General features: G+C 45.1%; 2 protein-coding genes, 1 long non-coding RNA gene and 1 other non-coding gene across 4 annotated transcripts in view; 1 reads left to right on the forward strand and 3 right to left on the reverse strand.

Moving 5' to 3' along the window:
* Nucleotides 1–17: 17 nt before the first annotated feature.
* Nucleotides 18–45,028, reverse strand: LOC136155288 (ankyrin repeat domain-containing protein 26-like; the record flags this gene model as incomplete). Its single annotated transcript, XM_065917114.1, has 20 exons — nucleotides 44,894–45,028; nucleotides 43,587–43,700; nucleotides 36,702–36,727; nucleotides 36,197–36,379; nucleotides 33,537–33,651; nucleotides 33,201–33,374; nucleotides 28,763–28,869; nucleotides 27,142–27,279; nucleotides 25,819–25,886; nucleotides 23,283–23,316; nucleotides 22,105–22,174; nucleotides 16,566–16,620; nucleotides 16,277–16,473; nucleotides 7,105–7,234; nucleotides 6,742–6,803; nucleotides 5,192–5,279; nucleotides 3,260–3,358; nucleotides 2,618–2,646; nucleotides 2,451–2,523; nucleotides 18–69 (listed from the first exon to the last, which is right to left on the reverse strand). Coding segments are annotated over exons 2-20 (1,760 nt in total), but the record flags the coding sequence as incomplete, so codon positions are not given.
* Nucleotides 45,029–56,212: 11,184 nt separating this feature from the next.
* Nucleotides 56,213–72,883, reverse strand: LOC136155285 (uncharacterized). The gene is made up of 8 exons (XR_010660756.1): nucleotides 72,708–72,883; nucleotides 71,703–71,917; nucleotides 70,245–70,457; nucleotides 63,933–64,029; nucleotides 59,339–59,511; nucleotides 58,780–58,846; nucleotides 57,339–57,484; nucleotides 56,213–57,217 (listed from the first exon to the last, which is right to left on the reverse strand). It is a non-coding gene; the product is annotated as an uncharacterized lncRNA (long non-coding RNA).
* Nucleotides 72,884–76,585: 3,702 nt separating this feature from the next.
* LOC136155289 (U6 spliceosomal RNA) lies at nucleotides 76,586–76,692 on the forward strand. Its single transcript, XR_010660760.1, has one exon. It is a non-coding gene; the product is annotated as a U6 spliceosomal RNA (small nuclear RNA).
* Nucleotides 76,693–124,305: 47,613 nt separating this feature from the next.
* The window catches only part of LOC136155284 (POTE ankyrin domain family member A-like), a 52,097-nt gene continuing 32,223 nt past the window's right edge, over nucleotides 124,306–144,179 (reverse strand). The window contains exons 10-14 of the mRNA XM_065917112.1: nucleotides 141,565–141,625; nucleotides 141,276–141,475; nucleotides 130,385–130,520; nucleotides 125,254–125,364; nucleotides 124,306–124,443 (exon numbers count right to left, since the gene is read on the reverse strand). Of these exons, the coding sequence (XP_065773184.1) occupies nucleotides 124,433–124,443; nucleotides 125,254–125,364; nucleotides 130,385–130,520; nucleotides 141,276–141,475; nucleotides 141,565–141,625 (519 nt within the window). The 3' untranslated portion in view covers nucleotides 124,306–124,432. The remainder of the gene's footprint in view (nucleotides 124,444–125,253; nucleotides 125,365–130,384; nucleotides 130,521–141,275; nucleotides 141,476–141,564; nucleotides 141,626–144,179) is intronic.

Raw genomic sequence — 144,179 nt, forward strand, 5'->3', positions numbered from 1 at the left:
CATCAGCTTTCAAATGCCCAGCTCTTTGACAAGTCTCACTACTGAGGCTCCAACTAGTCGAATCCCAGTCTGAAAAATGTGAAAACAAAGTCTCCACTTATCAGGATCTGAGGAAGAAACAACTCTGACTACCTCGTACAAAGTCTTTCTTCAGAGAATCAGTTCCACATCCTTCTTCCCCTCAAATTCACTACCCTTCAGAGGTGACTCTATCTTTCATGCCACTGTCAATCATGAAGAGATGTTAACTAGGATGTCTCATTTCTTCTACTTTTCAATTTTCTAGTATTACTTTGACTCACTCAATCTTTATTACATACTCTCTATTTCATAAGAACTTTATTATTATTTTCCTTCAACATACAAATATTTTATTAACAAAATTTATCTCTAATTTATTTTACATTTAATTTTGCATGATGATATTGTGTGTTCTAGAGACCATGGTTTTAAAAACACTTTCAATGAATGGTACTACTTTAATTAATGGTAGAAGCCTAGACAACATATTAAAAAGCAAAGACATCACTTTGCTGACAAAGGCCCGTAGAGTCAAAGGTCTGGTTTTTCAGGAGTCACGTGTGAGAGTTGGACCATAAAGAAGTCTGAGTGCTGAAGAATTGACGCTTTCAAACTGTGGTGCTGGGGAGACTCTTGGGAGAACCCCGGACAGCACAGAGATCAAACCAGTCAATCCTAAGGGAGATCAACCCTGAATATTCACTGGAAGGACTGATGCTGAAGCTGAAGCTTCAATACTTTGCGCATCTGATGTGAACAGCTGGCTCACTGGAAAAGCACCTGATCCTGGGAAAGACTGAGGGCAGGATGAGAACAGAAGGGCAAGCAGAGAAGGGGGCGGCAGAGGATGAGATGTTTTGGACAGCATCGCTGATTCAGTGGACATGAACCTGGCTGAACTCCGGGAGATGGTGAGGAACAGAGAGGCCTGGCTGCAGTCCATGGGGTCACAAAGAATCAGGCACGACTTAGCGACTGAAAACCACCACCATCAACAAGTACTTTAATTTCAACGAGACGGTCTTTCCTCGATGTACATATATCTTCAGAACTCATTTTGAAAGCCTTGGAGAAACATCATACCCTGGAGAAGGAAATGGCAACCCACTCCAGTACGCTTGCCTCTTGCCTGGAAAATCTCTTGGACAGAGGATCCTGGCGGGCTACACTCCATGAGGTCGCAGTGGTTGAACACAACTTAGCGACTAAACAAAAACATCATAAACTTATATAAGAAATGATAGCCTTGTGTGTGACTAATTGTTTCCATGTGAAAATAGGTAAGTCTAGGACCACACTGGATCCAAAGAGCACAGAGGGCCATGAGACAGGAATGAATACACCACAAAATACTAAAACTGCTAGATCTGAATTTCTTAACAGAAGTCAAAGAAACAAGCAAGAAATGTAAAAGTGAAACTAAACCCTGTGTCAACACAAGGGCCCCTTTATCATTTTATATACAGCCACTTCAATGGTTTAAAACAGTGATTCTCAAGTGTCCCCTCAAAATCGCTGAAGTCCAGAGACCCATCGGGTCAGGGGGTACAAGAGGTCAGAACTCTTTTCACAACAACACTAAACGTTACCTCCATTCTCATGCTGTTCTGTGGGCAGTGGCATTCTTCAGAGACACGATATGTGATATCATAACACTAAGGACTAATGGAATTAGCAACTATGATGGTGTGTGCTTGTATTTTAAGTTTTTCTGTTTTATTTTCCAATACAGTGAACAACAATAAACAAAGTTCCTTGGAATTCTCAATAATTTTGAGAAGTATAAAAGGATCCTAAAGCCAAAAACTTTCAGAATCCCTGTTTTGAAAGATTATGTCTATCGAATCTAAGGTATGATTACTTCTCCTACTCCTAATAATCAAAGACACCACAAACACACACACACACAGTCTGCTAATCAAAACATCTGACTGGCCTACATTCATCTGTGTAAGAACACTAAAATGAAATAATTATAAGCTGAAATACAACTGACATATTAGCAAGCGAAGCTTTAGGGAAAGGTCAGAGTTCAAAAATAAGCATTTTTGGACACTGGAAAAATCTTAGGGTCTAATAATAATTAATCTCTGAGAATTCCTGAGAGTATAGAGATTCCAAACTGAGAATTTAATGGATAACGAAACATATACACAAACATCTTGAGTTCAAGCTTACATTTTAAACATTTCTTGTTCATATGCTTGTGAATATCTTTTCTTTTAAAACATGGGTACCAAAAATAACATTTTCCTTATGTATGTCCAATTCTTCAATTAAATTTGCAAAAAGAAGTTAGGAGTACGAAGAGCTAGCATTTCAAATATTTCAGTGTCCCTCTTTCCTGAAGGGACTTCCCTGATGGCTCAATGGTACAGCATCTGCCTGCAATGCAGGAGCCAGAGTTAAGTGCGTACCGCAAAATTTACCTGAAATAGATGTTTGTGGATCCTTCGTTTCTACTGTTTTATTAGGAACAGAATCTTTCACTCCGACTGTGGGCTGAATGGGTTTGGAAACAAGTTGATTAACAAATAATGTGCATATGATACAATCCACAGTTCATAAATCAAGATAAAAGCATAAACATTTTTACCTTCACATTAGGATATTTCTCAGGAGACTCTAAAAGGCAAAAAGGACATAGAGTTAATCACATGTAAATATGAAAGCCAGCCGTACACTCATGCAGAGTTAGTACCGAGCAGAATCCTCGTGCTCAGCCTTGACACTGAATACATTCGGTTTCAGTGTCTCGCTTTTAGGGAGATGTTAGGACACTGGCAAGACAGACTTATGAATCCATTATAGACAGTGAAGAGAAACAGGAATACAGGTTTACCAAAACATGCAGTAAGATTTCAAAAGTAACATCATGTTTTCAATGACTTTATAGAAAATATTAAAGAGCACACAGACCAACGTGAACATGCTGACTGATGAGGAGAAAATTAATCTTAATCAGAGGAGCAAATCATGACCCCAAGAAGATAAATGTGAAAGCTGATGGTAAAATGCAACAGTGTATCTTGAATCCAAGACAAGAGTAACAGTTACACCTTTATACAAGTATTTAACATGCTCTTCAATCTGTCCAGTCATGTAAGAAGTGCACAGTTGGGATGACAGTTCAGCCGAAAATATAATTCATTTCTCATCAGAGAAAGCAATGACCTGACTAGCTCGAATATACACTTGTAGAAAAACGTTTCATAAAAGTATTCATTTTTTTCCACACCCACGTGGGCTACTGCTATGCCTGCATGTCTGGGCTCCTCTAGTTCAGCCATCTTAAAGTTTCTCGATCCACTCACGCAAGAAGGCATGTAAGACACACCTACGAAATAATGCCCCAAAGATTTTCAACATTGAAATACAATGATCAAAAAGGAAATAATAAATTTAATTGCCACACAATTATTAGATGTTCAAAATCTTGCATGTTTTAAAATCAGTGTAGTATTTCTTGAAAATACCAATTCTAGCATTTAGGGAATGAACCCTATCAATCTGTTTTGTTTCAAAACTTAGTTTGGTTGGGTACATCATGCTAATGCTTAAAAGGATTTCTATGAAACAACTGTCAAAAAATCAGTTATCTTCTAAAAAACAAGTCAATCCCTCCATATTCAAATCAATCTAATTTGAATAACAAATACCAGTACAACATACATCTTTGATGTCTATAGCTACTTGGAGTGGCTGGGGTTGACCCTACTTCTAACACCCCCTCCCACCTCCAGGATTCTCTGGAGCAATAATGATCTTATCTCTTTTCAGGGTAAATACACTGAAGTCATCTAGAAGGTGTTCTCTCAAGTGCACCATCAACTCCAAACTCACCTCCCTAAGGCCTTCCTTTCCTCCCTTTGTCCTTTCACTAGAGTCTTTCCTCTATGAAGGATAATCTCTGGATCCGTGGCCTTAACTTTCCCCCTTTACATTCTTTCTATGGATCATCCCACCACTTCTTTTGCCTTCTTTGCTTAGCAATGGTATCTTGCACCTATAATTACTACTTCAACTCTTTGCTTTCCGCTGGCTATAGACATGCTCAGAAAGAAAAACAAAATAATGCTCTCCCCTGATCCTGTTATGTCCTGCAATAGCCAGTGCTCTTCTTCCATATTTCTCTAAAAGCAAGGCTAGACCCTTGCTACTCGGAGAGCTTGTTAGAAATGCAGGATCTCAGACCTCGTGCTCAGCATGTCCACTTCACACAGGGTCCCCAGGCGCCTAATTAAAATTTGAGAAACTGGTCTACACAGTCTGCTTCTACATGACTTCAACTTAACCTATTCTCCTGAAATCTTAGCCTCAACTTCCTCACTCTAACACTTCCCCCAAAAAGAAACTGCATTACAAGCTGGAAACTTTACAGTGGACTCTCTATCAGGCTGTAGGTTCCTTGATCTCTCTATCATGTCCCCCGCTCTCTCCTTTCCAGTTCTCTTATTTTGGCCTATGTGACACCATCCTATAAAGCAGCGACATTTTGTAGGACGTCAATTTCCAGACATTTACAGCTGAGCACCTATGCCCATGTTCCTCCACAAAGGATAACGCACAGCCCCAAATGACTTCGTAACAATGAGGAAAACAGAAAGCGGGGGAAACTTTGCTGCTCTTCTCTGACAAGTTTAGGTGCTGGAAGCTCACTTCACAGTCACCGCCCACGTCAAACACTCCCTTTTCCTAAAGGCCTATCTTACTTACGGCCCCTCCCCCATAGGCCCTTGCTTCCTTTTCCTTCATTTCCTCCCTGTGCCCTCTGCCTCTGTCATCCTCCATTCCCTCTTTCCTCTTATTTCTCAACCTTCCTTTGGCTGTTGAGTATCTTGAAACAGAACCAATAATTTTTTCTTTTGTCCATGTGCCATGTGGAGTCTTAGTTCCCTCACCAGGGATCGAGCCTCCACCCCTGCCCTGGACAGTCTTAATATTTGGACCTCCAAGAAGTCCAGGAACTAATAATTTAGCTCCTTAAACTGGATTCTCAATTTCAACTGTGCCTGACACCTGATAAGATACACAATTTCCCTCCTCATCTTTTTCCTCCCTATGCATCTGACAGGTGGGGTGGTTTTTTTTTTTTTTTTTGCCTGTTAGAATATTCCCATTTTAAATCAATGTTCTGTCAAATAACCTTTCTATAAAATACAGCTCTTACCTTCTGCTTGTCCATTTAATGTATTTTTTCCTCTTTCATCTCCAGATAAATGATCCAGAAACTTCTGTGGAACACTCTCAGAGATACTCTGTTAAAATGAATATTGAGTTCCATGAAGGTTTCCTAATGTCTTCTTAAGAAAATACCCTACTTTTAAAAACTGCCTACATTTAACCCAGTTAAGACAGGTTTTGCCAAGATCTCACAGCTGCCAACTGACAGAACCTGGATGCTGACTTCATACACTGCTGGATCACCAGGCAGTGGCTGCCAGCAATGAAGACATCAGGCCCTTCCTATCTCCTTCCATAGCTGCCACCTTCAAACAGGGCATCGTTACTTTATGTTACCTCAGGTATGGCTGCCATAAAGGGGCTCTGCCCTGCTACTTAAGTTGAGTCACTCAGTCATGTCTGACTCTGCGACCCCATGGACTGTAGCCCGCCTAGCTTCTCCATCCATGGGATTTTCTTGGCAAGAGTACTGGAGTGGATTGCCATTTCCTTCTCCAGGGGATCTTCCCGACCCAGGGATCGAACCTTGCTCTAATACGTTGTAGGCAGACGCTTTACGGTCGGAGCCACCAGGGAAGTCCCCCTGCTACTTAAACAATCCAAAATGGTTTGTACTTATTAAAACACTGCTAAAGCAAACTGCTGCTATTACAATTCCACATATTTATTACTATTCCCCAAGCTTTTGCTTCTGTTGAAATGTTTCTTTCAGATTAATCTGACAATCCAAACACAGTAACACTTTCAAGTTTCAAGCACTATCTTTCAAGGTCCAAGTGATAAAAAACCACAATTCAACCTGTTTCTCTCTGACCCTCTCTAGCAGGTTTACAGATGCGTATGTACCAAATAAACATACATTTGGCTGGGAGATTGGGACTGACACATACACGCTACACACTATTGTGTATAAAACAGGTAACTGATGAGGACCTGCTGTCTAGCACAGGGAATGCCACTCAATATTCTGCAATGGCCCATATGGGAAAGAATCTAAAAAAGAGGTGATAAACACATACACACACACACACACACACACACATACACACACACAAAACAAAGAAACATGGCCATGGACTGACCACACACACACACACACACACAAAACAAAGAAACATGTGGCCATGGACTGACCTCACACACACACACACACACACACACACACAAAACAAAGAAATATGTGGCCATGCACACGCACGCACACGCACACACACACACACACACACAACAAAGAAACATGTGGCCATGGACTGACCTGAAACAATCTTTCAATATTCACATAAATGTAACTTCAGAACTCAAACAGATTCCTTACCATCTCTAAGCCTTGGTTTCTGTACTACACGGACTCCATTAGGTGAACCTTGCAAATGAACAAAAGTGTACTATGTGGTAATATTTAGCACGGAGTGTAGGTTAAAAGAAACAACAAAGTTTTGATGGGGAAATGCAAAGGTGAGAAAGTCACAGCATCTCCTGCTTTCATGTTCTTATTACTCAGGGCTTACATTTCAAAATAGTAACAGAAGACAGTACCTCAGAATCCCAAGGCGATTCTGTGTCTTCCTCTTCTCCCAGTCCTACAGCTGACATCATGTCTGTAATATGCAGTCACAGATACATTAATGAGAACATTCACTACTATGAATTTTAAAGACATATGTAAGTCTATCTCTATCCACAAATATTTCAATAAAATAAACTAGCGGAAAAGAATTTCAGAGGGTTGAAGCATTTTCAGGAATATAAAGTTGGTAGTAGGTGGGACACTTCTGAAGAAAGAGAGCAAAAGAAATGTACTTAAAACAAAATGGATATCGTATTTGGATCCATACCCTTTACATGTTTTTATATTTGCTTTTAAGTATAGAAAAAATTCACAGACATTCACTAACTTACCATGTTTATTATTTTTGTGTGCTCTATCAACAGAAGTCAAATGGTCATGACTTGCTTGTTCTTGGGGAGCCCTTTCAATAAAAGAAGTATCACTTTCTTTTTCAACAAGTTCTGGCTTCTTGGCTCCTTCCTATAAAAACAAGACAAAATGAAACCAAAACCCAACTTCAGAAAACATACTCATTCATTTGGTCATTCAGTCCATCAGTAAGACGACAAGCAATCACTGTGTCTAGGACATCCTTTAGGATGTCCCGGGAGGAGTTAGAACTGTAAAGAAAAGTTACTCTGCTCTGTGTCTGGGTGAGGCAGAGACACATGAAAGCAAACAAGAGCAGAAGAGGATCCGTCGGCAGCTCTGCAGCTGAGGGGCAGAGAGTGCAGCACGGGCTCCAAGGGGCGAGGAGGCGGGAGGACCCGCGAAGCGCACGGAACGCTGGGACAGGGGCTGTGTCTCAGAGACAGAGCGTGCGGAGCCGGGATGGGAGGGGGGTTCCAGGAAGGGCGGCCCGAACCCACAGATGCGGTGTGCACCAACGTCAACAAGTCATGTGGAAAACAGATCACAGTTACTGGGAACTGTATCGAGAGACAAAACTGGAGCACCAGGTTCACACAGGAAGAAGCAAGTGTCATCTTCTTCCTTCAAGTGATGGGGATCTACTAAACAAGTAAAGGCATTACATCAACACAAAAATATTTTATTTTATTAGGTGCCATGCTTTTATTCAAATGAAAGGGAAAAGACTGCCCTGCACTAGGAAGTAGCAAGTTCAATTTGGTTCAGTCCCTCAGTCATGTCCGACTCTTTGTGACCCCATGGACGGCAGTACGCCAGGCCTCCCTGCTCATTGCCAACTCCCAAAGTTTACTCAAACTCATGTCCATTGTGTTGGTGATGCCATCCGACCATCTCATCCTCTGTCGTCCCCTTCTCCTCCTGCTTTCAATCATTCCCAGCATCAGGGTCTTTTCCAATGAGTCAGTTCTTCGCATCAGGTGGTCAAAATTTCAGCTTCAGCATCAGTCCTTCCAATGAATATTCAGGACTGATTTGCTTTAGGATGGACTGGTTGGATCTCCTTGAAGTCCAAGGGACTTGCAAGAGTCTTCTCCGACAACACAGTTCAAAAGCATCAATTCTTTGGCACTCAGCTGTCTTTATAGTCCAACTTTCACATCCATACTTGACTACTGGGAAAATCATAGCTTTGACTAGATGGACTTTTGTTGGCAAAGTAATGTCTCTGCTTTTTAATATGCTGCCTAGATTGGTCATAACTTTTCTTCCAAAGAGCAACTGTCTTTTAATTTCATGGCTGCAGTCACCATCTGCAGTGATTTTGGAGCCCAAGAAAATACAGTCTGTCACTGTTTCCACTGTTTCCCCATCTATTTCCCATGAAGTGATGGCACCGGATGCCATTATCTTAGGTTTTGGAATGTTGAGTCTTAAGCCAACCTTTTCACTCTCCTCTTTCACTTTCATCAAGAGGCTCTTTAGTTCTTCAATTTCTGCCATAAGCGTGGTGTCCTTTGCATATCTGACGTTATTGATATTTCTCCCAGTCATCTTGATTCCAGCTTGTGCTTCATCCAGACCAGCGTTCCTCATGATGTACTCTGCACATAAGTGAAATAAGCAGGGTGACAATATATAGCCTTGATGTACTCCTTTCCCTATTTGGATATTTGGCCTTGGAGTAGAGAATGAAGCAGGGCAAAGGCTAATAGAGTTCTGCCAAGAGATCACACTGGTCATAGCAAACACCCGCTTCCAACAACACAAGAGAAGACTCTACACATGGACATCACCAGATGGTCAATTCCGAAATCAGGTTGACTATACTCTTTGCAGCCAAAGATGGAGAAGTTCTATACAGTCAGCAAAAACAAGACCGGGAGCTGAGTGTGGCACAGCCCATGAACTCCTTATGGATAAATTCAGACGCAGACTGAAGGAAGCAGCAAACATGACAGTATGTACAGGAGGGCAGTAAAGAGGAAAACAGAAACCAAAAGCCTGTAAGCAAATCTCCACGTGGGCAGTAAGCACACCAGACACTGTGCATCACCCAAAGTGTCCATGCAACTGCAATTAAAAAGCTAATTTGGCTTTGAAAAGAGCCAAACAGAAATGGTAACAGTCATTCTAAAACAAACTGCACAGCCAGGAGGAATGAAAAGATTAGCAAGTATATTTTAGAAAGGTTACTCTGGCAGCAACATAAAAAAGAACATCAGGGTAGCCAAACTAGAAAAGAATATTTCAAGATTATAGGTGAGACAGTGAGTTATGGTGATAAGATATGAAAACTGATAAGCAGGCAGAAAATACTGAACTTCCTGAGTGACTGGAGCTGGTAATTTCAAGGACGTTTGGACTCCAGGATCTTTCCTACTGTGGCTGAAATTCAGTGATGCTGTCTACTAGGATGGGGAGGACAGATGAAGGGACAGCTTATAAACAGTCAGGGATGAGGGAAGCGTCAGGGATAATGCCTTCAGTTTGGGGTATAATAAATTATTTTGAGGCATGCAAGGGACTCAGAAGAAAGGATTTGGGTAAAAACATTTGAATTAGAAATAGATAAACTTATTCAGGAAAAACATATACTTTAATTATTTGTAAAAGATACTAACTTGGTATAATTAATACAAACCTAGGCAGAATTCTGAACTTTTGAAAATAAAACAATACCAGGGGAAGAAAACTATGAGATTAAAATGGTCAATTATATATTTCAACATGTTTCAAGGATATAAAAATATACTTTTTAAAAAATATGCAAATACTTGTTTCTGACATATTACCATAATAGGCATTTTTAAGTTTAATGAAAAGGTTTAATTGTAAAACACCCATTCAAGATGCTACAAGAAGACTCTGTTTTAAAATTGATCTTAAAAGACAAGTTTTAATTTGTAGAAGAGAAATGTTTATGTGAGGATGGAATTATGAGGCATTTTAAAGTACTACTGTGACGTAAGAAAGAAACAGAAAACCCTACTTGAAAAGATCTCATTCAAAATTGATGGAGAAATCAAAAGGTTTACAGATGAAACAAAAGTTAAGAGGATTTAGCACCACCAAACCAGCCTTACGACAAATACTAAAGGGACTTACAGCCAGTAAACACAAGAGAAAGGAAAGATCTACAAAAACAAACCAGAAACAATTAAGAAAATGTCAACAGGAACATATATATCAATTAGTACTTTAAATGTAAATGGATTCAATGCACCAACCAAAAGATACAGAATAACTGAATGAATACAAAAACAAGAGCCATATATATACTGCCCACAAGAGACCCGCTTCAGACCTAGAGACAAATACAGACTGAAAGTAAATGAATGGAAAAAGATATTCCATTTGAATGGTAACCAAAAGAAAGCCAGTGTGGCAATCCTTATTTCACACAAAACAGACTTTAAAATGAAGAATATCATAAGAGACGAAGAAGGACACTACATAATGATCAAAGGGTCAATCCAAGAAGAAGACATAACAATTGGAAATATTTATGCCCCCAACATAGAAAAACCACAATACACAAGGCAAGCAGTAACATGCATAAGAGGGGAATTCAAAAGCAACACAGTCATAGTGGGGGACTTTTAACACCCCACTTACACCAATGGACAGATCATCAAGACAGAGAATCAAGTAAGGTGAAAAGACAGCCCTCAGATTGGGAGAAAATAATAGCAAATGAAGCAACAGACAGAGGATTAACCTCAAAAATATACAAGCAACTCCTGAAGCTCAATTCCAGAAAAATAAATGACCCAATCAAAAAATGGGACAAAGAACTAAACAGACATTTCGCCAAAGAAGACATACAGATGGCTAACACACACATGAAAAGATGCTCAACATCACTCATTATCAGAGAAATGCAAATCAAAACCATAATGAGGTACCATTACACGCCAGTCAGGATGGCTGCTATCCAAAAGTCTACAAGCAATAAATGCTGGAGAGGGTGTGGAGAAAAGGGAACCCTCTTACACTGTTGGTGGCAATGCAAACTAGTACGGACACTATGGAGAACAGTGTGGAGATTTCTTAAAAAACTGGAAATAGAACTGCCATATGACCCAGCAATCCCACTTCTGGGCATTCACACTGAGGAAACTAGATCTGAGACACATGCACCCCAATGTTCATTGCAGCACTGTTTATAATAGCCAGGACATGGAAGCAACCTAGATGCCCATCAGCAGATGAATGGATAAGGAAGCTCTGGTACATATACACCATGGAATATTACTCAGCCGTTAAAAAGAATTCATTTGAATCAGTTCTAATGAGATGGATGAAACTGGAGCCCATTATACAGAGTGAAGTAAGCCAGAAAGATAAAGATCATTACAGCATACTAACATATATATGGAATTTAGAAAGATGGTAATGATAACCCTATACGCAAAACAGAAAAAGAGACACAGATGTATAGAACAGACTTTTGGACTCTGTGGGAGAAGACGAGGGTGGGATGTTTCGAGAGAATAGCATGTATATTGTCTATAAGGAAACAAATTACCAGCCCAGGTGGGATGCATGAGACAAGTGCTCGGGCCTGGTGCACTGGGAAGACCCAGAGGAATCTGGTGGAGAGGGAGGTGGGAGGGGGGATCGGGATGGGGAACACATGTAACTCCATGGCTGATTCATGTCAATGTGTGACAGAACCCACTGCAATGTTGTGGAGTATTTAGCCTCCAACTAATAAAAATAAATGAAAAAAAAAAAAAAAAAAGACAGAGAACCAATAAGGAAACACAGAACTTCAATGAAACATTAGACCCAATGGACCTGGTTGATATCTTCAGGACTATCCATCCAAATGCAGAAGAATACACTTTGTTCTCAACTGCACATGGAACATTCTCCAGGAGAGATCACATCTTGGGCCACAGACCAAACCTCAGTAAATTTTAAAACATTGAAAATATGTATCACGTATCTTCTCTGACCACAACACTATCAGACTAGATATCAACTACAGGAGAAAAATGGCAAAAAACACAAATTCATGGAGATTAAACAATTCATTACTGAATAATGAAAAGGTTATTGAAGACATAAGCAGGGAAATCAAAAGTTTCCTAGAAATAGATGACAACAAAAACACGATCACCCAAAACCTATGGGATTCAGTAAAAGCACTTCCAAGAGAGAAGTTGATAGCAGCACAATCCTACCTCAAGGACAAGAAAAGTACTGAACAGGCAACACTCTACATTTACAGCAGCTAGAAAAAGAACCAAACCCCCTAAAGTCAGCAGAAGGAAAGAAATCATACAGATCAGAGCAGAAATAAATGAAAAAGCAAATGAAGGCAACAATAGCAAAGATTAATCAGACTAAATACTGGTTCTTTGAGAAGATAAGCAAAATGGACATACCACTAGCCAGACTCATCAAGAACAGAAGGGAGAAAAACCAAATTGACAAGACTAGAAATGAAAAAGGAGAGGTTACAACAGACAACACAGAAATGAAAAGGATCATAAGAGAACGTTATGAGCAACAATACGCTCATAAAAGGGACAACTGAGAGGAAATGGACAGATTCTTAGAAAAGTTCAACCTCCTAAAACTGAATCAGGGAAGAAATAAAAATGACAAACAAGCCAATTACAAACACTGAAATAGAAAGTGTTATCCAAAATCTCCCAAAAACAAAAGCTCAGGGCCAGATGGCTTTGCAGGGGAATTTTGTCAAACATTTAGAGAAGAGGTAATGCCTACTTTTCTGAAACTCTTCCAAAAAACTGCAGAGGAAGGAACATTTCCAAACTCATTCTATGAGGCCACAATCACGTTGATACCAAAACCAGGCAGAGACAACACAAAAAAGAGACTTACAGGCCAATATCACTGACAAACACAGATGCAAAAACCCTCAACAAAATATTAGCAAACACAATTCAACAACACATTCAATAGCTCATACACCATGATCAATTCGGGTTTATGCCAGGGATGCAAGGATTCTTCAATATGCACAAACCAATTTCAATGTGATGCACCATCTTAACAAACTAAAAAATAAGAACCATGTGATCATCTCAATAGAGGCAGAAAAAGCCTTTGACACAGTTCAGCACCTGTTTATGACAAAAACGCTTCAAAATATGGACACAGGAGGAACCTATGTCAACATAGTAAAGGCCATGTAGGATAAACCCACAGTAAACATTATTCTTGATGAGGAAAAATGAAAAGCATTCCCTCTAAGATCAGGAACAAGACAACATTGTCCGTTCTCACTACGATTATTCAGCATGGGTTTGGAAGTCCTAGCTATGGCAATCAGAAGAGAAAGAAAGAAAAGGAATCCAGATCTGAAAAGAAGTAAAACTCTCACTTTTGCAAATGACATGATACTACACATAGAAAACCCAAGAGAAACTATTTTCTAGTAAACAAAAATTACTGGAGCTAAACAGTGAATTTAGCAAAGTTGTATGATACAAGGTCAATACACAGAACTCACTTGAATTCCTATACACTAACAATGAAAAATCAGAAAGTGAAATTAAGGAGCCAATCCCATTCACCACTACAACAAAAAGAATAAAATATCTAGCAATAAACGTACCTAAGGAGACAAAAGACCTGTATACGGAAAATTCTAAGACGCTGAGGAAAGAAAAGAAAGACGACATAAACAGGTGGAGAGATATTCCATATTCCTGGGTAGGAAGAATGAATAGTGTGAAAATGACTATACTACCAAATGCAATCTACAGATTCAGTGTGATCACTGTCAAATGACCAATGGCATTTTTCACAGAACTAGAACAATATATGCAATGGACTATTACTCAGCCATAAAGAGGAACACATCTGAGTCAGCTCTAACAAGGCTGACAAACCTAGAGCCTATTCTCCAGAGTGAAGCAAGTCAGAAAGAGAAATATAAATATCATATACTATTCGCACATATATGGAATCTACAAAGATTCTGAATCTACAAATGTACTGATCAATTTATTTGCAGGGTAGCAATGGAGAAACAGACATAGAGAACAGACTTAGAGACATGGAGGAGGGGAGGAGGGAGAGGGTGAGATGGATGGAAAGAGTAACATGGAAATATAAAATTTCATGTGTAAAATAGAGAGCCAGTGGGAATTTGCTGTAGGACTCAGGCAGCTCAGAAAGGGACTCTGAGACAATGCAGAAGGGTGGGATGGGGAGGGAGGTGGGACGGGGTTTGGGAGGGAGGGGACACGGGTGTACCCATGGCTGATTCTTGCTGATGTTTGACAGAAATCAACAAAATTTTGGAAAGAGATTATCCTTCAATTAAAGAATAAATACATTTTCTAAAAACCCCATTTGAAAATTTCCTCATCTTCTTCTTTTCTAACGGCTCTAATTTTCTATCTATGCCTTCTGCAATGGCAGATAAACATTGAAGGAACAATCTAGATATTAAAAAAGTAGTAAAACTATGATTATCCAAGTTGGAGATTTCAAAGTTTTCAAATACATCTATGATTATCAAGCAGGACTCAATATTCACATCAGGAAAGAACAAATGAGCTGAAAAAATTAAGTAACCACAATGACTGAGTTTTAGATATGGAAGAATTCGCATTTTTGTTTAACATGTGTAACAAAGAACTGACATGCTAATTTAACACCTATAAATACTGAAGCTAATAGTTCCTTAAAAATAAATTTCTTAAAAATAAAACTTAACTTAAAAAAAACTTCTAAGAAAAAAGTCTTAAAATTTTACTCTTTAATAAAATTCTTAAAATGGAATATACATATTACTATAGATATTTTATTTATTTATTTATTTATTTTTTACTATAGATATTTTAAAAAGTAAAAAAATTATCTTTCTGAGACAATTTTACAAACTGTTGGTAATTCTTCTTTCCTTATGATTTTATAACAAGTAGTCTACATAAGAAAAAAATCATGAATTGTGATTTCATTCATTTAATATGTGCAATTGCCCATTACTTGCAGATATTAGGAAAAGACAAATCAGAATCTCTCTGGAGGCGGGGGGGGGGGGGGGGGGGGTGGGCGGGAAATTTCTACATTTTTTTTCTTTAAGACTGTTGCAACTTAAAATTTTCTTATGTCATGAAGAGAGTTTAAGAATCTCATTTATATAATTATAAATTATAAGTTTAGTAAAAGAGAAGATAAAATGCTTACTTATTTCCTCTTTATTTTCAAAAAGATCCAAAACCTCCACCAAGACTATACCAAACAGCAAGATAAATTAGTTAAGTACATTAAGTATGTATCAAACAGTAAGTTAGTAACCACAAGAAACGGAAGGGCCACAAACTCTTCATTCATATTACAGCTGCTAAGGCCTAAAACAGAGCTCAGCTAGAACTGCCTACAAATGAAAGTTTTGCTAGATTAAATAGAAGACACTGCTTCATTCATTTCAAAGTGAGAATTTTTTTAAAAAGAGTAATCACTTCAACTTGAAATGAACTTCCAGAGGGAACTATATTCAATATAGATATATACATATACAAGTGTAACCAAGTCACATTGCTATACACCTGAAACTAACACAGTATTGTAAATGACTACACTTCAATTAAAGAAAAAAAAACAAAAACCACCACCAACCTCGAAAACAACAACCAAAAAACCTAAGGATCAAATTTTCTTTCAGTTCTTCATAAAACTCGGCTATATGTCATTCAGAAGAGTCTAACTATTGAGTTTTCACGACCTCACTCTCTCCTAAGTTGAATTTCAAATAATTCATCTCATATTTATAATATAGAGTACCTCATCTGACTTACCCTCACTATGTCTGCTGTGTTTGTAAAATAATCTGTTTTATCTTGACCTTCATTCCATCTCATATTCATCTTATCCTTCTTAAATGAATTCTTCCCCTTCATCGCCCTCCCCATCTTCATATTCATCTAGCTCCTTTTCCTAATTGCTTTGTAATTCTTTTCTTTCTAAATGGCATACTTAGTATGCCAACATTTATAAATCTGAATCATGCAGATATATTGCTCTTATTATCACATCATTTTGTATCATGACATTGAAGCCTTCCATTTCCACGGTGGAATCCTTTTTGTCATCATAAGGATCAAGGGAATGGTGTGTGGAAAAGTACAGGGGAAAACAAGAGTTAAAAACAACACAACTTACCTGTGCAAGACCAAGGTCTGCTAGAGTCTTGAGTGGTTTTGGAAGAGGATCAGGCCTTGGAAAGGCAGGATGAGGGAAGCCCTGGACTCCAGGTGATGGTTTGGGAAAGGTTTCAAGCACATGTTCAATTTCACTATCAGAATTGTTGTTCTCAAAGAAGGTGGTACTCTCCCATCTCACAATGCTACTTTCTGCTTCTAATACAGTAAAAACAGGGGATAGTACATGAGAACCTGTGTAATTTCAAATCAGTGAATAACACCAGGAGGACAGTCTTCAAATAACTTACTGTTGGATTGCTGAAAAGCCTTCAGTAGCTTTGCTAAGTTTGGTTTCGGGACATGCTGGAGAAGAAAATAAGAGCTTGAAGCATAACAAGTATCAACTGAATACAAGAATTATAATCCCCCACCCCCATTACTATATGACCTAACACAAAGAGCACAGGCTCTGGAGTCATTCAGGTGTGGACTCAGATCCCAGTTGGGCCCCTGACTAACCTGCAGGCACACTGAAACCACAATCACAGAAAACTCGCCCATCTGATCCCAGGACCACTGTCTAACTCAATGAAACTGAGCCATGCCGTGTGGGGCCACCCAGGACGGATGGGTCACGGTGGAGACGTCTGACAGTATGCGGTCCACTGGAGAAGGGAATGGCAAGCCACTTCAGTATTCTGGCCTTGAGAACCCCATGAACAGTATGAAAAGGCAAAATGATAGGATACTGAAAGACGAACTCCCCAGGTCGATAGGTGCCCAATATGCTACTGGAGATCAGTGGAGAAATAACTCCAGAAAGAATGAAGGGATGGAGCCAAAGCAAAACAAGACCCAGTCGTGGATGTGACTGGTGATAGAAGCAAGGTCCGCTGCTGTAAAGAGCAATATTGCATGGGAACCTGGAATGATAGATCCATGAATCAAGGCAAATTGGAAGTGGTCAAAAGGAGACGGCAAGAGTGAATGTTGCCATTCTAGGAATCAGCAAACTAAAATGGACTGGAATGGATGAATTTAACTCAGATGACCATTATATCTACTACTGTGGGCAGGAATCCCTTAGAAGAAATGGAGTAGCCATCATGGTCAACAAAACAGTCCCAAATGCAGGACTTGGATGCAATCTCAAAAATGACAGAATGATCTCTGTTTGTTTCCAAGGCAAACCATTTAATATCATGGTAATCCAAGCCTATGCCCTAACCAGTAACGCTGAAGAAGCTGAAGTTGAATGGTTCTATGAAGACCTACAAGACCTTTGAGAACTAACTCCCAAAAAAGACATCCTTTTCATTATAGGGGATTGGAATCCAAAAGTATGAAGTCAAGAAACACCTGGAGTAACAGGCAAATTTGGCCTTGAGGTACGGAATGAAGCAGGGCAAAGGCTAATAGAGTTTTGCCAAGAGAACACACTGGTTATAGCAAACACCCTCTTCCAACAACACAAGAGAAGACTCTACACATGGACATCACCAGATGGTCAACACCGAAATCAGACTGATTATATTCTTTGCAGCCGAAGATGGAGAATCTACACAGTCAGCAAAAACAAGACCAGCAGCTAACTGTGGCTCAGATCATGAACTCCTTATGGCCAAAATCAGACTTAAATTGGAGAAAGTAGGGAAAACCACTAGATCACTCAGGTATCACCTAAATCAAATCCCTTATGACTATACAGTGGAAGTGAGAAATAGATTTAAGGGACTAGATCTGATAGACAGAGTGCCTGATGAACTATGGACAGGAGACTACTTGTATAGGAGACAGGGATCAAGACCATCCTCACGGAAAAGAAATGCAAAAAGCCAAAATGGTAGTCTGAGGAGACTTTACAAACAGCTATGGAATGAAGACAAGCGAAAAGCAAAGGAGAAAAGGAAAGATATTCCCATTTGAATGCAGCATTCCAAAGAATAGCCAAGAAGATAAGAAAGCCTTCCTCAGTGATGAATTCGAAGAAATAGAGGAAAACAACAGAATGGGAAAGACTAGAGATCTCTTCAACAAAATTAGAGATACCAAGGGAACATTTCATGCAAAGATGGGTTCGATAAAGGACAGGAATGGTATGGACCTAACAGAAGCAGAAGATATTAAGAAGAGGTGGCAAGAATACACAGGAGGACTGTACAAAAAAGATCTTCACGACCCAGATAATCACAATGGTGCGATCTCTCACCTACAGCCAGACATCCTGGAATGTGAAGTCAAGTGGGCCTTAGAAAGCATCACTACGAACAAAGTTAGTGGAGGTGATGGAATTCCAGTTGAGCTATATCAAACCCTGAAAGATGATGCTGTGAAAGGGCTGCACTCAATATGCCAGCATTTTTGGAAAACTCAGCAGAGGCCACAGGACTGGAAAAGGTCCGTTTTCATTCCAATCCCAAAGAATGATCAAACAACCACACAATTGCACTCATCTCACATGCTAGTAAAGTAATGCCCAAAATTCTCCAAGCCAGGCTTCAGCAATACATGAACGGTGAACTTCCAGATGTTCAAGCTGGTTTTAGAAAAGGCAGAGGAACCAGAGATCAAATTGTCAACATCCACTGGATCATAGAAAAAGCAAGAGAGTTCCAGAAAAGCATCTATTTCTGCTTTATTGACTATGCCAAAGCCTTTGACTGTGTGGATCACAATAAACTGTGGAAAACTCTGAAAGAGATGGGAATACCAGACCACCTGACCTGCCTCTTGAGAAACCTATACACAGGTCAGGAAGCAACAGTTAGAACTAGACATGGAACAACAGACTGGTTCCAAGTAGGAAAAGGAGTACATCAAGGCTGTATATTGTCACCCTGCTTATTTAACTTAAATGCAGAGTATATCATGAGAAACGCTGGGCTGGAAGAAGCACAAGCTGGAATCAAGAGTGCTGGAAGAAACATCAATAACCTCAGATATGCAGATGACACCACCCTTCTGACAGAAAGTGAAGAGGAACTAAAAAGCCTCTTGATGAAAGTGAAAGAGGAGAGTGCAAAAATTGGCTTAAAGCTCAACATTCAGGAAACTAAGATCATGGCATCTGGTCCCATCACTTCATGGGAAATAGATGGGGAAACAGTGGAAACAGGGTCAGACTTTATTTTTGGGGGCTCCAAAATCACTTGAGATGGTGATTGCAGCCATGAAATGAAAAGACGCTTACTCCTTGGAAGGAAAGTTATGACCAACCTAGAAAGCATATATAAAAGCAGAGACATTACTTTGCCAACAAAGGTCCATCTAAGTCACAGCTATGGTTTTTCCAGTGGCCATGTATGGATGTGAGAGTTGGACTGTGAAGAAAGCTGAGCACCGAAAAATTGATGCTTTTGAACTGTGGTGTTGGAGAAGACTCTTGAGAGTCCCTTGGACTGCAAGGAGATCCAACCAGTCCATCCTAAAGGAGATCAGTCCTGGGTTTTCATTGGAAGGACTGATGCTGAAGCTGAAACTCCAATACTTTGGCCACCTCATGAGAAGACTTGACTCACTGGAAAAGGCCCTGATGCTGGGAGGCATTGGGGGCAGGAGGAGAAGGGGACGACAGGAGACGAGATGGCTGGATGGCATCACTGACTCGATGGACGTGAGTTTGAGTAAACTCCGGGGGTTGGTGATGGACAGGTAGGCCTGGCGTGCTGCGATTCACGGGGTCACAAAGAGTCAGATACGACTGAGCGACTGAACTGAACCTTCTCATGGGGTAAGCATTATGACAGATGACATCAGAAACCCCAGATGCTCCTCTCCTTACCCCAATTGACTGCTATACAAATACTATGACACCCACTAGATTATTTTCTCGACCAAAATGTTCTAGAAAAAAAAATTTGTGCCTGGTTGTTTAGAGCACTACTGAAAAACTAAGACATTTAAATTAATCGCTATATTCTGAAATTCACTTGCATGATTTCTACATGCATGAATCATCACTTGGGAAGGGAAATACATAAGTTTAGATTTTAGTAGAACCTTATTTGGATAGGTTACAAGTGCAAACAGTATAAGCTACTTCTATTCTGTTTGTTAAACAGCAAAAGACAAATGATTGTTTCAATTTGGCTCCTTCAAAGAAAAAGGGAGAAAAACCAAGAGTAAACCTGTAGGGAAATGATCATGAATGAAAGCCACAAACACACTAAACAGAAAGCCATAATCAAACATGTTCACAAGAGACAGAGATGGACTGAAAGAACAGACACTGAAGGAAAGTATTCTGCGAGGAAATATTAGGTTAACAGTAAAAAAGAGAGAAAAAGGTGGGGGAGGAAAAGGAAGCAGACAGAGAGAGACATTCCTAGTCAAGCACAAACTTAAGGGAAAAAAAAATAAGCATAATAAGCTTTGTGGAAAAACACGAACATTTAAAATTTATATACTGTAGATCAATAATATATCAGTATTCTTAAGGATATACTATGAACAAAGCCTCTGTTTTATATGCTTTTATTAATATATAAATTACGCATCTATATTGTTCTGCAAATTTTATGAAAATGTCAACATATGTTGTCTATAAAACATATATTTAAGACAGAGGGTTTTGTTCATAATATATCCCTAAAATAGTGATCTGTATTACTGTAAAACTTTTTGTTTATAAATACTACCGTATAAGAGTTGAATTTTGCCACTATAAAAAGTGTCATTCGATTAGCCACACACGGTCATCCATCACTACCTGAATGTTGTAAAATATTACTTGAGAGAGAGAAAAATTGATCAAGAAATATTCCTAACTATTCACTGGGAAAAAGAACTGGTAATCAAAATTCTGAGGAGAATGTATGGCTTGAAAAGAAACATTTAATGGAACACAAGATGGGGCAAAAAAGGTCAAAAATTTTCACCTAAACTTCTCATCTCACAACGAGTGGACACTGAAAAAAACACTGTAACCTTTCACTTTTCACGTATTTCTTATTTATTTCCTTGTTATGCAGGACCCCCTTCCTCAACATAACACAACTGAACTATATTACCTGTAACATTATATAGGATACCGTTTGTCTCTTTATTTATTCACATTCAAAAACTATTAACACGGTTCTTACACTCGAGACCTATGCTACATGCTCCAGGAGATGCACAACTGTTTTCTGAACTCCACTAGCTTATATCAGTATACAGGGCTATAAGAAGAATACTTAAATCACAATAATACAAAATGTCTGAAATCCGAAGTTTTAGAATGTGACACAGGACTTGGGGTAGGTCTTTTTAAAACTATAATAGAAAAAAAAAATATCCCAAGCTGCAAATTTGGTCTTACGGTTATTCACAGTCTCTGCTTCTATGAAGGGAAAGTCGCTCAGTCGTGTCCGACTCCCTGCAACCCCATGGGCTCTGCGGTCCATGGGATTCTCCAGGCCAGAACACTGGAGTGGGCAGCTGTTCTCCAGGGGACCTTCCCAACCCAGGGGTCGAAGCCAGGTCTCCACCACTGCAGGCAGATTCTTGACTGTCTGAGTATTGCACTGTGAGTATTGCAAAAGTCATGTCCTTATGGTTTAAAGTTCACAGTAAGACTCTTTATCCTTGACCAAAATTCATAGTTCCTTCATTGTGGGAAAGCTTTTCCAATACAATTTTCCTGTCACTCTGTATTTTCCAGCCCATTGTTTTCTTCACCCCACCTTCATTATTCACCAAAGTTAAAAAAAATCAACCAGTCATATTTCTATCAAATAGTTTGCTCTGAAGAACGTTCCATTATAAACATAAAACAGTGAGAGGGACACCATTGCTGAATTTAAGAGTAAATACTACATGAAGCTAAATTCAGAGTATGGAAACTAATTTCACAAGAGGGCACTTTACCTTGGTTTCAAAATCTAAGACTTCATCATCAGACGGAGGCCATGAGTCAGCACAAGGTTTGTTGGAAAACCTTTAGAGCATAAACATACAACAAAAACGAGTGAGTTCATTTCTTTAAATGAAGAAAAAAAAACCAAGTGAAAGTTTGGCTGTCTATGCAGCAAACGAAGTTTCTTGACATAATTAAAATTTGGCCTCTGTTTTCAAACATTTTTTTTAAGATATTTTGATGTGGACCATTTTTAAAGTCTTTACTGAACTTGTTGCCATGCTGCTTCTGCCTTGTTCTGGCTCTCTGACCCCGAGGCCTGCGGGACCTCAGCTCCTCTGACTGGAGACTGAACCCACAGCACCGGCACTGGGAGGAGAAGTCTTATTCACCATCTTACCCACTGCTCCCCAGAGAAGGCTCCAAGAAGATGCTGGTTACCTGTTTCTGCTCCCATCTCTCCCAACCTATGACACACCTAGGGAAGACTCATCCTTAGTTTCCACTAACAAAGACTGACAGCCAATATATTGGCAGAGCCTGAAAATAATATGTTTTCACCAAGTCCTAATAGCTGAAAATCTAACTGATGGACTGACATAACTTTTGTTTGCCCAAAGTGGAATAAACCTGATGACTCAAAGCAGAAGGATATGCTGTTCCTTCTCCATTGTCTGTCCCTGGTTCAGAGACTAATCTGTGTCCATCAGAAATGGCAGTCTTGGTCCTGCAGCAGGGGAATAACTGATGGAGAAGGCCCCATTCCTCCCTTTACTGCAAAGGGGATACAGGAGTCCCCCGCAATGTCTAAAACTGAAAATGGACACAAGTCAGAGAACAATTTTACATGTTTCACTTATATGCTAGACGGGTACTTCTCAATTTCTGCTGAGGGACACGAGAGTGGATGCTGGAGCCAGGCAGGCCAGCTGTCAAATCACAGGTCAACTCATTTTAACCATGGAATCATGGGTCAATTCATCAACCTCCCCGAACCACAGGTGCCTAATTAGGTAAAAGCAGGACACAGTTATTTACAACGCTGCTCTGATGACTCGATGAAGTCACAGATGTTACGCCCATAATGCAGTCTCTAGCCCGGAGTGGAATGCTCAACAAACAGTAGCTTCTCCTCTCTGTGTGTTCTCCTAGTAACACGTACAATTTTTAAAAATCCGTCAAATCCTACCTGCTTAAAGAGTCTTCTTCAGAACTCGTATCTACTATTAAAGAAAAAAGGAAGACACATTTTAAATCAACAAAAGAAAAACACAGACTATTCAAACCTCAAGACTGATGTTTTGTTTAAAAGTATTCCTTTGGGACCACACCTGGAGACCACACTAGAGGGAATAGTGATTGTACTATACTCATGGGCCATTAATGCCTAAGAACCACTCCTCTCCTTTATGATCATCAAAGGCAGAACAGAAAAAAAGAAAGAACTGCTGATACAAGGACCATAATCCTAACCAAACTCTAGGAGACTGACAGAAAATGATACTACACCATTAATAGAATCAGTACTATAAACTGACAATAGCACACTTGAACAGCACAGTACTTCTGGACGTCCATTCCCTGGAGCAGTGAACAGAGCCTACAGGTGTCTTGCTGGGACATAACACAAATTCTCTGGCTCTTCAGTTCAGGATGAAAATGCCCTATCACAAGGAAGCGTGGTCTACAGGCGCTGAACTTCAGAGCGTGGTAAAACATAGGAAACAAAGTCTTCCTGGCCCTCTTTCCAAATGCAAGAGAAGTATGAAAGATGTAGTGATTCCAGGTTTAGCAAGGATAATCTCTTGAACGGGGGGTGGGGGAGGGTAAATGGGTCAATTGGGTGGTGAGGATGGGGACTGGACTTGCAGTGGTGAGCATGCTGCAGGGTTCACGGAGGCTGAGCATTTTAATGCTTTAAATATATATGTGTACGTAGGAATACATGTGAAAAGTATGATCTCTTGAGACTGTCACCTTCCATTGTTCAAGAGTATCTGGACCACCTAGAGCAGGATGGTCCAAACAGTGCTGTGTTCTACTGAGGGCTATCATTACATCAATCCTCCCCATTATATGGCAAAGGTTGAGAGAAATCATGCTTTTTCAGCTTGGAAGGCATTCGTCATCAGACCCTAAGCTGATGAATAAGGGGAGGGAGGGAAGGAGAGAGGAAGCTATGGACTCTGGTGCTGTTGGACAACGTTTCCCGTGCGTCATCATGATCTGATGCTGGAGGGATGACTCACGTGCAGTGACTCCACGGGGAGAGGAGCACTGCAAGCTTGAGCCTGGAGGGCAGGAGCAGTGACTTTCAAATGTTTGCACCCTGTGACATCAGAACAATGCTTAGGACATAAAAGACACTTGAAAGTTATCTTTTTGGTGAACAAATGAACAAATAAATAAGAATGTTTTCTTTGAAAACTCTGTTCAAAAACTATAGAAATTAACCAGGGGCAACTCTATTCTATTCTGAGCATACTGAAAACCAAGACCCTGTGTCATCTCTGTATCGCCGCTAACGGGTAAAACCAACCTACAGAAGTTCTTTGGTGGATGTTGTTGCTGTGCAGTCACTGAGCCGTGTCCGCCTCTCTGTGACCCGATGGACTGTAGCTCACCAGGCTCTTCTGTCCATGGGACTCCCCAGGCAAGAATACTGGAGTGGGTTGCCATTTCCTTCTCCAGGAGCTCCTCCCGATCCAGGGCTGGAAGCCGTATCTCTGGCACTGGCAGGCGGATTCCTTACTGCTGAGCCCCTGGGAAGCCCCCTTTGATTAGACAGCGGTGAGCTAGGTTTAAAGGAGTTCTCAGAGAGCTTGGACAATGTGCTAGATGCCACATCGGGGGACACGGTGGTGTTTTTGCCCATGTGAAGTGCGTTGCTTCTTTTATTAGAATCTGCAGAGTCCCAAGTTGATCTATTTGAAAATCTATTATGATCATCTTTTAAATAATGGCAACAGAACATGGTGTTCTTACAAAACTATACTATCATGACAATTATCCAACACACAGAAGAAAACATCTGGTTCTAATGAAGTCAACCTATCTCGCTCTTTTTGGATCTGTGAGGAATAAAATTGGTAATAGAGACCTTGCTGACACAATAGGCAAAATAACCGGTGCTTCTCAACGAGGCATCGCTTTTCTGATCCGTACTATTGGAAGGTATCTTCCGAAAGTAATCTCTTCCTGGTATGCTGCACATTGGTTCAGCACTGCAGTTCTTCTTGTTTATCACTTCTTATCCTACCAGGAACGGACTGTTGAGGCTCCCAGTTTAAACGATGGTAACTTTTTTAATGAGACCGATCACTACACAGTAAGTAATAACTACTCATTCACTAAATGCAAACTATTTGTAAAAATTAAAGCTCCACTTTTATAAGAAGTCAATTTGCTACAATAGGATTACAGATGAAATATATATCATACTAACTTAAACATTTTTTGTAATGTACATAAAAATCTAATACAGGATTTTAGGGGCTGTAATTAAATACATGGAATGCTTTTCAGACAATACTGTCTCTGATGTTAAATTACCTACAATTAACTTCTTTAATAATTCTGAAGACTAGACTATTAAGAAATTCATTTAAAAACACATGCAATCTACACTAATTTTATCATAGTTCTTTCATTATTGAAATTTCCTCACTCCTACTTTATCTATGGTAGAATCACCAAGAGTAATTCATTATTATCAGATGACATACCTGGGTTGCTCTTTTCGGGAAGAGTTTTAGGCCTCTTTTCTTTATATTCAGAGATCAGTTGGCAAATGCTATGTGTTAAAAATGTGATAAACAATATTTTAACACTAATATGAAAAAAAACTACCAAATATGTTAAATTCTTAGATTATTTCAGACAATGTCAGCGATAATATTAAAACTACAATTGTCCCATACATTTCAAGTTTCTAAGTTCTACCAAGTTTTATTTAGCATGTATTTAAAGGGGAAAGAAAAGGAAGATGACATAGTCATGAACTGAGGGCAACAGAGCTCAGTAGATTAACCAGATTTAGCTTGGCATACGAAAACTCTTTCCAACTCGCAAATCCTAGCTCTGTAACCGACTGCTCTTTGATCTGAGAGAATTGCTTCCCTTGAGTTCAAAGTCATCCTCTACACAACTGGGATCTTACTGCCTTATTTCACAAGGGGATTAAGAGGAGTTAATGAGATAATATATCCCCAGAATGCTTGCAGAAACAGTCAAAGAATGGAATAATTTGCTCTTGAACGTTATTGTTGGAACTACTTTGGAATTCCAAATAAAACCAATGTGTGTTTTCTTATATGTTTAGCATTCAAGGGTTTCAGGAAACTGTTATTAATTATGGTGATTAGTGTTCTCTGTGGTTTGTAATTTAGGGAATCTCAGCTCTTATATAATTTGTACCTAAATTTACTTATAAAATATGAACTCACTACAGGAGGTAACATAATTATCCCCCATTACTGTAGCTAATCACACCAAGCACAGAAAACTAATCACAATCAAGACCTGGCCTGGACCACTACTCTCCCTTCTCTACCTGCTCAAACTCTCAACCAGCAGATCTTTCTGACAATGATGCTTCATCTCCATGTTCATCTCTGATTCACGTGGAAGACATAACCCTACTCTTACAGTGGATACTGGCAAGTCCTAGGCAGGGCTTACCTCTCTGAATTCCTCTCCGAACTAACTTACTTGAGATTTAAGGAGGTCTGGTGAATGGGTTCCTTGTGAGACAGACTCAGAAAACATTTACAGTTGAGGCAGATAAATCCTTTGGAAGATTTTCATTATTGCAGGAAACAGATCCCATGAGGGGCCAACCCTCCATGTAACCATGGAATCTCAGGCAAGCTGACACCCACTACTCTGGGAAGGATGACAGGGAACCTATGACCTAAGGAAAGGTGCCCCCACAGGATAGAGGCTGCCTGCACCGAACAGAAAACTCTCACTGGTCATGTAACAAATGACAGTTAAAATTCTTTTTGGGGCAGTTTAGTGATCACGGGCGTTTTAATGTGAACACTTACGTATTAAAACCACTAAGAGCAGCATATTCTTCTGCAGTCCTTCCAAAGACATCTTGAGAAAAGACGTCAGCACCTCGCTGAAGGAGAAGACTGACGACACTCACAGACTCATAACTGACAGCAAGGATGAGGGCGGTTCTAAAAGAACAGAGAGACGGCGTCACCCTCAGGAAGCTGAGGGAACTTACAGAAACAGCTCGTTTGGTGTGCTTCACCAAGGTGACATCTTGCCGTTTACACGCTCAAGTGTGCATCCTTGTAAACGACCTCCAAGGCTAAACCGAAGCGACGGAAAAGCAGCCTCCTGCCCCGCTGGGATGGCACGAAGCAGCACTTACTATTTCAAAAGTCCCTGATGGGGACTTCCCTGGTGGACCAGGGGCTGTGACTCCAGGCTCCCAAGGCAGGGGGCCCAGGTCCCATCCCCGGACAGGGACCTTCATCCCACATGCTGCAACTGACAGTTCCCACGACTAAGACCCCAGGCAGTCAAATAAATAAATGCTTTTCAAAAATAATATCAAAGTCCTTGATGGACAAGAAACTGTGCTGAGGTCACTTATCTGAGGCAGGTGAGTATTTAAGGAACGAATCCCCCATTTCCTCCTTAGTCTGATATATTATGCTTCAAAGTCAGCTACAGGGTGGGTTAAGCAAAGGCTACTTGCTGGCTTAAAACAAAAATATTAACAATAATGGAAATAAAAATAGTCACCGTGGCACTTAATGATGTGGACAAGCATGTGCTCTTCACTAAATGAAATACTATGTATACGCACAGCCACCTTTGAAGGATGCATTACTATTTGCCGTTTTGTACAAGGAAACTTATTTGCTGATGATAAGTAATGTGCCCAAGGTCATAACCCTAATAGGGAGGAAAGCTAGGAGCTGAACCCAGTCTGAATCTAAAGACCATCATTTTCGTCTGTATCATCCACCTCTGACTTATCTTTGTTGAAGCAACTGTTTATCCAATTAAACCTATCATTCTTCCTTCTACCTTCACTTAAAATGAAAACATCAAAATGTACTAGAAATAAAAAGGGATAAAAACTGATGAGCCCACAGTATCTGGTGACAGTGATTACTAATCACTTTTTGTTGTTGTTTAGTCACTGAACTGTGAAGGACTCTTCTGCAATCTAATAACATCAGTATTTTTCAAAGAAAGTAATTGAAAGCAAAGAGTCACCCAAAAGACAAAATCAAGTCCTTTATGTTTAGTGTGCATCTTTTAAGGAAAAATATACACAAAGTAGAGGTTAAACAATCATTATAAAAGAATTAAGAAATTCGATACTGTCATAAGGTAAACTAAAAAGCAGAATCCATATTGTATAAAGCTAATGAAACCAGTATGAAATCCCTCAGCATCTACAAGATCAACCAGAAAAAAGAACAGGTTGCATATGACATCACTCAATATTATAAAGGAATACGAATCCTGCTATATATCCCTGCTATATAGTTTTTCACGACTCCCAGTCAGAATAATTGGTTTTCTACCTAACTGATAAAGTGTTGATCACAAATGAAACCTTTTTAATTTAATCTTTATCTTGATGTTAGCACCCAAGAACAGCACTAAGGTTTTTAAAAAGAAAAAGAACAACTGTACCTTTTCATCTTATCAACCGCGTGTACATTTGCTTCTTTCTTTACTAAAAATTCCACCATTTGCTGTTTCCTTTCATTTATGGCCAATAATAGTGGTGTGAGGTCATCCTGTAAAACAGGAAAAACCATTTCGAATGTACCCAGTTAACCTATTTCTAAACTGAACTGAAAATCATGCAATAGATTCTCTGAACTTAAACATATAATTCAGAAAGCAAATAAACGGGAGTCCCTCCTCCTCAGCCCCGGCGCGACTTCTATCTCTTCAACATGCTCCTCCTCCTGGCCTTCCCTGGGCGTCCAGGGGCTAAGATTTGAGCTCCCAAGCAGGGGGTCCAGGTTCCATCCCTGGTCGGGCAACTAGAGTCCACATGCCGCAACTCAAGATCCCACGTGTGACAACTAGACCCAGTGCAGCCAAATACGTCTTTTGAAAAGCTAAAGAATAAAATGCTCCTCTTCTTCCTCTTCCAAAGATGAACCACAGAGTCATTCTCTAAAACTCACTTTCAACATTTACTGGTTCCAAGGATCTTTGCTTCTATCATAGTATTTATCAGGAATATTGCAGTATTTACTTGCTCTATTACTAGTCTCAACACTCCTCCAGAGAGAATCAATTAGCTACTTGATTTAGTAGCTGCATATTTTAGGAACAACGCTGAGGCAGGAATACATCATATTATCTGTGGCATGCATAACCTATGCAAGGATGACCAAGAGTAACCTCATGAGGTTCACAGACATTCCAATGGGAATGTTATCCTCTACATGAACATGCAAAGAGAAAGGTTGTTTTCTTTTCTTCCAAAAAAACCAACTGTGGGCACCATGTTTCTCGGCTTTCTCAGCAAAGTCTCCTGATATTTAATCTTACTCATTCTCCTTTGCTTGTTCCTTCCCCCGCCCTTAAGTTAAACTGACAGGTCAGCATTAGCTAGATGCTGTTTCAAGCAGAACAACAACGCTCATCTTCAAAGACCTTTCTTGACGGCTCTCATGTGATGACCTCCAGGAGGAAGCTTCCTTAATCCCTGAGTTCTGGTCTCTGTCTTGCTTTACGGCTCTTAGTGAAGGATTACAAGATAAGTTACCAATAATTATGCACTCAGCATTTTCTCGGGGAGTTGCTCTTCCGTGAACTCTCCCCACGCTCTCTCTCATAATCCTGTGTGTCTGGGAGACTCATTCAGTGTGAAACCGCCACAACCAACTTAAAAATTCTAATTTGAAAAATTCAATCCCATCCTTAAGAGATTCTTTTAAAATATGGAATCAATTATAGATTAATTAGACTGTCTTTAAAACTTTGAAATAGTTATCAAAATAAACTATAAATCAAGAAATGGAAACTCAAATGCTTCTGGAGAGGGAAACCTGGTGATCTAAGTGAAAAAGCCAGGTGAGGCTGGCAAACCTGCAAACACACGCCCCATACAGAAGGGGAGGCCTCCACATGCAGATCAAACAGGAGAATGGGCTCAAGGGGGACCAGATTTGGGTCTCTGAGAAGCCTGAAACGCAGACATCTGCATGAGTTTGCTAAATTTTAAATGTTGACTCAGTTTGTGGAATTAGGTAAGCTAAACATAACCAAGGACCACATTTGGTCTGTAGACCATTTGTGCTTTTACGTTTTGCTGTTTCCAAACAGGTGGGCATAAAGCAAATATTTGTATGTGAAAGCTTTCCTTTCTTGAGTATCATGTGTTTCACAAGAAAAGTGGGTCTCAACATGTAATAAAAATTGCTATTGACTCATAATTTTATTAAAATAAATTTAAAAAACAAGACAAAATTCCCACTTGAAGACTGTTTCCACTGCTTGTTAAAACTACAATCTCTTTCTAGAATTCTCCCAGATTATTAACCAAATGGATAATGAGTTCCTAAGACTGCTGAAACTAAATGATTAAAACAATCCCCATCTGTACTAATTTCATGGGTTTTGATGTTTAAAGCTGTCCTCTCGCTTATGCCAGGACGCAGCAAATCTAACAGACACACTGCAAGAGTCTGTCCTGCTGACACCAAGAGAAGGCTCATGAATTACCGTTACCGCAGTCAGGAAAACCCTGTTGCTAACAAACATCTGTTGACCTAATGACCTGGTTGGTAACAGAAGCTGTAAAATTCTTAAAAGGTCAGATGAAGTGACTTGGCCATGAGCAAATCTCTAAAGACTCTTGGAGTGTCACTGAATAATTAGTGGTTGGAAGAAAAAGGAGTTATATCACTCAAGCCAATAGATATTGCCAAAAATGTTCCTTTTAACTTCTCAATCACAGAGGCAGAGGAAAAAGTCAGGCTAATATTGCTGCAAAGGAGGGAGCTGACGGAAGTAGCTAGCATTGATCAAACTCCAACTCTTCTATAGATTACTTATTGTTGAGATAGGTGCACTAGAAATTATACTTAATCACTCCATAGTTCTTCACCAAGGATCCTATCAGAATCTCAAGGAAATATTTCTAAATACACAAGTCCAGGCCTTCCTCGATTTATTCCATCAAACTCTTCAGGGAACAGCCTAGGTTTGTAAATTTTTTTATAAACTTTCCCAACGGATTGTGGTTTTTACCAGTACAATCTAGCTGAGAATTAGCCCAGCAAACATTCCAGTCTCATCTCTAACCCACATGGCCAATTCCTTCTCTTACTTGAGGATTTGAAGAAAAAAGAAAAGTGTAAGAGGCAAGAGTCATCAAAACAATTAAATTTTCCTGGGTAAATAATGGTAGAACAGGGACTAATAAACACAGAAGGCAACCGGATCTCATTTTTCATAAACCCCTTCCTTTCCATCAAGACCTTCTAGATTGAGAGCAGAGTCTAGACTCTTATCTAACTGGCTGTTTCTGCCAGAATAGGATAATATTTCTGTTCAATATTGGTTCTTTTCTCTTCTTTCCAACTTAATCACCGCCTTTTCACTGCTGATCTGATTTCTGCAGAGTCTTCCTAAAACTCATACCTAGGCAAGTCTCCAACTCATTCAATCTCTTTCTCAAAATAACAACTATTATACCTGAAACTGAAAAGCACCTTACCAAAATATACAAACTGAAGGGGGAAAACAACAAAACCAAAACCTCAGGACTTCTGTGGTGGTCCAGTGGCTGGGTCCCAGTGCTCACAGTGTAGGGGTCTGGGTTCGATCCCCAGTCAGGGAACTAGAGCCTGCATGCTGAAACTAAGGCCTAGCACAGCCAAATGCATATTAAAGAAAAAAAAAACCCCTCGTCTTGGCATTTCCCCAACTGCCAAAATTCCAGCCTGATCTGCGTTTTTCACCTGCTCGCTCTTTTTCCTTTCCTCTTAGCCTCTGAAGCCTTGGGCAATGAGAAAGAAATCATTTTTATGTAAATCATTTTTTCATAAAATTGGAATGTGCTAACAACAGCAACATTTCTATTATGTTGTCAAATGCTTGTTTGAGTTTTAAGACAAAGTCTACTTCTCCAAGGCAAATTTTGCATTACTGTGTCATTTTAGACTAATTGGAAAAAAAAATTTTTTTTCAGTAAGGGAAAAATACTTGGAAAAAGTTTTACCTTTAACAATTGGTGTTATCACAAATATCTGCCATAAACAAAAAAGAACGCTTTGCTCTCTAATGCTTCTTGAGCAATATCGTGATTTAAAGTGACATCTTAGACAATCAAGTGCTTTCAAAATATTTTCACTCAGGGAGGGCTGGAGCTTCCAAGCAAGGAAAACTGCGCCCAGCTGTGAGAGTGGGGGAGCTCTCTCTGCAGCTCCTGGCGGGGCTGCAGCCGCAGGAGAAAGAGCAGGAGGGACAGCTTCACCATCACCAGCTCCCCACACTCAGCTGCAGCCCCGCCGAGCAGCCCCCCAGGGCTGAGAGTGGGAGACCCGAGCTGTGCACCTGGCGAACCAAGTGGTCACCAGCACAAGTGAACGCCCTGGCTGGTGTCAAACATGACCTGACCCACTTGGCCGGATCTCAGAACAGGGGTCCTGGAGGGCTCAGGGCTCCAGGCCTGCTGCCTCCCCGGCCCACCTGCACCCCCCAGCTCCCCCTGCTGAGCACTGGTTCTCCTTCCTCCTGCCCCCATCCCTCCCCCAGCAGCTGCGCCCATTCCCTGAGCCCCTGGAAGCAGCCACCCACCACATCACTTCACTCTCCCAGGCCTTCAGTGTTTGTAGGACTTGAGCCGACCACCCATTCCTGAGCACGTTCTAGTGGGAAAATCTTCCTTCTGGGGTTGAAGGCGGCTGAGAGAGACAGCGCTGCCGTTTCTGTGGGCTCTGACAGGTTCCACCCACCCCCTGACTTGGCTTTGGAGTTGTTTCCATGGTAACAGGGCCTGCTGGACACTACTCAGTCTACCTATTTACATACTATTATCAATAAAACACTACAGTTTAGAAAAATGCTTTGCAAATATTTTGTCAATAGAGTTAGCTGACGATACCTCGTTCCTGGCTTCTATATTGGCGTTGTAGGAAAGCAGCTTTGCTGCCAGTGATGTATTCTGGCAAAGGACCGCGTGGTGGAGCGCGGCGTTGCCACTGGCGTCCCTGACGTTCGGGTCGGCGCCCTGCTCCAGCAGGAGAGTCGCGCACTCCTCCTCTTGGCATTCTACGGCCTGTCAGCGTTGTGCCAAGAAACAAGAGTGTGAGTTCTAGGAATTCACAGTAAATAGCCCACAAGTTCACCAGTTCCCTCTATTTCAACGAGATCAATTCATTGTTAGTCTCAGTAGTTAAATCACAGCCATCTCATGTGGACATGGTTCGCTGCCCCATACCTTTATCAGCGCGGTCTTGTTTTCACTGTCACAGAGGTCAAGCAGGCATTTTCTCTCCAGGAGGAGAGCTACCACCACTAAATGGCCATTGGCACAGGCCAAGTGGAGGGCAGTCCTACAAAAGCAAGACAAGTTCTTAGGAAAATGTGGTGTAGCTGTTTCAAAACAAACAACTCTTTGTGTGATTGAAAACACTCAACAGCATAGTACTTGTATCCCTCTAAAACAAATATTTCGTTTTCTTCTGGAGAAAGAGCAGGATATTATTCGTTTAGCTCCTCTTGTTGCCGCTACTGCTGCTAAGTCGCTTCAGTCGTGTCCGATTCTGTGCGACCCCATAGACGGCAGCCCACCAGGCTCCCATCCCTGGGATTCTCAGGCAAGAACACTGGAGTGGGTTCAGCTCCTCTTACACAGTAATGAAAGAACAGTCTACTTGAATAGAATGCTCGAGACTTTGATATTCAGCTCAACTTGACTTTACATTTGACTTTGTCACTTATTAGCTGCCGCTCACCCTCTCTGTACCTCAATTTCCTCACCAACAAAATGGAGAGAGAGGAGTGGTTATCTCACAGGACAGCACTGCAATGCTTAAATCAGACCCATGCACAGGGTTTAGAACTGTTCACGGCACAGATTAACAGCTAATAATTGTTAGATTATATTATCATACTTACTACTATTACTACTATCTTACAAGGACAACATCTGATGAAGTCAAAGGACATTACACCTCCTTTGCAGATGTGTTTAGAGGATTGGAGACAACACTGTACTTCGATGATTCTAATATGCTTGTTTTCTCACATGTTAACGTCTCTGACATTGGAATATAATTTATAGTTCACAGGCTTTACAACTGTAAATTGTAGCATTTCTGTTTGTTCATTTCTCGTCTTTCTGGTTGTCTAATAACCATGCGGGGTTTTCATCTAAGTTTCCTTAGAGATGATGCATATTATATATTATTATATAATGCAGGTGCCCAACACAGTGATCCCCAACTGTGAACGGTTACACTGCATTTAAAGTGACTATAAAATATTAACTATATTTCCCATGTTCGAAAATATACCCTTGTAGCTTGCAGGATTTTAGTTCCCTCACCAGAGATTGAACCCTGGGCCCAGAGCAGTGAGTCTTAACCACTGGACGGCCAGGAAATTCCCAAGATTCCCTTGACTTCTGAAAAGGCTGAAAGTTGTCACGGGATACCAATCCTCACAAAAAACTCTTAAGTTAAATTGAAAGTGACAAATTGTTTTTATCTGTGCCACATTCCTATGAGTGCCAGAAAGACAAGCCCTGTCTGCTCATCTGACTTCCCTACAGACAGCTTGCTCTACAGAGATTATCAAATTTGGGGGGTTGCTAAATCAACTTGCAGATTTCTGTTTTTCTTCTTTTTGTTTTTTGGTGCCGAAACCCAGGAAACTCCACACTTCTTGCCTTTGAAATCACTCTTAGAAAGGTCCTTGGGGTGGGATATATGTATATTCCCAACCGATTTATGAGGTTGTACAGCAGAAACCAACACAACATTGGAAAGCAATTACCATCTAATTAAAAAAATATTAAGGTTAATAACCAGTACAACTAGAAAAAAAAGAAGGTCTTTGTCAGTATGCAAAAAATGTATAAATAGGAATTTCAATTTTCTTCTGGTACTTTTCTCATCCTGTGTGTTTAAAATTATTGATCCATACTCCATTTGAAACTTTTTGGTGAGATAAAAAAATCTAGTTACTTTTATCTAAATAGTTACCAGGTTATGTCTACACCATCTACACATAATTTATCTTTTCTGATAGAAAATGTCACCAGCAAATTTTGATATCTAAAAGGGCAAATCTTTGCCTACTACACAAAACTTTTAATTTCATCACAACAATTAAAGACAGCATGTGTAACCCAAAATCTTTAAAACCACGATCTGTTTATTTAGTTTAAACATGGAAAGACCACATACCCTAGGAAAATGCCCTCCTACTCAAGGACACAGCCAGCTTCCTATTTCAAAGCTGTCTTCTAAGGTCCTTCAGCAAGGAACATATACACATAAGCGTACACTGATATAAAACAGATACTGCACTGTATCTGAAGAATTTTTAATCCAGAAGTTGACCTGCCATGGAGATTATTTTCTCACTATGCAGTTTTCTGTAATATGTAACATTATGGTATAAAAACGTGTACATTAAAAATAAGATGCCGACAACATAAAAAACTGTCCACTGCCAATATCCATAATGAATGATCAATGGGAAGAAGAGTTTTCATAAATCACATGAGAAAAACAATGTGAGAGCTAGGGAGTTCCAGAAGATTTCTTGAGGGCTATAGAACTTGAGAGCTCTTACTCAAGAGGAGATCATGTTAACGCATGCATAACAACGAATGAAGAGGAGGAAGAGGAAGAAGAAAAAAAAAGATGCTATTCATGTTTTATTTCAGATCTGTGATTACTGACATTCAGGTAAATAACTTTAAAACGACCAGTAAAGTGCTCTACAAGGGGAATTATTAGCAGGTCCGAAAGTAACTAAGGCTTTTGCAGCCTATCAAGTCTGCGGGGCGCTGGATCCCACAAAGGTGTCTGTGAGCTCTGGAGGGGAGACTCCCAGGAGTCTCCTGCCAGGCCCTCCCTCCCCGCTCACCTGTTCCTCTTGTCCTTCTCGTTCAGGACATTCTCTCCGAGCAACAGCACCTGCCGCACTTTGGCTGCGTTGCCCACGCTGGCAGCCTTGTGGATCTTCCCGAGGTCCTTGTCTCGGATGTGGTACCCGGGCTGGAAGCTGGTTTTACGATGACCTCTGTCTCTCCCCAGGCTGATGGAGGAGCTGAAGGGTGACAGGCCCTTCTTACTCCTGAAGCCAAAAAGTTTCTTCATCGCAGAGTCTACAGACTCCAAACACACCTCAACTCCCCCTCGGCTCTTCGCGGTCCCCTAAGCCCAACACGAGCACTAGAGGTAAGCCAGAGCCGTCCCGCCACAACCTCCCAGCTGGGAAGCTCAACGGTTTGGAATCTTGCATCCCAGAATGAGCGTCGCTAAGCAACACCTCTAAACACATTGCCCGTGTGCCAGAATGCCCAGTGTGCATGTGCAAGAACTGGAAATGCATTTTTTGAAAGAAACAAACAATATCAATAAACCCTTACCGAAGGTAAGAAGGAAAGAGAGGAAACTGAAAGAAACAGAAAGGAAAGTGACATTACAACACATACCTTAGAAGTAAAGAAGCATAATCATAAGGGACCATTATTATTGATGAACAATTGCAAACTGGAAAACCTAGATAAATTCTGAAAAACATACAATCTGTCAAGACTAAAACAAGAAAAAGTAGAAAAACTCAACACTCCAATAAGAAATAAGGAGATTCAAATATTATTTAAAAAAAAACAACCTCCCCAAAGCTAAAAGCTTAGGACCAAATGGATTCAAAGAGCAAATCTACCAACATTCAAGTAAGAAGTAAAAGTAAGACTATGCAGAAAAAACACTTGACAAAATTCACAACCCATTCATGATTTTAAAAAAATACAATAAAATAGAAATATCCTCAATAAAGGTCATTTATAAAAAGCATGAAAAGTGAAAGTGATAGTCGCTCAGTCTTGTCTGACTCGTTGCTAAGGCATGGACTATACACTAGGCCAGAATATTGGAGTGGGTAGCCTTTCCCTTCTCCAGGGGACCTTTCCAACCCAGAGACAGAACCCAGGTCTCTCGCATCGCAGGCAGATTCTTTACCAGCTGAGCACCAAGCAAGCCCAGGAACACTGGAGTGGGTAGCCGATCCCTTCTCAAGCAGATCTTCCTGACCCAGGAATGGAACCGGGCTCTCCTGCATTGCAGGTGGATTCTTTACCAACTGAGCTAACAGGGAAGCTAGCCTACTTGGGGCAAGTGTCTGATAGGAGGAAAAGCAGGGAGCACGAGGCTTGGACCAGGATGGCTGCCATCTTTAGAAACAAGGAAGCCCTCTGTCCTGAGACGGACTCACGCTGAGGCTTGGCAGAAACCAGCACAGCACTGTAAAGGTGAGGGTGGGATGTTTCAAAAGAACAGCATGTATATTATCTATGGTGAATCAGATCACTAGCCCAGGTGGGATGCATGAGACGAGTGCTCGGGCCTGGTGCACTGGGAGGACCCAGAGGAGTCGGGTGGAGAGGGAGGTGGGAGGGGGGATCGGGATGGGGAATACGTGTAACTCAATGGCTGATTCGTGTCAATGTATGACAAAACCCACTGAAATGTTGTGAAGTAATTGGCCTCCAACTAATAAAATAAAATTTAAAAAAAAAAAAAAAAAACCAAAGCAAACCCTCTCCCTCCACCATGGTGCCCCCTTCACCCACAGCCTGAATGGTGCTCAGCCCAGAACCAAACCCCCTGAAGGACCTGCCCAGCCCCACGCCCTCCTCCTCGCCACAGCCTAGACTCTGATCCCGCACTCTGTGGAACTCTTCTCCTCTCTGCCGCCGCCGGAGTGGAGAGGAGCCGAAATCAAAGAGAGGAGCCGAAAGCAAACGGCTCGCCTCCAGGGGAAGGGGGAGAGCTCTCAGCACTGCAGGTCACGGGTGCCAGGTGGTAAGGCTCAGAGAAAGCTGCCAGTGCTGCTACCAGGGCATAAACATCACGTGGTGAGGCCACGAGCTGGATCCTCACTGGAGGGAAGAAGAGCTCAAGACCCTCATCTGTCCCCACAGATGGGAGGGGGCGGGTTGCCGTGCATGCAGCCACGGGCTGTTGTCACTTCCCGGCGGGGAGGGGACTCCTGCCCCGAGTCTGTGTGGCTGACACTGTGCTCTGAGTAAACGTATCCCGGGTGTGGAGAACAGCTGGAGTGCATGTTCAGCCTGCCTCAGCCTGGCTCCCAGGAAAGAGCAAGGAGCTTTTTTCTCTTCCCAGGTAGTGGCTGAGGCTGGGAAGAAGCAGGGAACACACATTGGCTCAAGAGCACACTCTGATCCAAACTCACAGTGCAGTGTAAACCTATCATTTCTGATCCCGCAGGACAGGCAACGGCCAACCTGAAAGGCAGAGAAATTGGCCCAGGTGTGAACCTGGGTGTGTGCCGGGCGGAGAGAGAGGATTCTTTATCATGGACATGGATGGGCCCCGGGTGGGGGTGGGGGCTGTTTTCAGCCCAGGAGTGAGGCTGAGGGATGGGAGAATCATTCTCCGTGATCGAGGCAAGTGCAGCCTGCAACTCCAAGCGGTCCTTGGGCTGCCGTGTCCACATTTGCTCCCTGGTTCCTTTCTGAAGCTGTCAGAGCTCAAGAAATCTGTCTAAAGGGAGCTGGGATGCTGGCGTTCAGATGCTTATTAAATAAACCACATCTGTAGGAGGGGAGAACCAAAGGGCCTTGTCTGGGCCCCCAGCTTTGAGAAGAGAGATCACAGTCATACGCGGATAAGACAAAGATCGTTTTGAACGACTTCTCTGGCTCTGCCCCTAAATGAACCGCAGATATTTCAACCAATTTATTTTCTCCATTTGTCTATGGATCCACGTATCTATCTCCTGTCTCCTGTGATCTCACCCTGCAAATTAGACTGTTTGCCTGGGGAGGAAGAGGGATAGGTCATGCCTAGCAAGGCCGTTCCAGCACCGATCTGGCACTAATATCAACTAATCCCCACAGTGATAAAGAAAAACCAAGGGCTGCAGCAGCAAGAGTCAGATTTGGTGGCAGGTAGGCCGTGCATGTGCAAATCCCAGCTCAAATATCAAGTTTAAACCCTCAGCCTCAATTGTCTCATCCCAGCATCACTTTACGAAGCTGTGGGTGTTGGAGGCTATCACATAGAGTGAAGGGGCATTTTGTTAAGTGTACACGTGGCAGCAATCACTACTCTTATTAATTTGTGCATTATCACTGTTTCTGCAGAATCAGGGACGTGCTGTCACTAGGTGGAACACCAGTCTAGAAAGGGTGGACATTAGATATAATCAAGGCAAGGCTGGGGAGGAAGGAGCGGTCCAACTGCTCTGGAGAGGGGGCAGGAGGCCAGGAGGCAGTGGCCCTGGGACAGCTGGGCACCAGGCCCCAGACCCCAGGATGGTGAGTAGAGGAAGGCTAATGATGAAGGTTCTCGACTGAAGAGGAGCAGGACTCAGGCCTAAACATTTCTGCCTGGACAAGACAAAGTACCAGTGGGCCAGGGCCAAGGAATGTGCTGTTGAGGAGGGGACAGCGGGGAACCCACCTCCCTGCTTCCTCCAGCAGAAGCTGAGCAGCTGCTCCCCTCAGGGAAGGTTAAGTAGCCTCACCAAAGCCACTCTGACAGTAAGTGATGGATCCAAGGTGGAAAACTCAATCGTCTTTCCTACTGTATAGCACGGGGCACTCTGATCAATGGTATGTGGCAACCTTGGAAAGGAAGCGAGTTTGCAATGAACACTGGAGTCTGTGTATCTTTTTGAATTATAGTTTTCTCCAGGTATATGCCCCAGAGTGGGACTCGTGCATCATACAGTAGTTCTATTGCACTTTCAGCTTTTTAAGGAACTTCCATACTGTTCTCCATAGTGGCTGTACCAATTTACAGTCTTCCCACTAAGGTAGGAGGGTTTCCTTTCCTCTATACCCTCTCCAGCCTTTATGATGTGTAGACTTTTGGATGATGGCCATTCGGACCAGTGTGATGTGATACCTCATTGCAGGTGTCGTGCACCTCTCTGATAATTTGTGATGCTGAACATCATTTCATGTGCCTACTGGCAATCTGTATGTCTTTGGAGAGCTGTCTATTACGGTCTTCTGCCCATTTCTATTTTTTATTTTTATTTATTTGTTTTGCCCATTTTTAAACTGGGTTTTCGGTTTTTTATTTTTTTGACATAGAGCTACAAGAGCTATTTGCATATTTTGAAGATTAATCCCTTGTCAGTTGCTTCCTTTGCAAATATTTTGTCCTTGTTAGCTTTTTGTTTGGTTTATTGTTTCCTTTGGTGTTGAATAGCTTTTAAGTATAATTAAGTCCCATGTGTTTATTTTTGTTTTTATTTTCGGTACTCTAAGACATGGATCAAAAAGGATATTTCTGCAATTTATGTCAGAGTGCTTTTTTTTGGCTGTGCCATGCGACTTGTGGGATCTTAGTTCCCTGACCAGGGATCGAACTCAGGCCCACAGCAGTGAAAGTGCCATGTCTTAACCCTTGGACTGCCAGAGAATTCCCTCAAAGAGTGTTTGGCCTATCTTTTCCTCTAAAAGTTTCCATGTAGGTCTTTGATGCATTCTGAGTATACTTTGCTGTATGGTATCAGACAATGTTCTATTTCATTCTTTTACGGATCTGTCCAGATTTCCCAGCATCACTTATTGAAGAGGGTTTTCCGCACTGTCCATCCTTGACTCTTTGTCATAGGTTAAGCAACCATAGGTGCACGGAGAGAAGAGTCCACATTATGTTGTTGAGTCCTCCTACCCCAGATCTGAGCTTTCCATCTCTTCCAGCGTTACGGTTTTTCTCATTCAAGCACGTACAGTAAATGTGCAGGCAGATGGAAGGGAGGGGGCGTGCAGCAGCCTCAGGAGAGCCGCTGCCACCGGGAAGAGGAGAGAGGTTGGCTGCAGCAGAACAGGGGCTGGGCTTCTGTCCAGGACGTCGTAACAATGTTCTTACACAGCTGCACGTTTATGTAATACATATGAATGTTTCCTACAGAACTATTTTTCTATATCTTTGAAATGCTTTAGTTTAAAAATATTTAGAAGTCAAACTAAATATTTTAATATTTTAATAGAAAAGGATTTTATTGCAGATACAGTGACTTCATATTACAGTAGTTAATTTTGATCAACCAAATGACCATAATTTATGTATATCTTGAATAGAAAACTATATTTTTTCCTGTTTTTTTTAAACATATAATACATTTTAGAGTGTGATGACATTTCAGTGAGGAAAAGATTGCATTCACAAGGGATACAATACCATCCTCCCTGAGTCCACAGCCCTAAAACACCACCACTGTCTAGACCTCCCTCGCGGTGGAACAGGCCCTGACAAAAAGGCTTCCTTCCACTATCCCTTATCGCTAGTTGAAAGTCACAGAAAGTGTAGAGTTTCTGGACTGTCTACTTCGACCCACCATCGAGAATGTCAGTGACTAAACCCATAGCACTAACAGTGCCATGGTAAAACTACACAGCCCTGACTTTGCATTTTAATCTCTGTAGCTAAGGTCAGAAGTGCAAGATTAAAATTGCTTTATTTTACCATTTTCCTTGCTGAGAACCCCATAATCTGGTTTGTTTTTCAGTAGCAAAATTAGGAATTTAACTCTGGAAGTTACCACTAAAAAAAAAAAAAAGTAGTCTTTTCCAACGTGTTTCCCAGGCATTTGGCACACAGACCTTCATTAAATGCTTGTGGGGTAAACAGAATCACAATCCTCATCTATTGAGGGGTATACAGCCAACGAGCCACAATAAGTTACAGTGTCACACTGGTTTACTTTAAAAGACGTTCTTTCAATGAACTCCAGGAAGAAAAGCAGTCTACACAGCGAGGGAAGCTGTAGCAATCTTGCTGAGGAGTTTGCTGAGAGCTCTAACTTTTCCTTCCAAGAATCGGGACTTTTTCTCGGCGCCTCGTTGCTTCTCTTCAGTGACTTGAAGCGCTTTTGTCAGGTGGGCATTTTCCACATAGAGCTCCTTGAGCAGCAGATCAGATCGTGGGCTCTTTCCAAACAGGAGAGGGGAGAGAGCCGCAGTGTACGGCACGTCTCACGCAGGCACGCCACGCCACCAGCTCTCCCTTCCTATTCCTCCACACGCGTTCAGGCTAGCTTGGGGAACCTTACAAATCAGGGACATGTTGGATGTAATGACAGGTTTTGTGATCCTGGCATGAGAGAGGAAACTGACGAACTAAGTGGCAGAGAACATTTAAGCCACCTTTGTACAAACTGGGTTACCACGAAATGAAGACAAGAAGACCCAAATCTGGAGACCTCCAAAAGACAACAAGGAAATTGTCAGGAGCACCCAAACTGTTTGGCTTATGTCAGCGGGCTCTGCAGGCCCACCGTGTCAGCAGGACGCGCCGAGGCTCCTTGGTGCCACCCACACGACACCGACAGGGGCTCCAGCGACGGGGACACAGGATACACGCTCAAGATGCAAAGACGCAGGGGTCCCAGCTTTGGGCTTTGAAAGTCCGCGCTGAGTTCACTCACTCAACTAGCTACTGAGCAGCTCTGCGGGCCAAGTGCTGCCCGGCCGTGGCCCCGCTCCCACAGGCACGTGTTCTAACGGGAGGAGCCAGCAGGGCACGCAGGGTCAGCTGGCGTGTTCACAGAGAACCCAGGCAGGGGACACACGGCTGAGCCTGAGGTGAACAGACAGCCCTGAGAGGAGCATGGGGGAGGTGGGGGAGGCTGCCTGGGTAAACCTCCCGGGCAGAGGCCGGCACATGCGGGGGTGATAAGAACGGCCAGGAGGCCCGTGAGGAAGGCAGAGCTGCCAAGTCGGCTGGCCAAGGGCCCGAGGGGAGGGGGCCAGGTCCTGCAGAATCTCGAGGCCACCAGAGAAGCTGCTGTCTACTCTGAGGATGTAGCCCTGGCATGTAGGAGCCTCAAGATTTACCTGGGGTTGAGGTTTTGCCAAGAGTGACTGGGGGGTAGCGGCGTCACCAAGAGCCTGACAGCTGGGAAGGAAAGTGAGGACCTGGGGACAGTCGAGGTTGGAGGGCGGCGGTGCCGGCAGGACAGGGGCTACACAGACGGGGAGTGGGGGTCTGGCGCGGGCAGCCTGCAGAGAGAGACTAGAACTGGGGACCCGCGGCCCAGGGCGCTCCAGATAAACCACATTTGGTCCCTGTGTAGAGAAGTATTTCCACAGATGCTCACATTTCACTTCCCGGAGCACCAAGCAGACCTCATAGGACAGCAAGGCCTCTCTCTCCCCTCTCTCCCTGCCCTCCTCTCCCCTCCTCAGCACTTCCGCAGGACACAGGGTTCTCTTGGGTCCTGTCTCCCTCATCAGCTACCCGGTCGCCCAAACGAGGCGTCCATCACTCACCTGCTCCTTCAGCTCACCCACTTTCTCATGGAGGAGCACTTCCATGTTCTTCCAAGTCATCTCCACCTCCTCCACCTGCTCTTCTGTTGTTTCCAGCTGTTTTTCATGTGCTTCCTGAAGGAGAGGAGGTTAGAGATCAACACGGTTCACTTTAAAAAGAGTCATCTCAGGCTTATTTACTTTAGAATGGAAATCAGCTGAAGTGCACACTATCTGAGCATCTGCCTAACCTTTCATCCATAGGAACGGATGGTTAGAAATGTCTCAGAAGCCACAAAGCTGCATTTCTCACTGTAGTGTGAGCAGATAACAGACTCCTTGTCCTAGGATCTTAATCCTAGATGACTCAAAGGTGAGTTTCCCCAAACATGGTAGCCTTTCTAGTGGATCTCTGACTAAATTTCCTTTGTCAATAATCCGTCCGAGCTTAAATGTCTCTCCAGCACAACGTGTCTGCATAATGCTATAAGGCTGTTCTTCGTTAGAATTTGTGTTTTACAACTGGCAGATTTTACCCACCTTTCCCATCTTGCACAGATTCCTTCCTCAGGAAGGCACCTGGCCCTCTGCCCCTCCTCACCCTCCCACTGACCCATGAACTTTGAGGACCCAAATGTGCTTCCCAGGCTCACACTTTGAGGTGCTCCCTCACTGATGCCTCAGAGACTGCTCTGAGGTGGGAACCACTGCCTCCAGAGGTTCAAAGAAATCGAAGCACAGAGGGCCAAATCACTCACTCAGTTAAATCACTTGGCTCAGGTGGTGGAGCCAGGATCCAGTCCCCTGCAGTGCACGCTCTGAGCCACTCTTCTGCTGCCCTCTTAAGGCAGCAACTCTGTTTCTCCATGAGAGGCTGGCACACAGCAGGGCTCCCCAAGTCCGTGCAGTCACTGTGCTGATCTCATGTCCAACCAGCCCCCTACTCCTTGCTGCTTTTGAACACGCCAAGCATAGCCCACCTCAGGACCTCTGCACCTGCGTGCACTCCTGAAGAGCTATCCCTGCCCATCTGTCTGCTGGGGCCCTTCTATCACCACGTTTCAGACCTGGAAGCAGCTCACATGTGTGGCTGACTGCAGACACACTCAGCCAAGAAAACAGGCTGGGGGACTTCACGGTCGGTCGCTCAAGACCCACCAGTTTCCCGCAGAAGCTTGGTACCGTGGCTTCCATAAGCATCCCACTTGGCGGGAGGGCTGTCGGGCCGTCCTCCCGTTGGCACCTGGGCAGCTTGTGGCTAAGTCACCAGAGATCCTACTCACCCTCCCCGGCACCCCCAGCTGGCCCCCCAGCCCTGCCCCACTCACCTGTGCCTCCTCCTAGAGCCGCCAAGCCGCCCGCTGCTCCCCTTCCAGCAACTGCTGCAGCTCGGCCACGCGGCCTGCAGGCACGCGCTGTGCCATCTCGTCCTGCAGCTGCTGCACCCACTGCGTGAGCTGGGAACGGGCCAGCAACAGCCTCTGGGTGGCTCCATACAGCAGCCGGCAAAAAGGTACAGCAGTTGTGGGCTGACTGCCCAGACCTTCAGGGTCACCACCAGACACAGAAAACTGCATCTCTACCTGGTAGGCCACCCCACAAGGTAAGAGCGTGTTCAGGAAAGCTCATGAATTCTGAAGAGTCCAGTTATCCGATGCCCACACTCCATTTCCTAGTAGTTCAGACGGTAAAGAATCCGCCTGCAATGCAGGAGACACAGGATACGTGGATTTGGTCCCTGAGTTGGGAAGATCCCCTGGAGGAGGGCATGGCAACCCACTCCAGTAATTTTCCCTGGAGAATCCCACAGACAGAGGAGCTTGGCAGGCTAAGGTCCATGCGGTCACAAAGAATCGGATAGGACTGAGCGACTAACACAAACTCCATTCAGGGGCTTCTGCACCCTGAGAGCCTGGAAGGTCTGCCTGTAGCCCTCCCAGTGTCCTCAGGCCAGATCCTGGGAGGATCAAGTTATTTTGTCCTGTTTACCTCCTGGGTTCTTCGCTGGGTTTAATTCCTTCCATAACGGGACCCACACCAGCCGCGCACAGCAGCCTCCCTCTAAATGTAGAGCTCACACTCCTGAGACGGAGCTTCACACAAATCATGTTTTTCTCCTCTGCTTTTCTCCTACCAATTGGTCAGGAGGCTGAGGGTCTGAAACCCTCTGCGCTCGGAGCAGGGTTCATGCACAGCTAAGCAAGGGCATCACTGTCGCCCTAGGGCAGGTGTTCCCACCTTATCAGCCAGGCTCGGGGAGAGGCAGGCAGCGGTGGGAAGACGCAGATGGGAACTGCAGGTCTCTCCAGGGTACAGCAGGTGTCTGAGAAACCAGAGGTGACAAAAGCACTCCCAGAGTGAGTGGGAACTCAGCAAGGACACCGGTCGGCCGGTGAAAATCTACTACGCTTCTAAGTTCTGACAGTGAACGTGCAGAAACCCACGTGAGAAACAAAACACTGTTTCCGCCCCGGCCTGGAAAGAGCTTGGAAATCGTCACCCCCACCCTCCCAACAAGAACAAAGAAAAAGCGGAGTCACTGAGAGTCAACAAGTCTTCCGAGATCCATTACAGAGCTGAAGTCACAGGGCAAACCAATGTTCTCAAAACCGGAAAGAAAAACAGGCGAAGAGCGTCACAGCTCACCAGGAGTCAAAGGCTGGAGGCCTAAACAGAGTGGCTGCTGTGGGTAGAACCGGGCCCACAAAGTCACCACTGTCTGGAGACAAGGCTGCTAACAGGTCATTAAGGGTAAATGTGCTCACAGGGTGGGGTCCTAGCCCAACGGGACAGTGACTTTATAAGGAGACACAGTGAGAGGGGGCTGCCCACAAGCGTGGAAGAGCCTCATGGGAACCAAGTCAGCCCCGCCTTGATCTTGGCCTTGAGAATCTTGGGACAACAAACTCCCGTAGTTTAAGCCGCCTGCTTGTGACATTCTGTATGGAACCTGAGCAGACTAGGACCTCGACTGTTCTGAAGTGCACAGAGTGTTCTGCTCTCTGCCCTCAAGGGAAACCTCCTTCTCTACCAGGCCGGAATCAGTGAGGGGAAGGGGATAACCAACGAGGGCCGCTCTAGCTGTTCTGACTCAGGGTCACTCACCTACTGGAGTGGCTAAAATAACAGTGACAACACCCAGTGTGGACAGGGATGTGGGGCAACTAAACCTAGCATACACTGCTGGCGGGAACATAAACTGTTAGTAGCCTCTCTGGATAACAGCTGGACAATTTCATATAAAATTAGACATGCAACTGCGGTACAGATCAGTAATTGCTCTCCTGGGCATTTATCCTGTGAAATGAAAACCTACATCCACACAAACACCTGCCTAGGAATGTTCATTGCAGCTTCTGTGACAGTCCAAAACTGGAATCAGCCCGGCCATCCTTTCAAAGGGGAACATTAAGACAAGTTGGTTCTAAATTGGGAAAGGAGTACATCGAGGTTGTATACTGTCACCCTGATTATTTAACTTGTATCACGTGAAATGCTGGGCTGGATGAATCACAAGCTGGAATCAAGACTGACAGGAGAAATATTAATAACCTCAGATATGCAGATGACACCACCCCCATGGCAGAAAGCAAAGAGGAACTGAAGAGCCTCCTGATGAAAGAGAAAGAGGAGAGTGAAAAAGTTGCCTTAAAACTCAACATTCAAAAATCTAAGATCATGGCATTCAGTCCCATCACTTCAGGGCAAATAGATGGGGAAACAATGGAAACAGTGACAGACTTTATTTTCTTGGGCTCCAAAATCACTGCAGATGGTGACTGCAGCCATGAAATTAAAAGACGCTTGCTCCTTGGAAGGAAAGCTATACTGGCCTATATATCCATATATCCAGGCCAACCTAGACAGCATATTAAAAAGTGTACAAAGGTCCGTCTAGTCAAAGCTATGGTTTTTCCAGTGGTCATGATGGATGTGAGAGTTGTACCATAAAGAGAGTTGAGTGCTGAAGAATTGATGCTTTTGAACTGTGGTGTTGGAGAAGACTCTTGAGAGACCCTAGGACTGCAAAGAGATCCAACCAGTTCATCCCAAAGGAGATCAGTCCTGGGTGTTCATTGGAGGGACTGATGCTGAAGCTGAAGCTCCAATAGTTTGGCTGCCTGATGCGAAGAATTGACTCACTGGAAAAGACCCTGATGCTGGGAAAGATTGAAGGCAGGAGGAGGGGATGACAGAGGATGAGATGGTTGGATGGCATCACCGACTCAATGGACATGAGTTTGAACAAGCTGTGGGAGTTGATGATGGACAGGGAAGGCTGACGTGCTGCAGTCCACGGGGTTGCAAAGAGTCAGACACGGCTGAGCGACTGAACTGAAGACAAGCTGTGGGACATTAACGCCTTGGAATACCATCCAGCGACAGGAAGAAAGAAACTGTGGACACACGGCAGGGAATCATGCTATGTGAGGAAAGGAAATCCCAAGATCTCATTCTGTATGATTCCTTTTGTGTCACTTGTGTAAACACACAATTTTGGAAATGAAGGACAGTTAGTGGTTTTCAAGGGTTGAGGCTGGGGTACGTGGGCAGGAAGACAGGTGGCAGACGTAGTTGTGAATAAACAATATGAAGGACCTTGTGGAGCTGCAGCTGTGGTTGTGGAGACATGAACCTGCACAGGGAATAAAACCATGTAGACCTGACACCCACATGAGTACAGAAGTAAAGCTGTGGAAGCATGTGGCCTTTCCGGGTGGTTAAGAATCTGCCTTGCGAGGCAGGACACTGGGGTTCCATCCCTAGTTGGGGAACTGAGGTGCCACGAGCCGTGGGGCAATGAAACACTCCCCCAAGAAAAAGAAGCCCCCCCCAAAACTGGGGAAGTAAGACCTATGGAGTGCATCGATGTCAATAGCTTGGCTGTTGACAGTGAGCAACCAGTCACTGCTAGCCTTGGAGGAGGAAGATGTGGATCAAAAATGGGAGGTCTGCAGGTTTCCTCCCGAGCTTCCAAGAAAGGAAGGCAGCTGCCAACACCGAGATTCCCGCCCAGTCACACCCACTTCTGATTTCCAGGCTCGAACACCGTGAAATCCTAAGTTGTGATGCTTTAAGCCTCTGACTTCCTGGTAACTCATCACCACAGCAATGGAAAATGGATGCTCACTCAGAGCAGCCTGCCCAGGGCAGAGGGCAGAGGGCAGCCTTCAACTGCGCATCAAGGTCTGTGCTCCTAGGAAGACCGGCCTTCAGAAATGGGAGAGAATCTGAGACATTTTCAGATACACAAAAACTCAGGCAATGTCCTCCAAAGACACTTTCACGAAAGACCACACAATAGAGTGAAGAAGATGGTCCCTAAAGAAAGCATCTAACCAGGCATCCAAGCTGAGAACCATTCAGTAAAATGCCTGGTCTGGAGTTTTGAAAAACCACCATGTCCAAACGCCTTGAAGCAATCTACCAGGATAGACCCAGGAGGAAACATAAGATCTGTACAGGCCTGTAACAAGGGGTACACATGTCAGAGAATGGAGCCTTCTCCACCCACCCCCTGGGGCTGAAAGCTGCAAACACCTGTCTCAGTCCCGGCTGCAGCCTCAGCTGTGACAGCACGTGGCTGGTGCCCAGGAAACCCCGTCCAATGATCCAGACACCACTGAGATGGGAACCGAGACGTTAGCTGTGGGGTCAACAAGCCAAAGCGAGCCGTGAGTCAGGAGAAGCAAAGAGGACCAGCACAGCCCACTGGGCCCGGGGGGGGGGGGGGCACGGTGTGAAGCACTAGGACAGCACGGGGCTCCCGTGCCTGTCCCCAGGAAGTGCCCAGGACAGACGGCAGAGAGGGTGTGTGGCCGCTGGGCTGCTCCCACACTGAAGGCCCCCGAGTGTGCCTGGGGCCTGATGTGGACTCGCAGGTCCACTGGGCCCGAGACCAGCCTTTGATCGCAGCCGCAACAGTAACAGTGGGTCCAGACGTTCACCTGAGGCTCCGTGCCACTCGTGAGGCCCAGCACCACCTCCGCTTCATGGAGCAGGGAATTCAAAAGCCAGCCCACCAGGACCAAGGCTCCACGTCGTTGGGGGACCCCTGACTCTGAGACAGAGGCCTAGAGCAGGTCTAGAGGGTGATAAACAGTCCAGATGCCTTGGGGAGAAATGGGGGGGCCTGGGAACAGAGCCTGGGGCTACTGGCCATGCTAGTATTTCCTTTCTCAAGCTTGGAGGTGCTCTGACATTTATTCCTTGGCTTATCATAAATCCCACGTGATCTGTTTACCGGTGAAGCAACGTGCGATGGTCACCTAGCAGGCAGGAGCTGGTGCCTCACCTGGCCACACCTGCATGTGTGGTGGGCCAGTGTCCTCTGCCCAGACAAGGGACACAACACCTCACGAAGCCTGTCTCCACAGGACGCGGGGAGCTTGCGGGAGTGCTGTGTGGGCGCTCACGGGGCCAAAAGACAGTGCATGGAGCCCCAACCACAACACAGCTGTGCCTGCCTGCAGTCACCCGGGTCATCTCCTGTGTGCTCCTGTGACGCTCCTGGAAAAGCCCTTCTAGAGTCCTGGGCTCCTGAGAGGGAGTGGGTGCCGGCCTGAGCACCAGGGGGGCCGGGGAGGAGGGCCAGGCTGCACACCTAAGTGCACCCATCACCCGCTCACAGATGCCTCCCCACCTCTAGCCTCCCCTCAGGCCTCTCCAGGCCCAGCTTCCTGGTGGGGCCCAGAGGATGGGCGTGTGGGCCCTTCTCTAGCACAGAAGATCATGCTCCAGTTCTCCAAATAAACCTTTTCTCTCCTTTGCTCACAAATCTGTTTCTTTCAAGAACGCCACTAACTCTAAAGGCCTTTCCCGTTATTTGGGAGCATTTAGGCCTTTTATCCACCTCCCCAGGAGCCACGAGATGACAGATGAGGGAGACTGCATTTTTTAAAGTCAGACTCTTCGGGACTTGCCTGGCAGTCCAGTGGTGAAAACTCCCTGCATCCACCACAAGGGCACAAGCTCGATCCCTGGTGAGGGAACTAAGATCTCTCAGGCAATGCACACAGTGCGGCACAAAGTAAAGTCAGTACCTTTGTAAAATAACCTGTTCTTTCAGGGCTCACCACTCGGGTAACGAGTACTTGTGACTCTGAGCAATCTGCTCAAATTCAATTTCAGATCCGTGTTCTTGGCAACGAACCCTGGACGTGAGATCCCCAGGCCTGAGCCGCTGAAGCACCGACTCCCGGCCCACCTGCCATGCGTGGCCCCTCTCCAGCTCCGCCCTCCTCTGCAGCTGCTCCCGAAGGCCTCAGATGACCTCCTGTGACTCCACGTGCAGCGTCGCCAGCTTGGCCTTCTGACCCTGAAGCATGCCAACCTCGAGCTGGAAGCCCTGCTCCAGCTGCCTCCTCTCCTCTGCAAAGGCCCTTTTCATCACCTCCATCTCCCTCTCGTGGTCACTAACCTCAAGAGAGAGGAGGAGTGATGTCGACTGGGGCCCCCAGACACCAATCACTTGATGAGTCAAGGCTGCCGGGGCAGCACCAAAACAGCGGGTGGCCCAGCTTCAACAGGGCGCCGGGGTCTGTGAAAGGCCCCCTACGGCTTGTGTGGCCGCCTGCTTCCGTCACTTCGTGTAACCTCCGCTGCAGCCTTGGCGGGAGGCCCTGCAGGTGCGGAAGGGAGGCTGGCGGGCCGGCAAGCAGATGCAGGAGGAAGGTACGAGGGAACAACACCTCCACGAGGCCTGGAAGGCAAGGCCACAGCAGGAACCCAGGGGCAGGATCGCCCCGTGGCCATGGTGAACCCTGACGAGCCGTGGGCACCATCCCTCCACAAACCCCCCACAATCGAGTAACAGAACAAGAGACACATTCACCCGAGAAGACAGGCTTGGCCAGGGAGGCCTAGGAGCCCCTGCGTGCTAAGTCGCTTCAGTTGTGTCCAACTCTGTGTGACCCTGTGGACTGTAGCCCACCAGGTTCCTTTGTCCATGGGATTCTCCAGGGAAGAAGGCTGGAGTGGTTGCCACGCTCGCCTCCAGGGGATCTTCCCGACTCAGGGATCGAACCTGTATCTTTTATGTCTCCTGTCTTGGCAACATATCTTTTCTTCTCCACTAGCGCCACCTGGGGAGCCCCTGGTGCAGGGAAATCCCAGGAACTAAGATCCTGCTCCCAGAATCTGCTTCACCTGCAACAGAGCCAGGGGCTGTGACTTCCCAGTGCAGGGCAAACAGGCAGTTCTGGCCTCTGCACCAGCCTCCGGACACGGGCAGGGACTCTGTTCCCTCCCGTTATTAGTTATTCCTTCTGTCCCGTCTCCTTCTGAAGAGGGTGGAGTCAGAAAGTCAAGGTCACGCTCATTACCTGCAAACCTCGGTCGCCCTGAACGCGTTCACTATGGGCACATGTGTGCGCAGACACGTCTCAACAGCAGGAAGTTACCCAACCTCTGTGGCCTCCCTCAGTCCCCTCACCTGGGTCTCCAGCTGGATCCTGAGTTCTTACTAATGCTCCTTCAACTGCTTCAACATGATCTCTGTTTCTGTACTCACTGGGGCGGAATCACCCACGAACGTGATGGTGCCTGAAAATAAGAGGACATGTCCATTGATGTTCTGCCCAGGACACCATGGGATCAAGCATCTATTAATTTCATGGCTGTAGTCACCATCTGCAGTGATTTTGGACCCACAGCGTGGCCAGCCCTCCTGGGCCCCAGGTGACCCCCACGCCATGCATGGTAGGGGGCACACTCAACGCTTGATTTAGAATGTGAGTGTGGCCGCTGCTGGGGTTTCATCCATGCTGGTTGATGGGCTAGAAAGTGAAGGGAGCAGACACATCCTGACTTCTCGCCTGCTCCTTTCAATTCCCAAATTGCTTTCCATGAAAAAGAGTGGCAGACTCGAGAACATCCGGCCTAGAGAACTTGGAATAAACATGTGAGGAAAGAGCATCCCATCGCCCTGAAAACAGCAAGCTGCCACCTGGGTCAGGAGTGGCCCTGGCTGGATACACAGCCAGCCGGGCCTCCACCAGCCACGTGACCCCTGCACCACAGTGCTGCTGTCCTGACTGCCCCTGCTCCTTAGAAGGGGCTGATAGACGCTCTGAGGCCAGATGGGGGCGAGGGGAAGAGACACGGCTCCAGCCACGAGAGCGCTGTGGCTGCTTCGGCCCCAACATGAAGCTCAGGGCTCCCTCCGGTGCTACGACTCAGAGCCTTCCAGCCACCGCACCCGGGGCGCAGCTCCTGGATCTCAATAAGGGCCACACACTCGCAGCTCAGGCCCGTCGAGGGATAAAGACCATCGCCCCCTTCCCTGTGGCCACATGGGCCGCTGACACTCATCGAGGAATGCGATCACAGCAGCCACATGCCAAGCACCCCTGGCTGAGGAGCAGGGCTGTGGCTCGGGGCTCAGCAGAGTCCACGGCTGCAGGTGCAGGTGAGGGTCTCCCTCAGAGGCCAGGTGCACAGAAGACCCACCCGGCTTCCCTCGGAGGCCCCGAGGACAGCTGACGTGGGCTGCCCTTTGTCAGAGCCATCCCAGGCCGTCCCCCCATCACCCCCAGCCCGTTCTCTGCTCTCCTCCCCAGATGACCCTCCCCAGGGGCATCTCCTTCCATCCCCCCTGCCTTAGGAGGCTCACAGGGGACATGCCTGCCCTGAGGTCACAGCAAGTTCATCGCAACCTTCGCCACTTACTCTGTCCAAGCAGTAGGACCTTCATCCTCCTCCCTCTCTCTTGGGGCTCTGGGACGCCTTAACCCCTGGCCTCAGATAAGACCCTTCTCCCACACAAGTGGTCCGTAGGAGTTGTGACCCCTGTGCAGCGGGCTGGCCCACCACCCCTTCCCTGGGGCAGTAGCACGTGACCCACCACCTCCCAACAGACGCACCACCTCCAAGCACCCGGCGCCTACCTGCCGGGCCGTGTCCCAGGGGCAGGTGGCTGTGCCGACTCGGGGCCGTCTCTGCCTGCAGGCCCTGCAGGGCAGCCTGCAGCTCATCGCTGTGGTCCTGCAGGTCCTGTGGGCAGAGCCAGACACTTCCTCCAGCCACTGCGGCCACCAGGCCCAGGAGAAGGGCATGGAGCCAGCACCCGGGGAACAGTTCAGGCCCCAGCAGAGCGGGTCCTGACGTCCAGGACGGGGAACCGACATTAGACCCGAACTGCTTCAGGAGCGACAAGGAGCAGGAGTCCTTTCCCAACTTCTTATGCCTGGCACCACCTTCCATCACTGGACACACAGAAGGGACTCAGGGGGGAAAAAAGTGCAGTGAAAATGAGAAATGGAGAAAATACAGAGAGCTTTTAACACCTGAAACCACAAGAGGTTGGGGGAGTATGCTCATAAGGGGTAGGGGAGATTTGGGAGGACATGAGGCTTAAGAGGAAGGGTCTCTGGGACCTTCCTGGCGGTGCAGCCGTTAGGACTGAGTGCTTTCCCTGCAGGGGACGCGGGTTTGCTCCCTGGTTAGGTGATCTTTTGCAACAACCATTCCTATCAGTAGGGAAAACAGTGCCCAACCTTAGTTTATCACTAAAGCTAGTGGAGCTGAGCTATTTAAAATCCTAAAAGATGATGCTGTTAACGTGTTGCACTCAATATGCCAGAAAATTGGAAATGGCCACAGGCCTGGAAAAGGTCGATTTTCATTTTAATCCCAAAGGAGGGCAATGCCAAAGAATGTTCACACTATTGCACAGTTGCACATATTCCACATGTTAGCAAGGTAATGCTCAAAATCCTTCAAGCTAGCCTTCAACAGTTCATCTACTAAGAACTTCCAGATGTCCAAACTGGATTTAGAAAAGCCAGAGGGCCTAGAGATCAAATTGCCAACATCCACTGGATCATCAAAAAAGCAAGAGGATTCCAGAAAAACATCTACTTCTGCTTCATTGACTATGTTAAAAGTCTTTGACTATGTAGATCACAATAAACTGGAAAATTTTTCAAGAGATGGGAATATCAGACCACCTGACCTGCCTCCTGATATAAGTAGAGTATATCACGCAAAATACCAGGACAAATATCAACAACCTCAGCTATACAGATGATACCACTCTAATGGGAGAAAGCAAAGAGGAGCTAAAGAGCCTCTTGATGAGGGTGAAAGAGGAGAGTGAAAACTTGGCTTGATACTCAACATTCAAAAACCTAAGATCGCAGCATCCGGTCCCATCACTTCATGGCAAATAGAAGGAGAAAAAGTGAAAGTACTGACAAATTCTATTTCCCTGTGTTTCAATCCCAAAGAATGTTCGAACTACCACACAACTGCATTCATTTCACATGCTAGCAAAGTAATGCTCAAAATCATTCAAGCTAGGCTTCAACAGTATATGAACCGAGAACTTCCAGATGTACAAGCGGGATTTAGAAAAGGCAGAGGACCTAGAGATCAAATTGCCAACATCCACTGAGTGGCTAGAGAATTCCACAGAAAACATATACTTCTGCTTCATTGACTATACTAAACCCTCTGACTGTGGAGACCACAACAAACTGTGCAAAGTTCTTAGAGAGATGGGAATACCAAGTCAGTTTACCTGCCTCCTGTGAAAACTGTACGTAGGTTTCAAGAAGCAAAAGAGAGAACTAGATATGAAACAATTAGACTGGTTTGAAATTGGGAAAGGAGTATGTCAACACTGTATATTGTCACCCTGCTTCTTTAACGTATATCAAGAGTACATCATGTGAAATGCCAGGCTGGATGAAGCACAAGGAGTCAAGATTGCCGGGAAAAATATCAATAACCTCAGATATGCGGATGACACAACCTTTATGGCAGAAAGGAAAGAGGATCTAAAGAACCTCTTGATGAAAGTGAAAGAGAATAATGAAAAAGCTGGCTTAAAACTCAACATTCAGAAAACTAATACCATGGCATCCGGTCCCATCACTTCATGGCAAACAGAGAGGGCAACAACGGAAAGAGTGACAGACTTTATTTTCCTTCGCTCCAAAATCACTGCAGATGGTGGATGCAGCCATGAAGTTAAATGATGCTTGATCTTTGTAAGAAAAGCTATGACCAACTTAGACCGCATATTAGAACCAGAGACATCACTTTGCTGACAAAGGTCCATCTAGTCAAACTACGGTTTTTCCACTAGTCATGCAAGGATGCGAGAGCTGGACCATGAAGAAAGCTGAGTGCCAAAGAACTGATGCCTTTGAACTGTGGTGTTGGAGGAGAGATGCGTGAGAGTCCCTTGGACAGTAAGGAGATGCAACCAGTCCATCCTAAAGGAAATCAGTCCTGAATAGTCATTGCAAGGACTGATGATGAATCTGAAGCTCCAACACTTTGGCCACCTGATGCCAAGAGCCAACTCACTGGAAAAGACCCTGATGCTGGGAAAGACGGAAGGCAGGAGGAGAAGGGGATGACAGAGGACAAGATGGTTGGATGGCATCACTGACTCAGTGGACATGAGTTTGACCAAACTCCAGGAAATGGTAGAGGACAGAGAAGCCTTGTGTGCTGCAGTCCATGGGGTCACAAAGACTTGGACATGACTGATTGAACAACAACATCACTAAAACATTTGCTTAACAAGGTTCTCCAACCCAGTATATCTAGGCTGAAGATGAGTGGAAACTCTTATTTCGGCAGAGCCTGGCTGGGTCCACAATCAATTGATTGTGGTCCGAAACCAGAAATGATTGGCTCGGCCTCCCTCAGACTCACTGCAGAGCTTTGGGGCGCAAGGGCAGCTGTCACTCAGGGAAACAGTTTGATGAGTGTGATTAACCTAACAGCCTGCAGATCTTGGGGCGAGTTTTACAAACTTGATCCTATCACTTCCCTCTTGAAAGGGGAAAGGTGCAGTAACATATGCCAGAGCCACATGACAGGTGCTCAGAAAACATATGCAACATCACAGCAACGAGTCCTCTCTGAAAGCAACCACGTGGACAGGAAGAAGCGAAGGACTCAGGAAAAATGTTAGGAGTGATAACATCTGTGGACGTCAAATGTTTGTTTTTATTTTTCCTTGTGTGTGTATTTTCTAAGTTTTCTACAACGAACATGTATCCCTTAATACATTTCTGTTAGAGTAACCTAATACAACAGAAACGCTATTTCTAAAAGTGTACCGCTGATACTGTGTTACTCATGGAGCAAAACCCAAACACCTACGTGGCCCTCGAGGCCCTGTTTCCCCCAACCAGATTCTTGGATGGAGATAACGAGTCTCTGGTTCTCCAATGCAGAAAGAACTTCAGCGAGTCCCTTCGGGGTGGTCGGGAGAATCAGGTCAACCAGGCTGAGACCAACGCAAATCCATTCTCAGCTCCCTGCCTCATGGCCTGAAATCAGTCACCGTTGTCTTGTGGGCACGTTGGGAGGGCAGCACTGGCCGCAGGGAAGGCCATGTGCAGTCAGGCTGCCCGCCACCACCCGCCACTGCATGGGTGATGCCTGGTCTGCGGGCTTCCTGCTGTGGGCTCAGGTGAGACAGCAGGGCCTCAGCTGGCAGCAGCCTGTGTCCACCATCCGCCCTGGGCCAGGACCCCGGCAAGACCTAAATGACCTTCTCCTCCGTGAGATGCTCCAGGGTGGAATGGAGGTCGTCCGTCTCTTTCACAAACTCCAGGTTCCTCTGCTCAGCTTTCTCTGGGTCTTGTCTCACCTTATCTCGCTCCCTGGCCATCTGCTCCACCTGCGCCCTGCAGGAAGGAGGGAGGGATCACTGGGGACACTGCTCTGGGCCTAGCGAGCCGGTCTGAAGGAATAAACTCAGCTGGCCTAAGAGTGCTGAGCAGTGGCTGGCGCTGGGCTCTCACCCACCTCCTGTGCGTGCGTGCCAAGTCACTGCAGTCGTGTCCGATTCTATCCAATCCTATGGACTGTAGACCTCCAGGCTCCTCTGTTCATTGGATTCTCCAGGCAGGAATACTAGAGTGGGCTGTCATGCCCTCCTCCAGAGGATCTTCCTGACAAAGGGATCGAACTCCCATTTCTCATGCCACTTGCATTGGTGAGTGGGTTCTTTACCACTAGGGCCACCTGGGAAGCCTGACCCTCTGCCTACCACGATGGTTTCTGCAGTTATTGAGTCTGTTTTACAGAAGTACATACAGCAAGAAGCCAACTGGCTTGCAATGGGGTTTCTAGCAGGTTTCTGAACCAGGAGGTTCGAGCCTGGGGCGGGCACCCCTCACTTCTCCAGACGGCCTTAGAAGAGGTGGGAAATTATCCTTGCTCCGTCTTGCCTGCAGCTGGGCCTCAGAACCAGGGATCCCCAGCACCCATCCGGGGACTGGAGGCACGAAGGGGAGAAGGCTGGCCACCCATTATCCTGCCCGGTCACAGCCTTGCCACCTGTAGCCTGGCACCTGAGTAAGTGCCAGGGAGTTGCCCAGAGCAGAGGCGACGCCTGTCTCTGTCCGGTCACCCCAGGCCCTGCCCGAGGCTCAGTCCACCACCTATCCTGGTGCCTCTTTCTCCCACTGGAGAAGCACCAAGCTTGTCTCCCTTCCTCATCCTCCCAGTCTTCCTCTGGGCCCCTCTGCAGAGTTGCCTGATGCCAGAGGTCTCATCTGTGGGTACCTAAGGAGATGCAAAGTCTTGAGGATGGAGACCAGAATTACTGCCAACCTTTTCTGTAGCTTCAGAGCATCAGTAAAAACACAATAACAATCTCTATGCCAACCGGTTCAGCAGACGGATGGCCTGAATATCCAGCTCAGCTGGAGCCAAACCCAATTAAAACGGAACGTATTCTTGGCCGAATCGCTATGTAGTCCTTTGTGGCCATGCTGGAAGCACCCTTTCTCGTCCTGCAGGAGGACGAGAGGCCTCCTGGGCGAGGAGGCCAGCCTGGCAGGTCGCACCCCACGGCCCCGACCCTCCGCAGCGGGGCTCTTACTGGCAGAAGCCCAGGTCCTGGGGGTAGCAGTCCAAAACTGCATGCTGGGGACCCCGCCCACCATCATGACCTCCTTCTCCAAGGGCCCAGGTCAGCTCCAAAAGGTTCACCTTCTCATCCACACTGAAGTCAAGGCTCTGAAAACAGCACGGCCCATAGGACAGGTAGGATGAGTGGGTCTCCGGACACCTGCTGGCTCCCACAAGCCAGACTTCACTGTCCCAGCACCTTCCTTTTCTGTCTGCAAAGTCTCCACATCTTGAGTGGAGCCTCTGCTATGCTCCCATCCCTCTGGGGTCCCTCTCCCAAGGTCCCTGTCAAGGCCAGGTCCTTGCGGTCCCCCACAAGGCCAGGCTTTACCTTGGACTTCAGAGAATTCATTCTGAGGCTCTTTCGCGCTGTCGGCTTCTTCATCAGACTTAAGACTCTGCAAAAACAGAAAGAGAAGGATGTCAGCCACAATTAACTCGCAGGGGGAGGTTCTGCCCCGTGGATGTCCTTCTGACACAAAGGCCCAAAGCCTCCCACGGTGCACAACTCAAGGAGTCTCAGTGAGGGCCCTCGAGGCATTCATCACGAGCCAGCCAAGTTGTGCAGGGTGAGCCTTGGTCCAAGTGCTGGACACAGGTGACCGTGGCTGTGGCAACACCTGCTTTTTCTGCCCTCAGCCAAATAACCTTTCCTCCTCCTGCAGGGCCAGGGGAGGGTGGTGAAGTGGGGATCCTCCGAGGCCCCCGTTTCTGAAGGAGGATGTTGTGTGGCCAGAACTGCCCTGCAGACAGGGAGACCCAGAGACACCTAAAGACCGAATGTAGGTCCCCAAATAGCCCCTCTTCCAGCGATGAGATGCCCTCTCCCATCCTCCTGTGTCATGTCATGTGAGCAGTGACTGGGGGAGGTGTCCGGGGGGTCCACCCACCTCCACGCTTTCCAAGGACGCGGAGCATCAGAGCTGGCTCCTCACACTGGGTCTGACCGGCTGCTCCAGTAAACCTGGGGCTCCACCTGCAGCGCCACAGGGCTCGGGCTGGCTCCGACGGCCGGACCACTTAGAGCCGCTCACGTCCTTTGAGGGCACAGCCCGGGAGACAACTGGAAAGACAATGGGAGGTGTGTGGGGCTCTTTAAAATAGACTCTGGGCCCACTTGTGCTTACGAAGATGCAGATTCAGAGATGCGATGTGGCTCTCGGGGACAGACAGAGAAAATGTCAGAAGAACACAGGGAAGGGCCAACGTGGGGCTGGGGCTGAGACAGCTAGGCTAGGAGACAGGATTTTCCGTCCTAAACTCTTGGTGTTGCTTCACTGTTTCCAAGCAAACTATGCTATTGCTATGTGATAGAAAACTAATCTTAAAATCTAGCTTTTTACACAAAGAAATAACCTTCCAATAATCCACGTGCTCTAGAGACCAGAAGGTCATTTCCCACCCACCTGACTCCACCTCACTACAGCACCCCACCTGGACAGGACACAGAGGCAAGGACCTCAGCACAGCCAGGCAGGCTCAGACTCGCATGGGTCGAAAGTCGGGGGCAGAGGCAGGTGCGGACTTCGACAAGGGATCCATGAGGCTCCCTCAAGCCCTATTACACCCCTGCACTTCCTTCTTCCCTCCTTACCTGCCCACATCTGCGGACCAATGGGGACTCCGCAGGCAGAGAGGAAACGACTCTGCCTCTGCAGGTTCTGAGTGGCCAGAGAGACTGGGGAGTGGGGGTGCGGCCTGGGCTGTGACCAGGAGAGAACGCGGGTTCGAAGGGAAGCACCCAGAAGGGGCCAGTTGGAGAGAAAGGCAAAGGGTCCCAGGAAGCAAGGCCAGGCCAGGAAAAGAGAGCGTTGCACACAGGTGGGTCATGGTCCCAGGGACTAACTACCACCTCGTCTCTCTCCTCCTCACCGGAAACTGGCCCGCAGCCCCTGACCTTGGGAGCATCAGAGGAGGAGGCTGGGTCCAACCAGGCCTCCAGGAGAAACAGTGATGCCAGCAATGCACAGAAACTGAGGACAAGGAAGGAGTCTTGGGAGGAAGATGCCGAGTTCCATGTGACAGAGGACATCTAGGACAGGCTGACCATATTCCTGGACCCTGTGAGGTTATCATGGGCAGGGTCCGGCCCTGTACACTCTCCCCATGTCGGAATTCCTGGGGCTGCTGGAGAACAGGGGGTGTTCCCACTGACAGGGAGCAAACGGAAGGCTTGAGCACCCCAGGAAGGGAGCAGGGGCCTGCATGCAGGCTCCGCACCTGCTCTGGTTTGTCTCCACACAGGCTGTGGCTGGTTTCTGAGCGGCGAGCAGCGGGAAGAGAAAGGCCATGTCAGGTGGGAGTGGGCAACGGGGAGACACTCGGGAAACCAGGTGCGTCTGACAGCATGCGGAGCCCCACCAGGGGCTTAGCAACTCGCCTAGCACCACGTCTACGCCCTTGACCTGAATGGGCTCCTGCCTCTCCTCTCCCAAGATCCCCTGGTCTGCGTCTGGAGGCCCACCTGCCCTTGAAATGGTACCCCTTTCTTCACCGTTTCCGCTGCTCAGCACTTTCCTCAGAGCAATGAGATGCCCAGAAATCACACACATTAGACCAATTCATAAATGTTCTCCCAAAGTGTCACGTTCTCCCTCCACCAGGGGGAAATGCATCTCCAGGAACGTGTCCACGCGACAAATCAGGCCAGGAGGGGGCAGCGTCTCACCACCCACAGAGCACAGAGCTGTGGCCTCTCAGTGGGAACCTCTGGGGGTCACGGCCAGTCCCCAGCCGCTGCCCAGACGGCCGGCAGGCCACAAGGTCAAGCGAGCCTTGTGCCTCCTGTGTGTGCACATTTATTCATAGGAGCAGAATGCTCTCAGCATGCTGAGAGGCATAGCCAAGAGATTAAACAAGTAAAAACAAACAAACAACAACAACTTTTTTGGTTACATGTTCTGTGATGGCCTTCACTGAAGGAGCAGAACGAATGAGAAGCAGAATGTTCTTCAAAACCCCAGCCATTTGGCCCCAGGGGGCCACGCACATTCCCGGGGCATCAAAGCACATGTTTCCAATCGTGGCATGAGTTGCTGGGAAGGACCAGCAGGCAGATTAGAAAGCCGGAAAGAGGGATGCTGTGGACTGGCCGGGGAGGCAGGGATGAAGTCCATGGGGGAGACCGGGAGGGTGGCCCGCATGGGAAGCACACAGCCCCGGAGGGCGGGGGCAGGGCTCCCTGGGCTCTCACAACAGGGGCCGCCCGTGAGCACCAGCCTTGGCCGAGCCTCCTCAGGCAGGCCTATGACTGACGCCCCCACTGACTGGGTAATTGAGGAAAGTCTGAAAATTGAAAGAAGAGAAAAACAACACAAAACAAAACGGGGGTTGGCAGAGAAAAGCACCAGTCACGAAGAGGACACAAGTTGAGGACTCACAGGAGTTCCAGCACAGAAAAGGGAGCGATGACACGGGCGTGGCCTTTCTCAGGTGCCTTCATGCCCAGGGTCACAGGATCACACCCCAAGTCGGGAAAGCCAAGTGACCTTCCTCCCACCTCAGGGAAGAGAAACCTGAGACAAAGCAACCAATAACCAGGCCCTTCAGGTCCCAGGGCTGCCGCTGACAAGCTGGCTCCTCACCCTGGTTAGACTCCTCCCCTGGTCAGACTCCACCCCCTTATCAGACTCCTCCCTCGTTCTGACTCCACCCCCTTATCAAACTCCTGCCCCATCAGCCTCCTCTCCCCCAGGTCACAGCTCCCATGTGGATCCAGCAGCAGGCTGTGGGACACCAACGGATTTCAGCCCCAGGGGAGGCTGCAAGTGCTTCCCAAGGGCCTAGGTCCAGACGAGAAAACCTCACCTGAGTAATGGGAACGATCAGCCACAGGATTTCAGGGGTGGGAGGTGCTCGGGGGCTCACTGGAAACCATATGAAAGGTACATAAGCCCCAAACCTCCCAATGGCACCTCCTGCCCCAATCATGCACCTGCTCCTGACGAAAGACCCTCCCGGGGTGTGGGAGCCGACCAGGGGCCTGTGTGGGGCAGATGCCTCGAACTCCTGCACCGTGGGGGAGGAAGGGACCCGCTGGCCACTGCACTCTCCCTCCCAGCACTCCTCACATGCAGCCTCGACTGGTCATCCGGCCAGAGCACGGCAGGTGCTGCCAGCCAAGGAGTTGGCCCATCTTCTAAGGAGCACATCCGCCATCACCTTCCCGGTGGACCCACAGGCCACACCTCCAAGCGGGCCTCCCTCCAGAATTCTCCCTCCACCTCCTGACAAGTATCAAAGCCCCTCTTCACTTGTTTTGCAATATTGCCTTTGTTCCAAGGGTCCCACTGGAAACCACGATTTTAACAAGTGCCAGGAGCACAGAGCACTATTGTCTTAGACAGGCGGAGGGCTGCCTCAGCTGGTGGCATCCTGCTTGCTCCACCAGCCTCCCAGCTTGGCCAGCACCTTACACCTGCACTGCCCTTGGGATGATCAAATTCTCCCACCTCTCCACACCCACTTTATCTTGTCTACACCCTTCACTGGAAGTTCAGCACTAGATAGGACTTGAGAGTATTTGTGAGATTCTGACTTAAATATGAATTTGGTCTTCCTCCCATCCATTGCACAGCTTCTAAAACCCTCAAATTTCCTAAGTGATGAGAGCAACCACACCCAAGTTTATGCTGATAAGGTGACTTTTGAGAACCACACCTTGAGATGGGCTGGTTGCCAGGGAAACCAAGGGTGGGATTCGAGGTTGGAACTTTCAGCCCTACCCCTGACCTCTAGAGAGCTCAAAGGCTGGATGTTGAATTCAATCACTGATGCCCCATCATTGGATCAGTCATGACTGTGGAACGAAACCTCCATAAACCCCAAAAGGACGGCATTCAGAGACCTTCTGGGTTGGTGAACACGAGGAGACTGGGGAAGAGTGAGCCCTGGAGAGGGCGTGGGGGCTCTGAGCCTCTGCCCACAACCCATCCATCTCTCACCCTGAGTTACAGCCTTTGCAAGAAACTGCTGATCCAGTAATGGGTTTCCCTGAGCTGCTCTAGCAAATTAATTGAACCTGAGGAGGCCGTGGGCCCCTCCGATCTTTAGCAGTGAGGTCAGAAGCAAAGGAGACAAGCTGGACTTGAGACTGCTCTTTGAAGGCATTGCTGTCTTAGCCTGTGGGGTCTGCAGCTCTGTCCAGGGGGATGATGTCAGAATGGAGTTGAACTGCAGAACTCCCAGCTGGTGTTGCAAAATGGCCTGGTGGGAGGGAAACTACACAGAGCTAGTGACCAGAAGTGCCAGGGTATTCAGAGGACTTTGTGCAGTGCAGTCAAAAACACAAGAGTTTTCCCCTTGCAGTACCATTTCACAAATAAGGAAGCCAAAGAATAAAAAAAACCCAGGTGCTGCAGTCCATGGTCCCAGTCCATGCAGCTGGGGATCATAGACCTGCTGCATTGTTCAGGTACAACATCATATTCCAGAAGCCACAGAATTACGGAAGGAGACGTAAAGAAGGCCAAAAAGGCCTCTTACCTGACTCCAAAGACCCAATGTCTTCATCTGAGGAGGCAAGGCCAGCCTGTGATGACAACAGAGTCACAAAACCGTCCTTAAATTCCTCGAAGTTAACCTGTGAATTTGAAAAAAGCGGTCAACACTGCTTTCGACAGGCCACAAACATAACACATTGGCCTTTGGGGTTTTCTCAGATGGAAGATTTCTTATGTTGCCTTCGGCACTGAAGACATTTATTTTTTCAAATATTTACTTAAGGTTTTAAAAACCTGAAGGTATAGTGAGGCAATTAAGAGGGAATCATAGGCTCTTCACCGAAAAACACTATTAACAACTCCATAAAAGTAAATTAGATAAGATAGTTAGAAAACAGTGCAGAAAACAGATGTCTGATGACCACAAACATTAGCACATAAAGAAATATCCATGCCTTCACTACCCACCAAGAAAGAGAACATGCCAGCACCTAGGCTAGTCCTCCACCAAGGTTCCTTTCCTGATTAAATCCCCCACCCCTACACTAGGGGGAAAAAAAAGCTCTGAACAGTCACACATATGTCCTAAGGGTTTCTCTGGAGTACACGAAGCTAAGAATGGGATTGCTGGCTCACAGAATATACATTTATATCCTCTTTGCAAATTGAATCTTTAGTCACTAAACAATGCTGAGCCTCTTCAGTTCACTAATATTTTCCCCCGAGACTAGCTTTCTTCTGGAGCTTAAAAGTTTCATTATCAACCAGTTTTACCCTCTGCAGGGACAACACAAAGCACGTCAGATAATTCGTGTCTTTGTTCTCATTTATATTAACTCCTCACAAGATATTTGTGTTTTATATAGCCAATGTTCATCTAGAATTATTCAAATATTTGCCACTTTGTTTTTCTTTTCTTCCTTCATTTCCTACCTTCTGCCTGGGATAGGCTTCCATCTATCTGAAATAGATCTTTGAGACTTACGTTTTGCTTAAATATGCTGGTGCTAAGCCCTTTTAGTGTGATTTTCTGAAATGTTTTCATTTCACTTTGATTCTTTCTTCAGCAAAAACATAATTTATTAAAAGAATACCGGAAATGATCCAGATGTACTTAAAGAAAATGGGTAAATAAACTGTGACTCAGTCAGACAATGAAAGACGACAACAGGGGAAACAAAAGCACTGGCAGAGACAATGCCTGGACCCTGACCTGCACTCTCTGAACACAGACTGCAGACGTGATATTGAGTAAGAGAACCAGAGTATGCACTGAGCATGTGCTGTGTGTATGTCCACCTGTAGGAAGTTCAGCAACAGGCAAACAAATCTCTGCTGTTCTCATCAAGACAGTGGCAACTGCTGGAGCCAGAGGGACCCCAGGGGCACCTGAGGAGGGATGCAGGATGCTGGGGCCCAGGGCCGCTTGCAATGCATGTTCACTGAGCTGCACACTTCCCAACTCTTTTCTCTGCCTGTGCTTCACCTGACCTCACACAGAAAGAAATCAACGCAGGAGATACTTGTAGGTCAAAATGTCACCAGTATGTGCTAGAGAAGCAGGCCTGGGGCTCTAGTTCCAAGCATGCTTCCCACACCTGGCACAGAACTTGAATGAGCACATTTCTACTGCTGCCTCTGAACACTAAATGCAGCTGTTGGCTGTGGAACGTCTCTGCCTGGGTTATACACTATCAGAGTTGAAGGTGGACTACTTATATGTGTGTTTATCTTCTGGCTCCCCACCTAGCATGTGGTCTCACGGCTGACACATTGTAAATACTCAACAAATGTCTACTGGATGTGCTGGTCTCTATATCCTTCAAAACTGAGCAGAATTCACCTTCTCAAGGGGACATTCTTTCACCTTTTTTCTTTAAAAAAAAATCTATTTATTTATTTTTGGCTGTGCTGGGTCTTCGTTGATGCAGGCTTTCTCTATTTGTGGCGAGTGGGGACTACTCTTCCTTGTGCTGTATGGACTGACCATTCTAGTAGCCCTCACTGGAAGGTGGGAGTGAATTTGCTAAACTGCTAGTATAACAATGTCTGAAACTTCTTTCTTACGATGATGCATCAATTTCATCAGGTGGATCTATTCTTGTTTTTCAATCACAAGTCATGTCCAACTTTTTGTGACCCCATGGACTGCAACACACCAGGCCTCCCCTGTCCCTCACCATCTCCCTGAGTTTTCCAAAGTTCATGTAATATCGGTGATGCCATCCAACCATCTCATTCTCTGTTGTCCTCTTCTCCTCCCTACCCTTAATCTTTCCCAGCATCAGAGTCTTTTCCAATGAGTTGGCTCTTCCCATCAGTGGCCAGAGTACTGGAGCTTCAGCTTCAACATCAGTCCTTCCAATGAATATTCCAGGTTGACTGCCTTTAGGATTGACTGGTTTTATCTCCTTTTCACTCAAAAATCTTCTTCAGCACCGCAATTCAAAACCATCAATTCTTTGGCACTTAGCCTTCTTTATGATCCAACTCTTACATCCGTATATGACTGCTGGAAAAACCACTGCTTTGACTATATGGACCTTAACTAATCTCATATTGAAAAGCCTGTGTCCAGACTTTTGCCATGTGGATCAATACTAGAAAGAACATTCTTGCATAGCGTTCATTTCACAGAGATATTCTATTGCTTTCATTTTACCTTCCTAGCTTCTAGGTGTGCTCTAGCACATAATAAGTGCTCAAAAATACTTGTTGAGGGACTTCCCTGGTAGTCCAGTGGCTAAGACTCCAAGCTCCCAATGCAGGGGACCCAGCTCCACTGCTGGTCGGGGAACGAGATCTCACACGCTGCATCTAAGAGTTCGAATGCCCCAACTAAAGATCCCTCATGTCGTAGAGAAGACTGCTGCAGCTAAATAAGTAAATATCAAAAAACAACAACAACAAAAAAACCTTGACTATGTGGGAGCAGAATGAAATGGCCATTTTCTTTGATTCAATCTCAGATTTTTGTTTCATTGATAATACTTATCAGCTTTCCTTTGAGCCATCAAACGGGAGGGGATTTGGGAATTCTCTGGTGGTCCAGTGGCTAGGACTCTGCACTCTCACAGCCAAGAGCCCAGCTTCAATCCCTGGTTGGGGAACTAAGATCCCACAAGCTGTGTAGTGTTACCGAAAATCAAAAACAGGAGGGAATCTGATGGCTCAGTGTGCTGCTGTTTTATCTGATAGCATTGACTGTGTTTCTGTGTCCTCTCCCATCACAGCTCACAAAAGGACAAAGGGCCAGGATAAAAAACATCAAGGAAACCAGATAACCTGTTCATGATGTCTTAACCAGTGTTGATTTTCACAAATGTGCCTTTTGCTCACCTAACCCTCGAGTACAATTCCAGGTGATATCAAGAAGGGCTAGGACATGAGCGATCAAAATCACACCCGATTTTTTTTTTCTTCTGGCCACACCACGCATGGCATTGGCATCTTAGTTCACCAGCCAGGGATGGAACAAGTTCCCCCTGCACTGGAAGCATGGCGTCTTAACCACTGGACCACGAGGGGAGTTCCCACACCCGGGTCTGAAGTCCATAAAGAAAAAGCAGTAGAGGGAAAGTCAGAGGAAAGCCGGCTGGGGCGGGTGTGTGAGGCAGAGCCCTCCTCGCACCAGGAGCAGCTCTGCTGGCAGCACCGGCCACGCGGGCTCTGGGGGAAGTAACAGGAGGCAGACGCACCTCGAAGCTCCCCGGGGCCAGCAGGGAGGGGTTTTAGGTGGCTCTTCATTTGTTTCTGCCCAAGAACCAATTCAGGAATCTTTCCAGGAAAGTTTTTTTTCTCATTCAAATTGAGACCACTTTTATTGAATTCTGTGGGGGGAAATACTCTTCCATCAAAGGTAAGATGACCAACACAACTATAGGCACTGCTTTTTTGTTTCCAGTTTGTTTTTTTGTGTGTTTTTCCCCAGACTGTGGGATCTTAATTTCCAAACCAGGGACTGAACAGGGCCCCTGGCAGTGAAAGCCCACCAGGGAGTTCCCAGGCACTGTTTTAAATGAACGCGCGCACCTCCCTGGGGTCTAGTGGTTAAGAATCCACCGCCACGTTCAAGTCATGTTCAAATGGAGGAAGAAGTCTGAAGTCGAATGTTAAGACGGAGAACAACACATCTGTGATTTTCTTCAAACTTTCCATTTAAGGAAAAGACAGAAAGGTGAGAAAATTTACACACAAGAAACAGTGTCCCAGCAAGTTTCAATTCTGAAGATGTCTAGCCAGAGGGATTCTCTCCTAAGTGTGAGTTTCCGAACTATATCCCGTAGACGGGGAAGGTCCCACAGGGGTCACTGCAGGGATTGGGAACAGAGAAGTCACAGCTGCAGGGCCTCTGGCCGCTCTTCAGCTACAAGGCTCTATGCTTGTCTCTGTTTTGTGTAACACGGTTCCCTGCGGGATTTTTCTTTTTTAAAAGAAAGGTTCCTTTCTTTGGGAAAAAAAGAATCTTTTTGTAAGGTATGAGAGCCATTGTTTTAGTCAAAGTTCCTAATTCTACAAAAGAAGTCACAAAGGCCATGTCCTTCTGACTGAGCCCACAGTCCTAGGCCAGCTACTTTCTCAGATTAAGAAAAAAACACATAGATTTTTAACTATAACATAGACAAAATGAACATGTAAAACCTTGTTATACACTTGATTAATGCTTGTGGTGTGACATGACTTTCGAAGTAAATTATGTGTTTTAAATGCATGAACAAGAATAAATCAATATCAAATTCCTATTTGTCGCAGTCGATACAGCTAATTTAGAAAGCATACATATTTTTTAAACACAGGACAGGGAACTTGAAGGAGAGAATCTTTAGTTGAATCAACCAGGCCAAACGTGAAGAGATTCAGCCTTAAAAAGATGTTCAGTTCCTCTAGATAAAACCTGGCTTGCTAAAATGACTCAGCAATGAATTATCCACATTTTGGGTTATTGAGGGCAAAATTTAAAACACACAACAGATCTCTCTTTACTGTTTAGCATACTTCTATCCAGACTCTCATCATTAGTTGGTATATACAAATAGCATGAGTGTAAACTCAACTATAATCTAAATGCGGTCAGAAGTTTCAGTTGAACTTCATTTCCTCAGCCTGAAGTTTCAAGGGGAGCACCCTCCTCATGAGAAGCAAGATTTACCTAACGGGCGAGTTTGGGAGAAGGAACTAAGAAGTGCTTGCCTGGTTCCGAATCTCTTCTTTGAAAAGAATAATGTGCGCACAGCACCATGAACTTGGGTCTGTGGTAGGCAGCCCGCCCCTGGGATGGGGGTCAAGCCTTCGCTTCCTCCTCTTAGGCCTGTGCGGGCAAGTCTCTGACTTGAGATGAAGTGTTTGGAGGCCCGCTGTGACTGTACAGCTAAAGTAAGTCCTCCAGGTTCATGGCTCTCAAGTACTAAGACCCAATGTAGCTCCAGTGCTGTCGAAGAAACCTTAGATTGCTCTATGATGACAAGAAGCCAAATGGGAAAACAGGTTGAGATTGCATTTAACAAGGGTTGCTTTTCTCTGCATCACCAACATCATGGAAACACCATCAAAACCATAAACTGGTGTGCACTGACTGAAATGGACATTTTAATCACAATGATTTCACAATGAAAACTAGCTGCAATTTAAAGACTTCCCTTCATTGCTATCTCAGGCATCATTCATCCAGGTGATGTCAAGACAGACAAAACTGAGCTTCATTTACGAGTTTTAAATATTCGATTTAACTACAAACTTAGAAACATTCTACAAATGCTCAGCAAGATATGTTTTAGAAATTTAAACCAAAATTCTGTAAGTAAAATAGCAACTAAAGTTGTACTCTTGTACAAGAAAAAAACAAAAAATGTTAACCTAAAACCAGAAATTAATCTTTTGATTATGTATCACAAGTTTGTTTAATTCATAAAAAGGATTTATCTAGGATTCCTTCAAATAAAAAACACCCATATGTGGTTAGTGTTTAGATGCCAGTCACTTACACTTAGGGGTAGAAAAACTGTGGTGGAAGCAGCAGAGCCTGGAAATGATTATGAACCACTGCCAAAGTGAAATCAATTAGAAAGTAAATCAAACATCTGAAAGTACACTTTCGGTTACTAGACAATAAGATTTCATTTCTAAAGTAGAATTTCAGTGTAGCTTTTTAAGAAATGTAAGAATTAAAGATGTATCTCTTAAAAACAAGATCTAGCGCAAAAAAATCATTAGATGTCTCATTGATTATCACAGTTGATTATGGTTTTACTTAGTGTGCATAACTCAAAAAAAACAACTCAGAAGTTTACCAAGTTAAAAATAAGGATCATTATATCAGAAATTTGAAACCCAGTAAAAAAAACAGAAAAGAACTAACCTTGGTCAAGGAAGTCTCCACGCTGTCATTTGAATGGTGTGGAATTGAGGTAGAACATCCTACGTTTGCTCCTGAATTAAGATTTGCATTGAACCCTGAAGTAGGATTGAAATTTCCAACAGAACAGGGCTCCAGGACTGGCGTGCTGCTATGATTGCTGAGTAAAGAAAGATCTGTTCTGCCGTGCTGATCTCTGCCAGCCTCTCATTAGTCCTGGGGAAGAAGGAAAGCACTGATGTCATTCATGCTTCCCTAATACTTGAGCTTGTAAGTTGCCATAATTTCCATTACCCTGTGTGAACACTGAAAGCAGAGCAGACCTGCTGGGAACAGTGACAGCTCTGACCTTGTTCTAAAGAAGCTCACGTGTGTCTGGGCTCCTCAGGTGACAAGTCACAGCTGGGAGAGGAGAGAAAGGGCGTCAGAGGGAAAGGGAGGTGGGCTCACAGCGACACCTGCTGCCTCTGGGACACGCCTGCCGCCAGGAAACAGCTCAGGGATGAAGAAACACACCTCCCACAAAGCCACGTTCAAGTGCTTCCTCTCACCACCCTTGTACATACGTGTCACTCATGACCTCGGAGAAATTTAGCACTTGGCTCTGAGGAATCACCTCAAGCCACAATCTCAAGGGGAGGTTGAGAAAGTCAGTGGGTGAGACTGAAGAGAGCTAAAACAGCCCCAGGAACAAGAACAAGTATCCCCTGCTTTTCCAAAGTTCACCTTACTTTACTTCACTTCTACGATGGGCCTGTGTCAGCACCTCTTTCTGATGGTTCAAAATCAATCAATCAATAAATAAAGACCCAAAGACAAATTCTGGTCTCATATTTAAAATGCCAAAATTCTAAACAGCGTTCAGTGTACGTTTTAGAGGGAGAGGCATGACGCTCCCCATGCAGGGAGAGCGGCCCCACCAAGCTCCTTTCCAGGAAGCCACACCCCACACCCCAGCATCAAGTCCCACAGCCCTGAACCCTCTCTGGGAGCCCCTGTGCTTCCCTTGTGTATGCTTATTTTGGGCATCGACTAGCAGAACGTGCCCTAGGTCCCTGCTCCTTTGCTGTATGCTCTCTGGGCTTATGAAAGGCATCCTAGGAGGGCTCTGCTTTCAGAGGCGGGGAAGCCTGGACTCCGCACTGCAGGTGGGATCTGCCCTTTCCAGCCTCCATACAACCCCTCAGTCAGGTCACCATGCCAGCGTCAGCCACTCTGTGAATTACCCTGCCTTTCACCCCTGTGTGAATGTTCCCTGATTTCACAAGCATGCTTTTACTTAGTGTAGGAAAACTTACCAGGATATCTTATCACTCATTTTTCTTAGGGTGCCCTCTAGCAGTGATTATCTAGTTAGTTCTCACTTCCTACTAATCTCAGGAACTGGCTCTATAGAAATTAGGCTTCAGACACAAATTAATGGACTAAATATATTTTCTGTGATTCTGGCTTTTGACTTACTTGTCTAGTTTCTTTTCCAAGGACTTTCTAACTTTTAGTTCCTCTAGGTAGTGGTGCTTATATTTTTCCAACTCTGCTTTATTAGAATCTTGAAAAGTCTTCCTCTTGGATAGTTCAGATCCCAAATCTTTAATTCTGAGTTCCATCTGACTTCTTATGGAAGCAACATGCTCCTCTTGGGACTGCTGTCAATTTTCTTCAGATGCTGCTTGTATCTAAGTCAAATTTAAAAAGATACTTTTGTTAATGATTATAACCTGAATAATATTTGATCCATTTAGTTTTGAATCAGTAATTCAGACAGCGATTTTAAATGCGAAAATAAGAAAATTGGAACTTGAAAATAATCATCGTCAATGTGACATGAATTAAATCTGAATTATAAAATTAATGTGGACTCAATGTTATAGTAGTTATAGTAGTCTCCTGCATTGCAGGTGGATTCTTTACCAACTGGGCGATCAGGAAAGCCCCTATTAAAACATCACTAAAGCAAACTGCTGTTGTCACAAGCCCATATATTTATCACTACCCCCCCCCATGCTTTTGTGTCTCTTGAAATGTTCCCTGCAGATCAACTTGACAATCCAAACACGGTAATACTTTCAAGTTTCAAGAACTATCTTTTCAAGGCCCAAGGGGTAAAACAGCACAATTCAGCCACTTTCTCTCTGATCCTCTCTAGCACTTTTACACATACAGGCACAGGTACCAAAGAAACATACACTTGTTGGGAGACTGGGACTCACACACGCCACACTACGCACGATTGTTTCTAAAATAGATAACTAACGAGGACCAACTCTATAGCACAGGGAACTCAACATTCTGTAACAGCCCATGTGGAAAAAGTGTTTTTATAAAGAGCGGATATACATATATACACGTAAGTGATTCACTTTGCTGCACCCCTGACACTAACACAATGTTGTAAATCAACTGTACTCTCTAAACTTCTCCGGAGAAGAAGGGAAGGAACACACACAAACATTTGGCTAGACTGACCTGGCATTATGCAGTCATTTTTAGATAAAAGTCACTTCGGACTTTTAGGGTACGAAAATCAGGATATTGTCACTGTCTTCAAATTAAAAACAATAAGCAGCCCGGTGGCGGCAGGACGCACGCACCGGCCAAGCCCACCGCTGGAGCCTCCTAGGTTTCTAAGCCCCGCCCCCCTCCCCCGGACCCAGGCGGAGGGGGCCGGGGTTCAACCGCCGACTGCCCGCCCTTCGGGCCAGATGGTGACCGCCTGCCCTCCCGGCTCCCAGGGCCCCAATTCCGGCTCACACGCCCCCTTCGCAGCAGGCCCGGCTCACTGCGCCCGGGGCGCCGGCCCGCGTGTCCCACTGACAGAGCCCCTTATCCGGCTCACACGCCCCCCGCCGCGCTCCCCAGGCCCCCGGCCCCGCGCCGGCCCCGCTCGCCGCTCACCAGCTGCCGGCTCACGCTCCCCGCTCACACGCACCCCTCTCCCCGCTGGCCCGGCTCCCGCTCGCACGTTGCAGGCTCACGCTCCCCGCTCACACGCACCCAGCTCCCCGCTCCCCGCCGGCCCGGCTCCCGCTCACACGCTGCCGGTTCACGCTACCCGCTCACACGCATCCCGGCTCCCGCTCACACCCCCGGCCCCAATGCGCCGGGCTGCGCTCCCCGCTGTCACGACCCCCGGACGCCGGCACGCACTCCCCGGCCGCACGCCCCCAGCGCAGGCGCACGTCCGACTCGCCGCCCACACAACCGCCGCCCACACAACCCCCGCCCCCAGGCGCCGGCCGGTGCTCGCCGCTCACACGCTTCTCACTCCCCGCTCCCCGCCAGCCCGGCTCCCGCTCGCACGCTGCCGGCTCACGCTCCCCGCTCACACGCCCCCCGCCCCCGCCGGCCCGCCTCGCCGCTCACACGCTGCCGGCTCACGCTCCCCGCTCACATGCGCCCCTCTCCCCACCCTACGCCGGCCCGCCTCGCAGCTCACACGCTGCCTGCTCACGCTCCCCGCTCACACACACCGTTCTCCCAGGCCCCCGCCGGCCCGGCTCACGCTCCCCGCTCACACGCACCCCTCTCCCCACCCCCCGCCGACCCGGCTCCAGCTCACACTCACCCCTCCGGTCGCTCCCCGTCGGTCCGGCTCGCCGCACACACGCCGCCCTCGCCCCAGTGCGCCGGGCCGCGCTCCCCACTCTCACGACCCCCGACGCCTCACGCACTCCCAGGCCGCACGCCCCCCGCGCAGGCGCACGGCCGGCTCACCGCCCACACAACCCCCGCCCCCAGGCGCCGGCCGGTGCTCGCCGCTCACACGCCCCCCGAGCGCCGCCGACGCTCTCAGAGGCCCGGCCTAAGTTCTCCGCCTGGTGTCTGCGCCACGTTCTGCGAGAGGCCGTGGAGCCGGCCCTGGACCGCCCCGCGCGACCGACGGAAAGCTGCCTGAGGCGGGGCGCCGTGAGGGCGGGAGGCGGGCGGGCGCCTCCTGGGCCGCTGCTCTGGGGCTGCGCAGCCGCGAGCGGATGGCGGGCGTGCCTGTGGCTCCACTCCGTGGCTGTGGGCAGGTCGGTTTCGGCAGCTTCCCGCGCGCGCGGGCGTCGCCGCCACTTCCTCAGCGCCACGCGCTGCACCCCGTCCTCGAAGCCGCTGTGCGCGCGGGCTCCGGTGGGCGTCTCGCCCCGGTGACGCGCGGAGAGACCGGGAGACGGGCTGCTGGAGCTCAGGTGAGGGTTACACCGGGGAGGTGGGGACAGCGTAGCCCGGGAGTTAGGGCCGCGCCCTGAGGGCTGCGGTGAGGGTAGCCCCACCGGGGAGCCGGCCCTGCAAGCACCCTCCCCTCCCCGCCGGGGAAGGGCGGGCAGCAACCGGGCTCTGGAGCCTGAGGTTCGCTCTTCACTCACAAGGCATTTCAGAGAAGCCATGGGATTACTCTGTGTTTAGATAGCTGTCGCAGCGCTTATGGCTCACCTGGTCAAGAATCTGCCTGCAATGTGGGAGACCCGGATTCAATCCCTGGGTTGGGAAGATCCCCTGGAGAAGGGAAAGGGATGTTTTGAACATCCAAGAGCACTTGGTCTGACACTTGGGCCATTTAACAGATGGGGAAGCTGAGCCACTGGAATTACGCATCAGGTTAAAGGGCTTGTCTGAACTTGACACTGTTGGAAGCAGAGCCCCAACTTGAATAGTTTTCTTTGGTTGCAGTCTGTTATTCTTGCAACTTCAGGCAGTTACCTTATGTAAAAAGTGAGGAGCCCACAGAGGGAGGTTCCCTGGAGCCCTAGAACTCAGAGGGTTGTTGTTCAGTCCATAAGTCATGCCCCGGTCTTTATGGCCGCATGTACTGAGGCACGACACCAGGCTTTTCTGTTCTTCCCTGTCTCTCTGAGTTTGCTCAAATTCATGTCCATTGGGTCAGTGATGTCATCCAACCATCTCACCCTCTGTAGCCCCCTTCTCCTTCGTCATATCGTGAATCTTTCCCAGCATCAGGGTCTTTTCCAGTGAGTCAGGTCTTTACATCAGGTGGCCAAAGTATTGGAGCTTCAGCATCAGCATCAGTCCTTCCAAGGAATATTGAGGGTTGATTTCCTTTAGGATTGACTGGATTGATTTCCTTGCTGTCCAAGGGACTCTCGAGAGTCTTCTCTAACACTACAGTTCAAAAGTATCAATTCTTCAGTGCTCAGCCTTCTTTATGGTCCAACTCTCATATCCGTACATGACTCCTGGAGAAACCATAACTTTGACTATAGGGACTTTTGTCTGCAAAGTGATATCTCTGCTTTTTAAAACGCTCTCTAGGCTTGTCATAGCTTTTCTTCCAAGGAGCCAGGGTCTTTCAATTTCATCGCTGCTGTCCCCATCCACAATGACTTAGGAGCCGAAGAAAATAAATTCTGCCACTATTTTCATTTTTTCCCCATCTATTTGCCATGAAGTGATGGGACCGGATACCATGATCTTAGTTTTTGAATGCTGAGGTTTAAGCCAGATGTTTGAGAGGGATGGAGACTTTCCAATAAGTCCCCACTAGGGTGGGAAGACTAGATCACACGGGGAGAAAGGAGCGCAAAGGCGCAGACACTGCCCACAGGTGCTGGCTTTTCAGCCTGCAAGTCCAACTGTCTGTTTTGCCCAGACTTGAAGTGTTGGTGTCCCACTTTGGGAAGTGGCAGGGTGGAGGGGGGGAATCAGGGGTGAACTTACAAGTGTAAAGTCACTAGCTTTTCTGGGTCTTAGAGGGCGTCGGTGCACCTTTTCCTGCAGTCCTGGCTGCCTTTGGGGGCTGGCCACTGGGAGAGCTGAGCTGGGTTAGACTAAGAATTGGTCTTGATCTGATTGACCCCTCACACCCTGGACCCACACATGCTTTCGAGAATCATGCCTCCGTGGCAGATGGTAGCTGGTTGAGAGCAGGTACTCTGCCGTTTTCATTCCAGAATCCCTCATGGTTAGGTGCTGTGTTTGGCAGATTGGAATGATGCCCTTTGTATCTGCAGAACTGATAACCGTTTGAGTCTTTAGGAAAATTATCTTGAGTTCCCAGGGGCTTACAGCTGGAGGTGGGAGCACAAAATGATGCAATTCCCAGTGTAAATTTTTTTTTTCCCCCCAGTGTAAATTTTAACAATTTAAGTCTTAAAAGTATAAATAAAAATTTAAATCTGAAAACTGAGTTGTATCTTTACAAGTTTATTTCCTACTTGCCTTTTGTATACCTGCTGATCTCCTAATCGTGCAAGAGTTTCAGTTGTCCCTTAAAATAATACTTGTGATAAAAGGAATATTTAATTGAATTCTAGTAAATCAGACTTTTCCATGATATCTTTTTAACCATTTGGTGAAAGAGTAGGTACAAATCACACTTTCATTTTTCATTAGAAATCATTTCAGTGCTCGCTTCGGCAGCACATATACTAAAATTGGAACAATACAGAGAAGATTAGCATGGCCACTGCGCAAGGATGACACACAAATTCGTGAAGCGTTCCATATTTAAAAAAAAAAAAATCATTTCATACATCCAAGCAGCATTAAATAGTGTAATTTTGTAGTTATACCCATAGTGCTAAAGCATTTTTTTTTTATGGCTCTAACAGTAGATGGGTTATCATTTTGTTTTGAAGTTTTTTGTTGTTGTTGGCTATTGTTGTTATAGTGTTATTAGGCGGTTTTTTTTGGTAAAAATTTTAATTGAAATATAGTTTATTTGCAGTGTTTCAGGTGTAGGAGTTGCTTGTTCACAGACATTGTGTAGCATTTATGAATTTTATAATTCTCATGTTTTTATCCTTCCAAGGGAAGTTTTTTTTTGAAATTTGCCAAAGTAGATAGCAGGAAAACTCCTTTGGCCTCTCTGTCTTCTGTCCTAGCAGTGTGTAGGTTTTTTCTTTTCCCTTTTGGTAGTAACCTTTTAAGATCATTTTCCAATAAATAGCAAGTAATTTACATGCTTTTGTCATGTGTTATTACTTCTTTAGACTGTTGGGTTTTTGCCATTAGTTTTATTGTGGTATAATTTATGTACAACACAATACATATTTTACTAGAGTTTTGACAAATGTATACAATCCTTGTAACCAGCAACCCAACCAAGATGTCTGCCATCCCAAGGACTCCCTTTTCTCTTTTGCAGCACTGGCTACCTCCCACCTGCAGCTTGAGGCAGCCAAGGATTTTCTTTCCCCTACAGATTATATTTGTCTTTTTTTATTGTATTTCTGGAGTCAGCATGCCAGCAATTGCAAACTTTTCTGTACAGGGCCAGTTAGAAGCATACAGTGTGTACTCCTTTCTGTCTGACTTCTCAGTACAGTGTCTTTAAGATTATCCTCAATGACTGTGTTGATTGTGTATTTTGTTAGTAATTCATTCCTTTTTTTAAATTGTGGTAAACAATACAAAACTTAAATGTTGCCATTTCTAACCATTCTTCTGTGTCCTCTTAGTGGCATTAATTATATTCGCATTGTTGTGCAACCATCACCTCTATTTCCAAAGTTTTTCATAACCCCAAATAAACTCTATAGCTTTTAAGCAGTAACTACCCACTTTTCTCCCCCCTCACCTGGTAGCCTCTAATCTACTTTGTTTCTATGAGTTTGCCCATTCTAGACATTTCAGATAAGTTGCATCATACCATATTTGTCCTTTTGTGTCTGGCTTATTTCACTAAGCAGTGTTTTCAAAGTTCATGTTGTTGTATGTATCAGCACTTTTGTTTTTTGACTTAGCAATATTCCATTGAATTGACATACTTTGTATGAACATAGGTTTTCAGTTCTCTTGAGTGTATACCTAGAAGAGGAATTGCTGGATAATGTGGGAATTCGAAATTTGACTTTTTGTGGACCCACAAGGCTATTTGCTATAGGGCTGTACCATTTTACATTCCTACCTGCATTGGACAAGGGTTCCAGTTTCTCCCCATCCTCTGCAACACTTGTCATCATAGCCATGTTAGTAGGTGTGGAAGGACTATTGGTTTTTCATAAGGTACATGAGCATAGAGTGTTGCTACAAACTTGGGTGAATGAGGGAGTGTAATTTTATATGTTCCAGGAGGATGGACGGAGGCAAATTCTGGAGGAGATGAAAGTTTTATACGAGCAAAACCTACCTGATGTGTAAGTTGGTCAGTTGATATTCTAAAACAGTTTAAGAAATATGATATTGATGTCAGATCATCTTAACATTAATTTTTGGATGTGTTTTCTTTTTTTTAATTCTCTGTGAGCCTGATCATACCCTAGCTATACAGAAGTAGAAGGATTTGTGTTAATGATTGTTATGTCTCCAGGGACCAAATAGTGCTTGGAACCTGGTAGGTGTTCAATAAATTTTCTCATTTGGTATGATTTAAACAGAATTAGGGTGGATCCAAGAGAGATGACACAAGAGCAAGTAAGAGACCTGACGAGTGAAGTGTCTTGTTTCCGCTGCTTGTTTTCATCAGGTGAGGCCTTAGTGGGTTTAACGGGAGAACAGGCAGTTTGCAAATTTAGCAGGAGTAGCTGCGACTTCCGAAAGCTTGAGTGAAGTGGGCTGGGAACTCGTGCTGCAGAAAACTACAGCTTGGTATGTTAGAGGGTTCTGGAGTTGCGGACTGTTAATAGAGCCAAGCATGGGAGTGGGCACAGAGGAGAATTTGAGCTGAACAACAGACTTCAGGGGACCTGTGATTGGGTGAAGAATAAGATGCAAGACTACTGACTGCTGGAGGAAAAATGAGTTATTGAGAGCTCATCCTGGAGAGAAGTATATCTGCAACTTGAGATTTCGTCCCTGGCCTTGTTCGGTAGTGTTTTCATCAGTTAGTTGGGCGCAGAAATCAGTAGCGTGCTGTTAGGGTGTGTGGAGGACACAGAACAGTGGGAACACTTTGCAGTGACTATTTAAGGATAGATGCTGATGAACGAGGAACTGGTGTGCAAGAGGTCTGCAGTAAATGTAAGGGAAATGGAAAGTCCTGCACTCAGGTTCCCAAGTTCTTCATTTGTTCATGCAACAGATAGGCACTCAGCAGTTATGAGCTGATAAAGGGCTCAGGTGATTCAGTTGTAAACAGCAGAATCAAGAGGTTTGCCCCCGTGGCCCCCAACAGTGTCATACAGAAAGCACATGTTAAATGCAGGTAAAGCGGGTCAGAGTACGTGCCGTGAAGGAAAACACCACATTGGGGGAGAGAATCATGCACTGAAAACGTTGGTAGATTGAGAAATCCGGGAAATTCTCTCCGAGAAAGAGACTCTTCAGCTGGAACCTGAAGAGGCAGGTTTTAGCGAGGAAGTAACTGTGGGCAGAGAGCATTCTAGTTGCGGGAAACAGCATGTGCAAAGGCCCTGAGTCTTGAAAGAGGGTGACCTGCCCAGGGACCTGGGCATTCCCAAAGGCCAGTGTGGCTGGAACTTAGTGAGCAGGCCGAGGGCGACACCAGGGGAGATTTCTAAGCATGTGGGGCCGGTGGTGGCATGTTTGTGTTCTAAGGACCACCCTGGCGGCCATGTGGATAGTGGATGGTGGACTCGAGAGGGAGGATGGTGGTCATGCAGGTGACAGGAGAGGTGAGCCAGACTAGGGGAAAGAACAGTTTACACACCTGTTTAGGAGGTGACTGAAGAGGCATTGGTTCGGTAAGGGAATGATTTTCCTGTATTCATACCATGGGGAAATTCAGGATCCAAAATTCTGTGCCCTATCCTCCTGATTTGGTTCTGCGCAGGAGAGTCACAATGACCAGTTTCTGGTTAAAATTCTTTGTCAGAAGAAATCTATTCTTATTTAATTGCTCATGTGAAAATGTGACTTTTTTAAAGAAGTTCTTGTGTTCTTAATCAAGAACCTTGGTGTTAAGTTGGGTATATTTTATTTGTACTATTTCATTATAATCAAAAGAACATTGTAAGCAGTGTGGATAATAAATCTAATGTTTGTAGAGTGGCTGAAGTGTCTAGAGCAGATCTAGAGGACGTGGGACATCTATGTACGTGGTACATGTACATCTCTACATGGTGCAGATCTAGAAGACATGGGACATGTATTTTGCCTCTATTTTCAGGCACATACATTTTGTGTTTATCTGTTTCCTTTAAAACTCCAAAGTAATTCTGTACATCTGGTTTTGTTTTGTTTCCCTTTTTTTTTTCTTTTCAATTGCGGTTAAGATATACACCAGGTAGCTCAGTGGTATAGAATCTGCCTGCCTATGCAGGAGATGCATTCCCTGGGTCGGGGAGATCCCCTGGAGAAGGAACTGGCGATGCGCCTCAGTTCTCTTGCCTGGAAAGTTCCATGGACAGCCTGGCAGGCTACAGTCCACGGGGTCAGAAACAGTCTGGGGTCGGACACAACTGAGTGACTGAGCACACATACTGTTGAGTGTATGGGTGTATTCAAACCATTCATCATGTCATATACTCATCACCACCACCACCTTCTCCAGAACTCTTCATCTTACAAAACTGTAACACCATACCCAGTAAACAGTTGTAGATCTGATAGGAAAGGGTGATATTATCTGATATCTAAAGAGATAAATATTTTGGTGAAAACCAAAATTTTTTCCCTCGATTTTCTTTTGGTCACTGGGGCAACTTTCTCTGTGCTCACTGAAGCCCCTGGTCCGCTTTCCTCCTCATCCACTATTGTAATGGAACTGTCAGGATGAGCCAAAGGCTATTATTTCAGTCATCCTTCAAGCTGCAGCTGGGGCTCCATGCTGTTTTCTCACAAGTTTCTGATTGAGCTGGAGTCTCCCTCACTCCTTCTGCCACATTAAATATTTTTTTCTTATACATAGCTAATGAGAAACATAAGTGCATGACCAGTCATAGTGAAAAATATCCTTCTTCCTTATTGATTCATCATGTTCCATAGCTTGAAAAACAATCTTTAAAGGTCTATGTATTTCTTTGTATTTCTGACTATATCCTCCTTCTACTGCCTCCATCCCTGTGGAACAATCCGCCTGCACCTGACATTATTCTCAGGAAATGTGGCGTTCACCCGCTTCTCAAGCGCCGGTAGCAGTTAAGGCTGGAAACTCAGACTCAAGTAGTCACGGGTGTGCAGCTGTCACTTGGAGGGTGACTAAAATTTCTCTGTCACTGACTTTGTCACCAGTTTATCTTTCACCCTCAGGAAAAGCTCCAAACACCCACATCAGTTTGGGTCCCGCTAAAGTAGGCGGCCTTATCTCCTTACCACCCTCCTCTGCCCTCAGCTCTGCATCTAACCAGCCAGACTGTAGGATCCCACAGCTGCACGTCCTCACCTCCGGTCTTTGTACGTGCTTTCCCCCTCCATCTCCTGTACTTTTTCCTGTCCTCCAGGCATCTGCTTCCATAGCACCTCCACCAGAAAGCTGGCAGTACTGACACGAAGCTGGCTGTCCCTTCTGAGTGTCCCTGTGCCGTCTTTTAAATCTGTTTTGTATTTATGAGTCTGTGTGGAAGTTGCCTGTTTGTCTGTTTTTCCAGTTGAGGGCATATCATTTTCCAGGGTGGACCTGGGTTGCCTTCATCTTATAATTGCAGTCCTTGTCCCAGCACCTTTGCACACAGTTACTGAGTGAACCAATGAAGAATGAGGAAACCAGAAATCTGGTACTCAACCACACATGCGACCATGAGCAGGTTATAGAATTGTAATCTTGTATTTCACGTCATGCCACCTATAGATAGATTTCACTTTTTGGAACACTAGGAAAGGTCTCAGGTTTTTTGGTTTTCTTGTTACTTTGTTGTAACTAATACTTAACTCAAGTATTTTAGGTAAAGAACATAATTCTTTCTTTTTCTTTCCAATTGATGCTGAATTTGCATCTGATACCTTTAGAGTGTCTCCTTGAGGATCTGCAGATGGGTCAAATGTGTATGATGATCAAATTTTGAAAACAAAAGCACAGTATAAACAGAGTTTGAAGAAAAAATATATGATTTAGAAAGATAAGCAGTTGTCACCGAAACCACAGGAGAGCCTTTCAAGGTTAGAGGTGACGTCTGCTGAAAAGGTCACAGCTGAGAGGAAAAGACATCCATCAGATTTGTCAAGGTGAAGGTCACTGGCGGCCTTGGCAGGAACACTCGATGGTGTCTGAAGACTCACAGGGTTGAAGAGCTAGAGGTGAGAAAGACAGAATTAACACCTTTAAAAGGTGATGGTTCCTGGGACTTCCCTGGCGGTCCAGTGGTTAAGACTCTTGAGCTTAGGGGGCAGGATGCGTGAAGAAGGGAGATGTGGGCTTTTTTACTTACTCATTTATTTTTAATGAGGAAGGTCTTTGCAAGTATCTGTATAGTCTACAGATAGATACCCAAAGACTTGGAGGCTAAAAATGAAAGTGATCAGGACTAATCAACGAAACAGCAGGGTGGAAGATGGAGGTGTCCAGAGCACAGGGGGGGGGCAGCTGAGGGTATGGAGTGACCTCCCGTGTGCTACAGAGACAGAGGTGCCCCCTCTGAATACAGTGGCCGCAGCTGTGTGGGACAGTGGGGCATGAGGTCTGAAGGAAGGGACAGGCATTGACTGCGGGCAGGGCAGGAGCTAAGGATGGACAAGAGGAGGGAAAAGAGAAATGGGGACGCTGGCGCCTTTGGGTTGGAACCTGAGGCCCCTGATTCAAGCAGCCGGGGGTGAAATTAGATACAGCCTCTCCCTCAGCATCTTCAAGACAGGACTGAGTGGAGGAGGGACCACCGACTTGGGGGACCCTGCTGAGCCTCGTCTGGCCAAGGCCCCTCCCAGAAAGCTCCCACTCCCTGCTCAGGGCCCCCACCCCACGCTGCTCAGACGCCCTCTGGAAGGATGCGAGAGCTGGAATGTTGAAATAGTTCCTACCCAGGCCTGTCTCGGCCTCTGAACTTCCGGCAGCAGCCTGTGGTGGCTCTGGCTTCCTGTGTGAGTATTTGGAAAGGCATAAATCTCTGCTGAAGGTGGGGGCTTACCCTTGGTGGCCGGGGAAGGTGTGCAGAAGGCACAGGTGGCTCCAAGAAGTATAGACATAAGGGCAGAGATGGCAATTGTGTTGGAAGGAGGGGCAGGCCAGGGGACACTCCTTTTATTCAGATTAAGTGTTTCCTGGATGGTCTGGGTGAGAGTGAGGAAGTATATGTCCAAAAGCCCTCCACAAGTTTCCCTTTGGTGCCACCCTGGAGAGAACAATTTCCAGAATCCTGGGTTCTGGCCCTGGAGAGACAGGAGTTAATGCTGGCAGAGCAGGAGTTAATGCCTCCTGGTGTGCCTTCCTATGAGGCCAGAATGTTCCACTCCAGACTGAGGCAGGCAGCTTGGGGGAAAACTGCCTATCACCCAATGAATCAGCCATCACATTGAATTCAGCACCTTCAAAGCCTGAGATCAAGGCCAAGGCTGGGGCTGCAGAGAGTAGTGAGGAGGGAGGGGGAAGCAGGTTGCTAAGAGAGAAGCCTAGTTCCCTCTGTGTGAGTAACAGGAATGGTGATACTGATGACTGGGGTGGGTTGATGACATACTTGGCACTCTCTGGAATGAGAAGCTAAGGGGAGGGCTTGGCCTGTCCTTCTGTGTCCCCCTGGGGACGAGAGATCACTGCTTTGCAAGGCCAAGCCCCCAGGGTCTCAGGCTGCATTTCCAGGGTGCACAGACAGCCCCCTCGTCTGCTCGCCCAGCCCTCCTCCACCCCTGACCTCATTCCAGCTCTCCCCCACCCTCCCAGTGAGGTCAGGTTGGTGCTGGGGCACTTCCAGGGTGCACAGACAGCCCCCTCGTCTGCTCGCCCCACCTCACTGCCCTCCTCCACCCCTGAGCTCATCCCAGCTCTCCCCCACCCTCCCAGTGAGGTCAGGTTGGTGCTGAGGCACTTCCAAGGTTCTGCCTTGCTCAGTACACCCAAATTCAATCGCTGTCAGAGCTGGTGGCCCCTTCCCAGCCACGTGGAAATCAACACCCTCTCTCAGATACAAAGGGCTAGCCTGTTCCACTTGCCTGAAACGGGAGCCAGTTCTGTGGTGCCATCATGCTCTGATGCTCGCCTGAGAACCAGGCTGAGGACAGTCTCCAGATGAGAACACTTCCAAATCCGTGTTTAACTTTCTTCCTCTTGTCCTGTCTGGTTCCCCTCACTCATCTTCTCCCAAGAGCACTCCTTAAATAAATACAATAAGTAAATAATCTGTTAATTAAGATTGATTCATTAATCTTAATTTAATTAATGTCTTGATTAAATTAAGATTTAAAACAAATCTCTTAAATAAGAATCTTAAGTAAGAACCTCTAGAGCTTCCCTGGTGGTCCAGTGGTTAAGAATCCATCTTGCAAAGCAAGGGACACCTCTTCAATCTCTGGTCCCGGATCATTCCATATGCCTCGGGGCCACAACTATTGAGCTTCTTCTCTGAGACCTGCAAGCCGCGCCAGCTACTGAGCCCCGCGCAGCAACAACTGATGCCCATGCACCCTAGACCCCATTCTCCCCAACAAGAGAAGCCACCACAATAATAAGCCTGCACACCGCAACTAGGGAGTAGCCCCCACTCTCTGTGACTACAGAAAGCCCCCACATAGCAACAAGGACCCAGCACAGCAAAAAAAATAGTAATAAAAAATATTTTAAAAAATCTCCACTGCAGATGCTGTTCTAGGGACCCCACCCTATGAGAGCCTCTTGATATTCATAATTAGCATCAGCCACAGTTTATTGCCTCTAAAAATTCAGCTTTACCCAGTACCTGGGTGAGGGAGTGAGTGAAAGTCGCTCACTTGGCTCCAATTCTTTGCGACCCCATGGACTGTATAGTCCATGGAATTCTCTAGGCCAGAATACTGGAGTGGGTAGCCTTTCCCTTCTTCAGGGACTCTTGCCAATCTGGGAATCCAACCCAGGTTTCCCACATTGCAAGTGGATTCTTTAACAGTTGAGCCACAAGGGAAGCTCAAGAATACTGGAACGGGTAGCCTATTCCTTCTGCAGCTGATCTTCTCCACCCAGGAATCAAACCGGGGTCTCCTGCCTGGCAGGTGATTTCTTTACCAACAGAGCTATCAGGGAAGCCCACACAGTACCTAGAACCTTTTAATACACCCCTTTCTTTTTAAACTGAGAATTAGATTCCGTGGTTTGCACAAAGCACTTTCACCGATACAGTGATTCACACCAAAAATAGTTGCAGCAATCGACACTGAAGGGAATGAGAGTCTGGCGTCCTTAGGGGTGAGATTGGTCATCCTCTCTGGTTGAGTTTGAAGGCAATGAAAATCCTATTAGTAGTAAAGGATGATATATGGCGAGGACTATTCATTTCTTGATTTTATTTTTTAAAATAATGTAATGAGAACCAGGAGCTAAACTATCATCAGTAAGTAACTTGGGTCTACCATGCACTCCTCTCCCATGCAATACTCATGCCTCCTCCAAGAGGTCACAAATATCTGAGTGTTTTATCACATCTCTTGATGCCTAAATAAGATATTGTTTTGTTTTATTTGCTTTTGGTCTTAGTGAAAAGAGTAGTCTTTTGACACTTGCTTTTCCACTCAAAATTATAATTATGAAGATTAGCCAGGTTGTGGCACAAAAAGGAGGATCATTTTCACTTTTACTGCTGTGTAGCATTCTATGTGCGAATACACCACAAACCATCCATTCTGTGGTCAAAGGGCGTATGAATTGTTCCTTTCTTCCTTCTCTCTTACAGGCAGTGTTACTGGCAACTAGTTTGTTCTCTGTACCTGTGAGTCTGTTCTTTTCTGTTATATTCACTAGTTTGTTGTATTTTTTTAGACCCCACCTATAAGTGATATCACACAATATTTGCCCTTCTCTGTCTGACTTATTTCACTTAGCATAATGCCTTCCAAGTCCATCTGTGTTGCTGCAAAAGGCAACATTTCATTCTTTTTTATGGCTGAGATGGGGTATATATACCACATCTATAAAGTTCTATTTTCTTTACTCATTCATGTGTTGATAGATACTTACGTTGCTTCCGCATCTTTGCAATTATAAATAATGCTGCTGTGAACATTGGGATGTATGTGTCCTTTTTAATTAGTGTTGTTTTGGGGGGAGGGGTATGTACCACGGAGAGGAATTCCTGGTTCATGTGGTAGTTCCGCTTTTAGTCTTTTGAGAAAGCTTCTTACTGTGTTCCACAGTGACTGTACCAATCTACATTCTCACCAACAGTGTACAAGGATTCTTTTTTCTCCACATCTTCACCAGCATGTTTTATTTATGTTCTTTTTGGTGATAGGCATTCTCACAGGTTTGAGATGCTCTCTCATGGTGGTTTTGACCTGCATCTCCCTGACTGATTAGCGATGTTGAGCATCTTTTCACGTGCCTTTTGGCCATCTGCGATTCCTGTTTGGAAAAATGTCTCTTCAGGTCTTCTGCCCATTTTTTAATTGGGTTGTTTGATTTTTGTTTTTGATGTCAGATTGTATGAGCTGTTTACATATGTTGAATATTAATCCCTTGCCGATCAAATCATTTGCAAATATTTTCTCCTATTCAGTAGGTCATCTTCATTTTGTCAGTGGTTTCTTATGCTATGCAAAAGCTTTTTTGTTTCTTTAGATCCCATTTGTTTATTTTTGCTTTTATTTCCTTTAAGAGGTGGATCAAAAAAAAAATTGGTGCAATTTATGTCAAAGAGTGCTCTGCCTATGTTTTCCTCTAGGAGTTTTATAGTATGCTGTCTTACAGTTAGCTGTTTAATCCATTTTGAGTGTGTTTTGGTGTATGGTGTTAGAGAATGTTCTGATTTCATTGTTTCATATGTGGCTGTCCAGTTTTCCCAGCAGCACTTACAGACAGATTGTCTCTCCCCATTGCATACTTCTGCCTCCTTTGTGGTGGATTAACTGACCACTCATGTGTGGGGTTAATTCTGGGCTCTCTATCCTGTGCTGTTTATCTGTTTTGTCCATTTTTGTGCCTGCACCGTAACAGTTCTTGACTTTTAAACAATATAAAGTTCTTTCTAAAGATACCTAGTTAACATACTTTGTCTGAAAAACTGCATTAACTATCAACCTGTTTTCGTATTAAATTATCTGAAAGTTCCTTGTCAGTGTTTTTGTACACAATCAATAGCTTTTAAATCATCATCAGTTACAATAGCATTTTACTCATGAAAAATGACATATGTATTTATACTTCAACTGACTGATAGAATTTCAACATATAAAGCAAAAGAAATACATTTTCACTGAATTACATCTTAAATAACACTTGCATTTGAAGTTGAATATTCAGATATTAATAATCGGTCCAAGTTATGTGGCTACTATTGTTATGTTGACAAGATGTGATAGAAATATACACAGTCGGTCACACACAAGTTCAAGGGTGTCAGAAATGATATTGAACTAGGTTGAAGATGATTGTTTTGGGGTAGTGGCATTTGGGGCAATTAAAAAAACCTTTTTTTTTAGTATGTTCTGCATTGATTTTTATGAGGAACATATGTCTTTTAATGATCATTTATTTAAGAATCTTTCCATAATCATGATATCAAGAATTATTCACAGTTAACCACAGAGAGTATTTTCATGTTACACTGCAATATCAGTGAGATATAGCATAAGACTAAAGCTGCACTTGGCATAAAGATCTGAGTCAGTAACATCTCTCTTAATAGCAGGCAGTCACTTATCGTTTTTCATCTTATTGGCATATAATTTAGATACAGTAATGAGTACAATATCAATTTTAAATACATATATCCCATAGAATCTCCACCCAGATCAAGAATAGAATAAGTCCAGCCTTGCAGAAGACTCTCTCGTGGCTCCTGAAAGTTAGTGCCACTTCCATGGGTGACATCTGCCTTGCCTCTCCCACTGTATTGGTTAGTTGTGCCAGTTTTTAACTTCCTATACTTGGAATAGTACAGTATAGCCTCTTGCAACTGATGTCTTTTGGCCAAAATCCTGTGAGGTTCACCTCTGTGGTGGTGCTGCCCGTACATTGCTCCTTTTTATTGCTGTGTAATATTCATTGTATGGACACATCACAATGTATTTCCCCTTCTACTGCTGCTGGACTTCTGAGTTGTTTCCAGAGTGGGTGATCAGGAAGACAGCTGCTGTGGACACGCTCACCCACGCCTTCTGGTGGACAGAAGCTCTCTTTTCCATTGGGCACATACTCAGGAGGAGACCTGCTGGTCAGGGGTACATGTATGTTTAGTTTTAGAAAATACTGTGGGAGATTTCCAAAGTCATTGCACCAGTTGACACTTGCACCAGCAATGTAAGGTTGTTCTGGCTTTTGCTCATCCTTGACTTTAAGATTCATGGTGTTGGGACTTCCCTGGAAGTCCACTGGTTAAGACTCTGCATTCCCAATGCCGAGGGCGAGGGGTTCAACCCCTGGCTGGGCAACGAAAACCCGCATGCTGCAGAGCCAAAAAAAAAAAGAAAAGCCTAGTGAAAGGTCGGGTGTGTTGAGGCCTGCCCTGAAAAAGTGCCGCAGACAGGTTCCGGAGGCTGGCTAAACTTCCGGGGACCGACCCCCCCCTGCAGCCTGGTACTACCAGGAACGGACACAGAGCCCTTGGACACCCACCGCCGCTGTAGCCCGCGCTTTCTCCCTTATATAGAAGGACCTGACCTGGACGCCTGGCCTTGATATAAAACCTCTCCCCACCTCTCCTTCCTCGCAGACTCCCTTTGTCTCCTCACTCACCCGCCCCTCCCCGGGAGTTCTGCCCGAGAGCGACCGCCCAATAAAGGCCTTCACCACCGGTCCTTAGAGGTGGCTCTTTCTTCCCGCGGCGTTTTCTAACATCTGGCGCCCCAAACGTGGGGCCCGAGGTGAGAGCCCCCGGCACTCGCCGTTGAGGCCCCCTCGAGCTCCACCGCCGCGGTAGCCCCGGACCCAGGCGACAGACCAACCCCCCGGATGGCAGGATACGGGGTAAGTCCCTTCGGCTTTGGGGCCTGCCCTCCCTGGCGACCACCTCCTAGGGCCCCGTAACGGGTGCGCACTTACTGGGCCCTCCCGGTCACCAGCTGGTGGGGAGACGTCCTCAGCGGCTGAGTAGACCTCTGGCTCCGGCCTCCGGCTTCTGCCTCCCCCGGTCACCAGTTCGTGAGGGAGACGTCCTAAACAACTGAGTAGACCTCCGGCTTCGGCCGGGCCCCTGCAGTCGTAAAGAAGACGTTCTCCGCGACTACACGGACCTCCGGCTCCCCTTGACTCGTCCGAAGACGTTTGGACGGCGGGGGTTGCCTCCACGCCCCGTGGTCGCCATGGGATCGACAGCCTCCAAACCCGATCCCCAATACTCCACCCCCTTAGAGTGCCTGCTGGCTAACCTGCGGACCCTAAGACTAAAGGGATATATCCGCCCCAAGCAGCTCACCTTTCTGTGTTCACAGGCCTGGCCTCAGTATTCCCTAGATAATGGCTCACAATGGCCAGCCGCAGGGACATTAGACTTTGACGTCCTCCGTGATTTAGATAATTACTGCCGGAGAACGGGAAAATGGTCTGAGGTCCCCTATGTCCAGGCCTTTTGGGCGTCGCGCTCTCGCCCCACCCTGTGCACCACCTGCGCTCCTAGCCAGATCCTACTCACCATGGCCCCCCCGACTCCACCGTCCCGGGCCAACCCAACTACCCCCGCCTCTGAGTCCTCTGCTTTCTCCGTTCCCCCGGAAGATCTGGTGGCCCCTCCTCCCTATGCCTCTCCGGCTGTCCCCACCCCTTCCTCTCCGGCTGTCCCCACCCCTTCCTCTCCGGTTCCCGCCCCCTCCCCCTCCACTCCGGCCCCTTTTGTTCCTGCTCCCGCCCCCGAGATTCCACTGCCGGCCCCAGACCCGCCGGCCCCTTACCCTATCTTGTACCCTCCCCTTTCCCCCGTCACTCCCTCCGCTTCTCCGGTTAGCTCCCACACTCGCTCCAAAGGCTCCCATAGCAACCCTCCAAGAGCCTCCCCTCCCCCTCCCCCAGCCCCGCTACTCCCTCTGCGGCAAGTAGCCGGAGCCGACGGCCTGGCCCAGGTTCACGTCCCCTTCTCTCTCCAAGACTTAGCACAGATTGAGGCCAAGCTGGGATCCTTTTCCTCCAACCCCACTCAGTACATTAAGCAGTTTACTAGTCTGACCCGCGCCTACGCCTTAACATGGCAGGACGTATATGTCATCCTGGGGTCTACCACCACCCCCGAAGAGAGGCAGGCCATTTGGACGGCAGCCAGGGCGCAGGCTGATCAGCGTCACTGCGCCAGCCCCTCCCCCGAGCGTCCCCCGGGAGCTCAGGCAGTTCCTGACACCGACCCTGATTGGAACTACCAGGAAGGGGGTGGCGGCCAGCTGCGGGTACGCTATATGATAGAGTGCATTCTCGATGGGATGGAAACGTCCTCTCATAAGGTTGTAAACCTCCTCAGACTAGATGAGGTGACTCAGGGGCCCGACGAAAACCCAGCCATGTTTCTCAATCGGCTGACTGAGGCCCTTGTTCAATACACTAGACTGTCCCCTGAGTCCCCCATTGGGGCAGCTACCTTGGCCAATTGTTTTATCTCCCAATCCGCACCTGACATCCGAAAAAAGCTGGCCAAGGCTGAGGACGGCCCTCAGACCCCTATTCGAGACCTGGTAAAAATGGCCTTTAAGGTTTACAATGCTCGTGAAGAAACTGCTGAGGCCAGTCGAAAGGCAAGACTCAAGCAAAAGGCCGAATTTCAGGCGAGCCTCCTAAACCAGCAAACCCAGGCCTTGGTAGCGGCCCTGCGGCCGGCGGCGGGCTCGGGGCCCCGAAACCCCCCTCCGGGGGCCTGCTTCAAGTGTGGCCAAGAAGGACGCTGGGCCAAGATGTGCCCCAATCCGCGGCCTCCTTCCAAGCCGTGCCCGTTGTGCAAACAGCGAGGACACTGGGCTAGCGACTGTCCCCAGGCCTCTCGGGCCCCGACCTCTAGGGGCCAGAGACCAGAGCGCCCCAGGGAGACCTCCTGCCCTCCTCCGGCCTTAGAGCTGCTGAACTTCGACGATGACTGATGCCGCCCAGACTCGGGAACCCCGATAACCCAAGCCGAGCCCAGGGTAACGCTCCAGGTAGCGGGTAAGTCTATCAACTTTCTAGTTGATACGGGGGCTACCTATTCGGTCCTTCCCTCTTTCGGGGGCACTTTACGTCCTTCCCAGGTTTCGGTTATGGGCATTGATGGCCAACCCTCGTGTCCGCTCCAGGCCCAACCACTATCCTGTCAATTAGATTCGTGCCTATTTACCCACTCCTTTCTGGTCATCCCCTCCTGCCCTACTCCTCTCTTGGGAAGAGATATTCTCGCTAAGCTAAAGGCCACTCTTCACGTAACTCCAGAATTGGCTCCCACGTCAGGGGCCTTCCTGATGCTACTTGTTGACCCTCCAACCTCTTCTGTTAATCCTGAGGTCTGGGACACCCGAGTCCCGGTGGTGGCCCGGCACCACCCTCCAGTCCTCATCCGGCTAAGGGACCCCACCTGTTTCCCAGCCCGGCCCCAGTTTCCTCTGTCTACCCGTAACCTCAGGGGGCTAAAACCCATCATCGACCGCCTCATGGGACAGGGTCTCCTGATCCCCACAAATTCCCCCTGTAACACGCCCATCCTCCCTGTTCGAAAGGCTTCAGGAGACTACCGGCTAGTGCAGGATCTCTGCCTGATCAATGCGGCGGTGTTCCCTGCCCATCCACTTGTTCCTAACCCCTACACCCTCCTTTCTTCCATACCTCCCGAAACCTCTCACTTCACTGTTATTGACCTCAAAGATGCCTTTTTTACCATCCCACTCCACCCCGACTGCCAATTCCTCTTTGCTTTCACCTGGACTGACCCCGACACCCAGTTGACCACACAACTCACATGGACCGTACTCCCTCAGGGGTTCAGAGACAGTCCCCATTACTTCGGACAGGCTCTGTCCCGGGACCTGGCCAGATGCTCGCTCCGTCCTAGCACCCTCCTCCAATATGTAGATGACTTGCTCCTCTGCAGCCCCTCAGAAGAGACCTCCCAATGACATTCTGCGACTCTTCTTAATTTCCTCGGTTCTCAGGGCTACAGAGCCTCACAATCCAAAGCTCAACTGACTCAGACTTCTGTTGTCTATCTAGGCCTCCAAATCACCCCTACCACTAAGGCCCTGACAGCAGATCGGTGTAGCCTCCTCAGGTCCCTCTGCCCTCCGGCCAACGGAGACCAGATATTGTCCTTCTTGGGACTGACGGGATTCTTCCGACACTGGGTCCCAAATTACGCCACTCTGGCCAAACCCCTATATGCCACCGCTAAAGAGACTCCCACGGGACCGCTGTCTTCCCCCACCGAAGTGGCTCAGGCCTTCCACGCTTTATGCTCAACCCTATTGGCTGCACCCCCTCTCTTTCTTCCCAATCCCAACTATCCATACCATTTATACACTGAAGAAAAGGGAGGGATAGCCTTTGGAGCCTTGGTGCAGCTGATTGGCCCCGAACTGCTGCCTATTGCTTACATATCCAAACAACTTGACCCCACAGCCAGGGGATGGTTCCCCTGCCTGCGGGCACTAGAGCAGTGACAACATTGTACGCTGATGCTAAAAAGCTGATTCATGGTCAACCCCTGACCATCTTCTCACCTCATCGCCTTGGCGATCTTCTAGCCTCTAGATTTCTCTCTGACCTCAGCAAATCCAGGCTCCAGCAGTTTCACCTGGTACTTTTGGGCAATCTGCAAGTTTCCGTGGATCATTCTCCACAATTAAACCCGCTTTCCTCATTGCCCTCCCTCCCCCTTTCCTCAAAACCCCCAGCCCACTCATGCCCAGAGGTCCTTGAGTCCCTTATGCAACCACCTCACAACCTGTTTTCCGAACCTCTACGAGATCCAGAGCTAACTTTGTTAGCGATGGGAGCTCAAAGCGAGATCCCGACGGGAACCGAAGGGCGGCTTATGCTGTGGTAACCACCCAAGAAGTCCTGGAGGCTCAGCCCCTGCCACCCGGGACGACCTCTCAGAAGGCTGAACTAACAGCCCTAACTAGAGCCTTACATCTAGCAAAAGGAAAAAGGGTCAATATTTACACAGACTCCAAATATGCCTTTTTGATTGCCCATTCTCACGCGGCAATCTGGAAAGAGCGGGGCTTCCTGACCACTAAAGGATCCCCCATCTGTAATGCCCCCCACATTACTCGACTGTTAGATGCCTTATCCCTCCCCAAAGAGGTCGCTATCATACACTGCAAGGGACACCAGAATACTCAAGACGCTGTCGCTCTGGGTAATAATATGGCAGACCAAGTGGCTCGACAAATCACCTTGCAACAAGCCCCGGAGCCCTTGCTGACTTTGAGATCCACCCTCAACCCAGATTATTCCAGCAAAGAAGCCAGAGCCTTGCTGGCACAGGAAGGGGCTCAGAGGCACCCGTCGGGATGGATATTACTCCATAATAAACCGGTGCTTCCCGAGCGCCAGGCTAAGGCCATAATATCCCAAATCCACAATACCCTCCACATCGGACCAAGGGCTCTCTTTTCCTTTCTCAGCCCTGTCTTTTCTCCCCTACATCTCAGACAGACCACATATGCTGTCCACCGCTCCTGCCTAACATGGGCTTACACCTCTCCTCAAGGAGGACTCCGACCCCCACAAGAGACTCACCAGCTAAGGGGACATATATGCCCGGGCAGGATGGCAGATAGACTTCACCCACATGCCCAGACATCGAACCTACCACTATCTGCTGGTCTTAGTAGACACCTTTTCAGGATGGGTCGAGGCCTTCCCCACCGCCCGAGAGACGGCAGCGGCGGTGGCAGAGGTCTTGACGACCCATCTCATTCCCAGATTTGGGTTGCCAAACTCTCTCCAGTCTGACAATGGGCCTGCATTCATCTCACAAATCTCCCAGCAGGTGGCTACGGCCCTGGGCATCGACTGGCATCTCCACATTCCCTATCGGCCCCAATCGTCAGGCAAAGTAGAGCGGGTGAACGGCATCATCAAGACGCACCTGACCAAGCTCGCCTCAGAACTGCGGCTGTCTTGGGTCGACCTACTCCCTCTGGCGCTCACTCGCATTCGCACCACACCACACTCCAAAACAGGTTTCACCCCTTTTGAACTGCTCTACGGCAGGCCCTACCTCCTGACTCGCCTCCCAGAGGGAGAGGCTCCCCCACTCGCGGGGTACCTCCCCCTCTTCTCCCTCTTACGATCCTTGCTGAGAGAACACGCAGACCGGGTCCTGCCACAACCGACGGACGACGAAGGGCCAGCTCAGCCTCTGGCCCCGGGAGATCAGGTACTGCTAAAAGCCTTAAAGCCCCGCCCGCTACAAAATCGCTGGACGGGGCCCCATACTGTAATCCTCACCACCCCCACGGCAGCCAAACTTCTGGGACACGAGCCCTGGTATCACCTAACCCGGCTCAAACGAGCTCCCCCGGGTCTCCCGGAGACAGGGGTGGCCGCAGCCCAGGCCCCTCCTCCCAATTACTCCTACCGCTCCACCCTCACGGGGCCGACCAAACTGACCATCACCCGAACCCCTCTGTCGTCGATCCCAAAATAATTGAGAGACCACCTCCCGATATCCGATGCTGACCTGGCATCACCCGGTGTGGCTGCTAAAAGTCACAGCTCTGGCCATAATTTTTGCCATTGGATTAGCGGCCGCGGCCCCCCGCGATTGGTCCTCCACTCTTCGACTCTCCCTGGCCCTCACATATCTAGCCATCTGCTTCCTACTCCTGGGGTGCTATTCCCTTGGGACACCCTGACCTGGTTACCAACTCCATCCATACGAGACTCACGAGGCTGGTTGTCCGCCATACCCCTTCACCCCTACCTCAGAACAATGCGGGGCTCTCTGCTCTGGGTTACTCTGGGGGTATTGGGGGTCCTGGAAAAAGGGGGGCACACCAACCAAAACCCCCACCAGCCTTTTCAAGTCACCTGGATCTTAAAAAATGGAGAGACCTACGAGGAGCTAAACCAGACCACAGCCACCCAACCAAAAGATAAGTGGTGGCCGGACCTATACTTTAACCTTACAAAGTTAATCGAACAATCAGGATACTCCAAGTGTAGGGTCAGGTCCCTCGGGTTTTATGCCTGCCCGGGACACCAGCGGGGAGACATAAAGACCTGTGGGGGAATGGTGAGCCGCTACTGTAAATCCTGGGGCTGTGTCACTTCCAACGATGGGTACTGGAAGTGGTCGGTGACCAAGCCAGATCTGATCAATATGTCCTTCACGGGCCCTCTCCCGAAATCAGGTTGGCAAGGGCAACCCTCCAACCAAGGGCAATGTAGCGACCAGGTCTGACTATCATTTACACAGCAGGGACGGACTGAAAATAGATGGATTTCCGGGCTGTCCTGGGGGGTAGTGATATATGATACCTATGGCACGGGAAGCAATAGCGCAACGTTGTATGTCCAGCAAGTCCTGCAACCCGCCCAGACCCCTGCTGTGGGGCCCAACCAGGTTATTTCACCCCCCAGCCCCTCACCACAAGGGACAGATGCCACGAAGGTTGTGACCTCGCCTGCCCCTACCCCCTCTCTTCAGCTAGCCCGGACAGACCCACTGGAAACCCAAGAACCCCTGTGGGACTTAATCAAAGAAACCTACGGGGCCCTCAACCACTCCAATCCTAATGCAACCCAATCCTGCTGGCTTTGCTACACCTCACACCCACCTTACTACGAGGCCGTGGGCTTAAATGCCACCTACAACTTATCCACTCTCTCCAACCCACCGCAGTGTTCTTGGGGAGATCGCAAGGTGGGCCTTACCGTAAAAGAAGTATGGGGTTCGGGGACCTGCTTGGGCACGATTCCTACGGATAAACAAACCCTGTGCGCCCAGACTGACAATGACACCAATTTCACCAATAAGACATACGTCATACCCGAAATCGGGGGGTGGTGGGTATGCTCACAGACTGGGCTGACGCCCTGTCTCCATTTGGCTGTCTTCGACCAGAGCAGGGAATTCTGTGTCATGGTAGTGGTAGTACCCAAAATTACATACCACCCAGAAGAGGTCCTCTACAACTTTTGGGACCGAGACACCCCAGCTCCTAGGCGTAAGAGGGAGCCCGTTACAGCTATTACTCTAGCAACGCTGTTCGCCCTGGGGACAGCCGGAACGGGTTCGGGCATTGCTTCCCTCACCACGCAACATCAGGGCCTGATCACCCTGAGAGTCGCCATTGATGAAGACATTGCACGAATAGAAAAGTCTATGATGGCCTTAGAAAAATCCCTAACCTCTTTGTCAGAAGTGGTGTTACAAAACAGACGAGGCCTAGATCTGATCTTTTTACAACAAGGGGGCCTCTGTGCAGCCCTCAAGGAAGAGTGTTGCTTTTACGCAGACCATACAGGGGTAGTAAGAGAATCCATGGCCAAGGTAAGAGAAGGACTAGAGCGCAGAAAGAGGGAACGGGAAGCCCAGCAAGGTTGGTTCGGATCATGGTTCCAAAACTCCCCCTGGCTGTCCACCCTGCTCTCGACCTTAATGGGACCACTTATAATCCTCTTGTTGCTCTTAACTTTCGGGCCCTGTCTCTTAAATAGGCTCTTGGCCTTTATCAAACAACGGCTCAACACGGTCCAGCTGATGGTGTTGCGACAGCAGTACCAAGGGCTTCCAACAAACATTCCGTGACAAAATTAGCGGCAGACGCTCCCTGCCATCCCGGCCACACCCTACCCCTCGCCGCCCCCGTTCAGCAGGAAGAAGCCAGAGAGAACCGGCGCCCCTTGTCCTATAGCAAAAAGGCCGGGATGAAAGGTCGGGTGTGTTGAGGCCTGCCCTGAAAAAGTGCCGCAGACAGGTTCCGGAGGCTGGCTAAACTTCCGGGGACCGACCCCCCCTGCAGCCTGGTACTACCAGGAACGGACACAGAGCCCTTGGACACCCACCGCCGCTGTAGCCCGCGCTTTCTCCCTTATATAGAAGGACCTGACCTGGACGCCTGGCCTTGATATAAAACCTCTCCCCACCTCTCCTTCCTCGCAGACTCCCTTTGTCTCCTCGCTCACCCGCCCCTCCCCGGGAGTTCTGCCCGAGAGAGCGACCGCCCAATAAAGGCCTTCACCACCGGTCCTTAGAGGTGGCTCTTTCTTCCCGCGGCGTTTTCTAACACCTAGCTGAGTCAATAAAACTTAAATTTTTCATAAAAGCATGCATGATTTTGAAAAGACTGAAAAGTAAGTTTATCATTTTTAAATTTGAGGGGTATATGTGTATAGAAAGTAAAAGACATCTGCTTGTATATCTGATCTTTTAAAAAAATTATTAGAGAATAGTTGATTTAAAATGTTATAATAGTTTTGATCTTAATAAAATAAAAATAATATCTCTAAATTCTGTCTTATATTAGAGTTAAAATGCATTCAATTAAAGTTTTCAGCTAAAATATAGTTTATGATTTCTTTTGAGGGGAGGGAAAGACTGATAACACCTAGAATTGAAAAACATATGAAGTTTTTGTGACACTGGGTTTTGGCAGTGTTGTACTGGTAACTAGTTAACAACTGGCTCACTAGGAAAGAAAGTGTGATTTGTAGAAGTTACCAGTTTCTGTGGGATAAATACTTTTACCATGACTGACTCTCACACATTGTTGGTAGGAGTGTAAATTGCTACAACCACTTTATAGAACCATTTGATGAAATCTGTTATAGTTGAATGTATACAAATGCTGGGAAACAGCAATCCCAACCCTAGGTATGTGTACCAAAATATTTATATTTTCAGGTCATCAAAAACTGAAAAAGTAGAGTGAATAAATAGTTGTGTATTCATGCAATGGAATACTATACACCAATAGAAACGAATAAGCTGCTATTACACATAACAACATGAATGAATCTCACACAGACAAAAGCATATAGACTGCATAATTCTAACTATAAAAAGTTCCCCTACAACTAATAAAAAAAATTAAAAATATATATACAATTTCCAAGACTCAAAAAAAAATAAAATAAAACCAATGTATTAAAAAAAAAAAGTTCCAAAAGAAGCAAAACTACTGGGGTGGGGGTGGTTGTCAGAAGTCAGGGTAGTGGTTGCTTTGAGAAGGACAGAGAAGGTAGTGATCAGGAGCATGTTTCCTGGATGTTGACTGTATGGACCGATTGTTTGTGTTCCCCCAAATTTATGTTTAGTTCAGTTCAGTGTTTATGTGTTAAAATGTATGTGTTGAAACCCTAACCCCGAATATGAGGGTATTGTTACCGAGTCCAAGCTCACACTGCTCACCACGTGACAGGTGTCCCAAAGAGCCATCTTCCCCGAGTTAGAACTCAGGCTGCTCTTGTACTGAAAGCGTAGGGGATGCGGCTGGTTGTCGCAAGCGTCTGGGTGCTGACCAGACCCCAGAGGGAGTGGGACATCCTTCGGTCTTGTCCACTCTAGGTGTCGTCACCATTCTCCTATACATCTCCAAAAGAGAAAAATTGTCTCTATGTGAATGAAAATTGTTGTATCTTTAATAGTCCAGCCTGGGAGTCCGAGCCCTGAAAAGGAGCTATGATGTGTGTTTCAGGCTGTAGGCGGCATTCCTTTCCAGGGTGCAGAGCCAGCAGGAGTAAGCACAGGAAACAGAGCACAGAGGTTAGAGCTAAAGCCATAGCTCCGATATGGAGTCAGGTGTGTTCTCTGTTACATTATGAGGTGGGGCTTTGGGGAGGTATGTGCGTGGGTTTAGATGAGATCGTGAGGTGAGGCCCCCATAAGGGGACTAGTGTTTTATGAGAAGAAATCAAAAACTTCTCTCTCCGTCGTTCTCTCCCTCTCTCTCTCTCTCCCTTCGTCCCTCCCCACCATGTGTACACACAGCAAAAATGTGACCTTCTGCAAGCCAGGAAGCCAGCAAGAAGGCTCTCACCAAGAACTGAATCTGCCAGCACCTTGCTCTTGGACGTCCCAGGCTCCAGAGATGTTAGATATAAATGCTTAAAGTTTGAACCTCCCTGTGTATGGTATTTTTTACGGCCTGAACAGTCTAAAACAGTTATGTTTGCAGATGTGTCCAAGTTATAATGGTGTATTAATGAGCAATTTCAAGTAAATTTTATTAAACTAATGGATTGTTCGCACACACAAAACCAAAAAAACACTTAACATCATTATCAGAATAAATTAGCTTTTTCAATATCTCTTAATTCATAGATAAATCTTCCTCTGTTCATAAATGAAACAAATTATACCTTGGCCAGTTAAACACATAAAGACAGTTTTGCCAAGAGCAATTTAGGCTCATAGTAGAGCAATTCGTTTGCATACTTAACAGAAGCCATTCAAGCAAACAGAATATTTTCTAAATCCCCAGATACTAATTTTTAATTTTTAACCAACTAGCTCTAAATGCAGTTGGATCAAAGACAGTTTTTGGCTGGAAACAAAGAGTGTGGTACCCTCTCAGAAGGAGGAAAAGTTAAACACATATTTAAAGACAACTGTATTCACCATTAAGATGAAATCGCTAACTCATCTCCTCTTACATGCCCTTCCCCCCAAACCCTCCTATTTTCTTATTCTGACAAAAATGTACTTTTATTTACTGCAGGTATACTATCTCTTGGTCCTTCTCTTCTTTTACTTTGTTTTTTTTTTTTTTTAATAATGGCATAGCACTTTTTATTTCTTGTTCCCAGTGAATCAAGGGAATAAGTGTAACCAGAGTATTTTTCAGTTTAACTGATATCTAGAATCGCCCAGGCAGACATCCAGTTCTGCTTGGAAAGTTACTGGCGGTGCCTTCTTATTGAAATCACCTTACTTAGTCCACGTCAAGCGAGGGGGAAAGTTCCTATCTCCATAGACTTAGATTTTCTCACATTTTAAATAAAATCCTTGGGTTATTGCCATCAACTATTCCCATATCTTTCGTCTCTAACCATTTCCTGATTTCTGCATGGTGAAGTTAGGCAAAGCTTCATAGCTCCCAACACACACACACACACATGGTGAAGTTAGGCAAAGCTTCATAGCTCCCAACACACACACACACACACACACACACACACACACGGTGAAGTTAGGCAAAGCTTCATAGCTCCCAACACACACACACACACATGGTGAAGTTAGGCAAAGCTTCATAGCTCCCAACACACACACACACACACACACACACACACACACACACACACACAGAGTGTTTCTTATGGGCCTGCTTCCCAAACACTCTGAAGACCACCCCCTTGGTTTAAAAAAACCAACAAAACCAACTTGCCACATCCAGTCTGATATTGTGTAAATTCACAAAGTGTCCACTAGAGAGCACTATAAACCCACCTCTGACGTCAAATTCCCCAAGGGAAACTTCCTCATCCTATCAACCCACTCACATGCTTTCATCTGGTTATTGCTTATACTAAGCACCTAAGAAGGATTAGGTGATATGAATAAGGATGTAAGTAGCGCACCTATCTATCTATGCCCCTCGTCTCGCACCCTTGGCCCTAGGGCAGGATAACTCTCACAATGCAGGCATTCTTTCCCTCAAGATGTGTGCAACTGACAGCAGATGTATTATTAGTGACTTACTGATTTGACTTTGCTATATCCCTATCAGTACTTTAGGAAAAGTTGAAAGGTTGAGTCCCGTCTTGGGTCATCATCCAAACAAAGAATTTGTCAACCGTGGCAGTCCTATCTCAGGACCAGGCCAGATTCTATCTAGACTTAGTTCTGCTCATCACCAAGGTCCCTTTCTCCCTCCTACCCCACCCTTCACCCCAGGATCAGTTCTTATTGTTTTCTCTCACCAAGAAAATCACAACCATCCTCTCATTAGCCCACTCACAAAACCAGATGACTAATGCCTAATGCAATTGCTTTATCTTAGAAAAAGAAAAATGAGCAACTCTTTGTAATGAAAATGCTTCTGTGATTGTACCTTATGAACAAATACAATGTTGCTTCTTATTGCACATTTTAAAATAAAACCTGATATATCTAAATACAAACATTCAAGATGGTAGTTGTGAAAGAAGGGTGCATCTTTTTAAGGCAGAGTGTCTTGATGCAATTTTGGGTTTGCAAGTTACTGAACCTCTGGGCATCAGTTTCCTTAACTGCTAAAAGAGGAAAGTAAGAGTTCTACTCCAGAGAGTTGTCATGAAAAATTTTGTCATTGTTGCTGTCTAGTTGCTAAGTTGTGTCTGACTGTTTGTGACCCTATGGACTATAGCCCTCCAGGCTCTTCTGTCCATGGGATTTCCCAGGCAAGAGTAGTGGAGTGGGTTGCCATTTCCTTCTCCAGGCGATTTTCCTAGCCCAAGGATCGAACCTTGGTCTCCTGAATTGCAGACAGATACTTTACTGCTGAGCCACCAGGGAAGTCCTCATGGAGGATAGAAGAGTTAGTCTATTTATGTGGTGTTCTGCAAAATGTGGGTGGTCAGGTGACCCAGGCTTAGCCAATCAGAGTCGTTTCTTTGGGATTGATAGGTATTTGTCTCTTTTCCCCAGAAATAACTACACCTGCATGACATGAAGAGACTGGCTGAAACCTGGGACCTGGGGCCCTTTGCTGCAATGTTTACATCTGGACAAACATTCCTGGAGCAACAAAAATACAAAGAAACTATAACGCATGAGAAATAACCACGCACATGCAGTTTGGGCAAATTACGGACAAGACATAAAAAGGCCGGAAACCCAACTGCCACTTCTAAGAGCTGGGAACAAAAGCGGGGATCGGGAACAAAAGCGGGGGTCAGGAACAAAAGCAGGGTGTTCGGCATGCCGCCTGCACTCAACAGCCCCTAGGGGTGGGCAAGCCACGCAAGCCACCCCTCTGGCCCAAGCCCTGGACACAGCCCTGACTTCACCCATATATGGGACCCCGCCCAGAGAGCCAGCAAGGGAAACTTACTTGTTTTTGTTTTCCCTTGCTGCAGTAGAAACCCCAATAAAGTCCTTGCCTGAATTTCCTGTCTGGCCTCTTATTTTTTATTGAGTAAGGAAGACCAGTACTTTGGTCAACTGATGTGAAGGGGCGACTCGTTGGATAAGACCCTGATGAGGGCAGGAGAAGGGACACCGGAGGATGAGGTGGTTGGATGGCATCACCGACTCAATGGATGAGAGTTTAAGCAAACTGCAGGAGACAGTGAAGGATACAGAAGCCTGGCGTGCTGCAATCCGTGGGGCTGAAGAGTCGGACACGACTTAGGGACTGACCCACAAGGAAGGCCTGGTCCCTGGTCCGTAACTACAAGACAGGAGCGCTTTTGGCCATGCGGTTTCCTGAGATGGAAGAAGCCTGTGTGAAGTACACTGTAACGAGAAAGAAAGAGAACATTTGAGTCACTGAATTTAAAGCTGCCCTTGTTCTCTCCAGGCCTGAGTCAGAGAACAACACCTCCTCTGTGCCAGGCCCAATTCTAAACACTTGACAAGAGTCAGCTCAGCAATCCCAGCACCGCAGAAGGGTGCCGCCTGGGTGCTCCACGTTAGACATAAGAAGACTCATCCAGAGTCACAGAGGGTAGGAGCTAGGATTTCAGCTTGGCAGTTGGGTTTCAGAGCAGGCCCCCTCACTTAGGTCCTTGTGGACTGTGAAGGAACATGCTGGCTCTACACGCTACGTGCTGATAGCACACCTTCCCTCAGATGTGGCGACCGAAGCTCTCTCCACACACAGCCAAATGTTCATGGAGGGGAGGGACTTACTGCTGTCTCTCGGCTGGCCAAGAACACATTTTGAATCGCTCTGAGTCACCCGATCCTGTGTTAGCCACACACTCAGAAGTCACCCAGCCTGTGTGTCAAGTACGAACAGTCCAACATCCCTCAAACCTGGGCCATCCACAACGCGTTGCCACCGAGACCCTGTGCTGTCTAAGGCCTCACATCACCTACAAGTCTGTGTCTGTGTCTCCAAAGACTTGCTGTCACCCACTGCCCCGTCACTGAGGTCTGTGCAGCCCATTTGCTAGTGGTGTCTGTGCCCCTCTGTCAACCCCCCAGGGCTTCAGGGAGTCAGGGCCTCAGAGCTCTTCACAAAGACAAGGCGCGGAATACACGTGGAGTCGGGGAGACCAAAACACAGAGGCCCCGCACAAGGCCAGGCAGGCAGAGGAGTCCCAGAAGCAGAGATTCACAGAGACAGGGACGCAGAGAAGCCTGGCCCCACGGGGCCACAGCTGGTGAGGCTGCATGGGTCACTGGAGACCTATCAAAGCCCTCCCCCGCTCACCTCTGGATTAGACTTAGGGGTGGAGAGGCTCCAGTTCCGAGGGTAAGGAGCTTAGACCCAGCGTGACAGCTAATCGCCTGCACAAGGCTCTGTCCAGGTCACCGAGCCCTGAGCAGCCCCACCTCGCGCAGACACTCCTCTACTCCTCCCATCAGGTACTCAGTTGACAAGGTCCTATCCCTAATGCGTCTCAGCCCAGAAGTGCAGAGGCGAGGGGTCAGCCCAGCCCTGCCTCCCTTCCAGTTCTGCCACCTGAATGCCCTGAGGAGACGCTCACCAGCGTCCAGAGTGCTGGGGTGGTGCGGGCCTGGACAGAGAGCCTGGATTTCCTCCTGGACTGTGCTGGCGAGGACCTGGCTGAGACCGCAGAAACTTCCTGCCCTGAGCTGAGAGACACGGTGGGGAGCAGATGGTCCCTGCTGGTCTGGATCTCCCAGTCCTCAGGGCCCCCGGACATGACCACGATGAGAGGAGCAGGCCTATGTTCTGAAGCAATAAAAGACTTGAAAGCAGCCCCACCCCACTCCCATCCTGTCTGGCCTGGTTGCCATGGTGATGCCCCCCCCCCCCCCCCCCCCCGTTGCTCCAGAGGCGGCTGCTGGTCCTTGAAGTGGGAGTGGTGGGGGCTGTGGATCCTGAGCTGAAGAGGGCTGGGGTGAGAGGTCAGCACTGTCTGGGAACATTCCTGGCTGTGGCCGGGGGCCGAGAGCCCAAGGCTCCTCTCCATGCCTGCTTCTCTCGGCTCACACTCCGTCTCTACCCACTCCCCTCACGCTCTAGCGCCCACTTCTGCTGCTGCTGCCTAAAAGGGGCTGTTGGAGTCTGAACCCACCCAGATCTCAACTCCAGGAGTGAGGTTCTGGTGCGATGGTGGGTCACAGGGCCCAGGCATACAGCATGCAGTGAGGAGCTCAAGCCTGTTGCCCCAGGTGAGGGCTCAGAGAGACCACTGGAGAGAATGTGGGGGTGAGGTGGGGGTGAAGGCTCGGCATAAAGCTTCTGGAAACAGTTCCGGCAAGACATCATCAGCAGGGCTCAGACATGCTCTCAGCATGGGGGGGTCTCACCGGCCAGGACCCAACATCCTCAGGGCTCGGGTGCGGATCTGTGCTTGTGTCTCCCTTCAGTGCTAATTTATTGCTAAGAACTGAATTGAACTGAATTGTCCAAGTACCAAAATTCAGCTGGGCAACGTTTTGAATGTGTGAATTAAAAGGGCTTTCAAGTCATTTGCATTCCTAGAGGCTTCTCCTAACCTTTCTGAGGTTGAGTTTGCTTCCCTATAAAATGAGAATCATAGTTTCTAGCCTGTAGAATCACTGTGAGGATTAAATGAGAAAATACATATAAAGTTAACACAGTTCTTAACAAATAATTGCTTTTTTCAAAGGGTGTTTAGAAACAGGAGAGACGGGATGAGAAGGAGGGCCAGTAATTACATACAGCCCAGCCAGACATCTGGCCGATGTCACCGCTCCTGGAGGCAGGAGCTCCTGAGGGATCAGTTTTTCTTCTCGTGAAGGAAGACCAGGCCATACAAGGCGAAGGTGACAAGGTGAACATTCCACAAGGGAGAGAAAACGCCACCAGGCTCCCCGTGAAAATGAGGAAAACCTGTGACTTCTTTGCATTGTGATCGAAGCAGTAAAAGAAGCTTATTCTCTAATAGTACATTAATAATGACAAGAAAAAATGAAGTCTCCTTTTAAAAAATAATGAGATATAACTAACATATAACACTGTGTACATTTAAGGGGACCACATATTAATTTGATACATCTATATATTGCAATGTGATAGCCATTGTAGCATTAGCTAACGGCTCTATCGCTTTATGTAATCATTATTATTATAGGGACAAATAAGATCTAGTTTCCTAGCAAGTTTTTAAACACAGTTTTGTCCTTTTTTAAGTAAAACTCTAATTCAGTGGTTCTCAAGCTTTTTCATCTTAGGAACCTTTAAGTAATGGAGGACCTTCCTGTATCGCACCTCAAAGGTGTGTGGCTCAGATGGTAAAGAGTCTGCCTGCAATGGAAGAAACCCTGGTTCAGTCCCTGGGTCTGGAAGATCCCCTGGAGGAGGGCATGGCATCCCGCTTCAGTATTCTTGCCTAGAGAATCCCGTGGACAGAGAAGCCTGGAAGGCTACAGTCCACTGGGTCGCAGAGTCGGACGTGACTAAGTGATTAACACTTTTTTCACTGTATAGCACAGGGAAATCTGCTTAATGTTATGTGGCAGCCTGGATGGGAGGGGAGTTTGGGGGAGAACGGATACATGTGTATCTATGGCTGAGTCCCTTTGCTGTCCACCTAAATCTATCACAACATTGTTATTGGTCATTCTTAAATATAAAATAGAAAGTTGTTTTTTTTAAATTGAGGACACAAACGTTTTTGTTTGAGTTTTATCTGTTGATATTCATATTGACTCATACTGATTCTCATACCTACTTTTCTATTCAATCTGTTGCAGTACATGGTTTTGGTTGCAAAATGTGAAGGAAACTCAGCCTCACAATATATGTAGTTGGGAAAGAGAGAAGTTAACATCCTTTTCGGGCCTCCCAGGTGGCTCAGCAGTAAAGAATCCACCTGCCAATGCAGAAGACACTGGTTGGATCCCTGGGTTGGGAAGATCCCCTGGACAAGGAAATGACAACCCACTTCCGTATTCTTGCCTGGAGAATCCCATGGACAGAGGCGCTTAGAGGGCTACAGTCTAAAAATGTTCACAAAAGAGTGGAACACGCCTGAGCCACTAAACGACAACTATAGTCTTTTTGTTTGCTGTGGCTATTCCTCTTTGGTACTACACCAAAACTCAACAGATGTCATTTCGTAAACATCAGTGACAGTGTGGAATCGGAAGCTATATCAATGAACCCATTATACTCTATTAAAATCCATTGGTCTGTCTTGATTTTTGCATAATGTTTCTGTCTACAGGGCTTCCTTTGTGGATCCATGATGTATCCCCAAAGCAGAACTTAGTGTATTTGTTGAGGAACTTTAAACACACACGCATGCGCGTGCACACACACACACAGCCTGCTCCTTAGAGCAGCGGTCCCCAGCCTTTTTGGTACCAGGGATCAGTTTTATAGAAGACAGTTTTTCTGTGGATGGAGGGGTGGATGGTTCCGGGATGATTCAAGCGCACTACATTTATTGTGCACTTTCTTTCTATTATTCTTATATCAGCTCCACTTGAGATCATCAGGCATTAAATCCCAGAGGGTGGGGACCCTGGCTCTAAGGGGCTCCCAGGAGTGCTTTCTCTTGGTCCGAACAAGGTAACTCTCACTGGTGGCGAGAGCTGCAAGGGAGGGTGGGGGCAAATGCCCCAGAGATTCCGGCTCTCCCCCTGCCTCAGCGGTCAATTCGCTGTTTCCTCTTGGTGATCCTTCCCCAATCGTGAGAGAAGTTTAAAAACATATATATCTGACTAGAGCGGGCAATGCAGTTCTACTGGCACAAATGACATTTGGTCGCAGTACAGTTACATGCGTCAAACACACGTTCAGACGTCTGATAGTAATGGCTGACAGAGGTTTAACATTTTCTTTGTGCTCTTTCTATTTTAATTAATCTGAAAAACAGCTCACTGGGGCTTCCCTGGTGGCTCAGGGGTAAAGAATCTGCTTGCCAATGCAGGAGACACAGGTTCGGTCTCTGGTCTGGGAAGATCCCGCATGAGGAGGAGCAACTAAACCCAGGCACCACAACTATTGCGCCTGGGCTCTAGAACCCGGGAACTGCAACTACTGCAGCCCACACGCCCCAGGCACTTATGGAGCCTGTGCTCCGAAAGAGAAGCCACTGCAGTGAAAAGCCTAAGCACTGCAACTAAAGCGTAGCCCCTGCTTGTTGCAACTAAAGGAAAGCCTGCACAGCAATGAAGACCCAGCACAGCCAAAATAAAAATAAATGATAAAATACAAAACAGCACATTGATGTGGTTGTTACCACAAGCCCCATTTTACAGATGAGGAAATAGGCCATAGAGATAAGTAACATGTCCCAATCTACCCAGCCACTCAGTGGGGCAGCTGGAAATGATGCTCTCCAGGCACAGCCATGAGACCTCCTAGAGCAGCCCGTCTGGTCTCCCAGGCTTCCAGGTTCTTGACTAGCCCCAAATAAGGCAAAGAATGCCTCCTCCTCACCAGCTTCTCAGGAGACCTAGCATGTTGCTAGACTCTTTGACAGAGAGGAATTAATGCCTGTCCTTGATGAGCAATGTCCTAGAGGCTTAGAGAGTTAAAGATACTTGAGAGCTGGACTCAGCCAACTGGCAGTTTACTCACCTGGCAGAATCTGGTCTATGGGAAAAAGGAGAGAGCCACAATTAGCGAATAAAAACCACCTTTCCTTTTCCTGAAAGTTATATTGGAGAAGGATTCTACTTTTAGAAGATGTAAAATCTAGAATCAAAAGGACCTCTAGAAGCAAAGAATGGATCGATTCTAGTTACTTTGTATTTAAGTGAGTTCTGGAGTGTCCTTGTTTTAAAATGTTATATACATTTTGAAGTTTTATAATAACCAAAGGTGGCTGGTTTTCAGGTCTTAAATGTCTCCAAAAGGAAAAGGCTTGCCTTGAGAGCCTTTCTAGCTTAAAACAATGCTTCAGCAAGCCCTTACTTAGGAATCATGAGCCACCTTGCTCTTTCTCAAATGGTTCCACTCAGAGGTCATTGCTATTTACTCCCTGCCAAATGGCCAGGCTACTCTCAACCCTGCTGCCTCCCAGAATTCATCTCTAGGCAAATTTGCCTTGTGGCCTCTCCCAGTTGATCTGCTTTGTGCTCTTGAGCCCGGGGACAGATCCAGAGGCAGTAACAAACTTAGGCAGTATTTTCCCTTTGGACTGCCAGCCTGACTCAGACCCAGGTGGATGGTGATTCAAGTTGAAACAAACATGGGCTCGTTCCAAGCCTTTGGTTTTGATCTGCAGGGAGACTTTGTAATGTGTGCCAGGGAAAAGCAATTTGAAAAATAATAATAATGTGCAGGGAATTGTTACATAAGACCTAAGACTGCTTTAGGGTCCCTTGGCTGGGCTGTTTGAAATGCTGTATTGTGAGAAGAAAAATGTAAAGCGGAAGAATATTACCACTAAGTTTTGGTATAAAAGCATAGCCTTTTAAATGAGGTTGGAGTTGAAGTGCTCTTTTTAAATGACTTTGAGGCCATCATCTGTCAGCTTCTCAATAAGTCAGCCCAATGGCTGATGTTGGTTTCTCCCAGATGGTGAGCATGCTGGAGGGTGATGAATTACAAAGCCAAGAAGAATCTTCTCATTCTTGTTCTCATCCTCTGGTGAGAAACTATTGCAAGCAGACTCTTTACCAACTGAGTCATCAGGGAAACCCATATGACTGTATAATATAATATAATAATATAAATGATATCCTTTAAAAGACATTGGGTATAAAAGGAGATGTCTTGAGCTCCAAGTTTATTTATGTGCTGTGCTTACTCTCTCAGTCATGACCGACTGTTTGCGATCCCATGGACTGTAGCCCACCAGACTCCTCTATCCATGGGGATTCTCCAGGTGAGAATGCTGGAGTGGGTTGCCATGCCCTCCCCTAGGAGATAGTGCCAATTCAAGGACTGAACCCAGGTCTCCCACATTGCAAGAGGATTCTTTACTGTCTGAGCCACCAGGAAATCCCAAATTGATTTATAGTTTAGGTAAATTTTTGCTTAAGACAACATAGACCCAAATCGACATCAAGGTCATTTATTTCTCCTTTCCCATCATTCAACCAATTTTAATCTATAGAATGAGGTGGATCATTGTAAAAAATTATCCAATCTCATTAAAATTTTATAAAACATGAACTCTTAAAATGATTGCTTCAGTTTTCCATTTATTAACGTAATGCTGATGTATCATTTATAGAAAAGTTACTTATACTCCAGTTTTTCTCTGGTTAAATATTTTTATGATTAACATAAAGCATATTTAATGCTCATAAGTCTAAGAATATGTATAATAACAATCTGCTTAAAATAAACTATCTTTTTCTGCATCCCCGAATTAAAATTTGTCATTAATAAGCAAAATCAATATTTTAGGCATTGAATCTAGGTGGAAGGTGTATGGATATTTCCTGTAAAATTCTTTCAACTTTCCTACATATATGAATTTAAGTAATAAAAAGTTGTCAAAAAAAACTAGACTTACCTGATGTAACCTCTCTAACTTTTTCATTAAAATACCTGAGAAGATACACAAAAGGCCAACAACTGGAAACAGTGCTGGAAACTCAGGGGGAGAGAGAATGCTCTTTGCAGCACTGAAAGACAAGCGCACTATTGTGTCCCTGGGGGAGGGCTGAGGGACACACTCTGGGGCTCTGTGTGCTGTGAATTCAAACTAAAGCAGCAGGGCTAACAGCAGTGAAGCAAGAGGCATCGATTCACCTCCGCTGCCTGCCCAGAACAAGGAGCTCTCTTGGACTAAAACACCAAAGAAGCATTCAACCACTGACTTGTGCATATGAGTTCTTTTGTGAGCTGGACAGAGCTTTTCCACTGACCCACTCCCAGCCCCACCAGCCGCTCCTTTCTTTCCATATCTATCCAGAAGGTAAAACTTCTGCCAGAGCGCAGGCAGGTAGTAATCTGCTTCAAAATAGCATGAGTTTTTAGAGAATATGGTCAAGAAGAAAGAAAGAGTGAGCCTCAAGGATAACATCTGTGGGGGCTGTGCTCAGCCGACACAGCCCTGACTCTTTGTGACCCCTGGAATGGAACCAGCCAGGCTCCTGTCCATGGAATTTTCCAGGCAAGGATGCTGGAGTAGGCTGCCATTTTCGATTCCAGAGGATCTTCCTAATCCACGAATTTAACCAGCGTTTTCTGCTTCTGGCAGATTCTTTACCACTGCGCCACCTTCCCAAGGTCACCAGAGAGCTGGAGACAAGGGCCAACTCTTTGTTGCAGCTGGAGAACCTGCACTCTGAGAAGAAAAGGCTCTGGTTACCTTAGGGCAAAGGATTGGTGACCATGACTTGGGTTTTAAATTCAAGCTTTTATGCCAAGCAAGTCTAAAGCTACATATTTATTATCCTTTGGATCCCTTCATTTTTTTTTAATTGCAAATAATTTTTGACCTACATTCATTCCTGCTATCTGAAGCATGTGAAAATTTTTTTTTCATTTATTTTTATTAGTTGGAGGCTAATTACTTTACCATATTGTAGTGGTTTTTGCCATACATTGACATGAATCAGCCATGGATTTACATGTGTTCCCCATCCCAATCCCTCCCCGCCACCCCCCCCTCCCCACACACACACACACACACACTCCAGTCCCCATCCAATCCCTCTGGGTCTTCCCAGTGCACCAGCCCTCAGCACTTGTCCCATGCATCCAACCTGGGCTGGTGATCTGTTTCACCCTCGATAGTATACTTGTTTCAATGCTATTCTCTCAGAATATCCCCCCTCCCATTTTGTTTTAAAAGTCTTTCTTCTGCTTGGTATCATTTCCCTACAACCTAAAACCTGTTACTTTTTTTTTTCTTTGGCAGTGACTGTCTATTGGGAAAGAGTTCTTCAATTGGTACTCTGTAATGTCTTTACCTTCATTTTTAAAGGAGGTTTTCAATGGATATAATAGTTTAGCTTGACAACTTTTTACCCCCCTAATTGCCCTTTCAGGACTAAAGATATGATTCTGGTGTTTTCTGGTCTTCATGATTTCTGAGAGAATTTAGCCTTCGTTCTTACCGTTGTTTCCCTGAAAGTAACAATTTTTCACTATCTGGGTGCTCTTAAGATCTGTTCTTGGTCTTTGCTTTTTAGCAGTTTGATTCTCATATGTCAGGGTTTCCCAGGTGGCATCAGCAGTAAAGAATCTGCCTGCAGGAGACGCAAGGGATTCAGGTTCAATCCCTGGGTCGGGAAGATCCACTGGAGTAGGAAATGGCAACCTGCTCCAGTATTCTTGCCTGAAAAACTCCATGGACAGAGGAGCCTGGTGGGCTACAGTCCAGGAGGCCACAGAGAGTTGGACATGACTGTTCAACAGTCCCACCCCAGCTGTTTTGTATTTATCCTGCTTGGAGTCCACTGAGATTCTTGACTCTGTGCGTTGGTATCACTAATCAACTGAAGAAATTTCTCAACCATTATTTCTTCACATTTTTCCTGTGCTCCACTGTCGTCTCCTTGGATTTTAATTACAAGTACAGTGTTCAACTACTGCTGCTATTGTCTTGCAGAACTCAGATTCCATGGCTTTTAAACCTCCTTCCCTCCCTTTATTTAATTTTGAATCATTTCAATTGACTTGTCTATAGGCTTCACTAACATTTTTTTTTTCCGCTGCTGTGTCCAGTCAGCTAAGTTCACTGAATGATTCTCATATCTGTTATATATATATTTTTAACATTTTTAAAACCTCCAGTTCTCTGTGGATTTTGCCCATCTACTTGTGCAATGTCCATTTTCTATCCACTGGAGCCCTTAGCATTTATCATTTATTAGAGTTATGTAATGAACTTCCCTGGTGGCTCAGATGGTAAAGCGTCTGTCTACAATGTGGGAGACCTGGGTTTGACCCCTGGGTCGGGAAGATCCCCAGGAGAAGGAAATGGCAACCCACTCCAGTACTCTTGCCTGGAAATTCTCATGGATGGAGGAGCCTGGTAGGCTGCAGTCCAAGGGGTCGCTAAGAGTTGGACACGACTGAGCGACTTCGCTCGCTAGAGTTATGTAAAGTCCCTGTCTGATAAGCCCAACATCTAGGCCATCTCTGGATTTGCTTTTATTGACTGTTTCTTTTTTCAACCCTAGCTCATATTTTCTTACTTCTTTGAATGTGTCTTAACTTTGGATATTAGACAAGACATTGCACATAAAAGATAAATGCAGAAGGAAGTTAATAATATTTGTTTCCAGAAGAGTGTGTTTCATCTATTCAACATGGCCCTAAGGTTAGGGGCCTGAATTCCTCTAGCCCGTGTGTGAGTCGCTCACACACTGTGTGAGCATCTTGCATTGCAGGCAGATTCTTTACCCTATGTGCTACTGTCTAACCTGTAGTTGAGCTGAGTATGGACTTTGCTTCAGGTTTGCTACATTCAGGTTACTAGCTTCAAATGTTTAGAGAGAAGAGCTAGCACTTTCCCTTCAGCAGGGCATGGGACCTTGCAGTTCTCTTGTTCTGTAGCCAAGTTACCCAGCTTGTTAAATCATGGGAGATCTCTCTCTGCTCTATAGGCTAGCTGCTAGCTTTTGGGGTCCATGGGAAGTTCTCTTTGTTTTTCATCTATGATTCCCAATCAGGGCTTCAGGAGGTCTCTCTGCAGCCTACCCTCAGGCTTTGGAAGCCTATGCAGTGCTCTCAGTGAGAGACTGGTGTCAGCACTCTGACATCCCTTAGCCATAGGAAGCTGCCAGCCAATGCCTTGCACTGAATGAAACCTTTAGAAGTTTCTCTCAGCTCTTTGCCTGCTCCCAGGCTTTGGCTCAGCACCAGTGTGTATTCAGTGAAAGCCCATGGGATAGAGTTGACAGGACTATGAAGACTTGATCTGTGGATAAGGTTCCTTGGGATTCTAAGCTGTCATGACAACCCATGTGATGCATTAATATAATGGGATACAACTAAAGTCGCCTTCAAGGAAATACTGCACAGACTCTTCCAGATAATTGGAGATAATAGGAGTAAGAATAGGAAAGACTTACTTTGTGAGAGTAGCTTAACTTTGATACTGAAGTCTGACACGGGCAACAGAGTAAAGGACACTCGCATGCAAATCAAAGTGAGTAACATGTAAAAAGGATCATCCATCATCATCAAGAAGGGTTTATATAAAAGATGAAGATATTTTTTAGAATTATTTATGTTTTCATTTCTGGCTTTCCTGGGTCTTCATTGCTGTATGCAGGTTTTCTCTAGTTGCGGCAAGCAGGGGCTACTCTTCTTGCAGTGCATGGGCTTCCCATTGCTGTGGCGTCTCTTGTTGCAGAGCAGGGACTCCGGGAGGCATGGGTTTCAGTAGCTGTGGCTCGTGGGCTTACTTGCTCCACAGTATGTGGAATCTTCCCAGACTAGGGCTCAAACTGATGCCTTCTGCATTGGCAAGCGGATTCTTTCCCACTGAGCCACCAGGGAAGCCCGAAGATGCAGATTTAACTTTAGAAAACCAATAAATGGAATTAATTAACAAATGAAATAAATCCTATAATCACCTCAACATATCCAGAAAAATGTATCTGATAAAATTCATTTCCATTTACGATGAAAAATTCCCAGCAATTGTGAGTAGAAGGAAAATTATTTGTAGACAACCCAAAATCCTTCCATAAACCTCAGATGTGATGATGAGTCATTGGAAGTTGCCCTTTGAGTTCAAGAAAAGGCAAAAATGTTCATTACTATTATTTTCAATTCAGCATTTTAGAAGTGTTCCTAGGCAGAGCATTAAAGCAAGAGAAAGGCACAAAAGTTTGATGACTGGAAAGGAAGAAACAAAACTGGCATACTTCACACATGATGGTTGATGAAAGAATGTAATTCAGAAATACAATATTAGAGTCAGTAAGAAAGTTTAGCAAGGTAGCTCTACATAAAATCAGGACACAAACTCCAATTGTATTCCTGTAAAGTAGCAAATTCTTAAACTTATGATTTACGATAGCATCAAACAAAAGTCGATTATCCATGAATAAATCAGACTAGGGATATACAAAACCTTTAGAGGAAAAGAAAAAAAAAATTCAGAGACATTTATCGATTTAAATGGGCTTCCTAGGTGGCACAGTGGTAAAGAATCTGCCTGCCAATACAGGGAATGCAGGAGACAATTGGGTTCAACCTCTTGGTTGGGAAGATCCCCTGGAGTAGGAAATGGCAACCCACTCCAGTATTCTTGCCTGAGGAATTCCATGGACAGAGGAGCCTGGTGGGCTACAGCCCATAGGGTTGCAAAAGAGTTGGATATGACTGAAGCGATTTAGCATGTAGCATGCTTTTTAAGGTGAGTTAGTACAAAAACATTTGACATGGATCTAATCTTACAGAATTGTTCTAACCAATAGTTTCTATTTCTCTGTAAATCTAGAGTTAATGAAAGTGAGGTATAACGTGTGTTGTTGAGAAATCATTACACAACAAAGGAGATCTTAACTCACCCAAACTAGTGGGTTATTTCTCCAGTTTATTTTATACGTGGAATTAACAGTTAACTCTGAGGATAAAATCCAACCACAGGGAAATAAAAGCCTGTCCATCCAGAAGCGTGTAAGTCAGTGCTCACAGCAGCATTTTTCGTAGCCGCAAAGTGGAAACAACCCAAATCTCCATCAACGTATGAATGGATAAATGGCTTAGCCATGTACTGTTTCTAGCTTGATCATCAACAGAAACGGAAGAACTGACACGTGCTGTAACATGGATGAACCACGAAAACATGACATCACATGAGAAAAGCTAACCACAAAGGAGCACACACCGTGTGACTCCATTTACGTGAAATACCCAGAACAGGAACGTCCACACAGACGGATATTATACTGGGGGCTGCCTGGGGCTGAAGGAGAGGAGGGGGCCATAGGTGGTGACTAAGGGATGCAGGGTTTCTTTTGAGGGGTGATGGAAATGCTCTAAAATTGACTGTGGTCACAGGTGACACCTCTCTAGACTAAGAGATACTGAACTACACACTTGGAATGGGTGAATTATATGTTATGTCAATTATATCTCAATAGCTTTTTAAAAAATCCAAAGGCACGATCTAGATGATGCTCTTAATTCTTTATTTTGGATGTACATATGCGGGGAGCGGCTTGAAAGAGCTGACTCTGGGAGCTGCCTTGATTGATTATCAAGGGTCTGTTCAAGGACATAGCTCTCTGTCCCGCCACCCCTCTCCTGGAACCCAAAGTTAATCAGAACACTAGTAAGCCTTGAATGCACACATGATGCAGATAGATAAGCCTTTCACGACCACCCTTAAGATAAATGGGATGCCCTTCTTAACCCTTGACGTTATCAGAGAGTTCTGGTGATTGTTATCTCAAAGTGATGTTTATGGAAAAATATTTTCTCTTCTTAAGATTCTCTTCTTGGTTTAGTATAAATGTAACCCTGAGAAATAATCATCGCTGACTGCAGCGATCCTCTCGACCCCATCTGTTCTGTGTCTTTATTTCTTAGCCTAAAGGAACGCGCCGTGTTGCTCGCTGAAATCTCCCGGCTGGTCCGGCATACATACTATACTCCATCTGAGGATCTCCTTGCTTTTACAATATATCTCAAATGAAGAAAAGAAGGCAATGCCTAAATTCAACGGGTTTGTATAATACCATTTCTGCAACAAGTTATTCTGAAATTCACAAAATAAATATACACAGAACTCTACAGCCGGTCACCAAAGGGAAGATGAGAAATGATAATTTTCTGGAACCTTCCATTAAACATTATCCTCTGATTTTATCTGGCTTACCTCATCATGGTAATACAGCTATCACTAATATATATGTGTGTGTGTGTGTGTGTCTATATATATATATATATATATATATATATATATATATATATATATATAAGTTCAATACAAAAAAAAAGTCTCTCAACCTGTGTGAATAAGGATGCACATTTCTCCACTTTCCTGAGGATAAATAACATAAGTAAAAATATATAATGCAAATCACAGAATGCCAGAGTTTAAGAAAAGAGTGCATTATAAAGATAATAAAACTGGAGTAAATGACTTGTAATGAAAATACAAAAGAAAACTATGAAAATGAGTGTCCTCAAACGCTTTAACCTACATATTAACTGTCCACACATTCAATTTCATATGTACCTGACTTGGGAGTTGACGTACCTTGCTCTTTATTTATTTTTTTTTGTAATAAAGTTTTATTAAAGTATAAAGGAGATAGAGCTTCTGACATAGACATGAGAAGGTGGTCAAAAGAGTACCCCCTTGCTAGTGTTAGCAATGGAGTTATATACTCTCCAAAGAATCCAAGGAATGTCTGGAGGTTGTAAAGACCTCACCAGACCTACTCCCATAATTTACATTTTAAGATAACAGAATTGGCCAGAAGGTTTAATCCAAAAACTGTCCTCAGGCAGGATACATCCTTGTAAAGACCAGACCTACTCCCATAATTTATGTTTTAGAAAGTGAAAGTGAAGTCGCTCAGTTGTGTCCAACTCTTTGCGACCCCATGGATTGTAGCCCACCAGGCTCCTCCATCCATGGGATTTTCCAGGCAATAGTACTGGACTGGGTTGCCATTTCCTTCTCCAGGGGATCTTCTTGACCCAGGGATTAAACCTGGGTCTCCCGAGTTGTAGACCTAATTTATGTTTATGTCTAATTTATGTTTTAAGATAACAGAATTAGCCAGAAGGTTTAATCAAAGGCTGTCCTCAGGCAAGATACATTATTGTTATATAATCCTAAAGAATGTAGAGGAAGCCCGGGCCGGGCCGCTGGAGCATGAGGGACCACTCGAATTCCGTTTGGAGTCTTCTTTGAGCTCGTAGAGTAGACATCATGAGCAAAGCACACCCTCCTTGTCCTGAAGGATCCCGGACAAGGCCCCAAGATGAAAGGTTGTTGCTGAATCCCAAAGACGTCCGGGTTCTTGGTCTCCGGAGGAGAAGAATTCAATCCGGGGCCAGAGACGAGGTTGGATCGCTCAGAACGTTTGTGTAATAAAGTTTTATTAAAGTATAAAGGAGATAGAGAAAGCTTCTGACATAGACATCAGAAGGGGGCAGAAAGAGTACCCCATACCTTGCTCTTTAAATCCTGTATCTCATCTTGTAAATTGGCATGGTTGCGTGCCATGACTTCCAGTGCAGCATCCAACATAGACTGCTTTTTGAGGGTATCAGCCACTTCTTGCCGAAGTGGCAGTCTCACAATTGCCTAATAAGATGCTGTGTCACTGAGTTTATCAAATCACTTTACTATGACGTTGTGTAGATAGATAACTCCCACATATGGACTTTGAAAACTATCACCACACACAGCAACTCACCTCCTTTTCCCTCCTCACTGAATCTGGTTACAGACACAGAAGGGGCCACCCTCCGGCCTTTCTGATATTAAGTCACTCAGACAAAAGATGCAGACCCACTGTCCACGCCGTGCCCCTCCCAATAAATCTGCAGAGCTTCACCACCCCACAACCAGAAAGAAATGGGTGTGAATGTGCAACAAGTGGTGGAATACGCCACCCTGTAGAACATGTTCCCTCTTTCTTTATTAGAGGCTTTGATTAACTTCAGATATCTTCACATATTCCAACCAGTGCTCAGATCTTTCCAACAGACTCCTATCCCAGCAAAAATAATTAGGCCATTCCCTTGTGGCTTATCTATTTTATGTCTAGTAGTGTGTCTATGTTAACCCCAAACTCCTAATTTATCCCTCCTCCCCACTTCTGCTCTTGGCTGACCACAAGGGCCTCCTGGGGAGAACAGGGAGCTCTACTCAACATTCTGCAGTCACCCACCTGCGAAAAGGAACTGGAAAAGGATGCATGTGTGTGTAACTGAATCGATTTGCTGTACGCCTGAAACTAACACAAAACTGTCTATCAACTATGCTCCAATATAAAAGAAAAATCAAATTTAACAAAAGCAGTTGCTCCCATAGCCCTCAAGGAGCCTCGTTATCCTGTCCTCCACATACCTGCCTCTGGACTGCAGCCCCTACAGCCCTCTCCCTGACTCACTCCATTCCTGTTGCCACCCTTCATTTTTATTGGGCAATCTGCTATTCAGATGATAGTAATTGATCCTTAAAATGAGAATTATGAGCAAATTGTTTGTAAACATGTTCTAAGTAAATAGCATAAATAGCAGCGGGAAGATTAAAACAAGGAAGAGTTGGTTAAAGTTCACCACTTGAGTCCCAAATTATGATTTAATGACAAGAATATTTCAATGACTTGTCAATGAATTACCAATTAGTGACAATTCTTTAAAGAGTTGAGAGGCCGTAAGAAGAAATGATTCAAGACTGAAATGTTTTCCAAGTTAACTCAAATTTACATGAATAGAATGAAAATTATACCAACAAGTACGACAAAAAGGTATGACAAGCTACCGAAGCCAAAGTACTATATATAAGTGGTAGCATCTGGGAAACATGGAATTAACTGTCAAGGTAATCCATGTAACTGAAGCTTAGTTTCAAAATATCCATTTTAGGTTTGAGCGTTTCTTTTATCTGCTTCATCATTATACCGACATGCGGTAACATAAAGATTAAAATTATTATCTTAATAGTAAAAGACTAAATTACTAATATCTGTCTATATTAAAAATTTAGAACTTAATCTCTTAACACTTCACCAGCGACACAATATCTCCACTCCAAGTGGAGCGTCTCTCGGGTCTAACTTTTATTTGCTGGATATAGAAGGTGTGCTTTTAGGCTTGTTTAGAGACCATATAGTCACAGCCTGTGTATTTTTTCATTCAACTAGATTCACCATTTAGCTAGAATCAACAATCATTTTGAATTTTCTTTCAGGAAGTCTGAAAATTATTTATCCTTCTGGATACTTGCTTCTGCTTTCTCATTTTCATACGGACAAATTCTCTCTTTAAATGATTGCATTTGTTGATTAACTCCTATTTCCCGTCTTAGGCTGGCTATTTCATCCTGCAGCACATGGCTTTTGCATAACAGATCTTTTGCTTTTCTGCCACTATCAGGAACCTAAGTGAAACAAAGGAAACTTGTAGTTAGTACTCAATAAAATGACATTTCACTATTTCCTCTGAAATGAAACACTAACCTGTATCTTTATACAATGAAAAGACTGCAGCAAGTGGCTCTCCAACCAGAAAAATTAAGATTTGATTCAAACCTCAAACTTTATACAAGCAGAAACACCCTAAGGTTCAAAAACTCAATTGAAGACAAAGAATCCATGAAAGGAAAAAGAAATCCCAAGCGACTTTTCAAGAAGCTCAGAACGGAAAAGGCTTTTCTCTGAACCACAGCAAACCCAGAAGGCTTAAAATAAAGGATCTGTAGCGTTGACTACACTTAAAACTTGCATCCGATATGGAATATATATACAATGGAAAACTACTAAGCCGTGAAAAAGAACAAAATAATGTTATTTGCATCAACAGAGATGGACCTAGACATTATCACCCAATGTGAGGTAAGCCAGACGAAGACAAATATTATATCATACTGCTTATATGTGGAATCTAAAATGAATTTGTTTACAAAACAGAAAGAGATTCACATCCACGGCTGATTCATGTCAATGTATGACAAAAACCACTACAATACTGTAAAGTAATTAGCCTCCAACTAATAAAAATAAATGGAAAAAAAAAAGAGAGACTCACAAACATAGAAAACAAACTTATGGTCACCATGGGGGAAAGGAGGGTAGGGGGAGGGAAAAATAAGGTTGGGTTTAACATATACCATTATATACAGTCAAGTGTATGTAAAATAACCAATAAGGATCTACTGTGCAACATTAGGAACTACAGTTAATATTCTACTAGAAGAATCTCAAAAGGAACGTGTGTGTGTGTGTGTGTGTGTGTTACTCACTCAGTCATGTCCAACTCTTTGCAACCCGACAGACTGTAGCCTGTCAGGCGCCTCTGTCCATGGAATTCCCCAGGCAAGAATACTGGAGACAGCAGCCATTTCCTTCTCCAGGGGGTCTTCCCAACCTAAGGATCCAACCCAGGTCTCCCGCTTTGCACGTGGATTCTTTACTGTCTGAGCCAGCAGGGAACCCCCATTTACATAATATACACACATATATACATATAGGTCTCAATCACTGTGCTATATACCTGAAACTAACACAACATTGTAAATCAACTGTGATTCAATAAACACCACCATTCGCTGCCTTTAAAAACACTGCATCTGATACCTCCTATACAGTTACTTCACAGTAAGAGCCTTAGCTCTCTATATATTTAAATAGATTATATTTTGTACAGAAATTGTTTTCTTGAGAATATGCCACATTTCTAACATTTTAATAGGCAATTACAGACTTCTACCTACTGACAACTGTACTAAGCACTTCTACAAACATCAATTATCTCATTAGCTATAATAATTCTGGAAAGGAAGAAGTTAAAACTATATAAGTAAGCTGCAGGCTTTTCACCAGGTCTTCTGACTCTATTAGGCCTCTTACATCAAACCACAGTTACTTCTCTAGTACAAACATATCAGTACAATATAATCCACCTATTTCATTCATGGTATATACACTAATGGTAAATAAGGTAAAATTTAGAGAGGTCTTCTTAGAGAATCATGAGGTTACTTTCTGTAGCAATAACTTTCATTCTCTCTTCATACTGTTTAAAATAGTAAGATGGGGGAAATACAATGAAAAACATAATAATTATCACTAAATGTATACTATGGCATATCTATCACTGTTTTCAAAAGTTCCTTGTATGGAAACAGGACACTACACAGAGGAGAGGGTTCATTTTCTCACAAGTACAAGAATGACTTCCAAAGTATGGTCTTTGGACTGCCTATAGTTTTCCTCCTTACCTTCAGTGGAGGTGATAAACTAACCTAATGATCTATCAAGGGAGGGAAATCACTACCAAATACCAGAATATGTGCAAGTAGCAAGAGTTTTTGAGTTTTATTCCCTTGTTGGGAGGGAGACTTCTATAAGTTGATTCTAAAAAAAGACCTTGGTAAAGTGTTGAAAAGTGTTTTTACAACTGATGTTGCAGCTTTTACGAACTGAAAAGCTGTAAATGATGTGAAAAGGCCGTTGACAGGGCACTGGTTACAGAAATGAGAGTGGAGCCAGGAGCGGACTCTGACTGAGACACTGGTGGTGATGCGGGCATGGAGGGACAGACGTGCTCCCTGCAGAGCAGAGGGACTTTGTCGGGTAGGGCAGTCGACGGGGGAGCACACGTGGTCTGCCTGGCCTAGACCGCAATCAGGGTCCCAGCTCCTTCGGGACAGTCGCAAAAGATCTGAGATCAGTTCCTATGGAAAATATTAAAGACCTCTCCTTGGATGAGGCCACTGTGTGTCCCTACCTGACTGATGTAGACAAATGGATCTGAACTACACACAGTGCGTTCCTGAGCTCTCCCCGAGAGGTTTCCGTTGTGGGGGATCTGCTGCGAGGACCTCGGGGATGGGTCCCGGTCCGTGTCTGAGAGGGACATTGGCTGGGGAATGAATTCCTTTGTTCTGAGATGCCACTCGAGAACTCAGCAGAATGAAGGACAATCAACTTCAAGAGTGTTTGGTTTCTACCAAATGCTGGAAAAAAATTCTACGGGGAGCATTCCTGCACCTCTCGAGGACGCCAGTTAACACCAGACCTTGAGGACTCTACTGTGAGGGAGAATCCAGCTGGGAAAGCTGGAGCCAGCTCTGCTGTTCTCGGGGCAGGTGGACTGAGGGCTGACGGGCACAGAGGTAGGGGGTCCACGACCCTCACCCACCTGCCAGATTGAAGGCCAGAGGAAACTTGATGTAAAACTAGGCACAATCTTCCCTCCCCATGCCCCTTCTCTTCTAGACCTATTCACTCAAGGCAGAAGGATCTGTCGCCTGAGGCGAGTGGAGAGCTTAACCTCCAGTTTCTACAACAATCTCAACCCTGTGGTTTCTCAATAACCATCCCCATGGAAATGAAATGCAAAAAGGCAATATGGTTATCTGAGGAGGCCTTACAAATAGCTGTGAAACGAAGAGAAGGGAAAAGCAAAGGAGAAAAGGAAAGATATTCCCATTTGAATGCAGAGTTCCAAAGAATAGCCAGAAGAGATAAGAAAGCCTTCCCCAGCGATCAATGCAAACAGGGGAAAACAACAGAATGGGAAAGACTAGAGATCTGTTCAAGAAAATTAGAGATATCAAGGGAACATTTCAGGCAAAGATGGGTTCGATAAAGGACAGAAATGGTATGGACCTAACAGAAGCAGAAGATATTAAGAAGAGGTGGCAAGAATACACAGAAGAACTGTACAAAAAAGATCTTCACAACCCAGATAATCACAATGGTGTGATCACTGACCTAGAGCCAGACATCCTGGAATGTGAAGTCAAGTGGGCCTTAGAAAGCATCACTATGAACAAAGCTAGTGGATGTGATGGAATTCCAGTTGAGCTATTTCAAATCCTCAAAGATGATGCTGTGAAAGTGCTGCAGTCAATATGCCAGCAAATTTGGAAGACTCAGCAGTGGTCACAGCATTGGAAAAGGTCAGTTTTCATTCCAATCCCTAAGAAAGGCAATCCCAAAGAATGTTCAAACTATCGCACAGTTGCACTCACCTCACACGCTAGTAAAGTAATGCCCAAAATTCGCCAAGTCAGGCTTCAGCAATACGTGAACCGAGAACTGCCAGATGTTCAAGCTGGTTTTGGAAAAGGCAGAGGAGCCAGAGATCAAATTGCCAATATCCGCTGGATCATCAAAAAAGCAAGATAGTTCCCGAAAAACATCTATTTCTGCTTTATTGACTATGCCAAAGCCGTCGACTGTGTGAATCACAAGAAACTGTGCAAAATTCTGAAGGAGATGGGCATACTAGACCACCTGACCTGCCTCTTGAGAAACCTGTATGCAGGTCAGGAAGCAACAGTTAGAACTGGACAGGGAACAATAGACTGGTTCCAAATAGGGAAAGGAGTACGTCAAGGCTGCATATTATCACCCTACTTATTTAACTTCTATGCAGAGTACATCATGAGAAACGCTGGGCTGGAAGAAGCATAAGCTGGAATTAAGATTGCCAGGAGAAATATCAATAACCTCAGATATGCAGATGACACCACCCTTATGGCAGAAAGTGAAGAGGAACTAAAAAGGCTGTTGATCAAAGTGCAAGACGACAATAAAAAAGTTGGCTTAAAGCTTAACATTCAGAAAACTAAGATCACGGCATCTGGTCCCATCACCTCATGGGAAATAGATGGGGAGACAGTGGAAACAATGGCAGACTTTATTTTTGGGGGCTCCAAAATCACTGCAGATGGTGACTGCAGCCATGAAATTAAAAGACGCTTATTCCTTGGAAGGAAAGTTATGACCAACCTAGATAGCATATTAAAAAGCTGAGACATTATTTTGCCAACAAAGGTCCGTCTGGTCAAGGCTATGGTTTGTTTCTCCAGTGGTCATGTATGGATGGGAGAGTTGGACTGTGAAGAAAGCTGAGCACCGAAAAATTGATGCTTTGGAACTGTAGTGTTGGAGAAGACTCTTGAGAGTCCCTTGGACTGCAAGGAGATCCAACCAGTCCATCCTAAAGGAGATCAGTCTTTGGTGTTCATTGGAAGGACTGATGCTGAAGCTGAAACTCCAGTACTTTGGCCACCTCATGCGAAGAGTTGACTCATTGGAAAAGACCCTGATGCTTGGAGGGATTGGGGGCAGGAGGAGGAGGGGACGACAGAGGATGAGATGGCTGGATGCATCACCGACTCGATGGGCATGAGTTTGAGTAAACTCCGGGAGTTGGTGATGGACAGGGAGGCCTGGCATGCTGCGATTCACGGGGTCGCAAAGAGTCGGACACGACTGAGCGACTGAACTGAACTGAACTGATTGTGTGAGCTACTGACGTGACCTTCTCCTCCCTCTGATTGAAAAATTGCACCCAGCTTTTCAGGATTATAGAATTCTTATTTCTGGCCTTGTTACTTGCGGGAATTTTGAATTGTTTTGCTTTTAAGAAGTAACTTAAAATTTCCTATAACACCAAACAAAATGACACTAAACAAATGGTACAACACTAAATAAAGTGGTACTTCTCCAAACAAAGGGGATATTATAAATAATATTGATGAAATAGTGTTAGAAATTTGAAATTTTCACCAAAGATTACTCTACCTGATTCCGATTATTTCTCATAGTCCGCAGTTCCATTTTGAGTGCTGGGAGAGTGAGTTCTAGTTGTTGTTTCAACTTCTTTACTATATTTGTCTTCTTTTCTGAGCTGCTCCCTAATTTTTTCATTCAACATATTAGCATTTCTTCTATTCTTTTCTTCTTTCTTTAAAGTGAATCTGAAAAATTTAGAGAGTTCTTCTTAGAAAATCAAGGGATTATTCGCTGCTACTGCAATAATTTGCGTTCCCTCTTCACAATCTTTAAAATAATAAACATGGGGGGAATACAATGAAAAACACTCAATAATGATCACTGTTTTCATGCAGAGGCTTAGGAATAAAATTGCATAAAATTTTGTTTTTATTTGTCTTGAGAAAAATGGCTACTTCATACATCTGTGGGTGGGAACGTAAAGTCATATAAACTTTCTGAAGAATAGCTAAGAAATATAGACCACAGACCTTTCTAAAACTTCTCATACTTTAACCAAGTAAGATAATATTATTAAAGAAAAATGTATTCAAAGTAATTTAAAAGGTAGAAATGAATTTATAGAAAAGACATTCCTTGCAGTATTAAACAGAATATAGAAAAGTGAAAAACAACCGAAAGTCAATTTGGTAAATAACTATTGGGGTCTCCATTATGGTGAACTCCTGAATGGTCATGAAAATGATGATTTGGAAAAATATACATTAAATTATTAGAAGCATTCACTGTTAAGAACCTGCTACATTATTTCCAAGAATTTCACAGTCCACAATATGTTTTCTCCCCTGTAAAATCCAAGAGGATAAGTTAGTCCTTATAACACACCTACATCTCTGTAGTATTAAACGAAGCAACAGTTCAAATATTTCTTTAAAAGCGAGATGTATGGTACCTCAAGCTGCCCAGTTCTCGTTCCCACTCCGCTTTCTGGTGCTCTAACTGTGATTTCACTTCTTCGCTTTCTGACAGCTCTTTTTGTAGCCCACAACCCTTACTTTTTAATTTGTGGGGTGCTCCTCTAAGGAGTTCACAGTGGCTTCTTTGAAAATCTATTAATGTTTCATGGGACAAAGTTGTATCCCGAATTTTCAACTTGCGACCGGAATCTGCATGACAAAGAAAACAAAGATAGAAACAAACAAACAAAAATGTATGTGAGTAAAATTTGAATATAAAGGACTGTGCCTTTCACAGTCACTCATCCAGGCACTGAACAAATATTAAGTGTCTGTAATGGGGAATAGACACTTCACTGGAGCACCCGTGAAGAGAGACCCTGCGTCCAAGGTAAGAGAAACCCAGGTAAGACGGCAGAGAGGGGATCAGGGGGCAGACAGACTGAAACTATAGTCATGGACAACTAGCCAATCTGATCACATGGATCACAGCCTTGTCTAACTCAATGAAACTAAGCCATGCCGTATGGGGCCACCCAAGACGGAAGGGTCATGGTGGAGAGGTCTGAAAGAATGTGGTCCACTGGAGAAGGGAATGGCAAACCACTTCAGTATTCTTGCCTTGAGAATTCCATGAACAGGATGAAAAGGCAGAGATAGGACACTGAAAGATGAACTCCCCAGGTCAGCAGGTGTCCCATATGCAACTGGAGATCAGTGGAGAAAGAACTCCAGAAAGAATGAAGGGATGCAGCCAAAGCAAAAATAACCCAGTTGTGAATGGGACTGGTGATAGAAGCAAGATTCGATGCTGTAAAGAGTAATATTGCATGGGAACCTGGAATGTTAGGTTCATGAATCAAGGGAAATTGGAAGTGGTCAAGCAGGAGATGACAAGAGTGAACATCGACATTCTAGGAATCAGAGAACTAAGATGGACTGGAATGGGTGAATTTAACTCAGATGATCATTATATCTACTACTGTGGAAGGAATCCCTTAGAAGAAAAAGAGTAGCCATCATAGTCAACAAAAGAATCCGAAATGGAGTCCTTGGATGCAATCTCAAAAATGACAGAATGATCTCTGCTCGTTTCCAAGACAAACCACTCAATATCACGGTAATTCAAGTCTATGCCCCAACCAGTAACACCAAAGAAGCTGAAATGGAACAGTTCTATGAAGACCTACAAGACCTTCTAGAACTAACACCCAAAAAAGATGTCCTTTTCATTACAGGGGACTGAAATGCAAAAGTAGGAAGTCAAGAAACACCTGGAGTAACAGGCAAATTTGGCCTTGCAGTACAGAAGGAAGCAGGGCAAAGGCTAATAGGTTCTGCCAAGAAAACACACTGGTCATAGCAAACACTCTCTTCTAACAACATAAGAGAAGACTCTACCCATGGACATCACCAGATGGTCGACACCAAAATCAGACTGATTATATGCTTTGCAGCCAAAGATGGAGAAGCTCTATACATTCAGCAGAAACAAGACCGGGAGCTGACTGTGGCTCAGATCATGAACTCCTTATTGCCAAATTCAGACTGAAATGGAAGAAAGTGGAGAAAAACAGTAGACCATTCAGGCATGACCTAAATCAAATCCCTTAGGACTACACAGTGGAAGTGTGAAATGCATTTAAGGGACTAGATCTGATAAGCACAGTGCCTGATGAATTATGGATGGAGGTTCGTGACATTCTACAGGAGACAGGGATCAAGACCATCCCCAAAAAGGCAATGCAAAAAAGCAAAATGGCTGTCTGAGGAGGCCTTCCAAATAGCTGGGAAAAGACAGGAAGCAAAAAGCAAAGGAGAAAAGGAAAGATATGCCCAGCTGAATGCAGAGTTCCAAAGTATAGCAAGGAGAGATAAGAAAGCCCTCCTTAGCAATCAATGCAAAGAAATAGAGGAAAACAAGAGAATGGGAAAGACTAGAGATCTCTTCAAGAAAATTAGAGAAACCAAGGGAATATTTCATGCAAAGATGGGCTCAATAAAGGGCAGAAATGGCAGGGACCTAACAGAAGCAGAAGCTGTTAAGAAGATGGCGAGAATACACAGAACTGTACAAAAAAGATCTTCATGACCCAGATAATCACGATGGTGTGATCACTCACCTAGAGCCAGATATCCTGGAATGTGAAGTCAAGTGGGCGTTAGAAAGCATCACTACGAACAAAGCTAGTGTTGGTGATGGAATTCCAGTTGAGCTATTTCAAATCCTCAAAGATGATGCCGTGTAGGTGCTGCACTCAATATGCCAGCAAATATGGAAAGTCCACCAGTGGCCACAGGACTGGAAAAGGTCAGTTTTCATTCCAATCCCAAAGAAAGGCAGTGCCAGAGAATGCTCAAACTACCCCACAATTGCACTCATATGACATGCTAGTAAAGAAATGCTCAAAAGTCTCCAAGCCAGGCTTCGGCAACATGAGAATCGTGAACTTCCAGATGTTCAAGCTGGTTTTAAGAAAAGGCAGAGGAGCCAGAGATCAAATTGCCAACATCCGATGGATCTGAAAAAACAAGAGAGTTCCAGAAAAACATCTATTTCTGCTTTATTGACTATGCCAAAGCTTTTGACTGTGTGGATCACAATCAACTGTGCAAAATTCTGAAAGAGATGGGCATACCAGACCATCTGATCTGCCTCTTGAGAAACCTATATGCAGGTCAGGAAGCAACAGTTAGAACTGTACATGGAACAACAGACTGGTTCCAAATAGGAAAAGGGGTATGTCAAGGTTGTATATTGTCACCCTGCCGATTTAACTTATATGCGGAGCACATCATGAGAAACGCTAGGCTGGAAGAAGCACAAACTGGAATCAAGATTGCCAGGAGAAATATCAATAACCTCAGATATGCAGATGACACCACCCTTATGGCCGAAAGTAAAGAAGAAGTAAAGAGCGTCTTGATGAAAGTGAAAGAGGAGAGTGAAAAAGTGGCCTTATAGCTCAGTTTTCAGAAAACTAAGATCATGGCATCCGGTCCCAACACATGAAGTGGGCAAATAGATGGGGAAACAGTGGAAACAGTGTCAGACTTTATTTTTCTGGGCTCCAAAGTCACTGCAGATGGTGACTGCAGCCATGAAATTAAATGACACTTACTCCTTGGAAGGAAAGTTATGACCAACCTAGATAGCATATTAAAAAGCAGAGACATCACTTTGCCAACAAAGGTCCATCTGGTCAAGGCTATGGTTTTTCCAGTGGTCACGTATGGATGGGAGAGTTGGACTATAAAGAAGGCTGAGCGCCAGAGAATTGATGCTTTTGAACTGTGGTGTTGGAGAAGACTCTTGAGAGTCCCTTGGACTGCAAGGAGATCCAACCAGTCCATCCTAAAGGAGATTAGTCCTGGGTGTTCATTGGAAGGACTGATGCTGAAGCTGAAACTCCAATACTGTGGCCACCTGATGCGAAGAGTGGACTCATTGGAAAAGACCCCGACGCTGGGAAAGATTGGGGGCAGGAGGAGAAGGGGACGACGGAGGATGAGATGGCTGGATGGCATCATCGACTTGATGGACATGGGTTTGGTTGGACTCTGGGAGTTGGTGATGGACAGGCAGGCCTGGCGTGCTGCGATTCATGGGGTCACAAAGAATCGGACACGACTGAGTGACTGAACTGAATAATGTGGAAGACACTATTCTAAGGTCTGAAGATAAACAGACGCCCCTGGCTCTTGTTTAGCTTGAAGTCTAGTACAAGAGAAAGAAAAATCAAATAATTATGACCTCAGGATAGATACTACCAGAAAAGAGAGTTCTATGAAAACAGAACAGAGCTTGACACAGACTGGGTCCAGGAAACTTTTCCCTGGGGAAGAGATGTCACACTGAGAAATGAAGGATGAGCAGGAAGTGGTAAGCAGAGTAGGAGGAACAACCCTGTGGACAGTCTCCAGCTGCCATATGTCTCTAACCTAGGCAGAGTGAACAGCTACCGATTTACCTTCCTGAGTGGAGCAAGCAAAAACAATACCGGCACAATACATCAAACAATGGTTTTCATGACAAAGGACTTCAGGGAATGAAGGACAATGATCCCGGAAACACACGAGGTTAGCCTAAGGGACGCCCCAGCTCATTGCCTGGAGAGAATTTCCAGGCCCTGACACAGGGAGAAGGAATGGCAGCTCAGTTCACTGGCCTCCCCAAGTGGAGGTGATGAAGATGAGAATCTGGGGAAACCAACGCGGGCAGAGATCACAGGTCAGAACCGTGGAGAGGAGAGGGTGGAACACAGAACAAAGACCCTGGAGATCTGAGGACGAGTCCCTTGGATATTAAGCAGAGGAACGAACAGTGCACATGTGTGAGAAACCACCTGAGACCAGGGAGAGACCATCTGAAAAGACTACAGGAGACCGTGCCTAGTGCTCGCTCACTCCTAGGAACTCTATCTATTCTCCTGAACCAGCCTGGAAAAACTCCTACGTACCAGCAGAATGAACAGGGCAGTCAGCAAGGTCTTGCCTCCAAGGCAGGAAATAATGAGCCCTAGCCCCAGGGCCCCTCTGGATGCATCGAGCAAATCGTGAGAAGCAAGAGCACAGAAGGATCTCTGGAAAACTCTCAATATTTGGAAAGTAAATCACACGGATCTAAATAACCCTTGGATCAAAGAGCTAATGAAGAGAGAAAGGACAAAGTATTTTGAACTGAAGGAAAATGAAAATGCTAATACCAGCAGACATGTTAGGGAACTGACAAGCTGATTCTAAAATTCAGTAGAAAGAAGGGTAAAAACTAAAACCAGATGGAACTACACAATTATGACCTTTAACCATACAGCCAAGAGAGGCAACAGTTGGGCTTTAAGCAAGGGGGTAGCATGATGAGACCTGAATGTTTAAAAATCGGCAATAATTACAGTTGCTGTGCAGACCGAGGTTCTGCCAGGTGGAGTGGCAGGGGAAGAAGTCCTGAGATTATTTCAGTTACTCTAGGAGGAAAATGATGCTGACCTGACCGTGGGTGAAGGCACAGGAAAGAAGAAGCATCAACAGAACGTGCAGTGAGTGAGAAGGATCACAGGCCTGTGGCTCAGGGTATACACTCACTTTCATGTCCTTTTAATGCAAAACATACTTCTGAGATGCACAGCACTGTAACATATCTCTGGCTCTAGAGCAGAACTGACAAGGTGTGCATATATCACTACTCTATACACAGACAGGCTTTCTGGTAACATTTACACTGCGGTCCTACCTTTACACCCCACGTCGAGAGGTTCTACTTGCAATGTGGAATTCGTGGAGTAAAGCACGTCGCCATCCTCAGAAACAGTCTCAGACGATTGAGTTAAGTCATCGAGGTCGTTCACGTAATCAATTTGTTCTTTGACCTACATGTAAATAATACTGTTTCACAATGTCCTTAAAATATGTATAAAATATACAAAGTGTACAGAGGTGATAAATCTCTGTATCAAACCAGACATTTCTTAATAGAAGAGATTTGTGTGCCTACCATGCTCCTCCATCCATGGGATTCTCCAGGCAAGAATACTGGAGTGGGTTGCCATGCCTTCCTTCCCAACTCAGGGATCAAACCCAGGTCTCCCACTGCAGGCCGATTCTTTACCACTCAGCCACAATGAGATACCACCTCACACCAGTCAGAATGGCCATCATCAAAAAGTCTACAAACAATGAATGGTGGAGAGGGTGTGGAGGCTGCTGGTGGGAAGGTAAATTGATACAACCACTATGGAAGATGGTATGCAGATTCCTTCAGAAACTGGAATAAAACCACCATATGACCCAACAGCAATCCCACTCCCAGGAGTATACCCTGAGGAAACCAAAATGGAAAAGACACATCCACTCTGATTTTCATTGCAGTGCTATTTATGATAGCTAGAACATGGAATCAACTTAGATGGCCATTGACAGATGAATGGATGAAGATGTGGTGGTACATATATACAAAGGAACATTACTCAGCTGTAAAAAGGAACGCATTTGAGTCAGTTCTAATGAGGTGGATGAACCTAGAGTCTATTATACATAGTGAGGTAAGTCAGAAATATCATATACTAATGCATATGTATGGAATCTAGAAAGATAGTACTGATGAATTTATCTGCAGGGCAGCAATGGAGAAACAGACAGAGAAAAGACTTATAGGCACGGGGGAAGGGGAAGAGGGGAGAGGGTGAGATGGATGGAAAGAATAACATGGAAACTTACAATTTCATCTGTAAAACAGATAGCCAATGGGAATTTGCTCTATCACTCTGGGAACTCAAGAGGGGCTCTGCAACAATCTAGAAGGATGGGATGGCGAGGGAGATGGAGGGGGGTTTGGGAGGGAGCGGATGTGGGTGTACCTATGGCTGATTCTTGTTGATGTATGACAGAAAACAACAAAATTCTGGGAAGCAATTATCCTTAGTTAAGAATAAATGAATTTTTTACAACCCTATTTGAACATTCACAAGGTGGACTGTTTCTTTCCCTGTAAACAGTACACTGACGACTCTAATTTCCTATCTATGTCTTCTGGAATGGCAGGTAAAGATGAAAGGAATGATCTAGACATTAAAAAAAAAAAGGAGTAAAACGATGATTATCCACGTTGAAGGTTTAAAAGTTTTCAAATACATTTAGGATGATCAAGCAGGACTCAATAATCACACCGGGAAAGGAAGAACAAACTAAAAAAATCAAGTAACCACAATGACTAACTTTCTGATATGGAAGAATTTACATGTTAGTTTCACAGGTATAACAAAGAATTGACATGGTAATTTAACATCTATAAACACTGAAATTAAAAAAGTTTCTTAAAAATAACATGGGGGGTGGTCCTAAGATGGCAGAGGCACAGTACAGGGAGACCACTTTCTCCCTCACAAATTCATCGAAAGATCATTTGAATGCTGAGCAAACTCCAGAAAACAACTTCTGAATGCTGGCAGAGAACATCAGGCACCCAGAAAGTCAGCCCATTGTCTTCGAAAGGAGGTAGGACAAAATATAAAAGATAAAAAGAGAGACAAAAGAGGTAGGGATAGAGATCCATCCCAGGAAGGGAGTCTTAAAAGAGGAGAAGTTTCCAAACACCAGGAAACACTCTCACCGGCGGGTCTGTGGGGAGATTTGGAATGTCAGAGGGCAACGTAACCAGGAGGAAAAATAAATAAATAAATAAATAAACCCCACAGATTAGGTGCCTAACGGCAACTCCCAGTGCTCGCATCCACCACCAGCAGGAGGGGCTGCATTGCTTATGTTGAGGACCAGGCCTGAATGCCCTGAGGGCAATCTGAGGGAACTAACATGAGATAGCAACCTAAACTGTAGGACAGCCAGAGAGAGAGAAAGAGAACTATCCCGCAAAAAGCCCTAAACTAAGGCACTGCCAGGTCCGCTCACAGAACAAAGGACTGAGTGAATACCAGAGGAGAGCTAGCCCACTGCAGACCGGCTCATCCCTCGCCGGAGGGAGGGAGGCAGGAGGCGGGCAGCCAGAGCTGGAAAGGGGCAAACTCGGCCCCAGAGAGGCATCCTTTACCAAACTGCAAGCACGCACCGTCACTAACCAAAACTTCTTGGGATTCTGAATGGTTGACATCCGCCGGGAGGGTCGCAGCCAGAGATCAGCTCCCCAGAAGAGACACACGGCACACCAGAGATGGCCACGCCCACTGCCACCCAGGAAACTCAGTGGCTGGGACCGGGGAGGTTGTAAGACGCAGCCCCCACCTGGGGAGATGACGCTCACCAAGCATCTGGTCACCTGAGCTGCTCAGACCTGCGAGGGGCACAAAACACAGGCCCAACCGAGTCTGCACCTTTGTGGAGTACACGAGAACCTGAACCTGAGCGGCCTAGACCTGGGAAGTGCACACAATCCAGGGCCCGCCTCAGACAGTTCCCCGGCAGAGCAACCTAGAGCCTGAGAAGTGTAGACTGGGAAAGCGCACACGCCATGAGCGGGGGCAAACCCAGTGTGGCCTAGACACTGTGCGCACTCCCCACACACGCCGGTGATATTTGTTCGCAGGGTTCCTCTGTCCCCAAAGCAGAACTGAACAAGTGAGCCTAAATAAGTAACCACCTTCGCCCCTTGTGTCTGGACATTAGATAATTGAAGAGACCTGCAAACAGAAAAAGCTAAAACAAACAGAGGGAACCACTTTGGAAATGACAGGTGCAACAGATTAAAACCCTGAAGTTAGCAGCGACTATGTTGGAAGGGGCCAATAGACCTTGAGAGGTATAAGCTGGATCAAGGAACTATGTGAAACTGGACTGACCCCACACTGCCCGCAACAGCTCCAGAGAAATTCCTAGATCTATTTGTGCTATTATCAGGTTTTAAATATTTTTTTTTATTTTTAAGTCCTCTATTACTCCTTTAATTTTCATTTTTACAATCTACTGTTACCTTGCCAAAAAAAAAAAAGACCCTATTTGAAAAGCAAACTTCATATATATATATTTTATAATTTTCTGTGACTTTGCTTTCTTTTTTTAATATTGTGTTTTTGAGAGTCTAACCTCTACTCTAGATTTTTAATCTTTGCTTTTTGGCATTTGTTATCAATTTTGTACCTTTAAGCCCTCAATCTTCAGTACCCATTTTCACTTGGGAGTGTGATTACTGGCTTGATTGCTCTCTCCCCCTTTTGACTCTCCTTTGTCTCCACCAGGTCACCCCTATCTCCGCCCTCTCCTTTCTCTTTTCTACCCAACTCTGTGAATCTCTGTGTGTGTTCTGGGCTGTGCAGAACACTTAGGGAACTGATTAGTGGCTGGATCTGTCTCTCTCCTTTTGATTCCCCCTTTTATCCTCCTGGCCACCTCTGTCTCCTTCCTCCCTCTTCTCTTCTCTGTGCAACTCCGTGAACCTCTCTGAGGGGTCCAGACTGTGGAGAGCACATAGGGAAGTGATTACTGGCTAGCTTGCTCTCTCCCCTTTTGATTCCCCCTCTTCTCCTCCTGGTCACTTCTATCTCTCTCCTCCCTCTTCTCTTCTCCATGGAACTCTGTGAACCTCTCTGGGGATCCCTCAGTGTGGAGAAACTTTTCGTCATTAACCTAGACATTTTATCATCAGTGCTGTATAGATGGAGAAGTCTTGAGGCTACTGTAAGAATAAGACTGAAAACCAGAGGCAGGAGGCTTAAGTCCAAAACCTGAGAACACCAGAGAACCCCTGACTCCTGGCAACATTAATCCAAAAGCCTCATCCAAAAGCCTCCATACCTACACTGAAACCAAGCACCACCCAAGAGCCAACAAGTTCCAGAGCCAAACACAGCACGCAAATTCTCCAGCAACACAGGAACATATCCCTGAGCTTCAATATACAGGCTGTCCAAAGGCACACCAAACACATAGACATCTCAAAACTCACTACTGGACACTTCATTGCACTTCAGAGAGAAGAGATCCAGCTCCCCCCCACCCACCAGAACACCGACGCAAGCTTCCTGAACCAGGAAACCTTGACAAGCCACCTGTCCAACCCCACCCACAGTGAGGAACCTCCACAATAAAGAGGAACCACAAACTGCCAGAATACAGAAAGGCCACCCCAAACACAGCAATCTAAACAAGATGAAAAGGCAGAGAAATACTGAGCAGGTAAGGGAACAGGATAAATGCCCACCAAACCAAACAAAAGAGGAGGAGACAGGGAAGTACCTGAAAAAGAATTCCAAAGAATGATAGTGAAAATGATCCAAAATCTTGAAAACAAAACGGAGTTACAGATAAATAGCCTGGAGACAAGGATTGAGAAGATGCAAGAAATGTTTAACAAGAACCTAGAAGAAATACAAAAGAGTCAGTCAATAATGAATAATGCAATAAATGAGATCAAAAACACTCTGGAGGGAACCAACAGTAGAATAGCAGAGGCAGAAGATAGGGTAAGTGAGGGAGAAGATAGAATGGTAGAAATAAATGAGGCAGAGAGAAAAAAAAAATAACTGAAAGAAATGAGGACAACTTCAGGGACCTCTGGGACAATGTTAAACACTCCAACATTCGAATCATAGGAGTCCCAGAAGACGAAGACAAAAAGAAAGACCATGAGAAAATACTTGAGGAGACAATAATTGAAAACTTCCCTAAAATGGGGAAGGAAATAGTCACCAAAGCCCAAGAGGCCCAGAGGGTCCCAAACAGGATAAATCCAAGGCAAAACACCCCAAGATACAAATTAATCAAATTAACAAAGATCAAACACAAAGAACAAATATTGAAAGCAGCAAGGGAAAAACAACAAATAACACACAAAGCGATCCCCATAAGGATAACAGCTGATCTTTCAATAGGAACTCTTCAGGCCAGAAGGGAATGGCAGGACACACTTAAAGTGCTGAAAGAGAAAAACCTACAAGCCAGATTACTGTACCCAGCAAGGATCTCATTCAAATATGAAGGAGAAATCAAAAGCTTTACAGACAAGTAAAAGCTGAGAGAATTCAGCACCACCAAACCAGCTCTTCAACATATGCTAGAGGATCTTCTCTAGACAGGAAACACAGAAAGGGTGTATAAGCTCAAACCCAAAACAACAAAGTAAATGACAACAGGATCATACTTATCAATAATTACCTTAAATGTAAATGGGTTGAATGCCCCAACCAAAAGACAAAGACTGGCTGAATGGATACAAAAACAAGACCACTACATATGTTGTCTACAAAAGACCCACCACCTCAAAACAAGGGACACATACAGACTGAAAGTGACGGGCTGGAAAAAGATATTCCACGCAGACAGAGACCAAAAGAAAGCAGGAGTAGCAATACTCATATCAGATAAAATAGTCTTTCAAATAAAGGCTGTGAAAAGAGACAAAGGTGGACACTACATAATGATCAAAGGATCAATCCAGGAAGAAGACATAACAATTATAAATATATATGCACCCAACAGAGGAGCACCACAATATGTAAGGCAAATGCTAACAAGTATGAAAGGGGAAATTAACAATAACACAATAATAGTAGGAGACTTTAATACCTGCACTCACATCTATGGATATTTCAACTAAACAGAAAATTAACAAGGAAACACAAACTTTAAATGACACAATGGACCAGCTAGACCCAACTGATATCTATAGGACATTTCACCCCAAAACAATGAATTTCACCTTTCTCTCAAGTGCACATGGAACCTTCTCCAGGACAAATCACGTCCTGGGTCATATATCTAGCCTTGGTAAATTTTAAAAAGCTGAAATCATTCCAAGCATCTTTTCTGACCACAATGCAGAAAGATTAGAGGTCCATTAAAGGAGAAAATCTATTAAAAATGCCAACGAATGGAGGCTGAACAACACGCTCCTGAAAAACCAATAAATCACAGAAGAAATCAAAAAAGAAATAAAAATATGCATAGACATGAATGAAAACAAAAACACAACAATCTAAACCTTATGGGACCCAGTAAAAGCAATGCTAAGGGGAAGGTTCATAGCAATACAGGCTTACCTCAAGAAACAAGAAAAAAGTCAAATAAATTACCTAACTCTACACCTAAAGCAACTAGAAAAGGAAGAAATGAAGAACCCATGGGTTAGTAGAAGGAAATAAATCTTAAAAATCCAGGCAGAAATAAATGCAAAAGAAACAAAAGAGACCATAGCAGAAATCAACAGAGCTAAAAGCTGGTTCTTTGAGAAGATTTTAAAAAAAAAATTGACAAACCATTAGTCACAGTCCTCAAGAAACAAAGGGAGAAAAATCAAATCAACAAAATTAGAAATGAAAATGGAGAGATCACAAAAGACAATACAGAAATACAACGGATCATAGGAGGCGACGATCAGCAACTATATGCCAATAAAATGGACAACTTGGAAGAAATGAACAAATTCGTAGAAAAGTATCTTTCCCAAACTAAACCAGGAAGAAATAGAAAATCATACCAGACCCATCACAAGCACGGGAATCGAAACTGTAATCAGAACTCTTCCAGCAAACAAAAGCCCAGGACCAGATGACTTCACAGCTGAATTCTACCAAAAATTTAGAGAAGTGCTAACACCTATCCTACTCAAACTCTTCCAGAAAACTGCAGAAGAACGTAAACTTCCAAACTCATTCTATGAGGCCACCATCACCCTCATACAAAAACCTGACAAAGATGCCACAGGAAAAGAAAACTACAGGCCAATATCATTGAGGAACGTAGATGCGAAAATCCTTAACAAAATTCTAGCAAACAGAATCCAACAACATGTTAAAAAGATCATACATCATGGCCAAGTGGGCTTTAACCCAGGGATGCAAGGATTCTTCAATATCCACAAATCAACCAATGTAATACACTACATTAACAAATTGAAAGATAAAAACCATATGAATATCTCAACAGATGCAGAGAAAGACATTGACAAAATTCAACATCCATTTATGATTAAAAAAAAAAAAACCTCCAGAAATCAGGAATAGAAGGAACATACCTCAACACAATAAAAGTTATATATGACAAACCCATAGGAAACATTATCCTCAATGGTGAGAAATTGAAAGCATTTCGCCTAAAGTTAGGAACAAGACAAGGGTGCCCACTCTCACCACTACTATTCAACATACTTTTGGAAGTGTTGGCCACAGCAATCAGAGCAGAAAAAGAAATAAAAGGAATTCAGATAGGAAAAGAGGAAGTAAAACTCTCACTGTTTGCAGATGACATGATCTTCTACATAGAAAACCCTAAAGACTCTACCAGAAAATTCCTAGAGCTAACCAATGCATAAAGTAAAGTTGCAGGATATAAAATTAACACTCAGAAATCCCTTGCATTCCTATATACTAAGAATAAGGAAACAGAGAAATTAAGGAAACAATTCCATTCACCATTGCAACGAAAAGAATAAAATACTTAGGAATATACCTACCTAAAGAAACAAAAGACCTATATATAGAAAACAATAAAACACTGCTGAAAGAAATCAGAGAGGACACAAATAGATGGAGAAATATACCATGTTCATGGACTTAAAGAATCAATATAGTGAAAATGAGCACACTAGTCAAAGCAATCTATAGATTCAATGCAATCCCTATCAAGCTACCAACGGTATTTTTCACAGAACTAGAACAAACAATATCACGATTTGTATGCAAATACAAGAAACCTCGAATAGCCAAAGCAATCTTGAGAAAGAAGAATGGAACTGGAGGAGTCAACCTGCCTGACTTCAGGCTATACCACAAAGCTACAGTCATCAAGACAGTATGGTACTGGCACAGAGACAGAATAGATGAATGGAACAAACTAGAAAGCCCAGAGATAAAACCCTTGTACCTATGGACACCTTATCGATGACAAAGGAGGCAAGAATATACAATGGAGAAAAGACAATCTCTTTAACAAGTGGTGCTGGGAAAACTGGTCAATCACTTGTAAAAGAATCAAACTACAACACTTTCTAACACCATACACATACATAAACATAAATAAACTCAAAACGGCTTTAAGATCTAAACGTTAAGACCAGAAACTATAAAACTCCTAGAGAAAAACATAGGCAAAACACTCTGACATAAATCATGGCAGGATCCTCTATGCCCCACCTCCCAGAGTAATGAAAATAAAAGCAAAAATAAACAAATGGGACCTAATTAAACTTAAAAGCTTCTGCACAACGAAGGAAACTATACGCAAGGTGAAAAGACAGCCTTCAGAATGGGAGAAAATGAGAGCGAATGAAGCAACTGACAAAGAATTAATCTCAAAAATATACAAGCAGCTCTTGCAGCTCAATTCCAGAAAAATAAACGACCCAATCAGAAAATGGGCCAAAGAAATAAACAGACATTTCTCCAAAGAAGACATACAGATGGCTAACAAACACATGAAAAGATGCTCAACATCACTCATTATCAGAGAAACACAAATCAAAACCACAATGAGGTACCATCTTACTCCAGTCAGAATGGCTACAAACAGTAAATGCTGGAGGGAGTGTGGAGAAAAGGGAACTTTCTTACACTGTTGGTGGGAATGCAAACTAGTACGGCCACTATGGAGAACACTGTGGAGATTCCTTAAAAATATGGAAATAGAACTGCCATATGACCCAGCAATCCCACTCCTGGGCATACACACCGAGGAAACCAGAAGTGAAAGAGACACGTGTACCCCAGTGTTCATCGCCGCATTGCTTACAATAGCCAGGACGTGGAAGCAACCTAGATGTTCATCAGCAGACGAATGGATAAGAAAGCTGTGGTATATATATACACAATGGAATATTACACAGCCATTAAAAAGAATGCATTTGAATCAGTTCTAATGCGGTGGATGAAACTGGAGCCTATTATACAGAGTGCAGTTAAGTCAGAAAGAAAAAAACACCAACTCAGTAATATTAACACATACACAGGGAATTTAGAAAGATGGTAATGATGACCCTATATGTGAGACAGAAAAAAAGACACAGACGTATAGAACAGTCTTTTGGACTCTATGGGAGAAGGCGAGGGTGGGATGATTTGAGAGAACAGCACTGGAACATACATATTATCATATGTGAAACAGATTGCCAGTCCAGGTTGGATGCATGAGACAGGGTGCTCAGGGCTGGTACACTGGGATGACCCTGAGGGATGGGATGGGGAGGGAGTTGGGAGGGGGGTTCAGGATGGGGAACACATTGTACATTCATGGCTGATTCATGTCAACGTATGGCAAAACCACTACAATATTATAAAGTAATTAGCCTCCAGTTAAAATAAAAGATAAATAAATAAAAATAGCAAGGAATGCACATGTTGCCAGAGATATTTTTAAAAGAAAAAATATCCTCCATAGATAATTTTATAAACTCTGGTGGTATTTTTTCTTTCCTTATGATTTTATAATAACAAGTAGTCTAAATAAGAAAAAAGCATAAGTCATGATTTCATTCACTTAATGTATGTAATTATTTGCTGACATTCAGAAAAAAGAAATCAGAATTTCTGCAGAGGAAAAAATACAGTTAGTTCTCCAGTTTTTCTTTCAGATTGTTGCAGCTGAAAATTTTCTCATTTAATGAAAAGAAATTAAGAATTTCATTTATAAAATTATAAATTATAATTTTAGTAAAAAGGATAGATAGAATGCTTATTTATTTCCTCTTTATTTTCAGAAAGATCTAAAACACCCACCAAGGTTATAGCAAACAGTTTAAGATAAATTAGGTGAGTACATTTAAGTATATAGTGTCAGACACGAATGAGCGACTGAACTGAACTGAAGTTAGAAACCACAAGAAACAGAAGGGCCAAAAATTCTTAATTCATAATACATCTCCTAAGGCCTAAAACAGGGCCCATCTTGAATTCTCATTAAACGAAAGCTCTGCTAGGTTAAATAGAAGACATTGCTTCATTAATTTCAAAGTGAGATTTTTTTTTCTTTAAAGAGAAATCACTTCAAATTTAAATGGACTTCCAGAGGGAACTATATTAAAAAAACATATATACATACACAAGTATAAACAAATCACGTTACTGTACACCCGAAACTTACACGGCATTTTAAACTGACTACACTTCAATCGAAGGAAAAAGCAAGAACCACCACCACCGTCGAAAACAACCACCAAAAACAATAAGGAACACATTTTCTTTCAGTTCTTCATAAAAATCAGCTATATGCCATTCAAAAGAGTCTGAGCATTGTTTTTTCATGACCTCACTTTCTCTTCTTAAGCTGAATTTGAAATAATGTCTCGCAGAATTATACCATAGAGTTCCTGGTCTGACTTACCCCCACTATTTCTGTTGTGTGTGTAAAATAATCTGTCTCATCTTCACCCTCATTCCATCTTATATTCATCTTGTCCTTCATAAAGGAATTCTTCCCCTTCATCCTCCTCCCCATCTTCATATTCATCTAATTGTTTTTCCTAAGTGCTTTGTAATTCAGTACTTTCATAATGGTATACTTAGTATGCCAATATTTATAAACCTGAATCATGCACATGTATGGCTCTAATAAGAGCCATCACACCATTTTGTACCATGACTTTGAGGGCTTCTGTTTCTGTGGTGGGATCCTTTTTGTCTTCATAAGGATCAGGGGAATGGTATGTGAACAAGTACAGGGAAAGAAGAGTTACAAACAGAACCACTTACCTTTGTAAGACCAAGGCCTGCTACAGACTTGAGAAGTTTGGGAACAGGCTCAGGTGATGGGAAGGCAGGCTGACAGATGCCCTCAAACCAGGGTGATGGTTTGGGAAATGTTTCAACCACATCTTCAATGTTACTATCAGAATTATTGTCCTCAGAGAAAGTGGTACTCTCTGGTCTCAAAATGCCACACTTTGCTTCTACTACAGTGAAAACAGGAGAGAGTACATGAGAACATGTGTCCTTTCAAATCAGGGAATAACACCAGAAGGACAGTCTTCGAATAACTTACTGTTTCTGTTGGATTGCTGAGAAGGCTTCATGAGCTTTGTCAACTTTGGTTTCACGACATGCTGGAGAAGAAAATAAGAGCTTGAAGAATATAACAAGTATCAACCTGAATAAATTTATAACATCCTCCACTCCTCTATGATCTAACACAAAGAGCACAGGTTCTGGAGTCATTCAGATGTGAATTCAAATCCCAGTTCTGCCACTGACTGACCTGCTCATGGGGAGAGGATTATGACAGATGACATCAGAAGCCCCGGATGTTCCTCTCCTTACCCCTAATTGACAGCTATACAAATACGATGACACCCACTAGATTACTTTCTCTACCAAAATGTTCGAGAGTAATAATTTATCCCCAGGAGTTCAGAGCACTACTGAAAAACTAAGACATTTAAATTAATTGCTATATTTTGAAATCTGCTTCCATGATTAATATAAACATGAATTATCACCTGGGAAGGGAAATATGAAAGTTTAGGTTTTAGCAGAACCTTATTTAGATGGGCTAGAACTGTAAACAGGAGAAGCTACTTCTATTCTGTTTGTCAAACAGCTAGAGATATAAAACAGGGGGAAAAAAAATCAGCTGCTTCTATGAAACAGGGAAAAAGCAAGGTTAAACCCGTAGGGCAATGATCATGAATGAAAGCCACAAACACTCTAAATAGACAGCCATAAGCAAACATGTGCACAGTAGGGGAAGAGAGAGATGGACTGAAAGAACAGACACTGAAGAAATTTGTTCTGTGAGGAAAAGTTAACAGTAAATATTTTAAAAAAGAAATTAAAAAGGTAGAGGAGAAAGAAGAAAGGAAAAGGTGAGACACTCTTAGTCAAGAACAAACTTCACGGGGGAAAAAAAAGGTATAATAAGGTATGCGGAGAAACACATATATTTAGAGTTTATATACAATAGATCAGCAGTAATATATCAGTATTCTTAAGGATATACTATGAGCAAAGCCTCTTTTTCGTATGATTTTATTAATCTAATTATATGCATCTACACTGTTCTTCAAATTCTATGAAAATATCAACATCAGTTCAGGTCAGTTGCTCAGCTGTGTGCGACTCTTTGCGATCCCATGGACAGCAGCACACCAGGCTTCCCTGTCCATCACCATATTCCCAGAGGTTTTACAAACTCATGTCCATTGAGTCGGTGCTGCCATCCAACCGGCTCATCCTCTGCCGTCCCCTTCTCCTCCCGCCTTCAAACTTTCCCAGAATTGGTATTTTCCAATGAGTCGGTTCTTCACATTAGATGGCCAAAGTATTGGAGGTTCAGCTTTCTGAATGTTGAGCTGTAAGTCAACTTTTTCACTCTCCTCTTTCACTTTCATCAAGAGGCTCTTTAGTTCTTTAATTTCTGCCACCATGGTGGTGTCATCTGTGTATCTGAGGTTATTGATATTTCTTTTGGTTATCTTGATTCCAGCTTGTGCTTCATCCAGCCCAGCATTTCGTATGATGTACTCGGCATGTAAGTTAAATAAGCAGGGTGGCAATTTACATCCTTGATGTACTCCTTTCCCGATTTGGAACCATTCTATAGCTCCATATCCAGTTCTAACTGTTGCTTCTTGTCCTGTATAAAGATTTCTTAGGAGGCAGGTCAGCTGGTCTGGTATTCCCATGACTTGAAGAAGTTTCTACACTTTGTTGTGATCCACAGAGTCAAATGGTTTGGCACACTCAATAAAGGATAAGTAGATGCATTTCTGGAACTCACTTGCTTTTTTTATGATCCAGAGGATGTTGACAATTTGATCTCCGGATCCTCTGCCTTTTCTAAATCCAGCTTGAAGATATGAAGTTCATGGTTCATGTAATCTTGAAGCCTGGCTTGGAGAATTTTGAGCATTACTTTCCTAGTGTGTGAGATGAGTGCAACTATGTGGTAGTTTGAATATTCTTTGGCATTGCCTTCCTTTGGGACTGGAAGGAAAACTGAACATTTCCAGTCCCGTGGCCACTGCTGAATTTTCAGATTTGCTGGCATATTGAGTAGAGCACTTTCACAGCATCATCTTTTAGGATTTCAAAGAGCTCAACTGCAATTCCATCACCTCCACTAGCTTTGTTTGCAGTGATGCTTCGTAAGGCCCACTTGACTTCGCATTCCAGAATGTTTGGCTCTAGGTGAGTGATCACACCATCCTGGTTATCTGGGTCATGAAGACCTTTTTTGTAGAGTTCTGTGTACTCTTATACACCTCATCTTAATGTATTCCGCTTCTGTTAGGTCCATACCATTTCGACCTTTATGGTGCCCATCTTTGCATGAAACGTTCCCATGGTATCTCTAATTTTCTTGAAGAGATCTCTAGTCTTTCCCATTCCATTGTTTCCTCTATTTCTTTGCGTTCATCCCTGAGAGAGGCTTTCTTATCTCTCCTTGCTATTCTTTGGAACTCTGCATTCAAATGGGTATATCTTTCCTTTTCTCCTTTGCCTTTTGCTTCTCTTCTATTCTCAGTTATTTGGAAGGCCGCCTCAGACAACCATTTTGCCGTTTTGCATTTCTTTCTCTCCAGGATGATCTTGATCACTGCTTCCTGTACAATGTCATGAATCTCCATCCATAGTTCTTCAGGCACTCTGTTTATCAGA

This window comes from Muntiacus reevesi, unplaced genomic scaffold (genome assembly GCF_963930625.1).
Source record: "Muntiacus reevesi unplaced genomic scaffold, mMunRee1.1 SCAFFOLD_155, whole genome shotgun sequence".
NCBI lineage: Eukaryota > Metazoa > Chordata > Mammalia > Artiodactyla > Cervidae > Muntiacus > Muntiacus reevesi.